The sequence below is a fragment of the Gambusia affinis genome, linkage group LG19 (genome assembly GCF_019740435.1).
Source record: "Gambusia affinis linkage group LG19, SWU_Gaff_1.0, whole genome shotgun sequence".
In the NCBI taxonomy this organism is placed as follows: domain Eukaryota; kingdom Metazoa; phylum Chordata; class Actinopteri; order Cyprinodontiformes; family Poeciliidae; genus Gambusia; species Gambusia affinis.
This window is the reverse complement of record NC_057886.1, coordinates 3,250,156-3,390,226: the sequence shown is the minus strand read 5'-3', so window position 1 is coordinate 3,390,226 and position 140,071 is coordinate 3,250,156. Positions and strand designations below refer to the sequence as shown.

At 38.2% G+C, this 140,071-nt stretch overlaps 6 protein-coding genes and 2 long non-coding RNA genes across 11 annotated transcripts in view; 3 read left to right on the top strand and 5 right to left on the bottom strand.

Annotated features, from left to right (window-relative positions):
- The window catches only part of LOC122821396, a 3,768-nt gene extending 1,194 nt beyond the window's left edge, over positions 1–2,574 (bottom strand). Inside the window, exons 1-4 of one of the 2 annotated variants that reach the window (XM_044099270.1) lie at positions 2,481–2,574; positions 2,263–2,294; positions 1,698–1,963; positions 1–1,530 (exon numbers count right to left, since the gene is read on the bottom strand). The exon at positions 1–1,530 is cut by the window's left edge and continues 327 nt beyond it. In XM_044099270.1, the coding sequence (XP_043955205.1) occupies positions 1–1,530; positions 1,698–1,956 (1,789 nt within the window). In that variant the 5' untranslated portion in view covers positions 1,957–1,963; positions 2,263–2,294; positions 2,481–2,574. The remainder of the gene's footprint in view (positions 1,531–1,697; positions 1,964–2,262; positions 2,295–2,480) is intronic. The other variant, XM_044099271.1, reaches the window with a different exon arrangement.
- A 1,620-nt stretch (positions 2,575–4,194) lies between these two features.
- On the bottom strand, positions 4,195–7,025 carry LOC122821412. Of its 2 annotated transcripts, none has more exons than XR_006369014.1 (4): positions 6,432–7,025; positions 5,509–5,615; positions 4,407–4,527; positions 4,195–4,316 (listed from the first exon to the last, which is right to left on the bottom strand). It is a non-coding gene; the product is annotated as an uncharacterized LOC122821412 (long non-coding RNA). The 2 variants fall into 2 exon arrangements; XR_006369013.1 differs by having other exon boundaries at positions 4,420–4,527.
- Positions 7,026–11,640: 4,615 nt separating this feature from the next.
- On the bottom strand, positions 11,641–12,029 carry LOC122821414. The gene is made up of 2 exons (XR_006369016.1): positions 11,988–12,029; positions 11,641–11,808 (listed from the first exon to the last, which is right to left on the bottom strand). It is a non-coding gene; the product is annotated as an uncharacterized LOC122821414 (long non-coding RNA).
- A 10,711-nt stretch (positions 12,030–22,740) lies between these two features.
- On the top strand, positions 22,741–37,912 carry LOC122821403 (coiled-coil domain-containing protein 69-like). The gene is made up of 11 exons (XM_044099310.1): positions 22,741–22,816; positions 28,177–28,561; positions 29,611–29,686; positions 31,160–31,208; positions 34,315–34,493; positions 35,747–35,789; positions 36,196–36,269; positions 36,837–36,938; positions 37,017–37,136; positions 37,218–37,315; positions 37,752–37,912. Exons 2-11 carry the CDS (start codon positions 28,182–28,184, stop codon positions 37,888–37,890), a joined length of 1,260 nt encoding a protein of 419 aa, XP_043955245.1. The 5' UTR covers positions 22,741–22,816; positions 28,177–28,181; the 3' UTR covers positions 37,891–37,912.
- An 890-nt stretch (positions 37,913–38,802) lies between these two features.
- LOC122821408 (coiled-coil domain-containing protein 69-like) lies at positions 38,803–41,155 on the top strand. The gene is made up of 5 exons (XM_044099315.1): positions 38,803–39,492; positions 40,060–40,161; positions 40,240–40,359; positions 40,441–40,538; positions 40,987–41,155. The coding sequence occupies exons 1-5, from the start codon at positions 39,382–39,384 to the stop codon at positions 41,123–41,125; spliced, it is 570 nt and encodes a 189-aa protein (XP_043955250.1). The 5' UTR covers positions 38,803–39,381; the 3' UTR covers positions 41,126–41,155.
- Positions 41,156–54,914: 13,759 nt separating this feature from the next.
- Positions 54,915–56,991, bottom strand: LOC122821402 (tripartite motif-containing protein 16-like). Its single transcript, XM_044099308.1, has one exon. It carries the CDS (start codon positions 56,954–56,956, stop codon positions 55,289–55,291), a length of 1,668 nt encoding a protein of 555 aa, XP_043955243.1. The 5' UTR covers positions 56,957–56,991; the 3' UTR covers positions 54,915–55,288.
- Positions 56,992–62,683: 5,692 nt separating this feature from the next.
- LOC122821395 lies at positions 62,684–66,447 on the bottom strand. 2 transcript variants are annotated; one of them, XM_044099267.1, is made up of 8 exons: positions 66,368–66,447; positions 66,140–66,171; positions 65,575–65,840; positions 63,551–65,407; positions 63,381–63,464; positions 63,121–63,243; positions 62,943–63,002; positions 62,684–62,841 (listed from the first exon to the last, which is right to left on the bottom strand). In XM_044099267.1, the coding sequence occupies exons 3-8, from the start codon at positions 65,831–65,833 to the stop codon at positions 62,819–62,821; spliced, it is 2,406 nt and encodes an 801-aa protein (XP_043955202.1). In that variant the 5' UTR covers positions 65,834–65,840; positions 66,140–66,171; positions 66,368–66,447; the 3' UTR covers positions 62,684–62,818. The 2 variants fall into 2 exon arrangements, with proteins under 2 accessions (XP_043955202.1, XP_043955203.1); XM_044099268.1 differs by lacking the exon at positions 63,121–63,243.
- Positions 66,448–78,785: 12,338 nt separating this feature from the next.
- On the top strand, positions 78,786–92,704 carry LOC122821404 (coiled-coil domain-containing protein 69-like). The gene is made up of 11 exons (XM_044099311.1): positions 78,786–78,806; positions 83,672–84,056; positions 85,058–85,118; positions 86,582–86,639; positions 89,726–89,904; positions 90,904–90,946; positions 91,346–91,419; positions 91,619–91,720; positions 91,799–91,918; positions 92,000–92,097; positions 92,534–92,704. The coding sequence occupies exons 2-11, from the start codon at positions 83,677–83,679 to the stop codon at positions 92,670–92,672; spliced, it is 1,254 nt and encodes a 417-aa protein (XP_043955246.1). The 5' UTR covers positions 78,786–78,806; positions 83,672–83,676; the 3' UTR covers positions 92,673–92,704.
- The last annotated feature ends 47,367 nt before the right edge of the window (positions 92,705–140,071 follow it).

Genomic DNA, 140,071 nt, shown 5'->3' with positions numbered 1-140,071 from the left:
AAGACCTATTTTCAGTCTCATCCCTTTCAGTCAGAGTAGATGCGGCTTTTCTTGGAAGAGCTGAGGAAGGAGACAAAACATTCTTTTTGGAGTGAAGCAAGTTTTGACTTTGTTCTGGTTTTATAGATTCAGATAAATCCCATTTATTTTCTGTTCCCGTCTCTCTCACAGGACTATGCTCCTCTTCTTGGATACTGGAACAAAGACAACTTTCTGGTACTTGAACAGAGACACAGGTTGACAAGCTGTGCCCTCTCTTTTCTTCATTCATGAGGTTGTCATTTTGGTTGGAGAGGCCAACATTTTCAGCTTCCTCTGTCTCTTCATTATCGTTAAGTTCTAACATGCCATTTTGTAACAACCACTCTCTATTAGGGACATAGACAGGCAGAGACTCCACAGACCAAATGGAGTCATTGGATTTTCTCCTCACCTGATAGCTACTAGGAGACATATGAGGTACATCATCTGAGATCTTGTGTAGATACATCCCACCGTAATTTTCTTGCACCTCAGTTTTAGAGTTGTTGGAGGAGAAATTTTGCACATCATCTATGAAGGTTAATGAATGTCTTTCTGAAAAGCTTACTTCTTCAGGCTCCTCGTGTGTACTAGACTCTAGGAATGCATCAATTGTAGAATAAGGGAGTCGAAGGCTTCCGAAGAGCATTTCACCAACTTTTGAACTTGCCATACCTTCATTAATACCAGTGCCAAGTCCATTAACAGAACCAATATTTGTTTCACTGCAATTGTGGGATAAAGGTTTGTTGAGCTCAACATCATGCTGAGAAGATGTCCAAATATCAGTATGGGACAACTCCACATCCGTCGTTTTCAGCAGTGCTGTTTGTGGTGTTCCACCGCCCAAGTTCATCAAAATTTCAGGAGCAGAGATGTGCCTTTCTTTAAGGACAGCATCGTCTTTCTGAAGCGAGCTAGACGCTGGAAGTAAACCTTCTGGAGACATTGTCCTCATACTGTAATCCCCATCTTCAGAAAGCGAGTCAGGGTTGGGCTCCTGGTCAGCATTAATTTGTGTGTCTTGCCTTGTGCTTCCAGATGATTCAACAGCAGTTGATGGAACAGGTTGTTTGTGAAAGTCTGTTATGACAGTGGTTCTTGTGAAGGGTTCATTCACTTGCGAGTCTTTTTCTTCTCTGCTGGGCAACTTGCAGACTGCCAGCTCAGTTAAGGCTTGCTTGGGGGAACTTAAGGCTGGGGAGCATGGAGAATTTGAATGACTTCCTCTGCCAGAATCTGAGCCCCTATCATACCCATGCATGCCTTTTTGTGCAGGCTCAGTTTGAACTTCAGAATTCACAGTTTCTCTTACAGGGATAAAATGATTTGGGCGAATTCTTCGCATCTGATTAGGATTCTGATGGGGTGCAACTTGAGTGTGTAACTGTGGGTGGTGCAAGCGCCTGTAGTCAACTGGTTGAACATGAGGGTGAGGGAGAATATATCCTGGAGCCTCCATGCAAGGGGGTTGGGGTAATGGGGGAGGGGGTGCAATCATGCCATAGCCTAGAAGATAAAAAACATTAGTTTTTATCCACAAAAATATTTTGCTGTAAAATAGAAGAAATAAAGTAGCTTTTGAAATTCATGGGTTAGGATCATTTATGTAAATCTGAGACTAAATCTAACTTCTAAACCACTCACTCTTGCTAAAACAAGAACTCATTACTCACCCATGCTTGGGAAGCCAGCAAAGGGGTTATAGGAGAATGGCATCGGCCACTGGTATTGAAGTAGAGAGGGTGGAGGTGGTGCAGGAATGTAGAAGACAGGACAAGCAAAGATGGGATGTTGGCCATGTGGGGGAAATCCCAGATCCTGAGCAGTGCCGTGTGGACATGGATCCTGCTGTGCAAAGGATGCCACACCACTGCTGGGGTTCCTTCCATCAAGTTCACAATGAGCTGGAAGCGGTTTGTTAATCGCTGCCATATTCAGACTGCAGGATTAGGAAAGTGGAGTTAGTTGTGAAACACTGTTCTAGCAAATGAAAAATAAATTTCATCATCCATCATCTAGAGCAGGGGTCTCAAACTCCAGTCCTTCAGGTTTTAGATGTGCCACAGGTACAAAACAATGGAATGAAATGTCTTCATGACCTCCTCCTGGTGTAGATCAGTTCTCCAGAACCTTAATGACCTCATTCTATTCAGGTGGTGCAGCAGAGACACATCTAAAAGTTACAGGACAGTGGCCCTTGAGGACTGGAGTTTGAGACCCCTGATCATCATTACATACCCAACAAGGTCTCAAAGCAAAGAAGAATACTCCTGGGAGGAAAAAAAAAAGAAACATTTTAAAACAACCAAGCTTGAATCAGGTTTATACCAGCCCATTTAGCAAACATAAACTGACTTCATAGTAAAACCCTCCTCAGAGATCTGACACCAATATAAAATATAAACTAAAAAAAAAAAAAAAACAGTAATATGAACAAAAAGAAAGAATTCCTCTACCTTGCTGAAAGCCAGACAAAAGTAAACACTTGCAGTGCAGACAGTCAGTGAAACATCACAGCTGACACACCTGACAATAAGTACCGTAATCAGCCAACTCGGCAGTTAGGATCAGCTGAAAATGCTGAAGCCAATCAGAGGGTCGCATCACAGGGATGCATTCTGCAATTCTAACACTAGATGGCGAGTCTAGCCGAGCTATAAAGCAAAGACTTTTCTGATGAGTAGATATTTGTCAGAATTACATCAGTGGTCGTGTTTTGTTGCAATGCCGAGTCATTTCCCATAGAAAAAAAAGCACTTTTGCCTCATGGCCAAAAAAAAAAGGAAAAAAAAAAAGAAAGAGCTTATCTTTGCACCTCTAAATTTTCATAAAGAAACCTTAACAGTAAACAGCTGAAGATACTATATCAGGGGTGGGCACTCTTGGTCCTGGAGGGCCGGTGTCCTGCAACTCTTAGAGTAGTGATGTTACGTGATGTGCCGAGGCTTCGAGGCGTGTGTCGAGTAATGGAGGGGGCGTTATATATATATATATATATATATATATATGTATATATATATATATATATATATATATATATATATATATATATATATATATATATATATATATATATATATATATACGTGTATATGTATATATATATATATATATATATATATATATGTATATATATGTATATGTATATATATATGTATATGTATATATATACGTATATATATATGTATATATATGCATATGTATATATATACGTATATATATATGTATATATATGTATATATATATAGTGTCTCGTTACTGACCTTATACTGCTTAACAGTATGGAAAGCAAAGCTGCCTTCTGCTGCAGTGACGGCTGCACTGTCTGACTTTGTCACAAAGAAATCTGTGACTTTAGCCGAAGAGCTTTCGCCTCTGGCTGCTTTCGCGTGCTTTGCTGAATTCACGTGCACTTGCAGGTCGTTGGCACCTTTATTTGCAACAGACACATTAGTTCCTGAGCTGTGTGAAGCTGACACCCCACCCACGTCAAAAAATTCAGCAAATAGTCTGAATGGTTAGTGCTCCGTTTGTGCAGGTTTGTGCCGTTAAAATTTTCGTTTGTGCAGTTTTGGTTTCTGAGATATTAAAAGTTATTTTTTAGGTCATCTAGAGTTCACCATACCCCCATATCGCTCCAAAACAAACCAAAGTGGGCTAGTTCGTTAGTGCTCCGTTTGTGCAGGTTTGTGCCGTTGAAATTTTCGTTTGTGCAGCTTTCGTCTTTGAGATATTAAAAGTTATAATTTTGGCCGATGACGTCACCATCCCCCCATATCGCTCCAAAACAAACCAAAGTGCGCTAGTTCGTTAGTGCTCCGTTTGTGCAGGTTTGTGCAGATGAAATAGATGCACACATTAACTGGCCACTTTATTAGGTAGACCAGTTCAATGACATATGCAAATCCAGTAATTAAATAGCAGCATCCTTGTACATTTAGGCATTAAGATGATGACTTTTGGGTTTTGAACGGCAGTGTTTTGCGAGGACCAAGTAAATAATCCATGTAAAACATGCGACCTTCAAAAATCGTCAAAATAAATCAAAATTTTACGGTGAAGGAACCTGCCCAAGTCGTCACATATTGACGCGAAGGGTATACCCTTCGCGTCAATATGTGACGCATGGTCAGACGGCGTCCCAACTCGTCAATATATGACGAGTCGGGTGTGAGAATGTGTTGGAATTTAAGTGACGTCAAATGCGTTGTTGTGTTGGTGCCAGTCATGCTGGTCTGGGTGCTTCAGAAACTGCTGATCTGCAGGAGTTCTCATGGACAGCCATCTCTGGGCTTTACATAGAAAAGTCAGGAAAAAGAGGAACTAAATAAGTTGTCTTAATGTCTATGCTTGGGCAAGAGTGCGCAAATTGTTCCAGAAACCTCGAATAACTACTTGTTGCAATCAGGTGCGATCATGTAAAGTGCTAACTCAGAACGGCCAACAAAGAAAACGGTGAAGAGGATAAGCTGCAGCCGCAGAAAGTCACAGCATGCGCCACTCCTGTCAGAAAAAGGACAGGAAACAGGGCAGGATTGTCAATACTGGACTATTCAGTTTTTAGCATTAAATGGTGTAAAGATCATGAATTGAAATTGGCAGATTGGAGTCTAAATGGGAAAAGCAGATGCTCATATCAGCCAGGAAAAGCCTGATCTGTAGATTTCTAGTTCAAATCATTTTAATACAATGATAAAGAAAGTGGAGCGACCAGACATTCCTTTAGCTGCTTGACGGCTGCCTGAAGCAGATCAATAATATTTTAAGACAGTTGATTGGAAATACTTGTCGTGTTTTTAAAGCCGTTGTTGTCTGAATGGTTTTCTCAGCAGATAACCTGACAAACTGATCAATTAATATCAACTTGTTATACATGTGAACATTATGCACTTGAATGGTTACAGTTGGCAATATTGTATCTGTAATGATCAGTATGTCATATTTCAGCAGCATTGTCAATACTGGACTATTCAGTTTTAGCATTAAATGGTGTAAAGATCATGAATTGAAATTGGCAGATTGGAGTCTAAATGGGAAAAGCAGATGCTCATATCAGCCAGGAAAAGCCTGATCTGTAGATTTCTAGTTCAAATCATTTTAATACAATGATAAGACATTCCTTTAGCTGCTTGCATTAGCTGCCTGAAGCAGATCTAATAATATTTTAAGACAGTTGATTGGAAATACTTGTCGTGTTTTTAAAGCCGTTGTTGTCTGAATGGTTTCTCAGCAGATAACCTGACAAACTGATCAATTAATATCAACTTGTTATACATGTGAACATTATGCACTTGAATGGTTACAGTTGGCTAATATTGTATCTGTAATGATCAGTATGTCATATTTCAGCAGCATTAAAAACTAGAAAATTTCTGAGGACAAAACATCAAAAAGAGTGAATGATGTCCATGAATAACCTGGAAATGACTCCAGCAGACGTCCAGGTATTCAGAGCAAAACTAAATCAGTTGACCTTGGCTTCACCTTGGAACCTGGAAAGAGTCTCAGGTGGAAACGTTTACGCCATGATGTTCATGCAGGGAGAGGAGATGGGAACTGGGAGAACTGGGAGAAACATCTGGGATGAGTCCCTGGAGAGAAGACGATCTGAAGTTAAAGGAAGACGGACTGAAAAACTGAACTACGCTGTACGAAAGCTGCCACATTGCGTTTCTGGAGGACCAGAAATAAAACCAGTCCTACAGGATTCACTGCACAGATGTTGAGGAAGATGTTTTAGCAAAATGAGACACTCTTTACTCTGGGTTTCTAACTGCTAAACATGAACAAGTATAAAATGACCTAACTACTAAAAATGAACAAGTATAAAATGACTTAACTACTAAAAATGAACAAGTATAAAATGACCTAACTACTAAAAATGAACAAGTATAAAATGACCTAACTACTACAAATGAACATGTATAAAATGACCTAACTACTAAAAATGAACAAGTATAAAATGACCTAACTACTAAAAATGAACAAGTATAAAATGACCTAACTACTAAAATGGAGGACTGACCTAACTACTAAAAATGAACAAGTATAAAATGACCTAACTACTAAAAATGAACAAGTATAAAATGACCTAACTACTACAAATGAACATGTATAAAATGACCTAACTACTACAAATGAACATGTATAAAATGACCTAACTACTAAAAATGAACAAGTATAAAATGACTTAACTACTAAAAATGAACAAGTATAAAATGACCTAACTACTGAAAATGAACAAGTATAAAATGACCTAACTACTACAAATGAACATGTATAAAATGACCTAACTACTAAAAATGAACAAGTATAAAATGACCTAACTACTAAAAATGAACATGTATAAAATGATCTAACTACTAAATAACTACTAAAACTCATTTACAAACAATAACTATACTAACTTTTCCTGAGTTTCAGGCTTTACATTTGGCTGTAACTCATTTACAAATGATAAGCCTGTGTAGGTTTTCTCGCAGGTTTTGTACCACTTCCCTGAAAGCCTTTCTCACTGACTTAAAGGGGTTCCACTGCGGCTGCAGTCTGTTTGCCATCGTTACCAGGACATTTCGTTGTAGTATTGGGGTCCCTGCCTCCAGGACAAGGAGGATGTATTCTACGTTTTTGCACTCCTTCATCAGGTCTTTAAAGATGGAGGTCCCCTGGAGTGTAATTTTTTCTGGGCTCATTTTGAGAACTCTGGGTTTTGTTTCAACCCAGAGTTTCTTAAAGAGTCGATCACAGATATAATTATATTGAGATAAAGGGTAATGGCTGTTTCCTGTCTTGTCAACAATCTGTTGGATGACTGCTCTGACAAGACTTCTTACAGCAGTCCTTCTCATAATTATCTCCTCAGACTGGTCTTCATCTGCTTCGTTGAGGGACAGATCTTCCTCTGCTTCGCTGAGGGACAGGTCTTCCTCTGCTTCGCTGAGGGACTGGTCTTCCTCTGCTTCGCTGAGGGACTTGTCTTCCTCTGGTTTGCTGAGGGACTTGTCTTCCTCTGCTCCGCTGAGGGACTGGTCTTCCTCTGCTCCGCTGAGGGACTGGTCTTCCTCTGCTCCGCTGAGGGACTGGTCTTTCTCTGCTTTGCTGAGGGACTGGTCTTTCTCTGCTCCGCTGAGGGACTGGTCTTCCTCAGGTTCGCAGAGGGACTGGTCTTTCTCTGCTCCGCTGAGGGACTGGTCTTCCTCAGGTTCGCAGAGGGACTGGTCTTTCTCTGCTCCGCTGAGGGACTGGTCTTCCTCAGGTTCGCAGAGGGACTGGTCTTTCTCTGTTTCGCTGAGGCACTGGTCTTCCTCAGGTTCGCAGAGGGACTTGTCTTCCTCAGGTTCGCAGAGGGACTGGTCTTCCTCAGGTTCGCAGAGGGACTGGTCTTCCTCAGGTTCGCAGAGGGACTTGTCTTCCTCTGCTTTGCTGAGGGACTTGTCTTCCTCTGCTCCGCTGAGGGACTTGTCTTCCTCTGCTCCGCTGAGGGACTTGTCTTCCTCTGCTCCGCTGAGGGACTTGTCTTCCTCTGCTCCGCTGAGGGACTTGTCTTCCTCTGCTCCGCTGAGGGACTGGTCTTCCTCTGCTCCGCTGAGGGACTGGTCTTCCTCTGCTTTGCTGAGGGACTTGTCTTCCTCTGCTCCGCTGAGGGACTTGTCTTCCTCTGCTCCGCTGAGGGACTGGTCTTCCTCTGCTCCGCTGAGGGACTGGTCTTCCTCTGCTCCGCTGAGGGACTGGTCTTTCTCTGCTCCGCTGAGGGACTGGTCTTCCTCAGGTTCGCAGAGGGACTGGTCTTCCTCAGGTTCACAGAGGGACTTGTCTTCCTCAGGTTCGCAGAGGGACTGGTCTTCCTCAGGTTCGCAGAGGGACTGGTCTTCCTCAGGTTCACAGAGGGACTGGTCTTCCTCAGGTTCACAGAGGGACTTGTCTTCCTCAGGTTCACAGAGGGACTTGTCTTCCTCTGGTTCGCAGAGGGACTTGTCTTCCTCTGCTTCGCTGAGGGACTGGTCTTCCTCAGGTTCGCAGAGGGACTGGTCTTCCTCAGGTTCACAGAGGGACTTGTCTTCCAATGGTTTGCAGACGGACTGGTCTTTCTCCTCTTCCTGTAGCTCTGCGGTTGTCTTGATTTCTTTAGGAATATCAGCTGCCATGGCCGTCGTTTCCTTGTTGTCTTTGGCAAGCTGAGCTACGCATCCTTTAATATCCGAAAGAGAAGCCTCTCCTTCTGACATTTTTATATCTTCCACTTGGATTATCAGTGGAGCCACCTTTGCTGAATGTCTAGCAAAGAAATTCCTAAAAAACCTCTTGATCTCTCCTGTCAGACCTTTAGTCTTAGACTTTGGCTCACTGTCGGCTGGTTCCATGAATGAGGGCGATCTATCCAAAACGGTGACGTTGTGGGTCTCGGATGGTGAACTCTGACTATTTTTAATCATTATTTGTCAGGTTGAAGGTAATTTTCAACTCTAGCAAAAACAACAGGTTCTGCGAAGAATGAGTGCAAAGTGATGTTTAGGGCGAAAGAAAGCAAATAAAGACCCTGACCTATGACGTCCGTCCATACGTCATAGACATCAAACCGCCCACACAGCAGCGTCATATCCTCAGTATGAAGTCACGTTCTGTCAGGAGCCACTTTACTGCGCATGTCAGACTATATTTAAACTTTTTACAGATGGGATAATTAAATCATTTACAAGTGGAGCCACCGCAGATCGCTTCTCTTCGCCCCGCGCAACTCCCGCAGCCGTCAGGTCTATTTTTAGCGCCTCAACCCGCTGCTTTTTATTTTGTTACATTTTTTATTATTTCTGAAGGTTTTGTTTGTTAAATGCCGTGATAGGGGAAGCTCATTTTCCTCTGATTGTGACAAGAATAGGGAGAAATGATTTTATTTGTCCTTTGCTCGCTAAATATGAACAGCGTGGTATTTAGGGTTTTTTTTTGTTTTTTTTTTTATGCTGACGGAACTCGGTTTATCGGTAAATATATCTCTCATTGATGTTACCACGAACAAAATGGCTTTAATATCGCTAGTTTATAGCTAATATCCGACGTTTGGGGCATGTTGTCTCATTTATAGACTCACCTGCATTTAGTAGCTACTGATGGCTCATTAAGACAGAACCAAGAGTTAGAATAAATTACTCTGTGATAAACTATTCTAACTCTTGGTTCTGTCTTAATGAGCCATCAGTACTAACCCGCTGCTTTTCATTTTAATGAAACGAGTTAGCATTAGCTAGCATGTCGTCAATCAAATTACTCTGTGATAAACTGATTGACGACATGCTAGCTAATGCTAACTCGTTCATTCAACAGAGTAACATCTGTGTGTATGTGTGAAGATCCAGTCCTGCTTCTCTCAGTGATCAATTTTAGGGAAAAATAATTATCATTCAAATAAACAGAGTTAATAATATCTGTTCTCTGTTCCCATGTTATGAAGGGGAGCAGATTAATTCACGAAGCTGAAATAATTCATCCCAAATAAATTTGACAAATAATGAGCAAATATTTTCAAACTTACAGGATTTGTTATTCATCAAGAAAGGAATATTGTTAAAATGTGTTTGATTCAGTCAGATTATTAAACAGTTAATCTTCTCCACTTGTAGAGTTTAATCAGGCATGTGCAGAGTGCCTGATCCGTGATGCCCCTAGTGCCCTTTTTGATTTTTTTTTTCAAAAAAGATTTTTTTTTTTTTTTAATTTTTAATCTGTATGTCAGAAGGCCTGTTTGTGCCCCTCAGCAATAATATTTAGCTAAATATAAGTTAGCAAAATAAACTAGTCTGGCTGCCCTCAGTCTAATAATGACTCTCAGAGTCTAACTGCTCAGTCATTATTAAAAATAATAGCACCTCTTTGCATGGCAGGCCCCAAAAACAACCTTTTTCTATTCCATTTTTAATAAAAGCTATTCCATCATGTCATATATTTTCCTTTTGACATTTTGTGAAAATATCATGAAGCTGTAATATTTTGGCCAATGTTATCATATTGCAAAAAAAAACCTCAAAATGCTTAGAATGAGTGAAAAGCACACTATAAGAAACCTTTATGAACCCAAATTAGATCAAAATCGACTGTATGTGTGGATTATTCAGCAGATTTTCCGGCGCATAAATTTAATCCACTGCCCACTTGTCTGCTCTAAGGCATGTTCCCTCCCTTCTACTTTTCTCCCACCTGGCATTAAACGTCTTCCTAGCACTAAAAGCATATATCATGGAATATTTGGAGTTGTTCAGTGTTGGCCAAGCAGACTGATCGGAGCCATCTAACCATTTCCTTCCCTGGGCTTATATGTGACAACATGGAACAAATTGTAGCCCTTCTGAATCACTCCGCAGCCCCAACAACTTAAGCACTGGAGGACAGCTGTGGTGAGCAGCGTTGGGAGTGCCATGCATCTTAAACCTGTCGGAGTCAGCGTTTCAAAGTGTAAATATGCGTATTTGCAAAGTCTTCCAAAATTCTTTTTTTGTCAGGTTGTGTACTGTGTTGCTGCTACGGACAAATAAATAAATAAAGTGCAACCTTTGTTTATGTGCAGGTCATTTTATGTGGGGAATCTACTTAATACCTCCAGATCAAAGAGGAAATTTTAACAACAACCAAGAAGAGGGACTTTGACAGCTGAGAAATGCTTGTGTCAATTTAAGCCAATTATGACTGTAGCTATTCTATCGTGATTTCAGGACAAAACACTAACACTCTTAATTTGACCGAAAAAAAACAGCTACAACTCTTCCTATAAAGACAACATTACAAAAGAATGTAGAAATCAGAAGTGAAACATTGTCAGTCATGCAGACACTCAGCAAACAGAAGAGCAACACTGACGATGATTAGAGGTTACATAACTCCAACTGATTTGCATGCAGGTTATTAATTTACTCTAAAATCTGTGGGTCTCCAGGGTTCCTGCTGACAAATATTATATATATATTTTTTTTTAATTAGCTTAAATGTTAGAAATTAAACTGGGAAAACCAACTTGATATTTTTAAATTCAAGACTATTTTAAGTGTGCAGACACTGCTAGAATACAATTTGTGTCGTTTTTATGCAATTGATGTTGCTATGTTTTGGTAGAAAAGGTATTATAAATCGTGTATACAGTTAGAGTAAGACAATATCTGGTAATTGTCTTTTTGTTTTTTTATGAAGTTGCATGTGCCTCATGGTTTGCTATTGACACACCCAAATATCTGTAGTGTGAGGCAAAGGGTTTCTATCCTAATTGAGAAGTAATGAACCATGAAAGTGACTGTTTTGAAAATGCAATTTAATTATACATTATTATAATTATTGCTATATAATTATTATTATTATTATTATTATACTTTTTTTCCTCTATTTTTTTAACCGTTATAGGCTAATGTATATTTTTTACACGTTTGCTGCATAATCAGCAGACAGTACGTCAACAATGTGAATATAATTGTTCAAACCACCTCCGAAATCAAAGCACAGTTGAACAGGTTATACACATTACGTTAGAGTCAGGGCTGCATGTCCTTTATTAGCAGGATTCAATTATTGTGGAGAGAACGCTACGTTCGTGAGAAAACATTATCTTGAAACATTACTTGAAATGAGACACATTTTTTCTTGTTCTAAGTCTTTATTGAAGTTCAAAACAAAAGGTACACATTGTACAACAGCTGAAAATCTGAAGAATTAAAAGAAGTAGCCCACTTTGGTTTGTTTTGGCGCAAGATGGGGTGACGGTGACGTCACCGGCCAAAATTATAACTTTTAATATCTCAAAGACGAAAGCTGCACAAACGAAAATTTCAACGGCACAAACCTGCACAAACGGAGCACTAAAGAACTAGCCCACTTTGGTTTGTTTTGGAGCGATATGGGGGGATGGTGAACTCTAGATGACCTAAAAAAATAATTTTTAATATCTCAGAAACCAAAATTGCACAAACGAAAATTTCAACGGCACAAACCTGCACAAACGGAGCACTAACGAACTAGCGCACTTTGGTTTGTTTTGGAGCATATGGGGGGATGGTGACGTCATCGGCCAAAATTATAACTTTTAATATCTCAAAGACGAAAGCTGCACAAACGAAAATTTTAACGGCACAAACCTGCACAAACGGAGCACTAACCATTCAGACTATTTGCTGAATTTTTTGACGTGGGTGGGGTGTCAGCTTCACACAACTTAGTTCCTGCCTTACACGTCAAACACTCCGCCTCATGGGGATCACGACCTTGACGAAAGCACGGGAATCTTTTCTTTAATTCCTCCGTAAACGTACACTTTTGTTTAGGTATTTTTGCCGTAGAATCGGCGGACAAACATGTGCTATCGCCTGTCACACTTAAGGTTTAACTAGTCAAGCGGTCGGTGACAAGTCAGCTCAGCTATCTTTACTTTTCCTAGTGATGGGCTATCTGAAGCCAGGCTTCGAGGCTTGTACCGAGTAATAAAGGGGCGTGTCCGATGAAGCCCCGCTTCGAAGCTTGTGTCGTCTTGCTGAAAACCACGTGACTGGCAACAAACGAGGCCTCGCATTGCATGGGTCACGTGACTGCTTCATTTTGCGTGTCGGTTTTCAAAATAAAAGCGTGATGAGCCGCTGCTTGATCGCATGAGTGGAGCATTTGTCTTCATAAGTGGCCGAAATAAAAGGAACCTTTTACAGTTTATGTGTATTAATGATTGTGATGATGACACTCATCAAAATGTAATGTTTGTTACCAGTTTTCTCAATGGTTTATTGTGGCATATTTTATGACTTTATATTTATGTGTTTTTATTAAGTAAAACATTTTGACACTGCATCGTTGCTGAAATGTGCTACACAAATAAACTTGATTGAAAAGGAGCCAGCAAGAAGAAAAAATCTGACATCAGGGAATACTTTGAGATGATTCACTCACAAGATTCTTAAATAACAATAATTAAACCCTTCACCTCTAAAATTTTCACCTTCTTGAAATTTTCACCATTTTTTTGTTCAGCAAAAATATATCAGTCTTGCACAGCAGAAACAGACTTAAAGCTGTTGGACGAGTAAAATTCTGGCTTATGAGTAAGTCCTTCATTGACAGAATGATTGGACCAGCTTTATAAGGCCTGCCCTCATTGATTACGGCAGCCCGTGAGGTACATACAAAAAACCCAAACATTACAAAGTGTAAATACCATCAAAACAGACAAATATCCATAAACAATCAGCAATAAATTTTAATATAAAATATTCACTTTGAATAATTTACAATAAATAGTTTACAAGATATAATTATTAGATATAATGAAACATTTCTTTTTTCAATTGAAATGTTACAACAAGTGGAGCGTATGACTTCAGAGTGAGCTAATGCCGAAAACAACAAACAAAAGGAAACTATCTGAATATTAACCAACTTACCTAATTGAAAGTAAACAAACCAAATGACAAAAACTTACCTCCCTAACTAAGAAAAACATGAGAAAACTAAGGAAACAGAAACAGCAGCTCACTCCTACAAACTCCAGAACGTTACATGATCAAACAGTGTAGCAGGTTGGGATGAGCCGAGGATGGATGGCAGGAAGTCCGCGTCACCAGCTTTTATATCCGTCACCACCGGAAGCGACCAATCGGCGGTCCCCCGTCGTCCTCCAGGCACCAATCAATAAAAGGCACCGTTTAACCTAATTATGTAAATCAGTGGATTTACATAACTAGGTATTGAGGAAAAGTAAACGACCCCAGTCGTAACACCCCAAATGTCCCATATAAAAAAGGTTGGGCAAATAAATGGGGATTTAGAATGTTGGTAGCAAAGTCCCAGGTTGTTTGTTTTTCTAGAAGACATGAGGAAGTTAATTTAAGTCTTTAGAATCAGAAGCTTGAACAAGTAAATAAAGTGAGGTTTGATGAAAAATGAAATTTGAAACAGCAACACTTAACCTGCAGAACATAATATGAAAGTAAACTAAGAGTCAATTTCAGCTGAATTTGGATTTGGGTAGATCAAGTAGAAACTGAAAAGAACTGGATGAAACAACAACAAAGTGACAACCAGTAACTTATTTTCTGACATAAGAGCAAAAGGGTTCCAAACTACGAAACCTCTCATTTGCCTTGAGGCTCCATAGTTGACGCTGTACCGTAAAAGATCAAGAATTAATTTGGCAAATGCATCCCGTTGGCAGATTCGCTTCCTTGTAAACACAGTTTGGCGCGTCAGTGTCATTTCAAAACAGTTCCTGTATCGGTCACGTGACTTGCTGAAAGCAATACGCGCACCGACACGGGTTTTGGTCTATGGGCTTGACACAAGCGCCGACGCGTCGGCGTTGCCGGACCCATCACTAGTTTTGGGTAACTCTACAGGGACATAATTATGATCATCTTACTAAGGCTGTGCTGCAGGACTGTTGGGAACATGATGAATCTGATTGTAATAGCTTTGGATGGATTGGGGACATAAAAGCTCACAATTTGGGTTTGACTCGGTTCCAGTATAGTTTTATGGTCCCACAGTCACAAATTCATCCATGGTCATTTATCACACCAGAAGTTGATCTGCAATTGGGCGAATTACTTAAAGGGAAAGACTCCATAATGGGTTATAGTTGATAATTATTTTTGGAAGTTTTAGAGATGCTATAATTATATATACAGATGGATCTAAAGAGCCAAATAGTGGCAGAACAGGAGCAGCTGTGAATATCCCATCATATCACGACTTAGAATTGGTCATACTGGACTTAATAGTTCTCTTTTCAGAATAGGGATGCATAAATCTGGGACTTATTATTTTAATCAGATGGAAACAGTAGAACATGTCTTATTAGAACGTAATAAACATTCAAAGGAACGTCAGCAATTAAAATCGATACTAGATAGAAAATAGGATTTTCTATAATAAATCTTTAAGGAAATAAATCAAATTCTGTTAGAAATAAATTTAGACTTTTAAAAACGCAGGGTTATTTACTCATATTTAAAATATGTGTGTGTATATACAGTACAGAAAGCATAAGTGTGCCCAAACTTTTGGTCTGTACACATATATATATATATATATAGCATGTTCATCTTAAGCTGCAGTTTAAAGGTTTAAGCTTAAATTAAGCCTGCTTTAAGCTTAATGTAATTGTTTTTTTTTAATTTGTTTGTGTGTTTTCTAATTTCAGACAAGATGACACCGCCCAAAAATCCACATTCTTGCCCACTTTGTCTCAACAAGTTTTCCTTTCTTGGAAGGCATCTGGTGAATTATCACAAGATAAAAAATATTAAAGAGAGACAGCTACTACTGAATCTAGCAAGTGGGCGCATCTGTATTAGAAAGATGCCATGTCCAGTCGAGGCGTGCAATTATGCACAATCTCGGCTGGACAAACACTTAGAATGTGCCCATCCCGAGTTATCACAGGAGGATGTCAAAGAAATGACCTCTCGGTCAGTGGATTTGACAGAGGATTTGACCTTGCCTGAAACGCAAGGCTGTTATAAATGGACTTAGAGCTTTGCGGGCTACCAACCCAAGCCCACCACTTGTGTCCAGCCTGGATGTGGAGCCCCAGGAGTGGGACGAGCAAGTTATCCGGTAAGTATTCCTAATTCAACAATAAGAAAGGACCAAAACAAACACTGGCCATAATGATAGAGTTCCAAGGCAAAACTATTGCTATCTACATCAGAAGAACTTTTATTCCATTTGTCAAACAAAATCAGTGGGATCCATCTTGTGGAAGCTGAACTGTAAAGAATAAGACAGACAATGTGGGAGGTCATGAGATGGTCAGGAAGTTATCTACATTTTCAAATAGACAGGAAAGCTGACAAATTAAGCTGAAATGACAATGTCCAAATGCATAAAATCATTGGCATAAAGCAGCATTATGTTGATAATTTGTTTAAAAAAAAAATCAATTGCACTGAAGTGATAATAGAAGCTGCATAAAGAATGAGCAGGACTGGCTTCACTTCAGGCTTTTGGATTGTTTATAGCAAAAGCAGTCAGTCAGTCTTCACTAATTCAAACGATTGCGTACTGTATTGAGACCCTGCAAATGTCCCCAAGGAGACGATGAAATACAACATGTCATAACAATCTTTTTAGTCATTTATTTGGTGCTGACAGATTACTGCAAAGGCGTGCCTAATAAACTGAAAACTGCATAGTATTAAAAAAAAAAAACACCTCACTTAAACGACTACACACTTATACATTTCTGGGATTTAGTAAGAGATGCAGCGACATCCACTTTTTACCACGGACACAGAAAAGATGCAGGCTACTCTAAAGGGCTATTGTGTAGGGATCACAGGCCATTTATAAATAATCATTAAAATCATATTAAAAAGGCTAAAGTAAAGTCAGAACATGCAAAATAAGAGGAAAAGACAATAAAATAATAAACATTTGGTAAAATGCTTACCTAGTTGGAAGTCCTCCATTCAAATTCAGCGAGTCGTTGAAGGAAGGTGTTGATCCGGGAGTTGACACTGACTACTTTCCTCTTGACTTCCCGTCTTGCAGCTTGTACTGACTTTGGCTGTGCATTTGGTACCAACATCTGGATTGATCCTCACAAAGAATCTTTTAACAGAAATAAAATATATTAATTGTATTTTTTAAAATGAAGACATACAATACAGCAATCAGCTATGGTTCTTCATCGTCAGTCAAAATTAAATTTAATTCATAAATGGCTTGGTGTAGAGTACTTACCGTTGTATCATCTCCAGCGTGGTGGATGCTGACTCCTGATACTCCAGATTGAAGTCATAATATGACCCAAAAAAGACAGCAAGGACGCTGGCAAAGTCATGTAGTTGCTCAGGCTCGAAAAATACCTTCTCCTCCATACTGACCATCCACCGGGTTGCACACATCAAGCTATTTCCTAAAATAGACAAACCCTTGTCAGGCTAACGCTAGTGAGTAAAAGTACAGACTACCATAACTATTACATAGATTGCTACAAAACAATTATAGTGATAGAAAATATTCCTCTTACCAAGCATGATTACCCTTGGTGTAGTGGGTAAGGTCATTTCCATCTCAACAGACATCTTGGTGGAAGATATCTTTGAAACATAAAAGGAAAACTCTTAAATATGAATTACTGGTAGTAATTTATATTTAAAGGGCCAGTTCACCCAGATTACAACAGGTTTTTGAGAACCTCACCCCAGAGACTAGACTAGACTTTACCCCTACATCCTGCTACCACTCAGAAACAGCAGATGTGAATGACAGTTTGTGAGGCTAAATGAATTTTTTAAAGCATTACATTCCACAAATACAATATCTGAATGGCTAAGTACAATATGGGTTAACAAAATGTTTGTGATTTGGGTGAAGTGATACCTTTAACAAATTAATTGAACAATTCTGATTTAAGATGTGTGTTTTAAGTTAAGAGTCTATATAAAATTACATCAACCAAGATGAAGATTGAGTCCTCTTTTTCTTTGAAATTTTTTCTTTTTCTCTGACAGAAGTAGGACATTGCTCTATTCCACAACGAAACTGATAATTAGCTGTGTGTTGATGTTTCTTCACACGAGTACAAAATTCTCTAAATTCTGAAGTACAAATGCTGCAGAATTTACACCTGTACATAGTTGCACCTGTTAGTACTGACTTAACTTTAAATTTGCAAGAGCATGGTTTAAACAGGTGAACAGTCCTTATATGGAACCAGGGTTGGAAATGAACTTTTTTGTCCACCTGCCACTGTGGCTGAACCAACTCAAAAAATAACAGAAACCACTTCAATGTTTTCCATCATTGTCCTCATTTACAGACTCTTATACACTATGTTGGAGATGTAATGGTACTTTAGCAGGCTAACTAGCTGTAGCAAGCTCAAAGTTATAGATTAGGTTAGCTGCTCCGCTACATTTCCTGACTATTTTGTGGCTTCAAATATGTTTGAAGAGCTGTCTTTTTACCTGTTGTCTTGTCTTTTCAAGAGTTGAAACTATGTTAGCACTCAGCAGGACAGAACTGCACAGCCACTTGGAGGGAAAAAGCTTGGGAGTTAAAAAAAAAAGTCATCTGACAAAAAGAAAAAAAAAAGAACAACGTTAGAATTCATCCTTGTTGACCTAGCTAATCTGCACTCTTAACATTTGCAAGGTCATGGTTTAAACAAATGAACAGTTATTAGATGTATTTAAAAAAAAAAAAAGGGGGGGGGGGACCAATTATCAGTTAACGTTATATTGTTCGACAAAGGATGTAACAACAATGCTAACAGACACTCAGCACTGAGCCCAAAGCTAGTCGCTCGAGGAAGATTTAGTGGCAAAAGTCAAGCTAAAACCTTCGGTAAAATTAGCAATTTAGCTAACGTTAATACCGAACCAGCTCAAAAAATAACATCATATTTTTCTATCTTTCACCTCATGCTAAGTTATAGCATTACAGCATGATGCTATAAGTTACGTTAGCTCCATCTAAAATGTAAATTTCCAGATTAGGTTTTGGCTTCAAACAATTTTCTAAGTGTTTTTTTACCTGTCTTGCGAAGAGCTGAAGCAGTGTGAGCCCACAGCACGGCGACAGAGCTGCACTTGCACTTGGACGGAAAAAGCTTCGGAGTTTAAAACAAACGTCATCAGAAAAACGTTGGAAGCAAAGCCACCCTTGATGACGTAGCTAGATAAACTGCATATTAATGTTAGCTAGGATGTGAAAAAAAACAAAAATACATGCTCTTTTTCTGCCTTAAAAATATGTTAACCACTAAAGCAGTGTTTCCCAACCCTGGTCCTCAAGGCACACTGTTCTACATGTTTTAGAGGTTTCCCTGCTTTAATGTGCCTGATTCAACTGATTACAGTTCAACAAACGCCTGTTAATCAGTCATCAATTGAAATCAGCTGCACTGAAGCAAGGAAATACCTAAAACATGCAGGGCAGTGTGCCTTGAGGACCAGGGTTGGGAAACACTGCACTAAAGGAGTAAAAATACAGAAACAGGGTGTCAAACTCCAGGCCTCGAGGGCCGCAGTCCTGCAGTTTTTAGATGTGCCACAGGTACAAAACACTGGAATGAAATGGCTTAATTACCTCCACCTTGAGTAGATCAGTTCTCCAGAGCCTTAATTATTCTATTCAGCTGTGCTGCAGCAGAGGCACATCTAAAAGTTGCAGGACTGCGGCCCTCGAGGGCTGGAGTTTGACACGTTGGAAATCAAATAGAATTCTTACATGGCCAGCGCAAAGACATTATAAGTGCAGTACCACTACTGCAATGTGTAAACAGTAAATTACGGCAACTTCAAAACATAGAGTAAGTTACTGTATATGTATTATACCCATAATGCAATGCAAATTACAGTAAAGATGTTTTATGTTAGTTTTACTGGGCATTTTGTGGTATTTAGCTGTAAAAAATACAGTAAAGGCTAACAGTTCAAGACATTCTAAGTACAGTAACACTACTGCAATGTGTAAACAGTAAATTGCTGCAACTTCAAAACATACAGTAAGTTACTGTAATACTATGTCCTTTACCCATAATGCAATGCAAATTACAGTAACTACTTGTAAAGATGTTTTATGTTAGTTTTACTGGGCATTTTGCGGTATTTAGCTGTAGAAAATACAGCAAAGGCTAACAGTGTAGGACTTCCCGTAAACAGGAGACCAAAAGGAACACACTGAACTTTCTAGAAAGACTACATGTCTTTTCTTCCATGGGAATTCCTTGGGATCTGTGTTCTCTTTATATACCTATTAGTTCTGCAATCCAATGTCAGATAAGCTATTCTATATTAATTTATGGATGGATGATTGCATTTCACCTTATATAATGGTATGTTTTGCAAAACATTTTTCCCATTTTGGATCTGGGAATCCTGCATTTCTTGGAGCACAGTGGAAACATTTGGTCGTATTGAAAAATGTGCCGGCTTCAATTGTGAAACACCAGCAGATTTGCACCTTGCTGATGGTTATCTGATTTATGATCACTTTCTGTCAAAACTGGTCCATCTGACAGCTGTGAGCAGAAGACTTGTGGAAAGTAAAGGGTCTCAAAAGGGAAAAAAAAAAAATATATATATATATATATATATATATATATATATATATATATATATATATATATATATATATTTTTTTTTTTGTCTCTGCAGAAAATGAGAAGAGGCAAAAAAAGGCAGGAGAAACAGAAGGACAGCAGCCATCAAGCTGGTGAGTTTCCATCTGGTAGGGGAGATGTTGTATCCAAACGCATGAAGGTGTGAATGAATAAAGTATGCTCTTTAACTTCTAATACAAAAATCACCTGTTCTTCAGTAGGTGTTAAATTAAGCTTGGAGGAACATTACACCGTTTCATTATTTACAGGTAAAAATTCTCTACAAGAACAGGAAATTAGTTGAAGGAAAAATTGAGTTCATCCTATTATCCAGCAGCTTGTTGATTCTCACCTAGCAGCAATAATTTCCTGGATGGCATTTCCAGCTGCCCACTTATCTTCCCAACATTTCTTTGGTTCTTTGAGGTTTGCAGGAATCGCTTTATTCACACTTCTTTTAAGGCTGAGCATTGCATTTCAGACAGGTTGATGTCTGGAGTTTGACTAGGCCATTGCAACACCTTGATTCTTGTGCTTTAGCCATTCTGTTGATTGCACTTTATGCAGGACTCTTAACTTTCGTTGTTGGACAGACAGCCTCATATTTGACAGTAGAATACTTTGGTACATGGAGAGTTCATGTTCAACTTTGACACAAGGTATCCAAGTGCTGTGGCTCTAAGATAAACTCAAGTACACTCTGCCATCAGCATCCCTCAACCACCACTGTCCATGACAGCTGGGTTCAGATTCAAAAATGTTTTATGAGCATTTTGGCTAAACATGACAATGTCCTCCTTATACTTTCCAGATAAATTAGAAGCAATTTCCACTTCTCTCTGGGTGTTTTCATGCCTGATAGTCTGGTAGACTTGGTTTGACTGGGGACCAAAACAGCAACATTTCTTACATTTTCAGCTGGTGGGATTTGCTTTGACACTGCACTGTCAAATAATCCAAACCCTTTGAAAAACCTGTTTATCTCCCCTTGCCAGTGGTGGCACTGCACCAAGAACCACTGAGAGAAATGACACAAAAACCTCTGAAGAAGACATGAGTGCAGCTTCCTTCTTCACAAAATGTAAACTTGAGCTGTTGGAAATGGTGATGACTGATTTGTAGGATGATAACTAGGCTTATGTAAAACCGTGCATCAACATTGAGTAGTTGTAGGAGTTCTCTTTTGCTGATAGTAGAAGACCACAAGCCATTTCTCCTTCTAGCATTAGACTTGACGTAGATGACGTAGCTAGACAAACTGCATATTAATGTTAGCTAGGATGTGAAAAAAACAAAAGTACATGCTCTCTTTCTGCCTTAAAAATATGTTAACCACTAAAGGAGTAGAAATACAGAAATAGGGAACCATGATGAAACATCTATGATGACCGTTGGAAATCAAATAGAATTCTTACATGGCCAGCGCAAAGACATTATTAGTACAGTACCACTACTGCAATGTGTAAACAGTAAATTACGGCAACTTCAAAACATACAGTAAGTTAATGTAATACTATGTACTACACCCATAATGCAATGCAAATTACAGTAACTAATTGTAAAGATGTTTTATGTTAGTTTTACTGGGCATTTTGCGGTATTTAGCTGTAGAAAATACAGCAAAGGCTAACAGTGTGGATATGTCCAAGTTTTTACAGATGCGTCTAAAAACTCAAATAGCAGTAATGGGGTGTCTTTCATTGTTCCAGAATTCAAAGTTACAAAATGTAAAAGAATTACTGATGGAGTATCAGTTTATACCGGAGAGATGATGGGAATTATTTTAGCTTTAGGATGGATTGAGGAAGTCCGTCTGTTAAGAAGCATAGTATGCTCTGATTCAAGTTCTTTATTATATTCATTGAAAAATAATCATGCTATTAGTAGACCGGATCTTTTATTAGAAATTCAGTTAACATATAGAATTCAAGCAATGGGTTTATTAGTTATATTTACATGGATACCGTCACATATAGGAATAAGAGGGAATGAGTTGGCTGATAAATATACAAAACAAGCTTCAAAATATAGTGATATTGATATATTAGTTCCATTTAGTAAAGAAGAAATCAAATCTATTATTAAATAAAAGGTTAAGGAAAGATGGCAGAGACAGTGGGAGGAAGATAGAACTGGTAGATGGCTGTACAGTATTCAAAGAAAAGTTGGTGCAATGAGGAGAACGGGACGAAATAGAAAAGAGGAAACTGTTATATCTAGATTGCGTTTTGGACATACAAGGTTAAACAGTAATTTATTTAAAATAGGAAAACATCGAACTGGAAGTTGTGATTTTTGTGGTCAAGAAGAGACAGTAAAACATGTTTTGTTGTTCTGTACCAAATATTCTGTTGAGAGAAGGAAATTAGTTAGTCGGTTACAAGAAAATAAATTACAGTTAAATTTACAAGATATTTTTGGAAAAATTTCTACTTCTAAAGATATAAGTTATTTAATTAATTACCTTAAGAAAGCAAAATTGATAGAAAAGATTTAATTATTTTTGTTTTGTTTTGTTTTGTTTTGTTTTGAGGGGGGTGTATATGGTTAGCGTCCTGATCCACACTCCATTCCAGTAGATGGCGGTAATGCGCATCTAAAAGTTGCTTGCCAACCGCCATAAAAAAGGAAAAAAGGAAGAAGAAGAAGAACACGTGAGTCGTGCTAATTACTAATTAGTCACACGTGGGGTTGAAGGAGAGAGGAGCTACGTTGCAGCTGTGAACGGTAAGCTTTTTAAAATGGATAAACAACTTTAAAAAGACTTTGTGGGTTATAGTGAATAATTATTTTGGAAGATTTAAAGATAGTATAATTTTCTATACAATTATATGGCAGAACAGGAGCAGCTGTGAATATTCCACACCATAGAGTCATGATTAAAAGGAGAACTACAGATCATCTAGCAGTTTTTACAGTTGAATTATCTGCCATTATGTTAGTGTAGCAGGATGAAGCCTGCTTCAGCATTGAAGACACCTGGCACCTAATCACCTGAGTGGGTGGGAGCATAAAGGCAGACTCCCTTCTCTCTTCATGCCTGCATTTGGTCACATTTCAGTTGAATGTCTGCTTGGTTAATTTGCAGTGGTCAAACTCAAAATCCGAAATAGTAATGTTTCTCTTTCTGTACAAGATCTCAATTTGAGTTGGCTAATTCAAGTTGTTTAAATTCAGAAGCTGCCTGAAGCCTCCTGACTATACTGGGATGTGGCAGTAATTTACCCTTCCCAGTGCTACTTGGCAACATAAAAAGGGTATATACCTTTATTGCACTGCACCCATACAGTTCAACATCACAAAATAACAATTATTTGTACATAGCTTGTATTGACAAGTGGATCCTCCTGCTGTGGGGCTGGAAGGGGCTCTCTGGTTGAGGTGGAGTCATCCACCTCTGGTAGGTGACTATGGTTTCCTCTGCCTTGTGCCATGTTCCCAAAAATCACCTATTAACCTAACTTAATTTCAGGTCTAAAGCTGCTGCAGCTGCTTTAGAATGGTTGCTTGATGATTATAGTAGGGTTGAAAGTAAATATATAATTGCATCAGATAGTCAAGCTGCGTTGTTTAGTTTACAATCTGGCAAATCTTGTAGATTAGATTTATTATTAGTTATATTTCACTTATTAGTTCAGTTACATAATAAGAAATGTTCTGTTCAATTTATCTGGATTCCTGCTCATGTAGGTATAGAAGGAAATGAAGAAGTAGATATATTAGTTAAACAGGCCCTGAAATCAGATATTATTAACTTAAGTATTCCATTAAGCAAAAGTGAGGGTAAATCTATGATTCAAAATAAAATCCTTCAGGTTTGGCAGGACCAATAGGATAATCATGACACTGGTAGAGATTTATATAAAATTCAAAAGACTGTGGGGGTTAAGAGTTGTATGAGTGGAAGGCGGAAAGAAGAGGTAGAATTGGTCACACTGGACTTAATAGTTCTCTTTTCGAATAGGGAAACATAAAACAGGAACTTGTAATTATTGTAATCTGATGGAAACAGTGGAACATGTTTTATTAAAATGCAATAAGTATTCAGAGGAACGTCAGCACTTAAACTCGATACTAAATGGAGAGAAAATAGGATTTTCTATGATAAATCTTTTAGGAAGTAAATCAATTTCTGTTAGAAATCAATTGATTAGATTTTTAAAAAACACTGGGTTATTTAATCAAATACAAAGTATGTATGTGTTTGTATGCATGTGCATGCAGAAACATACATATATGTATGAGAATGTATGAATGTGAATTTGCACATTTGTGCATATCATTGAGGCGTGTATTATTAAATTCCTTCTGAGATGATTGATGATCACACTCCAGTCTGGTAGGTGGCGGTAAATGTACCTTAAGTCGTTTGCCATTCGCCAATAAACAACAAAAGAAGAAGAAAATGACTTTTTCAATATTTAGTTAAAAACCAGTGTGATAAACTAGAAGAAAACTTGTTTCCTGGTGTAGAGTTGTGTAACTCAACAATTGTATCCGTTATTATTAATGAGCGATAAGTGGAAGAAATAAATCTTTGAAATGTGACATGCCATACTTTTGAGGCATTAATTCAAAATAAGAAAGCACAAGCTATAGTGAGGAAGACTATTAGAGCAGCTATGAAGGCATGTTGGAGGCAAAATAGCTGTTAGTAATAAAGTAAAGGCAGAGTTACTAAGTGAATAGTTAAGAAAATTTATCTGAAGCTGAGAAGATTTTAGCTGAAAATCCAGGAGTCACTAATAATCGTCTCAAATCAAGAGCTGGATATGCCTTTTTCTATGTTTGAGCTGAAAAAAATTATTTTTCATGCTAAACAGTCAACACCAGGAAAAGATTGAGCTTGTTACATAATGCGTAAACATTTAAATGATATGTCTCTTAAGTTATTTTAAAACTTTTTAATCTGATTTGGGAGACGGGGATAATTCCTGTAGCATGGAAACAGTCAGTTATAATTCCTGTGTTGAAGGTAAAAATGCAACAGACCCTTCAAACTATTTGCCTATTGCTCTTGCATCTCAATTAGGGAAAATAATAGGGAGAATTGTAACAGATAGACCATCATATTTTCTTGAAAGGAAAAATTTATTCTGTCCTTTTCAAAGTGGTTTTTGTAAAGGGAGAAATACGATGGATGCGGTTCTGTGCCTGGAGTCAGAAGTAAGGAAAGCTCAAACAAATAAAGAAATGATGATGGCTGTGTTCTTTGACATAGAAAAGGCTTATGATATGTTATGGAAAGAGCAGTTATTGATTAAATTAGAAAAACTTGGTATAAGTGGTAAGATTTATAACTGGGTTTTAGATTTTCTATTTGGTAGAGAAATAGAGGTCAGAGTTGGGGCTGCTTTCTCTACTAGATATATAGTTGAGAATGGTACCCCACAAGGCAGTGTGTGTAGTCCAATTCTTTTTAATATAATAATAATAAATGACATTTTTGATGAGATAGATGGTAGAATAGGGAAATCTTTATTTGCAGATGATGGGGCTCTGTGGGTGTGGGGGACATAATCTTATATATTTGCAGAAAAAGATGCAGGATGCCATTTTGAAAGTGGAAGGTTGGGCAAATAAATGGGGATTTAGAATGTCGGTAGCAAAGTCCCAGATTATTTGTTTTTCTAGAAGACATGAGGAAGTTAATTTAAGTCTTTAGAATCAGAAGCTTGAACAAGTAAATAAAGTAAGGTTTCATGAAAAATGAAATTGGAAACAGCACATAGAATTAGTTCAAAATACATGTCAAAAAGTGAATCATTTGTTGATGTTTTTATGGGCAGCAATGGGGAGCTTCAAGAAGCGCGCTGTTGAGAGTTTATCAGACTCATGAGCTCTTCCTTGGATTATGGGTGGATCGCATGTATGGCAGCTGCTCACAGTCATTTGAAGAAACTTGATAGTGAACAAACACAAGGGTTATGAATATGTTGTATTATTAATGCTTACATTAGCATTTTGGCTAATGTGAGCTTATGCACTAATTTGAACATACTGAATGTTGCAAGTCCATGTTATTCAACATGCTTGTGACTCTCCAAAGGCTATTGACTACCATTCAGCTAAACTTAGCATGGATGCTAATTTTTAGCATCAGAACACTGGGTCCAAACCAATGGGCATACTTTGGCAGGCCCTGGTTAAATTTCTTCAGGAATTTTCTAGTTGTATTTTATTGTATATTATATATTATGTCATATCTTCAGTTAAATTGAAAATATGTTTGATATTCTTCGATACAGTCAATAAATAATGTGAACATGTACCAAGTGATGAAAATGAAACTGAACGTGTTTGGAATGAGGATGCTTATGGAGCGTTTTTTTATTTTATTTTTCACAAATTTTCATAAAAAGAAAATTAGTTTTTCCAACATTTTGAACTTTAGCCTGTTCCGTTTTTTGACACAGCTTCTCTTGCTGTATGAAAAAATATTATGTAAACAATACATTTCTATGAAATAGTTTATAAAAGCAACTGAGTGATTTTGTAGAATGGCTGTATACCAGAGTTTATCCTGGGACTTCATCCTGATGCCTGGCACTATAATGGCTCAGCATTGAGGAGGTGGATTTATTTAAATAAAACAGATTTTAGTGACACTGGATATTGTTCATATAAATTACATTTTTTCTTTTATGTTTATTTTGGACGTAGATCTTCATGAATGTGTTTTGCTGGAAATGTCTTTTTTTCATTTATTTATAGTGGGGTTGTATTTATTTTCTTTTTTTCTGTCTAAAGATTTTAAATTGATGGAGGGTAATTTAAGAATAAATTTGTGAAACGTATAATTTAAAAGGACAGACGTATGCAACACTTAACCTGCAGAACATAATATGAAAGTAAACTAAGAGTTAATTTCAGCTGAATTTGGATTCAGGTAGATCAAGTAGAAACTGAAAAGAACTGGATGAAACAACAACAAAGTGACAACCAGTAACTTATTTTCTGACATAAGAGCAAAAGGGTTCCAAACTACGAAACCTTTCGTTTGCCTTGAGGCTCCATAGTTGACGCTGTACCGTAAAAGATCAAGAATTAATTTGGCAAATGCATCCCGTTGACAGATTCGCTTCCTTGTAAACACAGTTTGGCGCGTCAGTGTCATTTCAAAACAGTTCCTGTATCGGTCACGTGACTTGCTGAAAGCAATACGCGAACCGACACGGGTTTTGGTCTATGGGCTTGACACAAGCGCCGACGCGTCGGTGTTGCCGGACCCATCACTAGTTTTGGGTAACTCTACAGGGACATAATTATGATCATCTTACTAAGGCTGTGCTGCAGGACTGTTGGGAACATGATGAATCTGATTGTAATAGCTTTGGATGGATTGGGGACATAAAAGCTCACAATTTGGGTTTGACTCGGTTCCAGTATAGTTTTATGGTTCCACAGTCACAAATTCATCCATGGTCATTTATCACACCAGAAGTTGATCTGCAATTGGGCGAATTACTTAAAGGGAAAGACTCCATAATGGGTTATAGTTGATAATTATTTTTGGAAGTTTTAGAGATGCTATAATTATATATACAGATGGATCTAAAGAGCCAAATAGTGGCAGAACAGGAGCAGCTGTGAATATCCCATCATATCACGACTTAGAATTGGTCATACTGGACTTAATAGTTCTCTTTTCAGAATAGGGATGCATAAATCTGGGACTTATTATTTTAATCAGATGGAAACAGTAGAACATATCTTATTAGAACGTAATAAACATTCAGAGGAACGTCAGCAATTAAAATCGATACTAGATAGAAAATAGGATTTTCTATAATAAATCTTTAAGGAAATAAATCAAATTCTGTTAGAAATAAATTATTTAGACTTTTAAAAACGCAGGGTTATTTACTCGTATTTAAAATATGTGTGTGTGTATATACAGTACAGAAAGCATAAGTGTGTCCAAACTTTTGGTCTGTACTGTGTATATATATATATATATATATATATATATATATATATAGCATGTTCATCTTAAGCTGCAGTTTAAAGGTTTAAGCTTAAATTAAGCCTGCTTTAAGCTTAATGTAATTGTTTTTTTTATTTGTTTGTGTGTTTTCTAATTTCAGACAAGATGACACCGCCCAAAAATCCACATTCTTGCCCACTTTGTGGTAACACATTTTCCTTTCTTGGAAGCCATCTTGTGAATTTTCACAAGATAAAAAATATTAAAGAAAAGCAACTGCTACTCAGTTTAGCAAGTGGGCGCATTTGTATTAGGAAGATGTCATGTCCGGTCGAGGCTTGCAATTATGCACAGTCTCGGCTGGACAAACATTTGCAATGTGCCCATCCTGAATTGTCGCGAGAGGATGTCAAAGACATGACAGAGACTCTGAAGCGCCAGGCTGGTATAAATGGACTCAGAGCTTTGCGGGCTACCAACCCAACCCCACCACTTGTGTCCAGCCTGGATGTGGAGCCCCAGGAGTGGGACGAGCAAGTTATCCGGTAAGTATTCCTAATTCAACAATAAGAAAGGACCAAAACAAACACTGGCCATAATGATAGAGTTCCAAGGCAAAACTATTGCTATCTAAAATGGCCCTCCACCCCACAAAGAAAGCATTTCAATAACCACCAAGACTAAATCACTCATGTGATTTTTCTACTGAAAATCACACGAGGCAGCCAGATGCTTTTGATATCTGAGTAAATCAGGAAGGTCTGCTGGATAAATAAGCTTTTTATTGTCTTGAATGTCACACCATCCCCAGTGTTTTTATGATTAGTTTAAGGTTTGTAGGAAACAAACCGAACAACCTTCAGGTGGGAGTTTTGAAGAGCGTTTTTAATCTCTAAGGACCCTGAAATTTTGCTGCTTTCACAGACAAGAGGCGCATCTGTGCATGCTTACTTTCAACATGCCACTTCAGGTGCTGTGAGAAATTACACAACTTTCAAAGCAACTGTGCTTCCCACAGTACATTGGGACATTAATACTGTGGGAAGAACTATGAACTTGTTACACCTGAATGATTTATTGGTCCAGGTTAAAGAGGTTTAAAAACAATCCAAACAAAATCTATTATTTTTCCTGAAGGCAGAGTTTCACAAATAGCAGGCGTTTTTAGATAGACAGAAGTCCAATTTTGATTTGTTAAAGTATAAAGTCAAATTCATTTAAAATTATATTTTACATTTTATAGCATTTTTATAACAACTGAAGGTAACATAGTTACTTGATTGTGCTATAAAATGACACTATGTGCCTGGAAAATATGTAATACTTTAAATTCAGTAACATAAGTCATTAAAAAGATAAATGAAAGAATCAGGCTGAATAAAAAACAAAGTAAAGAAAGAAGAGGACAAAAAATGCACTTGATTTAAAAAAGCACACTAAATAAATATGTAATGCTTAGATTTACCGAGTGTCTTTTAATGCACCACGATAAGCCCCACCCCTTGATCAGTGTTGACTGCGCTGCGTTCAAGATTTTTTTTCTTTTCTTTTTCTTTTTTTTTTCTCCCTCTTGATTTTGAATGTTTGTCATCAGCAGATCTGCAGCAGCGGGATCGAGCACCGGAGAGAAGGAGCTCCGAGTAGGTGGAGGATTGGGCTGCAGCCACAAGGTGAGAAACTCAGTTGAAAAGGATTAAATTACCGCGGAGAGTTACAGGGGGTAGTTCGGGTAGTTTGTCAGAAGGATGCTTCTTAGCGAGCGGCCAGCGGCTGCTGCAGCAACAGGTGTTAACAGGTGTAATGCCGAGAAACGCACGCCTGCCGAGAATTGCTTTCCCTGTCGCAGGAGCGCCCATCGCTCTAAACTCGCATTTTAATGAGAAATCGAACTGAAATATGACCGAAGGGGAAACTTTTAAAGATATTCCTAACATTATCACATTTCTTAACCATGTAAGCCCAAAAACGGTGGGTTTTATTTCACAGATTAATTAAAATAAACACAGGTTTTACACCTTTATTGAGACATATGACTCGAACATTTTCAGTGTCTGATAAACTTGTTCTCCACAGATGGTTTGAAATTTCCCGATTTTTCTTTTAACACCATAATAGCTTAAAGCATTACAAAACAGAAGCCCGTTATGTAGAACATTTTATATCATCCTGTCTAGTCTTTTAATGTAGGGGGGATGGCTTTTAATTTCTGAGCCTGCCAATATTTGTATCCCCTGTCTATTGTCCTGTTGATATGAAACTTATAGCGGTAGCTCAGAGAACAAGTGTCATTACGTAGAAAAGGTGGAATCCCTCTTAACTCTTTATTGCTCCATGTTAGCAGAGGGATGCACTACAAGCCCTATATATTTTCCCCAAATATTATTCTATCGATGTAAAACATTTCCCAGCAGTTCATAGAACAAGTGTAATTATGTAGAGAAAATGATTTCACTCTTAACTCTTTATTTCTCCATGTTTGCAGGGGGATGCATTTTTTGGCAAGGCCTATTATTACCCTGCCAATATCTGCATGCCTGTAATGAAGAGATCTTCATTACTGGGACTATTTTACATATATAGCACTGTATAGCACTTTAAAAGGTATTTTTGCACTGTATTAACAAACACTTTATTTAGCATTTGCACTTTAAGCAGAGATTGAGAGTGTAGGACTTCCCGTAAACAGGAGACCAAAAGGAACACACTGAACTTTCTAGAAAGACTACATGTCTTTTCTTCCATGGGAATTCCTTGGGATCTGTGTTCTCTTTATATACCTATTAGTTCTGCAATCCAATGTCAGATAAGCTATTCTATAGTAATTTATGGATGGATGATTGCATTTCACCTTATATAATGGTATGTTTTGCAAAACATTTTTCCCATTTTGGATCTGGGAATCCTGCATTTCTTGGAGCACAGTGGAAACATTTGGTCGTATTGAAAAATGTGCCGGCTTCAATTGTGAAACACCAGCAGATTTGCACACTGCTGACAGCACACTGCTGATGGTTATCTGATTTATGATCACTTTCTGTCAAAACTGGTCCATCTGACAGCTGTGAGCAGAAGACTTGTGGAAAGTAAAGGGTCTCAAAAGGTTAAAAAAATATATATATATATATATTTTTTTGTCTCTGCAGAAAACGAGAAGAGGCAAAAAAAGGCAGAAGGACAGCAGCCATCAAGCTGGTGAGTTTCCATCTGGTAGGGGAGATGTTGTATCCAAACGCATGAAGGTGTGAATGAATAAAGTATGCTCTTTAACTTCTAATACAGAAATCATCTGTTCTTCAGTAGGTGTTAAATTAAGCTTGGAGGAACATTACACCGTTTCATTATTTACAGGTAAAAATTATCTACAAGAACAGGAATTTAGTTGAAGGAAAAATTGAGTTCATCCTATTATCCAGCAGCTTGTTGATTCTCACCTAGCAGCAATAATTTCCTGGATGGCATTTCCAGCTGCCCACTTATCTTCCCACCATTTCTTTGGTTCTTTGAGGTTTGCAGGAATCGCTTTATTCACACTTCTTTAAAGGCTGAGCATTGCATTTCAGACAGGTTGATGTCTGGAGTTTGACTAGGCCATTGCAACACCTTGATTCTTGTGCTTTAGCCATTCTGTTGATTGCACTTTATGCAGGACTCTTAACTTTTGTTGTTGGACAGACAGCCTCATATTTGACAGTAGAATACTTTGGTACATGGAGAGTTCATGTTCAACTTTGACACAAGGTATCCAAGTGCTGTGGCTCTAAGATAAACTCAAGTACACTCTGCCATCAGCATCCCTCAACCACCACTGTCCATGACAGCTGGGTTCAGATTCAAAAATGTTTTATGAGCATTTTGGCTAAACATGACAATGACCTCCTTATACTTTCCAGATAAATTAGAAGCAATTTCCACTTCTCTCTGGGTGTTTTCATGCCTGATAGTCTGGTAGACTTGGTTTGACTGGGGACCAAAACGGCAACATTTCTTACATTTTCAGCTGGTGGGATTTGCTTTGACACTGCACTGTCAAATAATCCAAACCCTTTGAAAAACCTGTTTATCTCCCCTTGCCTGTGGTGGCACTGCACCAAGAACCACTGAGAGAAATGACACAAAAACCTCTGAAGAAGACATGAGTGCAGCTTCCTTCTTCACAAAATGTGAACTTGAGCTGTTGGAAATGGTGATGACTGATTGTAGGATGATAACTAGGCTTATGTAAAAACGTGCATCAACATTTAGTAGTTGTAGGAGTTCTCTTTTGCTGATGGTAGAAGACCACAAGCCATTTCTCCTTCTAGCATTAGACTTATCCATTTGTTTTGGTTGTATGTACCCAAAATGCCCTGCCCTATAGTCTGCATTCTGATTTTGGAGCGGTCTTTGGTCCGCTTGACTTTCACATATCTGAACCATGCCAGATTTCACTTCAACAGAACAGAGACCTAGGTTTTTAAGCTGATCAGAGTTGGATTTCTTGATGCACATCAGAGTTTGATTGAGCATTCACCTTATAAGGGAAACAAACTATTGATTAGAGTGGGATAAATGGGGCTGGTGTGAATTGTCCCCTTAATTGCTAACGCTCTCTCCTTCCTGGCATTGTGTAAGCACACTGCCAAAATGCTTCTAGAGGTGACTACTGTGACTACGTTACTAGTCCTTGGGCTTTGTATTCACTTTGTCTGCATTCCAGTTTAGTTTTTCAGTAAATAAAAATGAATGACACTGTATTATCGCCTAGAACTGACAGAACATGAATCTTCCTTCCACCAAGACTTCAATGTGATATTTTCAGAATGTGGTTTCCTTCTGACTGTTTCACTTCGCTTACCTTCTTCACTTCCTGTTCCTTTGAGAACTCCCACAATACATGTTTGTGTTTTAGTTTGACACACTTGGTACCAAGTGTACTAAGGGTCTTTACATAGATCCTTTTAGTTTAGATGTAATCATCACAGGTATTGATATTTTGGAATTTATGTTTTAGGGATTTTATTCTGGGAAGTAGATTTATTTATTTTTTTTGAAAGAGTTAATGTTCCTGTAAGATCAAGGCTAGGAGATGAACTGATATATTTAAAAACGTCATGTCCCTTCATATTCATATGAAATCAATTACAGTCAGGATCCCTTCCTGAGTGTTGTTGGGCTGAACTGTTGGAAATGGTGATGACTGATATGTAGGATGATAACTAGGCTTATGTAAAAACTTGATTTTTTTTTTTTTATATATTTTTTTTGTATAGTTTTTCTGCAAATGATGGGTAGCTTCTGCTAAAGTTTATATTTCTGCTTCAGGAAAGTTGATGTATAATAAATTATATGCATGTCTTAATATCTGATCTTGTCCTTCCTCTCTTATTCTGTAAATGGCACATTTATGACAAGTATTTCTGTCATAAATGTGTCACTTAGCCAGGGGACACATTACAGATTTTCAGTGGGTGAGTGTGTGCATGAATGGGTGAATGACTGTGTTGTGAAGCACTTTGGGGTCCTGTGGAGTTGATCAGGTGCTATACAAGTACCCAGCTCCTTACATTTAACATTTGACAGTCATCACAGATTTTGAAAAGACCATGTGTTCAGTCTAACAGACTGGTTTTAGTTTCATGACTGAAAGCCTGAGAATCACACACTTAACTGGACGTGCTGAATGCTGACAGACTGTAGGATTTATCCTAAAGCCAACAGAACACAGTAAACATTTAGGAAACAAACAAACCAGTTGGTGAAGCTAATGGAAGATTTTCTCAAAATTCAGACAAGCATGCATTTCAGTCTGGCCTTCCTGTAAAACAAAAGATAGAAATGAAAATACCTTTAAGTTCAACCCACAAGTGAACATGATTTAGATGGTGTTGTCTGTATTCTTTTGAAGACTGGTGTTGAAAGTTTGGAATATCGCATTTTTGTGTGTGTGTGTGTGTGTGTGTGGTTGTTTGCAAGTTTATAATGACTTTTAATGTTAGCTTTAACCTAAATATAGTATTATTTCTATCTTAACAGATAATTTCATTGTTGAACTCGATTGTACCAAAAACATGAATAATGTTTGATGAACTGGTTTAGTATGTGGAAGTTATTTCATTCAGAAATTTCAAACTGAAGCTCCACTTTTTTCATATATTTGTGTTCATAATGTCTTAATTTTACAAACATTATTATTATTATTTATTTTTAAGTGGGCTAGTGGTTCTCTAATCCTGTAAGGACCGTGTATAAACTGTGCTTGGGAACAAGGTAGTAGCTTTGCTTACTTTTTTCTTTTTCTTGCTGGTTTGTTTCCTCGCAGCTGAGCATCCATCGAGTGACGTCACCGTTGCTCTTGAGAGGCAGCTAGAATGTTTTGAGGAGCAAGTGACGATTTTAAAGGAAGTTCTCTCAGCCAGCGGGAGTTCAGAGAGGGTGGAGCTGCTGAGAGGTCACGCCGACAAAGAAGTGTGCGCACTTGTTCTGTCCCTCCTTGATAAGGTGAGAAAATACTGACTTGTACTGAAAATACTGGCTAATTGTTAGACCTTGTAAGTGTGGCAAGCTCTCACTAGTCCAGGCCCTTAAAGCTGTTTCGTACGCGACAGGTTTCTTCCAAAAAAAAACAAAAAACAGAGGTTTTGAATCCGACGGTCATCTCTAAGTCTTTACTGAACTTTTAAAAGAAAATAAAAAGGACAAACAGATTCAAAATAAATAGAAAGTGATGGTCAAGAGACTGTATTACTCTCAAGACTTCTACAATGAGCAAGTTCTTTCTTATTTCCTAAACCAAATTAGTCAATATCCAATCAAAAGGCACCACGTCATAAGCTTAACCACAATACAATTACAGATGCTTATCTTGTCTGACAACATGCTTAAATAAATGTAGGAATACATCATGCCTCAATGAAAGGAAATGAAGAACAGCTGACAAAACAATATTGTGTGGTGTGACATTTTCAGTCTGAAAAAGGAAAGTCATTTCTACGCCTTCTGGACCATCAAGTCATTGTCTACAATTGGATAACAGATGTAATCAGCCCCGTTGGTAGCTAGATAGTTCATTAGCTTGCTAGCGAGTGGCGACTTATACAGGTGGTCTCAGAACAACCGGAACATCTAAAGCACCGTAAGTCTCAGTCACAGTGGGAGATTTAACAAGAAACAAACTGGATAAAAATGGCTCCTGTGGGAAAGTTTCAGGGCCAAAACCATGATTGAGCCCCTCTCCACACACCTCTTCCCCCCAAAACACAAGACCCTGTCTCAGGCTTCTAAAAAATAATCATCTTTATGAGCCCTCACCTCCAAAATTCAGAAAACTATTCTGTGGATCGATCAGAGAAAATCTAAACTTTCTGAAAGTTTTGGTCTCTCAAAAGTGCCTCTAAAAATCAAAATGAGGGATCTAGGAGTTTGGTTAGTTACTCTGCATGTGATTTATGTTGTCAGCCACGTTGTACTGTCTGCCTGCGTCCTCGCTCAGACTCGGACAAACCCCCCCCATTCAGCTGTAATTACTGGATCTATTTTATATTTTGCCACTTAATTTGTCCACTTTTCTCAAGATTTTAAATAACCCTTCTAGCAAAAAGTTTAATGAAAAAAAAACTATTAATCCAGATCACTTTAAAATATGTTTAGACACCTTCTGCTGTGCAGTTTCAGAGTACAACTTGCAATTTTCCCCTCTTTTTTGCTCCTGTCTTTCATTCTGTCATGAAACTGACTCTTCTCCGGTTCTGCAGGTGGTAACAGAGACTGAGCTGAACTTTCTGGATGAACACAAAAGTAAATCAGCCATAGAAGAACACGAGAGGCCTGCTTTCCGTTTGCATTTCTCTCTGGGTGGATTTTTCACGTCTGGCCTGTCGGTTCACATTTTTGGGAATACTTTGTGAAGGTCTTCTGTGGGTGGATTTTTTTTGTTTTTTTTGTTTCTTGTTTTGTTCTCTGTAACATTACTTGGCAGCATATTCATTCTTACATAAATTTATCATCACATAAGTTAAATTTTTTGTGGAATAAACAAAAGGAAGTTGATTTTGGACTTTCAGAGAGTTGCTGCATTGGCACCCTTCAAATTTCTATCTGAAATGTTCCTGCTTGGAGTTTTTCTCTTTTCCCACATCACATCACATGGTGTAGTTTTATCAGGTGATGTTGCTGAAAATAAACATCTTGTTGTGTCTTGCAGAGCTGCAGAGCAAACATGAAAAGCAGGTAGCTGATCTTACGCAAAGGTTTCAGGCAGAACAAGAGACCTTGAAGGTAACTCTCAATACTAAAGGCATAAAACCTCTCTGATATTGAGGTCTTGGTAAAGCTAAATGTCCGAATATGAGACAAAATAGTGTGTAGTGTATCATACTGATAATGCAATATCAGTAATTTTCAAAGATTAAATAAAATCTTGAGGCTTTTAAATTGAAATTAATCTATCTTAAGTAAGAATTCTTATTTTCCAGAGTTGACATTCACTTACAAAACAAATAAGATTGACATTGTTTTTTATTTTCTCATTAATAAAAAATGTTAAATTATTAAAGGAATAAAATAAAAAGGGAAGGCCAAGATTTTGAATCAGTCAGGAATGCGGTTGGTATTCTGTATAAGATCACCACTAAGAATAGCACAACAGTGGAAACCTTGATTCACATATGAACTAATTCATCATCATTTTTAGGGAGATTTGTTGTGACTGAATTATAACACCCAGCCAGCTAAAGTAGCAGGACAGCAAATTGTTTCTGAAGATGACTGTGTATTATTACATAAAATCTTGTCTGTTTTTACTAACTTTCTCTACTTGTGTTTGTAATTGTGCTCTACCTGAAGGACAAACTGCGGCAGTTCGCGGCTGACCTGCAAGCCTTCAATGATTTGAAGATACGTGTTGAAGACTCAACCTTCAAAAAGAATTTGGAACTAAATATTATGGTAGTTTTGGAAATGGCTTCAGAAAATAAAGTACAAAATTTTGAAGTTTTTACATAGAAATTCTTCAACATTGTTCAGGAACATGGAAGCCCAGGTGCATTCTGGGAGGCCGAGCAGGAGTCTTTGATCTCTGTGATTGAGATGAAGGGGGAGCGTCTGCAGGAGCAAAGCAGGAAGCTGGAGAGGATGGATCAACTGGTAGGTTCATAGATTTCTAAGACTGTAACTCCTTGAACTCTTAAAGGTCTCAATGAAGATGTTTGGTTTTCTTCTGTTCAGGTGGAACGAAATGTGTCTCTGGAGGCCCAGATCGTCCAGGTCCTGCAGCAGAACAAGGACCTGGAGGTCCAGATAGAAAGCTTCCATACCCTCATTCAGTAAGTGTAAATATGGGGCCACCTGCTGACCAGGCCAACGTCCAGCTAAACTAACAATAACATTTGTATTGAAGAGGATTCAACAGTTTTGTCTCATCAGTTAATAGAATAGAATTCAACTTTATTGTCATTTCACTGTCACAAGTACAAGCAACGAAATAATCACAGTTTCATATTGGTAACCTTAATTTTTGTTGTCAGTCTTAACATAACATTCATGTATTAAATATAATTTTCTTATTAGTTTTGTGTAACATTTTGGGTTTTCTTTAGTAATACTTGTAAAGAATTTAGAACATATGAGTTTAAATTTTTCTAATAAAAAATAGTGAAGTTAATAATCTTATCAAGGAGAAGTTTATCAAAATAGGCTTTGTGCAAAAACAACCAAACATTTTTTAAAACGCTTGTTAATTTTCCTTCATCTGTTTTCTAGGCAGTTTTTGAAGGAGCAGCAGGACCTGAAGGTGGCCCTGGAGACACAGAGGGCAGTAAATGAGAATCTTAAACAGGAAAAAGAGCAGTTGATTTTGCAACTGAGAGACAAAGATTCATGTCCAGGGACTCACCTGTAAATGTATTGCTCCATCTTCTGGGCTTGCTAATAAAGTGCCTTATTTGTCAACATACAGACTTCCTGCTTTATTTTCTCACTGGTAGACATGCCTCTCGTCTGCAGAGCTCAGTGACAGTTTTGAAGGAATCTGTTGCTGCATAAATTTGTTGGATAGCTTTTTATTCATGTTAGAAAAAGTTAGTTCAGGATTTTGGTTGTAAAAGAGTAACAGATTTCCTTAACTCAGGCATGGCAAATAGTTGATGGTCATAAAATATAAGCAATCAGCTTTTGACCCACTGTGGATCTGCCATGTTGGATTCAGTTTTTGGACTATAATCTGTGCCTTCATGCCATGCTGGAAGGTTTGATTCAGTGAATTGAATAATTCAGCTTCTTTATTTTTTTCCCCCCCTGCAAAGCTATCCTTACTCTCTAGCACCACATGAAACTAATTTCTGACCTGACTTATTTCACAATTATTCTTAATGCCGAAAACAAAAAACAAAAGGAAACTATCTGAATATTAACCAACTTACCTAATTGAAAGTAAATAAACCAAATGACAAAAACTTACCTCCCTAACTAAGAAAAACATGAGAAAACTAAGCCTTCTGGACCATCAAGTCATTGTCTACAATTGGATAACAGATGTAATCAGCCCCGTTGGTAGCTAGATAGTTCATTAGTTTGCTAGCAAGTGGCGACTTATACAGGTGGTCTCAGAACAACCGGAACATCTAAAGCACCGTAAGTCTCAGTCACAGTGGGAGATTTAACAAGAAACAAACTGGATAAAAATGGCTCCTGTTGGAAAGTTTCAGGGCCAAAACCATGATTGAGCCCCTCTCCACACACACCCCCATTCAGCTGTAATTACTGGATCTATTTTATATTTTGCCACTTAATTTGTCCACTTTTCTCAAGATTTTAAATAACCCTTCTAGCAAAAAGTTTAATGAAAAAAAACTATTAATCCAGATCACTTTAAAATATGTTTAGACACCTTCTGCTGTGCAGTTTCAGAGTACAACTTGCAATTTTCCCCTCTTTTTGCTCCTGTCTTTCATTCTGTCATGAAACTGACTCTTCTCCGGTTCTGCAGGTGGTAACAGAGACTGAGCTGAACTTTCTGGATGAACACAAAAGTAAATCAGCCATAGAAGAACACGAGAGGCCTGCTTTCCGTTTGCATTTCTCTCTGGGTGGATTTTTCACGTCTGGCCTGTCGGTTCACATTTTTGGGAATACTTTGTGAAGGTCTTCTGTGGGTGGATGTTTTTTTTTGGTTTTGTTTTGTTCTCTGTAACATTACTTGGCAGCATATTCATTCTTACATGAATTTATCATCACATAAGTTAAATTTTTTTGTGGAATAAACAAAAGGAAGTTGATTTTGGACTTTCAGAGAGTTGCTGCATTGGCACCCTTCAAATTTCTATCTGAAATGTTCCTGCTTGGAGTTTTTTCTTTTCCCACATCACATCACATGGTGTAGTTTTATCAGGTGATGTTGCTGAAAATAAACATCTTGTTGTGTCTTGCAGGGCTGCTGAGCAAACATGAAAAGCAGGTAGCTGATCTTACGCAAAGGTTTCAGGCAGAACAAGAGACCTTGAAGGTAACTCTCAATACTAAAGGCATAAAACCTCTCTGATATTGAGGTCTTGGTAAAGCTAAATGTCCGAATATCAGGCAAAATAGTGTGTAGTGTATCATACTGATAATGCAATATCAGTAATTTTCAAAGATTAAATAAAATCTTGAGGCTTTTAAATTGAAATTAATCTATCTTAAGTAAGAATTCTTATTTTCCAGAGTTGACATTCACTTACAAAACAAATAAGATTGACATTGTTTTTTATTTTCTCATTAATAAAACATGTTAAATTATTAAAGGAATAAAATAAAAAGGGAAGGCCAAGATTTTGAATCAGTCAGGAATGCGGTTGGTATTCTGTATAAGATCACCACTAAGAATAGCACAACAGTGGAAACCTTGATTCACATATGAACTAATTCATCATCATTTTTAGGGAGATTTGTTGTGACTGAATTATAACACCCAGCCAGCTAAAGTAGCAGGACAGCAAATTGTTTCTGAAGATGACTGTGTATTATTACATAAAATCTTGTCTGTTTTTACTAACTTTCTCTACTTGTGTTTGTAATTGTGCTCTACCTGAAGGACAAACTGCGGCAGTTCGCGGCTGACCTGCAAGCCTTCAATGATTTGAAGATACGTGTTGAAGACTCAACCTTCAAAAAGAATTTGGAAAGGAATATTAAGGTAGTTTTGGAAATGGCTTCAGAAAATAAAGTACAAAATTTTGAAGTTTTTACATAGAAATTCTTCAACATTGTTCAGGAACATGGAAGCCCAGGTTCATTCTGGGAGGCTGAGCAGGAGTTTCTGATCTATGTGATTGAGATGAAGGGGGAGCGTCTGCAGGAGCAAAGCAGGAAGCTGGAGAGGATGGATCAACTGGTAGGTTCATAGATTTCTAAGACTGTAACTCCTTGAACTCTTAAAGGTCTCATTGAAGATGTTTGGTTTTCTTCTGTTCAGGTGGAACGAAATGTGTCTCTGGAGGCCCAGATCGTCCAGGTCCTGCAGCAAAACAAGGACCTGGAGGTCCAGATAGAAAGCTTCCATACCCTCATTCAGTAAGTGTAAATATGAGGCCACCTGCTGACCAGGCCAACGTCCAGCTAAACTAACAATAACATTTGTATTGAAGAGGATTCAACAGTTTTGTCTCATCAGTTAATAGAATAGAATTCAACTTTATTGTCATTGCACTGTCACAAGTACAAGCAACGAAATAATCACAGTTTCATATTGGTAACCTTAATTTTTGTTGTCAGTCTTAACATAACATTCATGTATTAAATGTAATTTTCTTATTAGTTTTGTGTAACATTTTGAGGAAACATTTTGGGTTTTCTTTAGTAATACTTGTAAAGAATTTAGAACAGATGAGTTTAAATTTTTCTAATAAAAATAGTGAAGTTAATAATCTTATCAAGGAGAAGTTTATCAAAATAGGCTTTGTGCAAAAACAACCAAACATTTTTTAAAATGCTTGTTAATTTTCCTTCATCTGTTTTCTAGGCAGTTTTTGAAGGAGCAGCAGGACCTGAAGGTGGCCCTGGAGACACAGAGGGCAGTAAATGAGAATCTTTCTCAGGAAAAAGAGCAGTTGATTTTGCAACTGAGAGACAAAGATTCATGTCCAGGGACTCGCCTGTAAATCTATTGCTCCATCTTCTGGGCTTGCTAATAAAGTGCCTTATTTGTCAACATACAGACTTCCTGCTTTATTTTCTCACTGGTAGACATGCCTCTCGTCTGCAGAGCTCAGTGACAGTTTTGAAGGAATCTGTTGCTGCATAAATTTGTTGGATAGCTTTTTATTCATGTTAGAAAAAAGTTAGTTCAGGATTTTGGTTGTAAAAGAGTAACAGATTTCCTTAACTCAGGCATGGCAAATAGTTGATGGTCATAAAATATAAGCAATCAGCTTTTGACCCACTGTGGATCTGCCATGTTGGATTCAGTTTTTGGACTATAATCTGTGCCTTCATGCCATGCTGGAAGCTTTGATTCAGTGAATTGAATAACCGTACTTTTTCAGCTTCTTTATTTTTTCCCCCCCCTGCAAAGCTATCCTTACTCTCTAGCACCACATGAAACCAATTTCTGACCTGACTCATTTCACAAATATTCTTAATGCCGAAAACAAAAGGAAACTATCTGAATATTAACCAACTTACCTAATTGAAAGTAAATAAACCAAATGACAAAAACTTACCTCCCTAACTAAGAAAAACATGAAAAAACTAAGAAAACAGAAACGGCAGCTCACTCCTACAAACTCCAGAACGTTACATGATCAAACAGTGTGGCAGGTTGGGATGAGCCGAGGATGGATGGCAGGAAGTCCGTGTCACCAGCTTTTATATCCGTCACCACCGGAAGCGACCAATCGGAGGTCCCCCGTCGTCCTGACAGACACCAATCAATAAAGGCACCTGCACACTCATTTACATAATTAGGTTAAACGACCCCAGTCGTAACACCCCAAATGTCAAGTTCTGCTAGATTTTATTTACTGTGCGATCCACACTTTAAAGGGATAGGTCTCTATTGTGAAACATGACTGGATTTCACTCAAGGAGTCTTCATTTTAGTTAGTCCATCTTTATTTTCCATAATTTTTTGTAGTCCAACCACTTCCAACCACTTAGGTGAAAAACCTCAAAACAAACAGAAACATCAATTACAATCTGAAATTGACAAGATAAATACATTGTGAAATTAACAAGATAAATTTCCACCCCTTTAAACCTAAAGTTTGACAAATAGCAAATGTTTTATAATAAAGTTCAATATCAATGAATAAATTAGCATATTTAACATTTAATTTCATAGTCAAACATCCTAACCAACATTTTCCTTTTTTCTTTTTCTTTTTCCTTCAAACAATAAACACCAAGTGTATTGTCTTTTTCTTTTCTTTTCAATAATATAAAACTCTCAATCAAACCAAGTCCATGTGAATGAGCAACAGTATTTTGAGCTAACCGGCTGTCCTTCACAGTTTTTTAGAAACTTTTGCACAGTTTCACTTTACATATTAACAGGATTGTTTGCCTTCTTGCTGTGGCACTACAAACAGGAGTGACAGGTCAGTCACACCTTAAGTACCTACACTCTGATTGGTAGGAAATTGAATCCACCTGGTTCTCATCACTCCAGCAGAGAAGAAAGATGCAGCAGAGAGGTTTGGCAGAGGGGAGTGGCTAACTGGCAGTTTGTCAGAACACCTCCCACTCGATCTTCCCACGAAATAGATGGAGAGATCGCAGAATCAACACCTGCCTTTCAGTCTTATCCTTGTTCCTCCACCGGTAATAGAATCACCAGGCGCCGAACATCTCTGTGCAGGATAGTAGTTTGTGCAGGTTCTTTCAGGACTCCAGACAGAGGCTGGCTGGGTTTGAGTCTTGTCACAGGAACGCAGGGGCTTTGGACAACTTTGACATTCACATCCCGCACAATGCCCTTAGCATCAGGGTTAACACTCACGACCCGTCCTAACTTGAATTGGCCTCGCACTGCATTTTGGTCACATAGCCAAACAATATCAGCAGATGCAACATTTCGATGTGAAGTGTGCCATTTGCTTCTCACAAATAAGTTTGGGCCGGAAAGCTGATCTCCAGAATCTGTTGACATGATGCTGCATTTCTCTGAGTCTTTTATAAGGATAACTTGCAAAGTCGAATGTTCTATTGTCACCATTTGGAGAGGCCCGTCCCAAGAGGAGTGTGTTGGGTGATACATACAGGATGCAATCTTCACGGCTCTGCACCTGGGCATCAATAGGACGCTCGTTGGCAAGATTAGCAGCAAGTTGGAATATTGTCTGAAGCTCATTGTAATTGAGGCCAGTATTGGTACCCAAACTCTGGAGTGCCTTCTTAATGATGCGGACGGCAGCTTCAGCAGCTCCATTGCGATGAGGTGAGTCAGCTGGATTAATTATCCACTCCCATTGGGTGCCTTTTTGAGCTGACATTTCCTCTATTGCACCTGTGTCTTGAGAATCCAGGAATTGGTACAGCTCTCTTAATACAGACTTGGCACCAATGAAATTTGTTCCTGGATCAGACCAGATCTTCCTTGGATGTCCTCTAATTGCAGTGAATCGTTGGTAAGTCATCAAGAAGCTCTCTGTTGACATTGTGTCTACCAGGTCTATATGAACAGCCCTGCTGGCCATGCAGCTGAAAACAACACCCCACACTTTCATGGAGACTCTTTTCTTGATAACATCTTTAACGAGGTATGGTCCAAAGAGGTCAACTGTTGTGAACTCAAATGGGGCTGCAGGTTTGGTTCTTTCAGGAGGTAAATACCCCATTATTTGTTGACATCTTCTTGCTTTGTACTTTTTGCAGATAAGACAGTTTTCCACTACTTTTTTGGCAATTCTCCTCCCTTGAATGACCCAGCCTTTTCTTCTCATTTTCAGTAGGGTTGCAGCCACACCTTCATGATCTTCATTGTGTGCCTCTCGAGCCAACAAACTAGAGACCCACGCATAAGATGGTAGAAGGGGGACTGCCATGCCATCTTCCCTGAAACCATGGATTCTCCCGCCACAGACTAATAATCCAGTCTCTACCTCTTTGTACACCATCAAGCGGTCTGTGGTGGTAGCTGGAAAGGTCACCCCCTCTTGAGCAGCAAGACAGATGTCTCTAAAGGCGTCCTGACGTTCGTAAGCAGTAATGACCCCACTTGTTGGCACCGCCTCCCACTTTAGTGTCTTTATAGACTTGTTTCGAGACATAAATTTTCTGGCAGCTCTCCATATGAAAGAAACAGTCTTGACTAGACACATTAGGCTACTGAAGCGTCTTTCATCCACTAAGTTTTTGACAGCTGCCCCAGCAGGAGGTCTCCGCTCAGAACTTTGCTCAGAACTTTGATCTTTCTTTGTTTGGGCTCTGGTGAGTGCTACTGTAAACGACTTCTTTTGCATATCATTAATGCTTTCTCGAGCTGCAGTAGACACATCCTTTGCAGACATAATTGGCCACTCACACTCGGGGAGGTGTAGGAACTTTGGTCCTTCTTGCCACTCTGAATTAACATCAAGTTCTTTTGGCCCAGCTCCTCGAGTGATAATGTCGGCTATATTGAGTTGTCCAGGGATCCACCACCAGTCTTGTAGCCGTGTACTGCTTTGAATTTCTCCTATTCTATTAGCGAAGAAAGTTTGAAATCCATAACTCTCACGTTGAATGGCTCCAAGGATTGTTTGACTGTCCAATAAATGGTACCACTGGCTGATCTTGATCTGGGAATGCTGCTCAAAGTCTTTTTTAAGATGACTTGCAAAGACCGCACCACAAAGCTCTGCTTTGGCTGCATCTCCTTTCTGATCTAGAGGTGTCAACTTTGCTTTTGACTCCACTAGTCGAACTGTTATTTGTTTGCAGCAGTTCCACTGCAGGTAAAGAACAGCGCCATATGAATTTTCACTGCCATCTGAAAGGGTAATTGCAATGGGTTCAGTAGTGACATTTGGAGGAGTAAGGGCTCTTGGAAATGCAATTTTACTTAGCTGTACATACTCCTCAAATAGATCAACCGCATCTCTGTGGAGCTCATCAGATAAGGCAAGGTCCCATGTGTCCTTGACAATGTTACACTTTGGTTTTGCCTCCTGGAATGCTCGTCGGACTAAAATAACCCCTTTTTCCTTTGCTGGTGTTGTCAGGCCGATTGGGTCATATAAACCAGCTACTTGACTCAATAGCTCCGTGTCAATGGGTATGGTGTCTTTATCCGTACCTCTTCTAGTAGCAAATTTTGGCCAAGTCTAATTTTTTTTCTTTCGCTTGGAGAAGTTAATTCTCACCATGACATGTAACTTGTCTTCATTTGCAATATAACCAAGGCCAAGTGCCTTATTGTTTTCCTCCTTCAGCTGATTCGGCAGGACAATCATCTGTGGTGATGTCTCTAGTTTCTCTTCCTTATTTTGGCCAGGGAAAACCCATGGTTTCAGCTCAAATCATCCTGCTTTTAGAATCAATTCTACATTCTTTGTGATGACCTTAAGTTTTTTGTGGCAGTTGTGGGATGTTAATATGTCATCAACATAGCTGTGCTCATGTAATACTTGACACTCATCTTTCATGTGACTGAACTGAGGAAGGTTAGCTGTCTCTCTCATGGCAAGTTGCGCTATACAACCTGCTGGTTTGTCCCCAATGTTTACCCGTGTAATTGCATACTCTTCCAGCTCTTCATCCGCCGAATCACGCCACAAGAAGCGATGCAGATTAACCTCTCGCTCCTCAAGCCAGACAGAATTGTACATTTTTCTGATGTCTCCCAGAGCAGCAAAAGAGCCCTGGTGGAACTTGAGGAGTACTGCTCGGATGGAATTGAGAACATCAGGACCTTTCAAGAGCAGATCATTTAGGCTTTGGCCTTTATACTTTTGACTGCTGTTCCAGACGAGTCTCACAGGGGTTGTGACAGAGCGATGAGAAGGCTTATGTACCAGACAGGTCCTTTCCAGGTATTTAGATCCTCTTCAGTCAGCTTTTTTGCAGCCTGCCGGTCAACCATTTCATGGACTTGAGCACTGTAAGCCTTTTCCCACAGTGGTTCCTTGGCCAGTTGTCTCTCCGTTCTGAGAAAGGTCGCCTCCACTGCCTTTTTATTGTTTGGCAATGTGGAGGGGTCCTCAAGCCATGGATAGCTTGCATGCCAATGGGGACCGTCACTGTGGTCATCAGCACCAGCATATGTCAGTCCACTCTTCACCACTTCTAATTCAATTTCTTCAGCCAAGGTCATTTCTTTGCCACCAGGTTGGCAGTTGCCACAGCGGCAGCCTCCACATTTTGGGGTGCAAGCAGCACCAATGCTGTCCCACTTCCACCATTCAAGGAAATCACGAGTGGTAGCCGCAGAGCTAAAATGCTTGATGGTAGATGAAGAGCATACATGCTCTTTATACATCACTGCAGCAGTTCTCATTGACCTGGCGAAGTGCGTTCTAGATTGGTGTGCTGTGAATGTAGCCTCTTCAAACAGGTCAGGGTGTGTTCCTGCAACAGTCTTTCCCAATGGTCCATCCCATAATACAAGATCTCCAACAGCACGTATCTTCTGTGGAACCAGTTGACCTTCTTTGTGACTTATTAACAGCTGTATCTCCTTTGGTCTCACAAGTTCACTAAGGGGGACATCTGGGAAGAACTTTTGAAGTGCTTTCTCAGTTATATGTTGATGGATGTCTGCAATGCTGTCCTAACCATAGCAGAGGAGTTGGTGGGACTTGAAGTTTCCCCTTTCTGTTCTGACCCGGATCTTTAGGAGGTACCGTCTTGTGGTAACTTGAACTTTCATTCCTCCCACACCGTGGACAACCAGGGTTATGGCTTCACTCCTCAGGTTTAATCGATCAGCTGCATCATGTGTTATATAGTTGGTATCTGATGTTAGATCAATTAGAGTTCCAATCTTTTGTCCTGCATTAGCTGTGACTTCTAAAAGCATCATGATGACAGGCCACTCCACCAAACCATTCTTTTCCAGAAGGTTGGGTTGATTGGATACAGATGTTTTAGCCAATGCATTACAGAAGACATGACGACACTTTTCTGCCTGTTCAGGTGGGAGGCCTTTAATGAACTCTTCTTGGGCTTGGGTGTAGCGTCCTGCTACATCACCTCCCACTGCAGTGTCTTTGTGCCTCTGGATAAAATGCTCTCTGGACACATCGGCTTTTGGACAAAGATAGTAATGGTGCTCTGCTGTGCGTTGCTCCTTGCAGTCTGGCCTTCTGCACAGGAATTCAGTCTTACAGTTCTCATAATCACTGTGAATCTCCAAACATTTTTTGCAGGCCCCCAGTTTCTTAACAGCTTCCTTCTTTTCTGACAGCTTTAGCATACGAAACTTTTTACAGATATACAGCTTTTTCTTATGCTTCCCGTCTCCACAAACCACACATCCTTGAGACATGTTTGTTGCCTGAATAGACGTTCTGGTCCAGGCTTGGCGTGGTTCAGACCTTGGTTTTGACTCCTCGTCCTTCAACTGATCCAGTTTTTCATAAATTGCTTCTTGACCTTGAAGAAATTTCAAGAGGTAGTGTTACATGCTCGTACTTTGCTTCCGCCTCCTGATTGTTTATTTTTGTTTTATTGTTGGCACCTTTGACGGTTCACCGGTGGGGGAGCGGGGCTTAGCCAGCCCAGGTGTTTTTAGTTGGGCTGGTGGCGCACCTGAGGAAGATGAGTGATGGTGGCGTGAGCGAAGCTGCGGTAGCAGCGGAGTTCGAAAAGGAAAATTGATTAAAAACGGTGCGGGAAGGCTCTGGATGAAAAGAGTACCTTCACCTCGGGACGGATCCACCCAGAGGGGAGCGTCGGAAGTTTTTGGCCGGGAGGAAGTTTGTATTCATTTGTTTTGATTTGTTTTGTTTTTTTGGAAAAACCGGCTGGACGCTAGGAATTTTAGCACCGGGGAAGTTACACGCCTGCCAAGACCAACCACCATCGAAATCACCAGAGGTGGATTTTTTAAGGAAAAGAAAAAAGAAAACTAGATATATATTTAAAGACAAAGAAAACATAAAAACTATTAAACGAAACGCCTGACGCATGAGGGATCGCGAGGGCTTTCCCTTCTGCATGGATGCCATCTGGATTGAGGAACATAACCTACGGATTGGACGTCTAAGGTAAGCCCCACCACACTGTGTGTTCCGTCAGGTGCCCTTTTGGTTTCTTCTCGGTTTCCTTTTGTTTAAAAATCATTACGCACTTAATGTTGCGGCCCCTCTCTCCCGTAATCTGTATAAAAGAAATAAGAACGAGCCAGGGTGAGGGTAGCAGGTCGTAACAGTAGTCAAATCGTTTGTCTTCACCCTCAGTCCCTTTGCTGGCTATATGGAGAAGCCATTCCTTCTTCAGGCTGTCTGGAAGTTTACTTTCTATTGCTTTTGTTATAAGGGGGTTCTTTATATCACCAGGTACACCAAGTTCTTCAAGATCTATCAGAGCTTTTTCTACAGTCTGAATTAGCTCAACAATCTTCTTGGGCTAGTTGCCTTTAACTGGTGGAACCTTTTGAAGCTCCTCCACTATTTCAAGGGCAATTGTTGTTTTATTTCCAAAGCGATTCTCTAGAACCCGGAATATCTCATCAGCTGTTGTGTAAGTTGTGAGACGATTGTCTCGCACTATTTTCTCATCCACACTGTCAAGATGATGATATTTTTTAATCTCTTTGGATCCAGTAGGTTCTCCCTGCATCTGGAGTGCTTCCCAATCTTTTTTCCACTGATAAAACTCTCTACGAACTCCAGTGAACTTTGGTAAAGCAGCAGGCTTTAGTTTAATGGCTGGTGCCACAGGAAAACTCATAGAAGGGTCACATGGTCACTTTTGGTCACTTCTTTGGCTTGCTCTTCAATAAATTCTGCTTTTCTTAATGTTAGTTTTGGTAATATAGTCTCAAGAGCTCTGATAAGACTCTGAAGCTCATGTTGTTCTGCATGAGGAGCCCAGCACTTCCAATGTTTATGCACTGCCTTTGCTGTCTTTACTAGGTTTTGCAGATGTTCTATCATGAACCCATATGCATCTGTGCCTTTACTTGGATTCACAGTGTCCACATAATCTACATGTGAAGATAAATTTCCACCCCTTTAAACCATTTAAACCTAAAGTTTGACAAATAGCAAATGTTTTATAATTAAGTTCAATATCAATGAATATATTAGCATATTTAACATTTAATTTCATAGTCAAACATCCTAACCAACATTTTCCTATTTTTTTCTTTTTCCTTCAAACAATAAACACCAAGTGTATTGTCTTTTTCTTTTCTTTTCAATAATATAAAACTCTCAATCAAACCAAGTCCATGTGAATGAGCAACAGTATTTTGAGCTAACAGGCTGTCCTTCACAGTTTTTTAGAAACTTTTGCACAGTTTCACTTTACATATTAACAGGATTGTTTGCCTTCTTGCTGTGGCACTACAAACAGGAGTGACAGGTCAGTCACACCTTAAGTACCTACACTCTGATTGGTAGGAGATTGAATCCACCTGGTTCTCATCACTCCAGCAGAGAAGAAAGATGCAGCAGAGAGGTTTGGCAGAGGGGAGTGGCTAACTGGCAGTTTGTCAGAACACCAAATGTCCCATTATAAATCCTCCTAAATGTCCCATATAAAATGCGTATAGCAGCTCCCCAGTTCTTCAATTAATCAGCCAGTCTCGACGGGTGAATTTCTTTTTTTTTTATTTCCATTATGCAGCTGATTCAGATCCAACGTGATCACCACAGTCTTCAATTATCACAATCATCGCAGTCATCACAGTCACCTGGTCACCACAGTCACCGTGAAAACTAAAACATACAAATATTAGAATACAAACATAAACATATAATACAAACAATAAAACAAAACGTACCTCGCTGCTTTCACTGGGGAACACTAATTCCTTCATTATTAGTCAAATGTTTGGACATTTGCTTGTAGAGGGCCAAAACAATATTAAGGTAGTTATTAAACTATTACTGTAATTTAAGTTCATCCATACAAACACAAAAATCTTTTGTGCCACACATTTAATTTTTTGTACAATCTTATATTACCTCACCCTTAAACGTGGATATATCTTTTCGCAGTAACAAGACGTATTCCTCTAATTCTGTGGTCTTCCAGCGGGTATACATCTGTTAGGTCTTGTAGCTCAACCAGTTTCAGTTCTTTGTCTGATGTTTTCAGATCATAAGATCTGTAAAGCTCAACATACCATCCCTCAAGTTTTCTGACCAGAAAGAATAACTGGTTTGCCAGGATCACCATTTGAATTATTTCAATGAACTCTGGTAATCCTCCCAATGAGCCATGGATCAAGATCATCCCGCATCTGTACTTCAGTCCATTAAATGTTGCACTTTTAGTCATGCACACTGTGGCCAGATTTGAAAACTTCTGTTTTAGAGCATTTACTATTCCCTTGTCGAGAACATCAGTTGTTACTGTGGAAACATTTGTAACTTCCAAAAGAGGTTTAGGAAAACCAGATAAATGCAAATGATGTGCCATCTGATACTGGTGTCTCTCTGCAAGGGAACAGAGGACATTTTTAAAACACTTGATATTTCGTGCAACTCTTTTACAAAAGCTATGCTTAGCTTCAAAGCGCATGGACCATAAGGCTACTAAAGGACCAAATTGGCGAATCAAGTGCGGGTAATGTTCCAAGAAATGGTGTTTGGTTTAAGGTCACAATTAGGAAAAACCTCCTGGAATTGTGTTCTGTGCTCTGAGATCTTAAAGTCAAGGTAAGCAATAGAGTCCTCTGTGTGAATAGGACAGACCACAAGATCAACAATGTCCCTTAAGTCTGTTAAGATCTGCCAAGCTGGCTCCACATGTTGCACTCTGTGTCCAATCAACAAAGGTAAAAATCTGATCAAACTCCAATTCTCATGTGCATTACCCCCAACACTTTTTTTGGCTTCAAAATTGAGAGCAATTGGATGAGGTCGATTAGTTTTATCAGTCCCCTTAAAATTGAAAGATGCTATTGAATCATTCAGTGATACCAATGTGAAATATTTTTTCTTAATCAAAACACCCAGACACAAAGCTAGTTCAAAAGGAACAACTCCTTCAAAAAGGTCATACACAATGTCTGGAGGAAGACCTGTGGTAATGTCAAAATACAATAAATGTGAGAAAATGGAAGTTGATTTCACACCCTGATAACTTGCCAATTCACGTTCCTGAAGAATTTTTAAGTGATCAGCATGAATGCTTTTGGTTCTCAGGGTAAATGCATCACTTCTAACCTCTGTAGTTTGAATGTCTGTTTTAACTGCCAAACAAAACCTACATATGTATGACCCTGTGAAGTTCTCTACAAAGCCACCAATACTGTGGGCAGCAAGATTATCTGCAACCACACACTGAACTGTGCCTTTTACAGCTCTACCCAACTTTGACACAAAGACCCCTTCTTGTTCCAAAATCACAAGCTCATTAAGTAAAGGTTCTAAAACCTTCTCGTAACCATAGCACTTCAAATCATTAGTTTTGATTAAAGCAGCCAGGTAAATGGAAGACAAGTTAGAATTGCACCCCTGTGGCAAATTACCAAGAATCCAGTATAAGCCACAAATTTTATGCTTCCGTTTAGATGTACTGAGAGGGTTGCATATTTCAAAATCATCAATATACAATATCAATGAAATGCTCTCCTCCTTACACAAAAGCTCATTTTCACTAAAAAATGACCCGTCATAGAAAGACCTATATGTATGAACACTACTTCTTTGTAGTAGTTTATTCACACAATTTAAATTATCAGTCTGATCCAAGATAACCTCACAGTCAAGAACTTGCTGCAAAGACTTTAGGATTGATACATACTGGATACACACTAGAAAAGGAGCCTTTATCTCCTATTGCTTTGTTTACAGGGTTTGTTTCACAGAGGGCCCTGGCAAGTTTTTCAATAACTGACTAGTCAAACTGGCAAAGATGATCATGTAGTATTTGGGTTACAGTTCTGCATGTAACTGGCAGGGACAAAGAACCAATTAAATACTTTAACTCCTGCAATAGTTCATCAATAGCTGCATTTGACACAAGAAAACTGCTTTCTAACTTTAGAAGAACTGATGCAAGTTTAAGTTTAATATCTCTGTAAGTTTTCAGAATCAGTCTCATTAAATGTGTGATCTTGATTAGCTTGTGCAGTATTGTCTTGATCAAAAATATCAGTACCAGAACTAACACACAATTCTTCACCACAGTCTAATTGTTTTTTTTCAGTAATCCCAGTCTTAAATGTATTGCCAATGTCAGAATGTTTTCTGTATTTATGACTTTTGTAGTTCTCGTAAATATTTGTTTGATAAACAGTCCTGAAACACACACGTGACAGTTTCCTTGTTCTTGAGATGTTGAAATATATGTTGAAAAAAATCTCTCTCAGTGGAAAGTTGATTAAAATCACAAATGGGGCATTTGAATCTGGTTAAGTCTTTGGTAACTGTTTGTTTGACTGGATGATTTCTTGATAAATGGCTCAGTAAAGCATTCCAGGTCTTGAATCTACATGCACAACTTAAATATGAGCATGGATACGAATAACCCCGTCCATAATGCCTGTGGTCTAGTTTGTAGTGCTTGAGCAATTCAGATCTTCTGGAAAACACCCTCTTGCAGTATTTGCATCTCCACATTAAGTGAAACATTAGAAGGACAAGAGAGGAACTTTGTTACCTATACTGTATGTTGCCAAATCTGAAGGCAAGGAAGATGAAACTAATATGGAGGCAAGAGTCAATTTTGAATACTGTGACAACCCTAGCCCCATGCAATACTTTAGATGATTGTTTTACTGCTTGGTAAAATATAGATTCAGAATGGATTTGTTACCATAACTATTTCACTGTTTTTAATACCCTACTGAAAACACTCTATATTAATCAATGTCATATTGTTAGTATTGCAAGAAATTTTTTTAATGCACAAATACACATTTCTTAAATTGCCCTTCTCAGTTGCACATTCCTTAGGATGGTAGTAAGCTTCTTTAATGACTCCACAGTATTTCTAGGTTGTAATTTAAATTTTTTGTGTGCATATATACCAGTGCTTCTCAATTCCAGTCCTCAGGCCCCCCTGCTCTGCATGTTTTAGATGCGTCTCTATTCCAGAACAGCTGATTCTAATCATTGCATGAACATCAAGTGCTGCAGAAACCTGTTAATCACCCATAGATTCAATCCAGGTGTGTGACAGAAGGGAAACACCTAAAACATGTAGGGCAGGGGGGCCTGAGGACTGGAATTGAGAAACGCTGATATATACCCACAAATATATATGTATGTTTGTTTGTGTGAATAAATTGCCTGTCACTTTCTGCTGTTGCACTGGAAATTTCCCACTGAAGGACAATAAATGTTATTTCTGTTCTTATTTTATATCTGTTCACTATTTAGTGTTAAAAATTACAGTAACTTTAGATATTGGTGGGAAAAAAATGCTTATTTGACTATAATCAGTTCTCCACTGCAAGGGCAGCTTCCTTCTCCCCAGCCACCTCCCCACCTGTGTGAATCCTGAAGACTTTGCATTTTAGAGCACACATATTTTACATAAAAAAAATAGCATATTCATTTTGCATTTAACTTTTTTTTTCTAAAATTAGAAGCTTGATGATATTACGTAAATCCTTTATAAAAAAAATATGGCTCACCTTATGTGGTTTGATGATTCTTGGTTCTAGGCCTGGAAAGAGAAGTGGGTAAAAGAAGTTAATACAACAGGGTTCTAGCCAGAAATGCTAATGCTAATGCCTGAAATTTTCATTTGATCTTAATTTTTCCTCTTCCTTTTCCTCGCATTCATGCCAGTTGTCGTTTCGATTTCTGTAGCCAGTATATAATCAATTTTACGCAATTATACGCATTTTATATGGGACATTTAGGGTGTTACAACTGGGGTCGTTTAACCTAATTATGTAAATGAGTGTGCAGGTGCCTTTTATTGATTGGTGCCTGGAGGTCGACGGGGGACGTCCGACAAACTGGAAAGACGACTGTAAAAGATTGTATCACTCTTTGTAAACAGATGAAACTCACTTTATTCAAGTTGTTTCTAAATAAATTTAAAATTTGAATTGAAAAAACTGATTCATCAAGTTTCTTAATAGTAAATTTAACAGAAAACAGACACTTTGACCTGCACACATTACTCACTGTGGAACCTGGTGGTGGCAGCAGCATGCTGTGGGGATGCTTTTCTTCACCAACTATTGGCTTTTAGTCTTCAGAAGCCTTGATGCTTTGATGGAGTTTGCAAATATTAAAACTCAATGTTTGTTGTAATAATGAAGAGATCATTAGATCGCTCCTCTAGTCAGCGTAGCGATCATGAACTAGATCAGTTTTAGTCCAGATAAAGACTGAAGGAACCGTCCAGCAGCTCTGACTTCTTTCTTGCTGCTCTTAAACCGTTTCATTGAAGCTCTGGATGGATGTTTGGATCTCTGTCCTGCTGGAAGCTGAAACTCCATCAAAGCATCAAGGCTTCTGAAGACTAAAAGCCAATAGTTGGTGAAGAAAAGCATCCCCACAGCATGCTGCTGCCACCACCGGGTTCCACAGTGAGTAATGTGTGCAGGTCAATGTGTCTGTTTTCTGTTAAACTGCCTATTAAGAAACAACGTTGATTTGATATGTCAGTGTAAATACAAGTTTATTAAGTGTTTGTTGTCATGGCAACTGGTTCTGGTTTCCGGAGCAGAACCAGGACCAGAACCTGATCTTAAAGCTTTCAGGTCAGATTGTTGCTCCTGTAAACATCAGGTTGAATCTGATCTTCTGTAGCATCTGAAGGAAAAGTTTCTACACTTTAGAGCAAAAAAACTCAATATTTGTTGTAATAAATAAGAGAAAAAAATACCAAAACTGTCTGTAATCAAGTTGTTTTATTAAAAAATGCCAAACAGAACAAGAGACATTTATTTCTCTGATCTAAATCTAAAGAATAGAGAAGAAAACAGAATCAGTTTAAAGGCAAATTTAGTTTCAGTTTTTTCTTTGCATCACAATAAAGAAAACTGAAGAAAGTTCATTTCACATCAAAATCAACTGATTTAAACAACATTTGTTCTACAGATCAGTTCTGTGTCATAAAAGAATGAAAGAAAACATCAGCAGAGATCATTAATGGTTCCTGGAGCACAGAGACTGAGAAGAACTACATTTAAACCAGAGAAATAAAGAAGAACAGAACAGCAGAACCATGAAGCCTGATCAGTAATCAGAGAGAAGAGAAGAAATCTAGTTGGGTTTAATGAACTCTGCAGAGGATCCATGAGGCCACCCCCAAAATCCAACTCCAGCCAGTAGTGGCTGAGTGAATGTGGTCTGGACTCTGTGGAGGAGAGTCATGGTTTCAGAGACGTTGTAGAAGGACAGAAGACCTGCTGTGTGATCCAGGTACACTCCTAGTCTGGAGGAAACTGGACCTGAGATGGAGGTCCAGATGTTGTTGTGACCAAATTTAGAACCATTACAATCTAAAGCCCAAGATTTGTCATTACGTCCAAATTTACATTCATTGCCTCTTCCTGCTCTGCTGATATTTTTGTATGCGACTGATACAGAAACAATCCCGCTCCACTTCACCTCCCAGTAACAACGTCCAGTCAGACTCTCTCTACTCAGAACTTGATATTTATCAGTGAATCTGTCTGGATGATTAGAATAAAATTGTTTCTGATTCATCCATCTCACCTTCCTGTTCCCCTCTGATAGTTTCAGCATTTTGTTTGTTGTGTTTGGATCCATTGTAATTTCACATGAATATTTCAAGAACTCAGTTCTGGTCTTTGGTTGTGGTTCTGACAGTAGAACATCCACCTCAGTGACCATCAGTGAAATGTTTGTCCATTTGTCTCTCAGGACGTCCTGTAGTTTGTCTCTGAGCTTTGACACAGCTGCTGTCACGTCCTCAAAGTGTCTCAGAGGACGGATGTTGATGCTGGATGAGTGTGTAGACTCACTGAGTGCTGGCAGTGAGGGGTAGTTGAGGAGAAACTGGTTGTGATCCTCTGTGTGTGAAAGCTGCTCCAGCTCAGCGTCTTTCCTCTTCAGCTCAGTGATCTCCTGCTCCAGCTTCTCCTGAACATCTTTGACTCGACTCACTTCAGTTTCCTGCTGGGATCTGATCTGCTGCTTCACCTCAGAGCTTCTTTTCTGGAGGAGACGGATCAGCTGGGTGAAGATCTTCTCACTGTCCTCCACTGTTTTATCAGCAGAGTGATTGATGGCCTCCACCTCCTGTTGAAGCAGCTTCACATCTTCCTCTCTGTCCTGGATTCTCTGCTGGATGTTTCCTCGTCTCTCCTCCAGCTCTCTCTGCCTCTCAGTCCTTTCTGCTGCAGCTGACACTGTGTCATGACCTTTATGTTCATCCACTGGGCAGAGATAACAGATAGACTTCTGATCAGTACGACAGAACATCTTCATCACCTCATCATGACGAGAGCAGATGTTCTCCTGCAGGTTCTTGGTCGGCTCCACCAGCTTGTGTTTCTTCATTCCAGGGACATCAAGGTGAGGTTGGAGGTGATTCTTACAGTAGGAAACCAGACAGACTAAACAGGACTTGATGGCTTTCAGTTTTCTTCCTGTGCAGAAATCACAGGCCACATCTTCAGGTCCAGCATAGCAGTGGTCAGCAGCAGCAGCAGCTTGGAGTCCAGTCTTCTTCAGCTGCTCCACTAGAGCTGCTAGCATGGTGTTCTTCTTTAGCACAGGCCTCGGTATGAATGTCTCCCTACACTGAGGGCAGCTGTGGATTCCCTTCTGATCCTCTTCATCCCACTGGGTTTTAATACACTTCATACAGTAGCTGTGTCCACAGGGAATCGCCACCGGATCCTTCAGTAGATCCAGACAGATGGAACAGGAGAAAGTTTCTGGGTCCAGCTGGTTCTGCTCCATTTCTGCTCTCGGTCACAGTGACTGTGTGAGTTTCATTTCCTGAAAACAGAAACTGGGTTGAGCTTTGAGCTGTGAGTCACATGTCAGAGCAGAGAGGCAGCAGCCAATCAGCTTTCACCTTCAGCAGATGTTGGATCCACCCAGATTGAAGACGAGTTTGAGCAGGAAGAAGAGAGAGAAATATGAGACTTAGAGAGAAAGACTGGAAGATGATTAACTGAATGAGTGGAAGAAGAAGAGAGTCTGGTTGTCCTCTGTTATTTATTAAAATAAAAATTAAATGGCACTGAAGTTGTGACTGTTATCTGACAGTAGATGAAATAATTAAACCTTTCAGAAATAATATACAGTACATACAATAAATTGTTTGCAAAAGACAAAATAATCAGAGTTCAGAACAAACATTAACTCAAGAGTGATGGAGGAGCTAGAAGGCCTCAGGATGATGGAGGAAAGATGAAAACAAAATAAATGAATAAATTATTCTAATGAAGCTTTATTTATTTATTTATTTATTTATTTATTTATTTATTTATTTATTTATTTATTTATTTATTTTTATCTATTTTGATCATGATAACAGTATAAAATATCAGACACTAACATTGAATACAAGATACACTTATTTATTGTAATCTTAACAGTCGGAAGAATTAAACAACTTATAAACTCAAACTCCATAAACTCTTTCTATGTTTTCAGATGGAACCTCATTATTAGATCAAAAAATGCAAAATCTTAACATATTTAGAAGTTACACAAATTAATAGTAAGAATTTGATTTAGTTAATATATCTGAATCTAAATAAAATAGTAAATAGTGTAAATGTGAACATTATTCAGAGTCTCTATATTCATCTATGCATAAATACAAACATTATTGACTTTATAGATTTATGTCCAGCCTTGAATAATCTTATTCATTACAAGCATTCTGACTCATAGATATTTTTATACACATTAAATCACATATAAATCTATATTAACACATAAACCTAATGAACCTGAACACTCATCAAAATCAAGGTTAATTCATTTTCATTTAACTTCTGTTTCTTTTCCATCAACTCACCAAAACACACACATGCCTAAATATAAACACACACACTCATACGCTCTCACCTCAGTTTACACATTTGTACTAAATATCTCTCACTAATATTTCTGTATTTTGTGAAAATGAACTCCTTATGTTTCCTTTTAAATTGTATTAAATCTCCACTTTGTTTGAACTCCTCATTTAACTTGTTCCATCATTTTACATGTTAACTAAATAACTAAAACTCTTTCTTGTTGTGTGTATTTTACCAATCATTAATCTTAAATAACCCCTGATGTTACATCCTCCTTCTTTTTCTGAAAACATTCTGTATGAACTCAGGTAACAATTTATTTGATTTCTTAAACATAATTTAAACCATTTGAAAGAATCTTCAGATTGAAGAACTTTAGATTTTAAGAATAATGTTTTTGTTTTCTCATAAAAACTGACATCATGGATGATTCTAATAACTCAGTGGCTGTAAAGAGTTTTAGTAATTTAGTTCACATTTCTGAATGATATGAGAAATATGACAAAAATAGAGAGTTATAAAGAACATGAAGTGATTTATTATTCAGAATATGTCCAGCTTCAGCCAGGACTGATTTATTTCTACATAGTTTATTCTGTAAATGTTTCATGTGAGGTTTCCAACTCATTTTGTCATCAATTATTACACAGAGGAATTTATTGTCCTATAATCTTTCTAGAGTTGGACTTTAATTTGAATTGTTTTTTTTTATTAGGAGTTTCCAACAAATCATATTTTTAGTTTTGTTCAAATTTTGATTTAATTCAATTTTAACAGTTAAATTTACTGATTTCTGAGGTGATTACAGGTAGAAGTTGTCGTTCAACAGATACCAGAAAGTTTGTTGTCATCAAATAAAATAAACTTTAATACATTCAACACTTTGCTTATGTGGTTTATATACAAGTGACAGAATACTGACCCCAGCACTGACCCTTGAGGAACCCCAAATCTACAGACAGTCAGATTCAGTCAGACTCTCTCTACTCAGAACTTGGGATGTTTTAGTGAATCTGTCTGGATGATTAGAATAAAACTGATTCTGATTCATCCATGTCACCTTCCTGTTCCCCTCTGATAGTCTCTGCCGTGTGTTTGTTGTGTTTGGATCCATTGTAATTTCACATGAATATTTCAAGAATTCAGCTCTGGTCTTTGGTTCTGGTTCTGGTTCTGACAGTAGAACATCCACCTCAGTGACCATCAGTGAGATGTTTGTCCATTTGTCTCTCAGGACGTCCTGTAGTTTGTCTCTGAGCTCTGACACAGCTGCTGTCACGTCCTCAAAGTGTCTCAGAGGACGGATGTTGATGCTGGATGAGTGTGTCGACTCACTGAGTGCTGGCAGTGAGGGGTAGTTGAGGAGAAACTGGTTGTGATCCTCTGTGTGTGAGAGCTGCTCCAGCTCAGCGTCTTTCCTCTTCAGCTCAGTGATCTGAATACGTGTGATTTTGGAACGTTTCGTGGTAAAATCACATCTATTCACATGTGAATCACATGTATTTACATGTGATTCACAGATTTCCACATGTTATCACATGTGATTTTCATGGGATTTTTTTGTAAGGGAGTGAGCTGCCATTTCTGTTTTCTTAGTTTTCTCATGTTTTTCTTAGTTAGGGAGGTAAGTTTTTGTCATTTGGTTTTTTTACTTTCAATTAGGTAAGTTGGTTAATATTCAGATAGTTTCCTTTTGTTTGTTGTTTTCGGCATTAGCTCACTCTGAAGTCATACGCTCCACTTGTTGTAACATTTCAATTGAAAAAATACATCTCTTTAAAATAAATATAATTATAAAATGTTCAACTTCATGTGTTTGGCTGCTTAGGATCTGAAGAGGATGGATCCCTTATGTTATGATCTGGCCACGCCTGCATGGGTCGTAACAGGGCGCATTTTATATGGGACATTTCGGCGCATTTTATATGGCAGGGCAACACAGAAAACAGACAGGACATACAACCATTCACACACACACTCACACCTAGGGAGAATTTAGAGAGACCAATTAACCTGACAGTCATGTTTTTGGACTGTGGGAGGAACCCGGAGAACCCGGAGAGAACCCACCATTCACAGGTAGAACATACAAACTCCATGCAGAAAGACCCCGGGCCGGGAATTGAACCCAGGACCTTCTTGCTGCAAGGCAACAGCTCTACCAACTGTGCCACTGTGCAGCCCCAATTATTCATTTCTAATAAAATATTCACTTAACATGACAAATTTGATCTTTTCCTGGAGCTGATAACTTATATTTTTTATTCAGTTCTGTTATTGTAAACAACATATTCAATTAATCATTTGTATCTCCCATTTGCTGTAACAATTTCTTCTCTAAAATGGTCTTTTCTCTTCCTTTTTTTCCCCTTCTTTACTAATATTTTCAGAACTATGAATTTTAACAAAAGTATTTATCAACATTTTTGTCTTTTCTCTGTCAGTAGTTGCTGTTATTTCTCTATCATTTAATATTGGATATCCTGTCACTAAAATTTAATCCCATTCATCCTTTTAATTGCTACCATGACCTTCAAATATCCGTCTCCCTACTGAATTACAAAAACTCCTCCAATAATCTCTTTTTGCATTTTTAATAATTCTTCTTACATTTGCTTGAAATTTCTTGTATTCATTCAGATACTGGAAGTTGTGTTTTATTTATTTTAATAATTTGAAAGCTTTATTTTGTGTCTTGATTATCTCAGTACATTCTGATGTCCACCAGGGCACCAATCTTCTTTCCTTTCCCCCTCTTTTCATCATCATAGACATAGACGGATCCACTGTCAGCTTATAAACTTCTTCTTGTAATTTATTGGCGGTTGGCAAACCACTTTGAAGGTGGATTACCGCCTCCTATTGGACTGCAGTGTGTAACTGAAGATTAAGCATCAAAAGAAAAATAATTTTCTTTTGATCAATCTGGTTTGTCTTGAAAATGTAAAGACAGATGGTTAGACACTGGTAATGTTTGTTTATCCTGCAAAGGTGACCAAAACATAATCTCTTACATCATTGTACTTTGGATAAAAAACTGTAAAATGTGTTTTAATGGTTGATTATCAAATATAATCTGTGATTAAGACTTGTATGTCTAGTTCTTAATAGGGCATTTTTCTTTACTTTCCTGGTTATTCTAACTTATCTTTAAATGTTGTGAAGATAACTTCCAGTAGCCTACTGATATTCCAGATCTGATATTGTGGATGTTGAGGTGCTGAATGTGTTTTAATGAGTGAAACATTGTTACAATGCAAATCAGCCAATCACACCACAGCAACTAATGAATTTTGACATTTAGTGTGAAAGTATTTTTGGTGCAAAATTATTTGTGGTGTGTGAAGCTGAAGAGAAAAATCTTATAGGAGTTTGTAATTGTATTTTTTTAAAAGTCTTCCAGATAACAATAGTTGCACCTCTTCAAATTGTGTTCGGCAGCGTTCCCTGCTGTACAGGTGTACGTACTAACAGTGATAGAGAAGTGCTCAAACACTGTACACAAGCACAATTACAAATAAACAGACAAAGATGTGCTCTAGTAAAAGTAAATGTACCACTCAAGATTTTTACTTGAGTAAAAGCAAGTACTTGCTTCTAAAAATGCTGCAGTATGGAACTTTTATAAAACAGGTTCTGGCCCAAAGATCCTCTTTTCATGTCTCCTTGACCCTTTCCTTTGTCTGCTGTTATCGACGTGTTCCTGACTGTACCTAAAATCACAAACTGATCTGAAGCTTACGTCCTTACATCCTTCAATGAAATACAGGTATAATGACTGAAAATAAATCTTGGTATTGAGAAATAAATTATGTCTGTAGGATAATTAATCAATATTAAGTACATTAAGATACAAGAATGACAATATAGACCTCAAGTAACTGTAATGATGATTTGATATACAAACTTCAGATATCAGTATGCAGTTAAAATGCATCTTAAATAAGATCAACCAAAAAATGGACTTCATACCAAAATGTCAATAGTCTTCTACTGTACAGCAGAGATGTCCAAAGTGTGGCCCAGAGCAATTTACAGCCCCATAGATTTTATGCAGAACCCAATTGCATTCTGAGTGGTAGAAATATAACTCATCAGCAGACAGTTCATGCAGGTGGAAACAAATTAAAATGCTTTTACAATATGGTAAAAATGTATCTGGCTTTTAATAACCACACCTTAGTTAGATCATATCTAGGACTTTATTTGAAAACAAACATTTGTACCCAAATGTTTATGAACTGTGTTGCTAAAAATAATTTTCCAACCCAAGAACATAAGCTGTCAACCTCTAAATATCCATTTATTGGAGATTTTTACTTTAAGGCAGACATGCAAAACCTTGTGCTTTGGTCCACATTAATTTGCACATCCGCTTCCTATAAATGTCTTAACTGCTTTTTTCTGTTAAAATAGTCATTGTAGCTCATGCACCATTATGCACTTGCCTCAACAAACCCAATGTCCCGAAGACAAAGCAGGAAGCAAACAGAGTTAGATAAAACCTTATTTTCATCATGAGAGAAGTGGAGGTAGTAGAATATAAATATCTCAGTGGCAGCATCAAAGCAAAGGACCTAAAAAAAAAAAAAAAAGCTCAACAACCTGATAAAGAAGGTTCTGGTGACAACTGTGAAACCTCTGGAGACAGTGATGCAAAGAATTCTTTATTTCAACTTTATTTACTTAATATACAGCAAAACACACCCAGTAGAAAGGTACTAAAATATGTTACAATTCAAGTTTGACCAAACCATTTTAAAAACCATTTTTTCTTGAGGCCGGTCAGTTAATACTGTCGGTTTCTTCCGCCTGCAAAAGCAAAATATTAAACAAGTCCTCACTATCAAATACAGATGTCAAGAAACATCTACATGTCAAACAACCCAGAGAAAAGCAAATAAGATCCTCACCTTTTGTTTTCCCTCCTCTACAGTATCCACTTTGAGCTTCCAGGTGGTTAAACTGTCGCTCTGTGGGATAAAGACGGTTCAAAAGCATATCAAGGAGCAAAACCTTCTGTCCATTTAAAGGGACGTAATCCACTTAAAAAAAATTTAATGTTGAACGAGTTGATAAAGCTGGTTGTACTTTGGCTTTTCTGGAGACTAAACTTTATAATATGAAGATAATGAACCCTGAGCATCCTCTTAATAAGGGTGAACTTAGAGTGCAGTCCTGCTGTACAAACGTAGCTCTTCTTCAAAGAGTCATCTACAAAGAATGAATACACACAACAGTACAGTTTACAACACATAAGTACTTTTGATTGAACAACTGTGCTATGACTGATATTTGTAAGATTATGAGGAACATATTACATGTGATTGAACCAAATGAGGATGCATTACCTTGACCTGTGCCCCTCCATTGCCTCCATTGTCCATTCTTCCTTCTCTGCTGTCCAGTTCTGCCATCAATTGCTTTTTTTATATCTACAAGACAACACTCAAGTTTCAGTAATCAGTATTTTACAGATAAATCAAAGCAAACCTTAATTACAAAATAAGAAAAGCACTACCTGAAGATTTAAAATGATGTCTTCTGTTTGTTTCAGTATTCTTCAGTTCCCCACATAAACAAAATTGCTCATGGAATACATTACATTGGACACCACAGTCCACCAACGTTCCCTTTGATGGAGACACTTCAGCTACAGTTTGAACTACAATCAGAACTTCATCATCTTTGACGTCCACTGCATACTGGGAAATCAGCTGGATGGCTGATGAGGAAATTTCCTCTGCTGCAGAATCAAGGGATGTTTCTTCAGAGGATGAAAGGCTTTTTTGCTGCAGCTCATTAATCAGGGTGTTCTGGTTTGGGCTTTGACCAGCCTCAGGTTCAGAAGACCTATTTTCAGTCGCATCCCTTTCAGTCAGAGTAGATGCGGCTTTTCTTGGAAGAGCTGAGGAAGGAGACAAAACATTCTTTTTTGAGTGAAGCAAGTTTTGACTTTGTTCTGGTTTTATAGATTCAGATAAATCCCATTTATTTTCTGTTCCCGTCTCTCTCACAGGACTATGCTCCTCTTCTTGGATACTGGAACAAAGACAACTTTCTGGTACTTGAACAGAGACACAGGTTGACAAGCTGTGCCCTCTCTTTTCTTCATTCATGAGGTTGTCATTTTGGTTGGAGAGGCCAACATTTTCAGCTTCCTCCGTCTCTTCATTATCGTTAAGTTCTAACATGCCATTTTGTAACAACCACTCTCTATTAGGGACATAGACAGGCAGAGACTCCACAGACCAAATGGAGTCATTGGATTTTCTCCTCACCTGATAGCTACTAGGAGACAAATGAGATACATCATCTGAGATCTTGTGTAGATACATCCCACCGTAATTTTCTTGCACCTCAGTTTTAGAGTTGTTGGAGGAGAAATTTTGCACATCATCTATGAAGGTTAATGAATGTCTTTCTGAAAAGCTTACTTCTTCAGGCTCCTCGTGTGTACTAGACTCTAGGAATGCATCAATTGTAGAATAAGGGAGTCGAAGGCTTCCGAAGAGCATTTCACCAACTTTTGAACTTGCCATGCCTTCATTAATACCAGTGCCAAGTCCATTAACAGAACCAATATTTGTTTCACTGCAATTGTGGGATAAAGGTTTGTTGAGCTCAACATCATGCTGAGAAGATGTCCAAATATCAGTATGGGACAACTCCACATCCGTCGTTTTCAGCAGTGCTGTTTGTGGTGTTCCACCGCCCAAGTTCATCAAAATGACAGGAGCAGAGATGCGCCTTTCTTTAAGGACAGCATCGTCTTTCTGAAGCGAGCTAGACGCTGGAAGTAAACCTTCTGGAGACCTTGTCCTCATACTGTAATCCCCATCTTCAGAAAGCGAGTCAGGGTTGGGCTCCTGGTCAGCATTAATTTGTGTGTCTTGCCTTGTGCTTCCAGATGATTCAACAGCAGTTGATGGAACAGGTTGTTTGTAAAAGTCTGTTATGACAGTGGTTCTTGTGAAGGGTTCATTCACTTGCGAGTCTTTTTCTTCTCTGCTGGGCAACTTGCAGACTGCCAGCTCAGTTAAGGCTTGCTTGGGGGAACTTAAGGCTGGGGAGCATGGAGAATTTGAATGACTTCCTCTGCCAGAATCTGAGCCCCTATCATACCCATGCATGCCTTTTTGTGCAGGCTCTGTTTGAACTTCAGAATTCACAGTTTCTCTTACAGGGATAAAATGATTTGGGCGAATTCTTCGCATCTGATTAGGATTCTGATGGGGTGCACCTTGAGTGTGTAACTGTGGGTGGTGCAAGCGCCTGTAGTCAACTGGTTGAACATGAGGGTGAGGGAGAATATATCCTGGAGCCTCCATGCAAGGGGGTTGGGGTAGTGGGGGAGGGGGTGCAATCATGCCATAGCCTAGAAGATAAAAAACGTTAGTTTTTATCCACAAAAATATTTTGCTGTAAAATAGAAGAAATAAAGTAGCTTTTGAAATTCATGGGTTAGGATCATTTATGTAAATCTGAGACTAAATCTAACTTCTAAACCACTCACTCTTGCTAAAACAAGAACTCATTACTCACCCATGCTTGGGAAGCCAGCAAAGGGGTTATAGGAGAATGGCATCGGCCACTGGTATTGAAGTAGAGAGGGTGGAGGTGGTGCAGGAATGTAGAAGACAGGACAGGCAAAGATGGGATGTTGGGCATGTGGGGGAAATCCCAGATCCTGAGCAGTGCCGTGTGGACATGGATCCTGCTGTGCAAAGGATGCCACACCACTGCTGGGGTTCCTTCCATCAAGTTCACAATGAGCTGGAAACGGTTTGTTAATCGCTGCCATATTCAGACTGCAGGATTAGGAAAGTGGAGTTAGTTGTGAAACACTGTTCTAGCAAATGAAAAATAAATTTCATCATCCATCATCTAGAGCAGGGGTCTCAAACTCCAGTCCTTCAGGTTTTAGATGTGCCACAGGTACAAAACAATGGAATGAAATGTCTTCATGACCTCCTCCTCGTGTAGATCAGTTCTCCAGAACCTTAATGACCTCATTCTATTCAGGTGGTGCAGCAGAGACACATCTAAAAGTTACAGGACAGTGGCCCTTGAGGACTGGAGTTTGAGACCCCTGATCATCATTACATACCCAACAAGGTCTCAAAGGAAAGAAGAATACTCCTGGGAGGAAAAAAAAAAGAAACATTTTAAAACAACCAAGCTTGAATCAGGTTTATACCAGCCCATTTAGCAAACATAAACTGACTTCATATGTTAGAACTTTAGTAAAACCCTCCTCAGAGATCTGACACCAATATAAAATATAAACTAAAAAAAAAAAAACAGTAATATGAACAAAAAGAAAGAATTCCTCTACCTTGCTGAAAGCCAGACAAAAGTAAACACTTGCAGTGCAGACAGTCAGTGAAACATCACAGCTGACACACCTGACAATAAGTACCGTAATCAGCCAACTCGGCAGTTAGGATCAGCTGAAAATGTTGAAGCCAATCAGAGGGTCGCATCACAGGGATGCATTCTGCAATTCTAACACTAGATGGCGAGTCTAGCCGAGCTATAAAGCAAAGACTTTTCTGATGAGTAAATATTTGTCAGAATTACATCAGTGGTCGTGTTTTGTTGCAATGCCGAGTCATTTCCCATAGAAAAAAAAGCACTTTTGCCTCATGGCCAAAAAAAAAAAGAAAAAAAAAAAAAAGAAAGAGCTTATCTTTGCACCTCTAAATTTTCATAAAGAAACCTTAACAGTAAACAGCTGAAGATACTATATCAGGGGTGGGCACTCTTGGTCCTGGAGGGCCGGTGTCCTGCAACTCTTAGAGTAGTGATGTTACGTGATGTGCCGACATCACGTAACATGATGTCGGCACATCATGTTACGTGATGTGCCGACATCACGTAACATGATGTCGGCACATCATGTTACGTGATGTGCCGACATCACGTAACATGATGTCGGCACATCATGTTACGTGATGTGCCGACATCACGTAACATGATGTCGGCACATCATGTTACGTGATGTGCCGACATCACGTAACATGATGTCGGCACATCATGTTACGTGATGTGCCGACATCACGTAACATGATGTCGGCACATCATGTTACGTGATGTGCCGACACGTAACATGATGTCGGCACATCATGTTACGTGATGTGCCGACATCACGTAACATGATGTCGGCACATCATGTTACGTGATGTGCCGACATCACGTAACATGATGTCGGCACATCATGTTACGTGATGTGCCGACATCATGTAACATGATGTCGGCACATCACGTTACGAGGCGTGATGTCGTAACGTGACATCACGCCTCGTAATGTCACGTTACGAGGCGTGTGTCGAGTAATGGAGGGGGCGTTTCCGTAAAGCGCGTATCGAAGCTTGCTTCATTTAGGGAAGGAGCCGAAAACGATGACGTCCGTCAGTGTCATCACTGCCCGGCTGTACCACGTGACTTAGGGTGACCCGATTTGGGTTTCTGAAAAGGAGGACACTTTTTTTGTTGTTGGGGGGAGGGGAGTGGAGGGGAGGGGGGTCATACAACCCCCCCCCAAGCAAAAAATAAATAAATAAATAATAATAAAAAAAATATATATATATATAGTGTCTCGTTACTGACCTTATACTGCTTAACAGTATGGAAAGCAAAGCTGCCTTCTGCTGCAGTGACGGCTGCACTGTCTGACTTTGTCACAAAGAAATCTGTGACTTTAGCCGAAGAGCTTTCGCCTCTGGCTGCTTTCGCGTGCTTTGCTGAATTCACGTGCACTTGCAGGTCGTTGGCACCTTTATTTGCCACAGAAACATTAGTTCCTGCCTTACACGTCAAACACTCTGCCTCATGGGGATCACGACCTTGACGAAAGCACGGGAATCTTTTCTTTAATTCCTCCGTAAACGTACACTTTTGTTTAGGTATTTTTGCCGTAGAATCGGCGGACAAACATGTGCTATCGCCTGTTACACTTAAGGTTTAACTAGTCTAGCGGTCGGTGACAAGTCAACTCAGCTATCTTTAGTTTTCCTAGTGATGGGCTATCTGAAGCCAGGCTTCGAGGCTTGTACCGAGTAATAAGGGGGCGTGTCCGATGAAGCCCCGCTTCGAGGCTTGTGTCGTCTTGCTGAAAACCACGTGACTGGCAACAAACGAGGCCTCGCATTGCATGAGTCACGTGACTGCTTCATTTTGCGTGTCGGTTTTCAAAATAAAAGCGTGATGAGCCGCTGCTTGATCGCATGAGTGGAGCATTTGTCTTCATAAGTGGCCGAAATAAAAGGAACCTTTTATAGTTCATGTGTATTAATGATTGTGATGATGACACTCATCAAAATGTAATGTTTGTTACCAGTTTTCTCAATGGTTTATTGTGGCATATTTTATGACTTTATATTTATGTGTTTTTATTAAGTAAAACATTTTGACACTGCATCGTTGCTGAAATGTGCTACACAAATAAACTTGATTGAAATGGAGCCAGCAAGAAGAAAAAATCTGACATCAGGGAATACTTTGAGATGATTCCCTCACAAGATTCTTAAATAACAATAATTAAACCCTTCACCTCTAAAATTTTCACCTTCTTGAAATTTTCACCATTTCTTTGTTCAGGAAAAATATATCAGTCTTGCACAGCAGAAACAGACTTAAAGCTGTTGGACGAGTAAAATTCTGGCTTATGAGTAAGTCCTTCATTGACAGAATGATTGGACCAGCTTTATAAGGCCTGCCCTCATTGATTACGGCAGCCCGTGAGGTACATACAAAAAACCCAAACATTACAAAGTGTAAATACCATCAAAACAGACAAATATCCATAAACAATCGGCAATAAATTTTAATATAAAATATTCACAATAAATAGTTTACAAGATATAATTATTAGATACAATGAAACATTTCATTTTTCAATTGAAATGTTACAACAAGTGGAGCGTATGACTTCAGAGTGAGCTAATGCCGAAAACAACAAACAAAAGGAAACTATCTGAATATTAACCAACTTACCTAATTGAAAGTAAATAAACCAAATGACAAAAACTTACCTCCCTAACTAAGAAAAACATGAGAAAACTAAGGAAACAGAAACGGCAGCTCACTCCTACAAACTCCAGAACGTTACATGATCAAACAGTGTGGCAGGTTGGGATGAGCCGAGGATGGATGGCAGGAAGTCCGCGTCACCAGCTTTTATATCCGTCACCACCGGAAGCGACCAATCGGAGGTCCCCCGTCGTCCTCCAGGCACCAATCAATAAAAGGCACCGTTTAACCTAATTATGTAAATCAGTAGATTTACATAACTAGGTATTGAGGAAAAGTAAACGACCCCAGTCGTAACACCCCAAATGTCCCATATAAAAAAGGTTGGGCAAATAAATGGGGATTTAGAATGTTGGTAGCAAAGTCCCAGGTTATTTGTTTTTCTAGAAGACATGAGGAAGTTAATTTAAGTCTTTAGAATCAGAAGCTTGAACAAGTAAATAAAGTGAGGTTTGATGAAAAATGAAATTTGAAACAGCAACACTTAACCTGCAGAACATAATATGAAAGTAAACTAAGAGTCAATTTCAGCTGAATTTGGATAGATCAAGTAGAAACTGAAAACAACTGGATGAAACAACAACAAAGTGACAACCAGTAACTTATTTTCTGACATAAGAGCAAAAGGGTTCCAAACTACGAAACCTTTCGTTTGCCTTGAGGCTCCATAGTTGACGCTGTACCGTTAAAGATCAAGAATTAATTTGGCAAATGCATCCCGTTGGCAGATTCGCTTCCTTGTAAACACAGTTTGGCGCGTCAGTGTCATTTCAAAACAGTTCCTGTATCGGTCACGTGACTTGCTGAAAGCAATACGCGCACCGACACGGGTTTTGGTCTATGGGCTTGACACAAGCGCCGACGCGTCGGTGTTGCCGGACCCATCACTAGTTTTGGGTAACTCTACAGGGACATAATTATGATCATCTTACTAAGGCTGTGCTGCAGGACTGTTGGGAACATGATGAATCTGATTGTAATAGCTTTGGATGGATTGGGGACATAAAAGCTCACAATTTGGGTTTGACTCGGTTCCAGTATAGTTTTATGGTTCCACAGTCACAAATTCATCCATGGTCATTTATCACACCAGAAGTTGATCTGCAATTGGGCGAATTACTTAAAGGGAAAGACTCCATAATGGGTTATAGTTGATAATTATTTTTGGAAGTTTTAGAGATGCTATAATTATATATACAGATGGATCTAAAGAGCCAAATAGTGGCAGAACAGGAGCAGCTGTGAATATCCCATCATATCACGACTTAGAATTGGTCATACTGGACTTAATAGTTCTCTTTTCAGAATAGGGATGCATAAATCTGGGACTTATTATTTTAATCAGATGGAAACAGTAGAGCATGTCTTATTAGAACGTAATAAACATTCAGAGGAACGTCAGCAATTAAAATCGATACTAGATGGAGAGAAAATAGGATTTTCTATAATAAATCTTTAAGGAAATAAATCAAATTCTGTTAGAAATAAATTATTTAGACTTTTAAAAACGCAGGGTTATTTACTCGTATTTAAAATATGTGTGTGTGTGTGTGTGTGTATATACAGTACAGAAAGCATAAGTGTGTCCAAACTTTTGGTCTGTACATATATATATATATATATAGCATGTTCATCTTAAGCTGCAGTTTAAAGGTTTAAGCTTAAATTAAGCCTGCTTTAAGCTTAATGTAATTGTTTTTTTTTTATTTGTTTGTGTGTTTTCTAATTTCAGACAAGATGACACCGCCCAAAAATCCACATTCTTGCCCACTTTATCTCAACAAGTTTTCCTTTCTTGGAAGGCATCTGGTGAATTATCACAAGATAAAAAATATTAAAGAGAGACAGCTACTACTGAATCTAGCAAGTGGGCGCATCTGTATTAGAAAGATGCCATGTCCAGTCGAGGCGTGTAATTATGCACAGTCTCGGCTGGACAAACACTTAGAATGTGCCCATCCCGAGTTATCACAGGAGGATGTCAAAGAAATGACAAAGACTCTGAAACACAAGGCTTGTATAAATGGACTTAGAGCTTTGCGGGCTACCAACCCAAGCCCACCACTTGTGTCCAGCCTGTGTTTTCTAATTTCAGACAAGATGACGCCACACAAAAATCGTCATCCTTGCCCACTTTGTGGTAACACATTTTCCTTTCTTGGAAGGCATCTTGTGAATTTTCATAAGACAAAAAATATTAAAGAAAAGCAACTGCTACTCAGTTTAGCAAGTGGGCGCATTTGTATAAGGAAGATGCCCTGTCCGGTCGAGGCTTGCAGTTATGCACAGTCTAGGCTGGACAAACATTTGCAATGTGCCCATCCTGAATTGTCGCGAGAGGATGTCAAAGACATGACAGAGACTCTGAAGTGCCAGGCTGGTATAAATGGACTTAGAGCTTTGCGGGCAACCAACCCAACCCCACCACTTGTGTCCAGCCTGGATGTGGAGCCCCAGGAGTGGGACGAGCAAGTTATCCGGTAAGTATTCCTAATTCAACAATAAGAAAGGACCAAAACAAACACTGGCCATAATGATAGAGTTCCAAGGCAAAACTATTGCTATCTACATCAGAAGAACTTTTATTCCATTTGTCAAACAAAATCAGTGGGATCCATCTTGTGGAAGCTGAACTGTAAAGAATAAGACAGACAATGTGGGAAGTCATGAGATGGTCAGGAAGTTATCTACATTTTCAAATAGACAGGAAGGCTGACAAATTAAGCTGAAATGACAATGTCCAAATGCATAAAATCATTGGCATAAAGCAGCATTAAGGTGATAATTTGTTTTAAAAAAAAAAATCAATTGCACTGAAGTGATAATAGAAGCTGCATAAAGAATGAGCAGGACTGGCTTCACTTCAGGTTTTTGGATTGTTTATAGCAAAAGCAGTCAGTCAGTCTTCACTAATTCAAACGATTGCGTACTGTATTGAGACCCTGCAAATGTCCCCAAGGAGACGATGAAATACAACATGTCATAACAATCTTTTCAGTCATTTTGGTGGTGCTGACAGATTACTGCAAAGGTGTGCCTAATAAACTGAAAACTGCATAGTATTAAAAAAAAACAAAAAAAAAAACACCTCACTTAAACGACTACACACTTATACATTTCTGGGATTTAGTAAGAGATGCAGTGACATCCACTTTTTACCACGGACACAGAAAAGATGCAGGCTATTCTAAAGGGCTATTGTGTAGGAATCACAGGCCATTTATAAATAATCATTAAAATCATATTAAAAAGGCTAAAGTAAAGTCAGAACATGCAAAATAAGAGGGAAAGACAATAAAATAATAAACATTTGGTAAAATGCTTACCTAGTTGGAAGTCCTCCATTCAAATTCAGCGAGTCGTTGGAGAAAGGTGGTGATCCGGGAGTTGACACTGACTACTTTCCTCTTGACAAGACTTCACGTCTTGCAGCTTGTACTGACTTTGGCTGTGCATTTGGTACCAACATCTGGATTGATCCTCACAAAGAATCTTTTAACAGAAATAAAATATATTAATTGTATTTTTTAAAATGAAGACATACAATACAGCAATCAGCTATGGTTCTTCATCGTCAGTCAAAATTAAATTTAATTCATAAATGGTTTGGTGTAGAGTACTTACCGTTGTATCATCTCCAGCGTGGTGGATGCTGACTCCTGATACTCCAGATTGAAGTCATAATATGACCTAAAAAAGACAGCAAGGACGCTGGCAAAGTCATGTAGTTGCTCAGGTTCGAAAAATACCTTCTCCTCCATACTGACCATCCACCGGGTTGCAGACATCAAGCTATTTCCTAAAATAGACAAACCCTTGTCAGGCTAACGCTAGTGAGTAAAAGTACAGACTACCATAACTATTACATAGATTGCTACAAAAAATTATAGTGATAGAAAATATTCCTCTTACCAAGCATGATTACCCTTGGTGTAGTAGGTAAGGTCATTTCCATCTCAACAGACATCTTGGTGGAAGATACCTTTGAAACATAAAAGGAAAACTCTTAATTATGAATTACTGGTAGTAATTTATATTTAAAGGGCCAGTTCACCCAGATTACAACAGGTTTTTGAGAACCTCACCCCGGAGACTAGACTAGACTTTACCCCTACATCCTGCTACCACTCTGAAACAGCGGATGTGAATGACAGTTTGTGAGGCTAAATGAATTTTTTAAAGCATTACATTCCACAAATACAATATCTGAATGGCTAAGTACAATATGGGTTAACAAAATGTTTGTGATTTGGGTGAAGTGATACCTTTAACAAATTAATTGAACAATTCTGATTTAAGATGTGTGTTTTAAGTTAAGAGTCGATATAAAATTACATCAACCAAGATGAAGATTGAGTCTTTTTCTTTGAAATTTTTTCTTTTTCTCTGACAGAAGTAGGACATTGCTCTATTCCACAACGAAACTGATAATTAGCTGTGTGTTGATGTTTCTTCACATGACTACAAAATTCTCTAAATTATGAAGTACAAATACTGCAGAATTTACACCTGTACATAGTTGCACCTGTTAGTACTGACTTAACTTTAAATTTGTAAGAGCATGGTTTAAACAGGTGAACAGTCCTTATATGGAACCAGGCTTGGAAATTAACTTTTTTGTCCACCTGCCACTGTGACTGAACCAACTCAAAAAATAACAGAAACCACTTGAATGTTTTCCATCATTGTCCTCATTTACAGACTCTTATACACTATGTTGGAGATGTAATGCTACTTTAGCAGGCTAACTAGCTGTAGCAAGCTCAAAGTTATAGATTAGGTTAGCTGCTCCGCTACATTTCCTGACTATTTTGTGGCTTCAAATATGTTTGAAGAGCTGTCTTTTTACCTGTTGTCTTGTCTTTTCAAGAGTTGAAACTATGTTAGCACTCAGCAGGACAGAACTGCACAGCCACTTGGAGGGAAAAAGCTTGGGAGTTAAAAAAAAAAAGTCATCTGACAAAAAGAAAAAAAAACGAACAACGTTAGAATTCATCCTTGTTGACCTAGCTAATCTGCACTCTTAACATTTGCAAGGTCGTGGTTTAAACAAATGAACAGTTATTAGATGTATTTAAAAAAAAAAGGGGGGGGGGGACCAATTATCAGTTAACGTTATATTGTTCGACAAAGGATGTAACAACAATGCTAACAGACACTCAGCACTGAGCTTATCTCAACCCAAAGCTAGTCGTTCGAGGAAGATTTAGCGGCAAAAGTCAAACTAAAACCTTCGGTAAAATTAGCACCTTAGCTAACGTTAATACCGAACCAGCTCAAAAAAATAACACCATCATATTTTTCTATCTTTCACCTCATGCTAAGTTATAGCATTACAGCATGATGCTATAAGTTACGTTAGCTCCATCTAAAATGTACATTTCCAGATTAGGTTTTGGCTTCAAACAATTTTCTAAGTGTTTTTTTACCTGTCTTGCGAAGAGCTGAAGCAGTGTGAGCCCACAGCACGGCGACAGAGCTGCACTTGCACTTGGACGGAAAAAGCTTCGGAGTTTAAAACAAACGTCATCAGAAAACCGTTGGAAGCGAAGCCACCCTTGATGACGTAGCCAGATAAACTGCATATTAATGTTAGCTAGGATGTGAAAAAAAACAAAAATACATGCTCTTTTTCTGCCTTAAAAATATGTTAACCACTAAAGCAGTGTTTCCCAACCCTGGTCCTCAAGGCACACTGTTCTACATGTTTTAGAGGTTTCCCTGCTTTAATGTGCCTGATTCAACTGATTGCAGTTCAACAAACGCCTGTTAATCAGTCATCAATTGAAATCAGCTGCACTGAAGCAAGGAAATACCTAAAACATGCAGGGCAGTGTGCCTTGAGGACCAGGGTTGGGAAACACTGCACTAAAGGAGTAAAAATACAGAAACAGGGTGTCAAACTCCAGGCCTCGAGGGCCGCAGTCCTGCAGTTTTTAGATGTGCCACAGGTACAAAACACTGGAATGAAATGGCTTAATTACCTCCACCTTGAGTAGATCAGTTCTCCAGAGCCTTAATTATTCTATTCAGCTGTGCTGCAGCAGAGGCACATCTAAAAGTTGCAGGACTGCGACCCTCGAGGACTGGAGTTTGACACGTTGGAAATCAAATAGAATTCTTACATGACCAGCGCAAAGACATTATAAGTGCAGTACCACTACTGCAATGTGTAAACAGTAAATTACGGCAACTTCAAAACATAGAGTAAGTTACTGTATATGTATTATACCCATAATGCAATGCAAATTACAGTAACTACTTGTAAAGATGTTTTCTGTTAGTTTTACTGGGCATTTTGTGGTATTTAGCTGTAAAAAATACAGTAAAGGCTAACAGTACAAGACATTCTAAGTACAGTACCACTACTGCAATGTGTAAACAGTAAATTGCTGCAACTTCAAAACATACAGTAAGTTACTGTAATACTATGTCCTTTACCCATAATGCAATGCAAATTACAGTAACTACTTGTAAAGATGTTTTATGTTAGTTTTACTGGGCATTTTGCGGTATTTAGCTGTAGAAAATACAGCAAAGGCTAACAGTGTAGGACTTCCCGTAAACAGGAGACCAAAAGGAACACACTGAACTTTCTAGAAAGACTACATGTCTTTTCTTCCATGGGAATTCCTTGGGATCTGTGTTCTCTTTATATACCTATTAGCTCTGCAATCCAATGTCAGATAAGCTATTCTATATTAATTTATGGATGGGTGATTGCATTTCACCTTATATAATGGTATGTTTTGCAAAACATTTTTCCCATTTTGGATCTGGGAATCCTGCATTTCTTGGAGCACAGTGGAAACATTTGGTCGTATTGAAAAATGTGCCGGCTTCAATTGTGAAACACCAGCAGATTTGCACCTTGCTGATGGTTATCTGATTTATGATCACTTTCTGTCAAAACTGGTCCATCTGACAGCTGTGAGCAGAAGACTTGTGGAAAGTAAAGGGTCTCAAAAGGGAAAAAAAAAAAAAAATATATATATATATATATATATATATATATATATATATATATATATATATATATATATATATATATATATATATATATATATATTTGTCTCTGCAGAAAACGAGAAGAGGCAAAAAAAGGCAGGAGAAACAGACAGCAGCCATCAAGCTGGTGAGTTTCCATCTGGTAGGGGAGATGTTGTATCCAAACGCATGAAGGTGTGAATGAATAAAGTATGCTCTTTAACTTCTAATGCAAAAATCATCTGTTCTTCAGTAGGTGTTAAATTAAGCTTGGAGGAACATTACACCGTTTCATTATTTACAGGTAAAAATTCTCTACAAGAACAGGAAATTAGTTGAAGGAAAAATTGAGTTCATCCTATTATCCAGCAGCTTGTTGATTCTCATCTAGCAGCAATAATTTCCTGGATGGCATTTCCAGCTGCCCACTTATCTTCCCAACATTTCTTTGGTTCTTTGAGGTTTGCAGGAATCGCTTTATTCACACTTCTTTTAAGGCTGAGCATTGCATTTCAGACAGGTTGATGTCTGGAGTTTGACTAGGCCATTGCAACACCTTGATTCTTGTGCTTTAGCCATTCTGTTGATTGCACTTTATGCAGGACTCTTAACTTTCGTTGTTGGACAGACAGCCTCATATTTGACAGTAGAATACTTTGGTACATGGAGAGTTCATGTTCAACTTTGACACAAGGTATCCAAGTGCTGTGGCTCTAAGATAAACTCAAGTACACTCTGCCATCAGCATCCCTCAACCACCACTGTCCATGACAGCTGGGTTCAGATTCAAAAATGTTTTATGAGCATTTTGGCTAAACATGACAATGTCCTCCTTATACTTTCCAGATAAATTAGAAGCAATTTCCACTTCTCTCTGGGTGTTTTCATGCCTGATAGTCTGGTAGACTTGGTTTGACTGGGGACCAAAACAGCAACATTTCTTACATTTTCAGCTGGTGGGATTTGCTTTGACACTGCACTGTCAAATAATCCAAACCCTTTGAAAAACCTGTTTATCTCCCCTTGCCAGTGGTGGCACTGCACCAAGAACCACTGAGAGAAATGACACAAAAACCTCTGAAGAAGACATGAGTGCAGCTTCCTTCTTCACAAAATGTGAACTTGAGCTGTTGGAAATGGTGATGACAGATTTGTAGGATGATAACTAGGCTTATGTAAAAACGTGCATCAACATTGAGTAGTTGTAGGAGTTCTCTTTTGTTGATGGTAGAAGACCACAAGCCATTTCTCCTTCTAGCATTAGACTTGACGTAGATGACGTAGCTAGACAAACTGCATATTAATGTTAGCTAGGATGTGAAAAAAACAAAAGTACATGCTCTCTTTCTGCCTTAAAAATATGTTAACCACTAAAGGAGTAGAAATACAGAAATAGGGAACCATGATGAAACATCTATGATGACCGTTGGAAATCAAATAGAATTCTTACATGGCCAGCGCAAAGACATTATAAATACAGTACCACTACTGCAATGTGTAAACAGTAAATTACGGCAACTTCAAAACATACAGTAAGTTAATGTAATACTATGTCATTTACCCATAATGCAATGCAAATTACAGTAACTAATTGTAAAGATGTTTTATGTTAGTTTTACTGGGCATTTTGCGGTATTTAGCTGTAGAAAATACAGCAAAGGCTAACAGTGTGGATATGTCCAAGTTTTTACAGATGCGTCTAAAAACTCAAATAGCAGTAATGGGGTGTCTTTCATTGTTCCAGAATTCAAAGTTAAAAAATGTAAAAGAATTACTGATGGAGTACCAGTTTATACCGGAGAGATGATGGGAATTATTTTAGCTTTAGGATGGATTGAGGAAGTCCGTCTGTTAAGAAGCATAGTATGCTCTGATTCAAGTTCTTCATTATATTCATTGAAAAATAATCATGCTATTAGTAGACCGGATCTTTTATTAGAAATTCAGTTAATAACATATAGAATTCAAGCAATCGGTTTATTAGTTATATTTACATGGATACCGTCACATATAGGAATAAGAGGGAATGAGTTGGCTGATAAATATACAAAACAAGCTTCAAAATATAGTGATATTGATATATTAGTTCCATTTAGTAAAGAAGAAATCAAATCTATTATTAAATAAAAGGTTAAGGAAAGATGGCAGAGACAGTGGGAGGAAGATAGAACTGGTAGATGGCTGTACAGTATTCAAAGAAAAGTTGGTGCAATGAGGAGAACGGGACGAAATAGAAAAGAGGAAACTGTTATATCTAGATTGCGTTTTGGACATACAAGGTTAAACAGTAATTTATTTAAAATAGGAAAACATCGAACTGGAAGTTGTGATTTTTGTGGTCAAGAAGAGACAGTAAAACATGTTTTGTTGTTCTGTACCAAATATTCTGTTGAGAGAAGGAAATTAGTTAGTCGGTTACAAGAAAATAAATTGCAGCTAAATTTACAAGATATTTTGGGGAAAATTTCTACTTCTAAAGATATAAGTTATTTAATTAATTACCTTAAGAAAACAAAATTGATAGAAAAGATTTAGTTTTTTTTTGTTTTGTTTTGTTTTGAGGGGGGTGTATATAGTTAGCGTCCCGATCCACACTCCATTCCAGTAGATGGCGGTAATGCGCATCTAAAAGTTGCTTGCCAACCGCCATAATATCGAAAAAGAAGAAGAAGAAGAAGAACACGTGAGTCGTGCTAATTACTAATTAGTCACACGTGGGGTTGAAGGAGAGAGGAGCTACGTTGCAACTGTGAACGGTAAGCTTTTTAAAATGGATAAACAACTTTAAAATGACTTTGTGGGTTATAGTGAATAATTATTTTTGGAAGATTTAAAGATAGTATAATTTTATATACAATTATATGGCAGAACAGGAGCAGCTGTGAATATTCCACACCATAGAGTCATGATTAAAAGGAGAACTACAGATCATCTAGCAGTTTTTACAGTTGAATTATCTGCCATTATGTTAGCTTTAGAATGGTTGCTTGATGATTATAGTAGGGTTGAAAGTAAATATATAATTGCATCAGATAGTCAAGTTGCGTTGTTTAGTTTACAATCTGGCAAATCTTGTAGATTAGATTTATTATTAGGTATATTTCACTAATTAGTTCAGTTACATAATAAGAAATGTTCTGTTCAATTTATCTGGATTCCTGCTCATGTAGGTATAGAAGGAAATGAAGAAGTAGATATATTAGCTAAACAGGCCCTGAAATCAGATAATATTAACTTAGTATTCCATTAAGCAAAAGTGAGGGTAAATCTATGATTCAAAATAAAATCCTTAAGGTTTGGCAGGACCAATAGGATAATCATGACACTGGTAGAGATTTATATAAAATTCAAAAGACTGTGGGGGTTAAGAGTTGTATGAGTGGAAGGCGGAAAGAAGAGGTAGAATTGGTCACACTGGACTTAATAGTTCTCTTTTCGAATAGGGAAACATAAAACAGGAACTTGTAATTATTGTAATCGGATGGAAACAGTGGAACATGTTTTATTAAAATGCAATAAGTATTCAGAGGAACGTCGGCACTTAAACTCGATACTAAATGGAGAGAAAGTAGGATTTTCTATGATAAATCTTTTAGGAAGTAAATCGATTTCTGTTAGAAATCAATTGATTAGATTTTTAAAAACACTGGGTTATTTAATCAAATACAAAGTATGTATGTGTTTGTATGCATGTGCATGCAGAAACATACATATATGTATGAGAATGTATGAATGTGAATTTGCACATTCGTGCATATCATTGAGGCGTGTATTATTAAATTCCTTCTGAGATGATTGATGATCACACTCCAGTCTGGTAGGTGGCGGTAAATGTACATTAAGTCGTTTGCCATTCGCCAATAAACAACAAAGGAAGAAGAAAATGACAGTTTTTCAATATTTAGTTAAAAATCAGTTTGATAAACTAGAAGAAAACTTGTTTCCTGGTGTAGAGTTGTGTAACTCAACAATTGTATCCGTTATTATTAATGAGCGATAAGTGGAAGAAATAAATCTTCGAAATGTGACATGCCATACTTTTGAGGCATTAATTCAAAAAAGAAAGCACAAGCTATAGTGAGGAAGACTATTAGAGCAGCTATGAAGGCATGTTGGAGGCAAAATAGCTGTTAGTAATAAAGAAAAGGCAGAGTTATTAAGTGAATAGTTAAGAAAATTTATCTGAAGCTGAGAAGATTTTAGCTGAAAATCCAGGAGTCACTAATAATCGTCTCAAATCAAGAGCTGGATATGCCTTTTTCTATGTTTGAGCTGAAAAAAACTATTTTTAATGCTAAACAGTCAACACCAGGAAAAGATTGAGTTTGTTACATAATGCTTAAACATTTAATTGATATGTCTCTTAAGTTATTTTAAAACTTTTTAATCTGATTTGGGAGACAGGGATGATTCCTGCAGCATGGAAACAGTCAGTTATAATTCCTGTGTTGAAGGTAAAAATGCAACAGACCCTTCAAACTATTTGCCTATTGCTCTTGCATCTCAATTAGGGAAAATAATAGGGAGAATTGTAACAGATAGACCATCATATTTTCTTGAAAGGAAAAATGTATTCTGTCCTTTTCAAAGTGGTTTTTGTAAAGGGAGAAATACGATGGATGCGGTTCTGTGCCTGGAGTCAGAAGTAAGGAAAGCTCAAACAAATAAAGAAATGATGATGGCTGTGTTCTTTGACATAGAAAAGGCTTATGATATGTTATGGAAAGAGCAGTTATTGATTAAATTAGAAAAACTTGGTATAAATGGTAAGATTTATAACTGGGTTTTAGATTTTCTATTTGGTAGAGAAATAGAGGTTAGAGTTGGGGCTGCTTTCTCTACTAGATATATAGTTGAGAATGGTACCCCACAAGGCAGTGTGTGTAGTCCAATTCTTTTTAATATAATAATAATAAATGACATTTTTGATGAGATAGACGGTAGTATAGGGAAATCTTTATTTGCAGATGATGGGGCTCTGTGGGTGTGGGGGACATAATCTTATATATTTGCAGAAAAAGATGCAGGATGCCATTTTGAAAGTGGAAGGTTGGGCAAATAAATGGGGATTTAGAATGTCGGTAGCAAAGTCCCAGGTTATTTGTTTTTCTAGAAGACATGAGGAAGTTAATTTAAGTCTTTAGAATCAGAAGCTTGAACAAGTAAATAAAATGAGGTTTGATGAAAAATGAAATTGGAAACAGCACATAGAATTAGTTCAAAATACATGTCAAAAAGTGAATCATTTGTTGATGTTTTTATGGACAGCAATGGGGAGCTTCAAGAAGCGCACTGTTGGGAGTTTATCAGACTCATGAGCTCTTCCTTGGATTATGGGTGGATCGCATGTATGGCAGCTGCTCACAGTCATTTGAAGAAACTTGATAGTGAACAAACACAAGGGTTATGAATATGTTGTATTATTAATGCTTACATTAGCATTTTGGCTAATGTGAGCTTAAGCACTAATTTGAACATACTGAATGTTGCAAGTCCATGTTATTCAACATGCTTGTGACTCTCCAAAGGCTATTGACTACCATTCAGCTAAACTTAGCATGGATGCTAATTTTTAGCATCAGAACACTGGGTCCAAACCAATGGGCATACTTTGGCAGGCCCTGGTTAAATTTCTTCAGGAATTTTCTAGTTGTATTTTATTGTATATTATATATTATGTCATATCTTCAGTTAAATTGAAAATATGTTTGATATTCTTCGATACAGTCAATAAATAATGTGAACATGTACCAAGTGATGAAAATGAAACTGAACGTGTTTGGAATGAGGATGCTTATGGAGTGTTTTTTTTATTTTATTTTTCACAAATTTTCATTAAAAAAAAATTAGTTTTTCCAACATTTTGAACTTTAGCCTGTTCCGTTTTTTGACACAGCTTCTCCTGCTGTATGAAAAAATATTATGTAAACAATACATGTCTATGAAATAGTTTATAAAACGCAACTGAGTGATTTTGTAGACTGGCTGTATACCAGAGTTTATCCTGGGACTTCATCCTGATGCCTGGCACTATAATGGCTCAGCATTGAGGAGGTGGATTTATTTAAATAAAACAGATTTTAGTGACACTGGATATTGTTCATATAAATTACATTTTTTCTTTTATATTTATTTTGTACATAGATCTTCATGAATGTGTTTTGCTGGAAATGTCTTTTTTTCATTTATTTATAGTGGGGTTGTATTTATTTTCTTTCTTTCTGTCTAAAGATTTTTATTGATGGAGGGTAATTTAAGAATAAATTTGTGAAATGTATAATTTAAAAGGACAGACGTATGCAACACTTAACCTGCAGAACATAATATGAAAGTAAACTAAGAGTTAATTTCAGCTGAATTTGGATTCAGGTAGATCAAGTAGAAACTGAAAACAACTGGATGAAACAACAACAAAGTGACAACCAGTAACTTATTTTCTGACATAAGAGCAAAAGGGTTCCAAACTACGAAACCTTTCGTTTGCCTTGAGGCTCCATAGTTGACGCTGTACTGTTAAAGATCAAGAATTAATTTGGCAAATGCATCCCATTGGCAGATTCGCTTCCTTGTAAACACAGTTTGGCGCGTCAGTGTCATTTCAAAACAGTTCCTGTATCGGTCACGTGACTTGCTGAAAGCAATACGCGCACCGACACGGGTTTTGGTCTTTGGGCTTGACACAAGCGCCGACGCGTCGGTGTTGCCGGACCCATCACTAGTTTTGGGTAACTCTACAGGGACATAATTATGATCATCTTACTAAGGCTGTGCTGCAGGACTGTTGGGAACATGATGAATCTGATTGTAATAGCGTTGGATGGATTGGGGACATAAAAGCTCACAATTTGGGTTTGACTCGGTTCCAGTATAGTTTTATGGTCCCACAGTCACAAATTCATCCATGGTCATTTATCACACCAGAAGTTGATCTGCAATTGGGCGAATTACTTAAAGGGAAAGACTCCATAATGGGTTATAGTTGATAATTATTTTTGGAAGTTTTAGAGATGCTATAATTATATATACAGATGGATCTAAAGAGCCAAATAGTGGCAGAACAGGAGCAGCTGTGAATATCCCATCATATCTCGACTTAGAATTGGTCATACTGGACTTAATAGTTCTCTTTTCAGAATAGGGATGCATAAATCTGGGACTTATTATTTTAATCAGATGGAAACAGTAGAGCATGTCTTATTAGAACGTAATAAACATTCAGAGGAACATCAGCAATTAAAATCGATACTAGATAGAGAGAAAATAGGATTTTCTATAATAAATCTTTAAGGAAATAAATCAAATTCTGTTAGAAATAAATTATTTAGACTTTTAAAAACGCAGGGTTATTTACTCGTATTTAAAATATGTGTGTGTGTGTGTGTGTGTATATACAGTACAGAAAGCATAAGTGTGTCCAAACTTTTGGTCTGTACTGTGTATATATATATATATATATATATATATATATATATATATATATATATATATATATATATATATATATATATATATAGCATGTTCATCTTAAGCTGCAGTTTAAAGGTTTAAGCTTAAATTAAGCCTGCTTTAAGCTTAATGTAATTGTTTTTTTTTAATTTGTTTGTGTGTTTTCTAATTTCAGACAAGATGACGCCACACAAAAATTGTCATCCTTGCCCACTTTGTGGTAACACATTTTCCTTTCCCGGAAGGCATCTTGTGAATTTTCACAAAATAAAAAATATTAAAGAAAAGCAACTGCTACTCAGTTTAGCAAGTGGGCGCATTTGTATTAGGAAGATGCCCTGTCCAGTCGAGGCTTGCAATTATGCACAGTCTCGGCTGGACAAACATTTGCAATGTGCCCATCCCGAATTGTCGCGAGAGGATGTCAAAGACATGACAGAGAGTCTGAAGCGCCAGGCTGGTATAAATGGACTCAGAGCTTTGCGGGCAACCAACCCAACCCCACCACTTGTGTCCAGCCTGGATATGGAGCCCCAGGAGTGGGACGAGCAAGTCCTCCGGTAAGTATTCCTAATTCAACAATAAGAAAGGACCAAAACAAACACTGACCATAATGATAGAGTTCCAAGGTAAAACTATTGCTATCTAAAATGGCCCTCCACCCCACAAAGAAAGCATTTCAATAACCACCAAGACTAAATCACTCATGTGATTTTTCTACTGAAAATCACATAAGGCAGCCAGATGCTTTTGATATCTGAGTAAATCAGGAAGGTCTGCTGGATAAATAAGCTTTTTATTGTCTTGAATGTCACACCATCCCCAGTGTTTTTATGATTAGTTTAAGGTTTGTAGGAAACAAACCGAACAACCTTCAGGTGGGAGCTTTGAAGAGCGTTTTTAATCTCTAAGGACCCTGAAATTTTGCTGCTTTCACAGACAAAAGAGGCGCATCTGTGCATGCTTACTTTCAACATGCCACTTCAGGTGCTGTGAGAAATTACACAACTTTCAAAGCAACTGTGCTTCCCACAGTACATTGGGACATTAATACTGTGGGAAGAACTGTGAACTTGTTATACCTGAATGATGTATTGGTCCAGGTTAAAGAGGTTTAAAAACAATCCAAACAAAATCTATTATTTTTTCTGAAGGCAGAGTTTCACAAAGAGCAGGCGTTTTTAGATAGACAGAAGTCCAATTTTGATTTGTTAAAGTATAAAGTCAAATTCATTTAAAATTATATTTTACATTTTATAGCATTTTTATAACAACTGAAGGTAACATAGTTACTTGATTGTGCTATAAAATGACACTATGTGCCTGGAAAATGTGTAATACTTTAAATTCAGTAACATAAGTCATTAAAAAGATAAATGAAAGAATCAGGCTGAATAAAAAAACAAAGTAAAGAAAGAAGAGGACAAAAAATAAATATGTAATGCTTAGATTTACCGAGTGTCTTTTTAATGCACCACGATAAGCCCCACCCCTTGATCAGTGTTGACTGCGCTGCGTTCAAGTTTTTTTTTTTTTCTTTTTTCTTTTCTTTTGTCATCAGCAGATCGAGCACCGGAGAGGAGGAGCTCCGAGGAGGTGGAGGATTGGGCTGCAGCCAGAAGGTGAGAAACTCCGTTGAAAAGGATTAAATTACCGCGGAGAGTTACAGGGGGTAGTTCGGGTTGTTTCAGAAGGATGCTTCTTAGCGAGCGGCCAGCGGCTGCTGCAGCAACAGGTGTTAACAGGTGTAATGCCGAGAAACGCACGCCTGCCGAGAATTGCTTTCCCTGTCGCAGGAGCACCCATCGCTCTAAACTCGCATTTTAATGAGAAAACAAACTGAAATATGACCGAAGGGGAAACTTTTAAAGATATTCCTAACATTATCACATTTCTTAACCATGTAAGCCCAAAAACGGTGGGTTTTATTTCACAGATTAATTAACATAAACACAGGTTTTACACCTTTATTGAGACATATGACTCGAACATTTCCAGTGTCTGATAAACTTGTTCTCCACAGATGGTTTGAAATTTCCCGATTTTTCTTTTAACACCATAATAGCTAAAGCATTACAAAACAGAAGCCCGTTATGTAGAACATTTTATATCATCCTGTCTAGTCTTTTAATGTAGGGGGGATGGCTTTTAATTTCTGAGCCTGCCAATATTTGTATCCCCTGTCTATTGTCCTGTTGATATGAAACTTATAGCGGTAGCTCAGAGAACAAGTGTCATTACGTAGAAAAGGTGGAATCCCTCTTAACTCTTTATTGCTCCATGTTAGCAGAGGGATGCACTACAAGCCCTATATATTTTCCCCAAATATTATTCTATCGATGTAAAACATTTCCCAGCAGTTCATAGAACAAGTGTAATTATGTAGAGAAAATGATTTCACTCTTAACTCTTTATTTCTCCATGTTTGCAGGGGGATGCATTTTTTGGCAAGGCCTATTATTACCCTGCCAATATCTGCATGCCTGTAATGAAGAGATCTTCATTACTGGGACTATTTTACATATATAGCACTGTATAGCACTTTAAAAGGTATTTTTGCACTGTATTAACAAACACTTTATTTAGCATTTGCACTTTAAGCAGAGATTGAGAGTGTAGGACTTGCCGTAAACAGGAGACTAAAAGGAACACACTGAACTTTCTAGAAAGACTACATGTCTTTTCTTCCATGGGAATTCCTTGGGATCTGTGTTCTCTTTATATACCTATTAGCTCTGCAATCCAATGTCAGATAAGCTATTCTATAGTAATTTATGGATGGGTGATTGCATTTCACCTTATATAATGGTATGTTTTGCAAAACATTTTTCCCATTTTGGATCTGGGAATCCTGCATTTCTTGGAGCACAGTGGAAACATTTGGTCGTATTGAAAAATGTGCCGGCTTCAATTGTGAAACACCAGCAGATTTGCACCTTGCTGACAGCACACTGCTGATGGTTATCTGATTTATGATCACTTTCTGTCAAAACTGGTCCATCTGACAGCTGTGAGCAGAAGACTTGTGGAAAGTAAAGGGTCTCAAAAGGGAAAAAAATATATATCTATATTTTTTTGTCTGCAGAAAACGAGAAGAGGCAAAAAAAGGCAGGAGAAACAGAAGGACAGCAGCCATCAAGCTGGTGAGTTTCCATCTGGTAGGGGAGATGTTGTATCCAAACGCATGAAGGTGTGAATGAATAAAGTATGCTCTTTAACTTCTAATGCAAAAATCACCTGTTCTTCAGTAGGTGTTAAATTAAGCTTGGAGGAACATTACACCGTTTCATTATTTACAGGTAAAAATTATCTACAAGATCAGGAATTTAGTTGAAGGAAAAATTGAGTTCATCCTATTATCCAGCAGCTTGTTGATTCTCACCTAGCAGCAATAATTTCCTGGATGGCATTTCCAGCTGCCCACTTATCTTCCCAACATTTCTTTGAATAAAGCGATTCCTGCAAACCTCAAAGAACCACAGTTCTTTTAAGGCTGAGCATTGCATTTCAGACAGGTTGATGTCTGGAGTTTGACTAGGCCATTGCAACACCTTGATTCTTGTGCTTTAGCCATTCTGTTGATTGCACTTTATGCAGGACTCTTAACTTTTGTTGTTGGACAGACAGCCTCATATTTGACAGTAGAATACTTTGGTACATGGAGAGTTCATGTTCAACTTTGACACAAGGTATCCAAGTGCTGTGGCTCTAAGATAAACTCAAGTACACTCTGCCATCAGCATCCCTCAACCACCACTGTCCATGACAGCTGGGTTCAGATTCAAAAATGTTTTATGAGCATTTTGGCTAAACATGACAATGACCTCCTTATACTTTCCAGATAAATTAGAAGCAATTTCCACTTCTCTCTGGGTGTTTTCATGCCTGATAGTCTGGTAGACTTGGTTTGACTGGGGACCAAAACAGCAACATTTCTTACATTTTCAGCTGGTGGGATTTGCTTTGACACTGCACTGTCAAATAATCCAAACCCTTTGAAAAACCTGTTTATCTCCCCTTGCCTGTGGTGGCACTGCACCAAGAACCACTGAGAGAAATGACACAAAAACCTCTGAAGAAGACATGAGTGCAGCTTCCTTCTTCACAAAATGTGAACTTGAGCTGTTGGAAATGGTGATGACTGATTGTAGGATGATAACTAGGCTTATGTAAAAACGTGCATCAACATTGAGTAGTTGTAGGAGTTCTCTTTTGTTGATGGTAGAAGACCACAAGCCATTTCTCCTTCTAGCATTAGACTTATCCATTTGTTTTGGTTGTATGTACCCAAAATGCCCTGCCCTATAGTCTGCATTCTGATTTTGGAGCGGTCTTTGGTCCGCTTGACTTTCACATATCTGAACCATGCCAGATTTCACTTAAACAGAACAGAGACCTAGGTTTTTAAGCTGATCAGAGTTGGATTTCTTGATGCACATCAGAGTTTGATTGAGCATTCACCTTATAAGGGAAACAAACTATTGATTAGAGTGGGATAAATGGGGCTGGTGTGAATTGTCCCCTTAATTGCTAACGCTCTCTCCTTCCTGGCATTGTGTAAGCACACTGCCAAAATGCTTCTAGAGGTGACTACTGTGACTACGTTACTAGTCCTTGGGCTTTGCATTCACTTTGTCTGCATTCCAGTTTAGTTTTTCAGTAAATAAAAATGACACTGTATTATCGCCTAGAACTGACAGAACATGAATCTTCCTTCCACCAAGACTTCAATGTGATCGTTTCAGAATGTGGTTTCCTTCTGACTGTTTCACTTCGCTTACCTTCTTCACTTCCTGTTCCTTTGAGAACTCCCACAATACATGTTTGTGTTTTAGTTTGACACACTTGGTACCAAGTGTACTAAGGGTCTTTACATAGATCCTTTTAGTTTAGATGTAATCATCACAGGTATTGATATTTTGGAATTTATGTTTTAGGGATTTTATTCTGGGAAGTAGATTTATTTATTTTTTTTGAAAGAGTTAATGTTCCTGTAAGATCAAGGCTAGGAAATGAACTGATTTATTTAAAAACGTCATGTCCCTTCATGTTCATAATGAAATCAATTACAGTCAGGATCCCTTCCTGAGTGTTGTTGGGCTGAACTGTTGGAAATGGTGATGACTGATATGTAGGATGATAACTAGGCTTATGTAAAAACTAGATTTTTTTTTTAATATATTTTTTTTGTATAGTTTTTCTGCAAATGATGGGTAGCTTCTGCTAAAGTTTATATTTCTGCTTCAGGAAAGCTGATGTATAATAAATTATATGCATGTCTTAATATCTGATCTTGTCCTTCCTCTCTTATTCTGTAAATGGCACATTTATGACAAGTATTTCTGTAGTTACACTTAGCCAGGGGACACATTTCAGATTTTCAGTGGGTGAGTGTGTGCATGAATGGGTGAATGACTGTGTTGTGAAGCACTTTGGGGTCCTGTGGAGTTGATCAGGTGCTATACAAGTACCCAGCTCCTTACATTTAACATTTGACAGTCATCACAGATTTTGAAAAGACCATGTGTTCAGTCTAACAGACTGGTTTTAGTTTCATGACTGAAAGCCTGAGAATCACACACTTAACTGGACGTGCTGAATGCTGACAGACTGTAGGATTTATCCTAAAGCCAACAGAACACAGTAAACATTTAGGAAACAAACAAACCAGTTGGTGAAGCTAATGGAAGATTTTCTCAAAATTCAGACAAGCATGCATTTCAGTCTGGCCTTCCTGTAAAACAAAAGATAGAAATGAAAATACCTTTAAGTTCAACCCACAAGTGAACATGATTTAGATGGTGTTGTCTGTATTCTTTTGAAGACTGGTGTTGAAAGTTTGGAATATTGCATTTTTGTGTGTGTGTGTGTGTGGTTGTTTGCAAGTTTATAATGACTTTTAATGTTAGCTTTAACCTAAATATAGTATTATTTCTATCTTAACAGATAATTTCATTGTTGAACTCGATTGTACCAAAAACATGAATAATGTTTGATGAACTGGTTTAGCATGTGGAAATTATTTCATTCAGAAATTTCAAACTGAAGCTCCACTTTTTTCATATATTTGTGTTCATAATGTCTTAATTTTACAAACATTATTATTATTTATTTTTAAGTGGGCTAGTGGTTCTCTAATCCTGTAAGGACCGTGTATAAACTGTGCTTGGGAACAAGGTAGTAGCTTTGCTTACTTTTTTCTTTTTCTTGCTGGTTTGTTTCCTCGCAGCTGAGCATCCATCGAGTGACGTCACCGTTGCTCTTGAGAGGCAGCTAGAATGTTTTGAGGAGCAAGTGACAATTTTAAAGGAAGTTCTCTCAGCCAGCGGGAGTTCAGAGAGGGTGGAGCTGCTGAGAGGTCACGCCGACAAAGAAGTGTGCGCACTTGTTCTGTCCCTCCTTGAAAAGGTGAGAAAATACTGACTTATACTGAAAATACTGGCTAATTGTTAGACCTTGTAAGTGTGGCAAGCTCTCACTAGTCCAGGCCCTTAAAGCTGTTTCGTACGCGACAGGTTTCTTCCAAAAAAAAAACAAAAAACAGAGGTCTTGAATCCGACGGTCATCTCTAAGTCTTTACTGAACTTTTAAAAGAAAATAAAAAGGACAAACAGATTCAAAATAAATAGAAAGTGATGGTCAAGAGACTGTATTACTCTCAAGGTGCCAGACTTCTACAATGAGCAAGTTCTTTCTTATTTCCTAAACCAATTAATCAATATCCAATCAAAAGGCACCACGTTATAAGCTTAACCACAATACAATTACAGATGCTTATCTTGTCTGACAACATGCTTAAATAAATGTAGGAATACATCATGCCTCAATGAAAGGAAATGAAGAACAGCTGACAAAACAATATTGTGTGGTGTGACATTTTCAGTCTGAAAAAGGAAAGTCATTTCTACGCCTTCTGGACCATCAAGTCATTGTCTACAATTGGATAACAGATGTAATCAGCCCCGTTGGTAGCTAGATAGTTCATTAGCTAGCTAGCGAGTGGCGACTTATACAGGTGGTCTCAGAACAACCAGAACATCTAAAGCACCGTAAGTCTCAGTCACAGTGGGAGATTTAACAAGAAACAAACTGGATAAAAATGGCTCCTGTGGGAAAGTTCCAGGGCCAAAACCATGATTGAGCCCCTCTCCACACACACACCCCCCATTCAGCTGTAATTACTGGATCTATTTTATATTTTGCCACTTAATTTGTCCACTTTTCTCAAGATTTTAAATAACCCTTCTAGCAAAAAGTTTAATGAAAAAAAACTATTAATCCAGATCACTTTAAAATATGTTTAGACACCTTCTACTGTGCAGTTTCAGAGTACAACTTGCAATTTTCCCCTCTTTTTGCTCCTGTCTTTCATTCTGTCATGAAACTGACTCTTCTCCGGTTCTGCAGGTGGTAACAGAGACTGAGCTGAACTTTCTGGATGAACACAAAAGTAAATCAGCCATAGAAGAACACGAGAGGCCTGCTTTCCGTTTGCATTTCTCTCTGGGTGGATTTTTCACGTCTGGCCTGTCGGTTCACATTTTTGGGAATACTTTGTGAAGGTCTTCTGTGGGTGGATGTTTTTTTTTGGTTTTGTTTTGTTCTCTGTAACATTACTTGGCAGCATATTCATTCTTACATAAATTTATCATCACATAAGTTAAATTTTTTGTGGAATAAACAAAAGGAAGTTGATTTTGGACTTTCAGAGAGTTGCTGCATTGGCACCCTTCAAATTTCTATCTGAAATGTTCCTGCTTGGAGTTTTTCTCTTTTCCCACATCACATCACATGGTGTAGTTTTATCAGGTGATGTTGCTGAAAATAAACATCTTGTTGTGTCTTGCAGAGCTGCAGATCAAACATGAAAAGCAGGTAGCTGATCTTGTGCAAAGGTTTCAGGCAGAGCAAGAGACCCTGAAGGTAACTCTCAATACTAAAGGCATAAAACCTCTCTGATATTGAGGGAGATTTGTTGTGACTGAATTATAACACCCACCCAGCCAGCTAAAGTAGCAGGACAGCAAATTGTTTCTGAAGATGACTGTGTATTATTACATAAAATCTTGTCTGTTTTTACTAACTTTCTCTACTTGTGTTTGTAATTGTGCTCTACCTGAAGGACAAACTGCGGCAGTTCGCGGCTGACCTGCAAGCCTTCAATGATTTGAAGAGGCGTGTTGAAGACTCGGCCTTAAAAAAGAATTTGGAACGAAATATTATGGTAGTTTTGGAAATGGCTTCAGAAAATAAAGTACAAAATTTTGAAGTTTTTACATAGAAATTCTTCAACATTGTTCAGGAACATGGAAGCCCAGGTGCATTCTGGGAGGCCGAGCAGGAGTCTTTGATCTCTGTGATTGAGATGAAGGGGGAGCGTCTGCAGGAGCAAAGCAGGAAGCTGGAGAGGATGGATCAACTGGTAGGTTCATAGATTTCTAAGACTGTAACTCCTTGAACTCTTAAAGGTCTCAATGAAGATGTTTGGTTTTCTTCTGTTCAGGTGGAACGAAATGTGTCTCTGGAGGCCCAGATCGTCCAGGTCCTGCAGCAGAACAAGGACCTGGAGGTCCAGATAGAAAGCTTCCATACCCTCATTCAGTAAGTGTAAATATGGGGCCACCTGCTGACCAGGCCAACGTCCAGCTAAACTAACAATAACATTTGTATTGAAGAGGATTCAACAGTTTTGTCTCATCAGTTAATAGAATAGAATTCAACTTTATTGTCATTTCACTGTCACAAGTACAAGCAACGAAATAATCACTGTTTCATATTGGTAACCTTAATTTTTGTTGTCAGTCTTAACATAACATTCATGTATTAAATATAATTTTCTTATTAGTTTTGTGTAACATTTTGGGTTTTCTTTAGTAATACTTGTAAAGAATTTAGAACAGATGAGTTTAAATTTTTCTAATAAAAAATAGTGAAGTTAATAATCTTATCAAGGAGAAGTTTATCAAAATAGGCTTTGTGCAAAAACAACCAAACATTTTTTAAAACGCTTGTTAATTTTCCTTCATCTGTTTTCTAGGCAGTTTTTGAAGGAGCAGCAGGACCTGAAGGTGGCCCTGGAGACACAGAGGGCAGTAAATGAGAATCTTAAACAGGAAAAAGAGCAGTTGATTTTGCAACTGAGAGACAAAGATTCATGTCCAGGGACTCGCCTGTAAATCTATTGCTCCATCTTCTGGGCTTGCTAATAAAGTGCCTTATTTGTCAACATACAGACTTCCTGCTTTATTTTCTCACTGGTAGACATGCCTCTCGTCTGCAGAGCTCAGTGACAGTTTTGAAGGAATCTGTTGCTGCATAAATTTGTTGGATAGCTTTTTATTCATGTTAGAAAAAGTTAGTTCAGGATTTTGGTTGTAAAAGAGTAACAGATTTCCTTAACTCAGGCATGGCAAATAGTTGATGGTCATAAAATATAAGCAATCAGCTTTTGACCCACTGTGGATCTGCCATGTTGGATTCAGTTTTTGGACTATAATATGTGCCTTCATGCCATGCTGGAAGGTTTGATTCAGTGAATTGAATAATCGTACTTTTTCAGCTTCTTTATTTTCCCCCCCCCCCTGCAAAGCTATCCTTACTCTCTAGCACCACATGAAACTAATTTCTGACCTGACTTATTTCACAAATATTCTTATTTTTTGGTTATTTTACTGGATGTTTAAATTTGTTGCATTTCTATTGAAAGCGTTTTCCATTACTTTGGATAGCAAGTTGCAACATTTAGTGCTTCACGTTGATCAATATTTTTCCTTACTTGTTTCATTGAACCATTTTAAGTTGTGCTAATGTGCTAGCTGTTCTACTTATGGATGGTTATGTGGAGTTTTGAATGAAATGCATGCTAATATTACAAGGCAGCAGTTTCTTTCAGAGCTGAGGTCGGTAACGTTCTGCTTGACTATTTACCAGTTTGCTCAATTAATTGTATTTAGTAAGACGGCACATCAGCTTAATGTTAGCTTGCTAGATAATCATGAAAGAGGAAGAGCAGGTTTCCTGGAAAAAGAGGAAGTAAGTTCCCAGCCTGCAGATTTATAAAAATAGTTGAGACTTTTATGCTCATTTCAAAGCATAAAAGTTTTAAAGAATGAAATTTAAACATTGAGTAATTGGATAAGATTCAAAGTAAAATGCTTATATTAATATTGGTTTACTTATAATAATACTTACATTTACATTGGTGGGTAGTCTTGCATGTTAAACAAGTAACTCTAACTTTAGTGTCAAATAATTAGAATTATGGATTCTTGGTTTCTTTTCAGAAAACATCTGTAATAACACATTATGATTATAATGAGAGTAACTAGTTATGGTAATCATAAAATTATAAATGAATGCTAAATCAGAGACGCTAAAGAAGTTATAAATGTGATTTTGACATTGACCTTGAAATGGTGTAAAAGGTGTAACTCCAATTAAACATCACTGATATGTTGGAGGTGGATGGTAGGTGAAAGATTAGGGGGAAAAAGGGGAACTAACAGGAGAGCAGAGATGGTCAGCGTCTTATTTGGAAACAGGTTGTTGAACAACGTAAACTTTTCAGAGAAAAGGTTATGGACGTAGCAGGACCGTTGAGCAGTCAGCCAATGAAATGAGCACAGCATCAGTGCTAGCCAATGCAAATGAACCAAAAGGTGGATAAACACTATAAAAGGTGAGAGCAGAAGAGGAACCTTTGGTTGGATCCTCCAGGCAGCTTCGAGTCAAGATCGAGATGGACAAAGAACTCTGCAGCTGAAGAAGAGCCGGAGCCACAGAGCCAAAGACTGTCCTGTTCATGGGGACCAACCCGTCAGCCCAGCAACATGTGGCTTCAAATCGCACTTCTCTCATCAGCTGGGTTCAGACCCCAAAGACAAAGATGAAGGCAAAGACAAAGAACAAAGGCAAAGAAGAAGAACTGATGTCTTCCTTCCTGCCAGCACCCAAGTCCTGTGTGACCTCACCACCCATGAGGAGAAGAAAGCTCATCAGACCTACAGAGATCCCAGCCTTCGTCGACCAACATCCTCCTCCTGCTGCAACACCTCCTTCATCATCAGGCCAGGTCTGGGGCCCACAGGTCATATGAGCCGCCTCGACAATGGAGGCACGGAACACGGTCCACTCAGACTCCATGTCCCCTACCTCCCCCGGGACGTGTTCGAAGTTCTGCTGGAGGTGGGAGTTAAAGCTCCGTCTCACAGGGAATTCCGCCAGACTTTCCCAGCAGACCCTCACAACACGTTTGGGCCTGCCAGGTCTGACCGGCATCCTCCCCCACCAGCGGAGCCAACTCACCACCAGGTAGTGGTCAGTGGACAGCTCCGCACCTCTCTTCACCCGAGTGTCCAAGACATCCGATGAAACGATGACAAAGTCGATCATCGAACTGCGGCCTAGGGTGTCCTGGTGCCAAGTGCACATATGGACACCCTTATGCCCGAACATGGTGTTCGTCATGGACAATCCATGACGAGCACAGAAGTCCAACAACAGAACACCACTCGAGTTCAGATCGGGGGGACCGTTCCTCCCAACCACACCCCTCCAGGCCTCACTGTCATTGCCCACGTGAGCGTTGAAGTCCCCCAGCAGAACAAGGGAGTCCCCAGGTGGAGCACTCTCCAGTACCCCCTCTAGGGACTCCAAAAAGGGTGGGTAACCTGAACTGTCGTTCGGCCCGTAAGCACAAACGACAGTCAGGACCCGTCCCCCCACCCGTAGGCGGAGGGAGGCTACCCTCTTGTTCACCGGGGTAAACCCCAATGTACAGGCGCCGAGATGGGGAGCAACAAGTATGCCCACTCCTGCCCGACGCCTCTCACCTTGGGCAACTCCAGAGTGGAAGTATGTCCAGCCCCTCTCAAGGAGACTGGTTCCAGAACCAGAGCCATGCGTCGAAGTGAGACCGACTATTTCTAGCCGGAATTTCTCAGCCTCACACACTCCCAAGAGCTAGCTTCCGCAACCGAGGATAGGACCGCCAGGGTCTCCTCCCTCGGCTGCCACCCATAACACAATGCACCCGACCCCGTTGGCCCCTCTCACAGGTGGTGGGCCCATGGGAGGGGGGACCCATGTTTCCTCTTCGGGCTGTGCCCGGCCGGGCTCCATGGATAAAAGCCCGGCCACCAGATGCTCGCCGTCGTGCCCCCCCTCCAGGCCTGGCTCCAGAGTGGGGCCCCGGTGACCCGCGTCCGGGCGAGAGAACACGTATTCCAAAGTTTGAATCCATCATTGGGGTCTTCTGGCTGCACTTTGCCTGACCCCTCACCTGGGACCTGTCTGCCTTGGGTGACCCTACCAGGGGCATGGAGCCCCGGACAGCATAGCTCCCAGGATCATTGGAGCACTCAAACCCCTCCACCACGATAAGGTGGCAGCCCACGGAAAATTTGTCTATTGTTCTTCACTTAATTTGTCAACAGTTCTGTTTGGTTGTCTGTACATCAGAAGTCTTTATATTCTTTTTTGCACTTCGCTGTCGTTTTTTAAGTATGACACGCCCCAAATTCAGGCCATGCACACAGTGTCTAATGCCCAATCAGGCAAAGAGAAAAACATGTTTCGTCTGCCACCAGACTCTTTCCACCAAAAAAAACCTGAACGAAAAGGTTCAGACATTCAATGATCAGTGGAGGGAAACAGTTTTTGGACGGGTTTTAGACAGAAAAAATCTGATTTTACCAGCCTGAGACAGTGGTGGGACCATGGTAAAGTGCAAATAAAACTGCTGTGTCAGCAGCATACTCTCAATGTCACTCGTGACATCACCGGATCTATTAGAGATCTGGAGATGAACATCGTGGAGTTAGAACGACTTAGTGAATCCACAGGAAATCGAGAGCACATTGAAGCTCTCAAATCTAAAAGGCTAGTTTTAGCAAACCTCCTGGAGACTAAAGTCCAAGGCACATTGGTCAGGTCCCGGATCCAGAACATCACGGAGATGGATGCTCCCTCTAGCTTCTTTTTCAGTTTGGAGAGGAAGCACGGGCAGAGGAAGCAGATCCACTCTTTGCTGTCGGACACGGGGCAGCAACTGAGTGAACCAAGGCAGATCAGGAGGAGGGCTGTGGAGTTTTACCGTTCTCTGTTCCACAGCGAATATAAAGAGAACGAGGAACTGTTCGAGGAGTTCTGTGACGAACTGCCTCGGGTCTCTGAGGAGACCAATACTGAGCTGGAGCGCCCTCTGGGGCTCCAGGAGCTCCACACAGCCCTCCTCAGCATGCAGGGCCAGAAGTCCCCAGGTGTTGATGGGCTCACTGTGGAGTTCTACAAGGCCTACTGGGATCTTCTGGCCCAAGACTTACTGGACATCTACAACGAGAGCCTGCTTACTGGTTCACTCCCCTTGTCCTGCCGCAGAGCAGTGATCACCCTGCTGCCCAAAAAGGGAAACCTGCAGGACATCAAGAACTGGCGCCCCGTGTCCCTCCTCTGTACCGACTACAAAATCCTCTCCAAGGCCCTGGCCACGAGGCTGGGAAGGGCTATGGAGCAGGTCATCCACCGGGATCAGACCTATTGTGTCCCCAGCAGGTCCATGATAGATAACATCTACCTAATTCAGGACGTTTTGGAGGTCTCCGGTTCATTGGGTTTGCAAACGGGCTTGATTTCACTAGATCAAGAAAAGGCATTCGACCGCGTCGAACACGGCTTCCTCTGGGAAACCATGAGGAGGTTTGGGTTCGGCGAGGGTCTTATCGCCAAGATCCAGGTTCTGTACAGTGATATTGAGAGTGTGCTGAAGATGAACGGCAGCCTGTGTGCTCCTTTTAGGGTGTGTAGAGGCGTTCGACAGGGCTGCGCGCTCTCGGGGATGCTCTACGCACTCTCCCTGGAACCCCTCCTCCAGAAAATACGCTCGACTGTTCACGGTCTGGTTTTACCCGGTTTTAAAAACAATATGGTTTTATCTGCCTATGCTGATGATGTCGTTGTTTTTATTAAAGATCAGCGGGATGTCACTGTTTTAACTGAGATCACGAAAAATTTTTCAACTCTGTCCGTTGCGAGGGTGAACTGGGGAAAAAGCGAAGCCCTGGCAGTTGGAGAGTGGTCCGACGGGCTCCCAGTTCTCCCTCAGGGTCTTTTATGGAAAAAGGACGGTTTTAAATATCTCGGTGTGTTTTTAGGCGATAAACATGTTGTGAAAAAGAACTGGGAAGATATTGAAGAAAAAATTAAAAACAAGTTATCAAAGTGGAAATGGCTACACTCACAAATGTCCTACCGCGGCAGAGTGCTGGTTTTAAACAATCTAGTTGCTTCACAGCTGTGGCACAAACTTGCAGTGTTAGACCCGCCATCTGGGTTACTTGTAAAAATACAATCAGAGATGGTTAACTTCTTTTGGAACGGTCTACACTGGGTGCCACAGTCTGTTTTGTTTTTATCGAGAGAGGAGGGGGGCCAGGGCCTCGTCCACCTGGCCAGTAGAACGGCTACTTTTTGTATACAGTTCCTCCAGAAGTACTTGACAGGTTCCCCTGTATGGAGGGATGTGGCAGCTGCATTCTCAGACGTGTTAATTTTCTGGGTCTGGATACTGCTCTGTTTTTAACTGATTTTAGTTTTTTAAAGTTAAAGGGGTTGCCTCAATTTTATCAGGGTGTTTTTAAATCCTGTGGCCTTTTTAAACTATGTCGTTCGCAGGTGCAGAACTCTCTGCATTGGCTTTTAAACGAGCCTTTAGTCTGTGGGTCCAGACTGGATGTATGTCGTGGCACAATACCTGGACTGTCAGAGGCGCTCTGCAAGTCCAAGACGACAACACTGAATCACCTGGTGGAGACGGTTGGACCAGACTTTGCCAACGCCCAGGCCGTTGCTCCTCTGCTTGGAGTCCGATCTGCTAGACTGGTGCAGCGCTTCTTGAGTCTGGTGAAAGAAAGACTGACAGCTGGGGAGAGGCGTCTCCTGCAGCTGCTCAAAGAGAGAGAAGCTTCACCAGACCCGACAGACCCGATCCCTGAGTTGACCTTGAATACCGGCTTCACAAAAGATAGCGGTCCTCTCCTATTCACAGAAAGTTCACAGATGAGCCTTCAGAGTACAGGCCCAAAAGTACTCTATAAAAACTGTGTTAAAGTCCTGAATGAAAGAACTCTGCGAAATCGAGCCATGAGCGTGTGGGCGGACCGACTGGAAGGACAAACCCCTCAGTGGAGGACCCTTTATAAACCTCCTATAAGAAAACGAACTGGTGATCTCCAATGGAGAATTTTACATGGTGCCATCGCAACGAACTCGTATTTGTCAATTATTAGTCCAGGGGTTTTAAACGAGTGTCCTTTCTGTGGTCTGTCTGAGAGTGTTTTTCATGTTTTTATTGATTGTAGGAGACTGACGACATTTTTTTAGTTTATTGATGAGTGTTTTTAGCCACTTTGGCATTGTTTTTACCAGTTCTATTTTTATTAATGGACTGCGTTTTAACAAAGCCAATAAGTCAAAAGGTCAGATTTTAAATTATTTAATTGCTGAAGCAAAAATGGCTATTTATTTATCTCGTAGAGACAGACTCCAGGCTGGACCTCAACTCGATGCCGTGGCTCTGTGGAAGGTAAATATAAAGGCCAGATTGAGACTAGAGTTTTGTTTCCACAGAGCCACTGGTAATATGCAAAATTTTATACAGTTATGGGGTTTTAATGGGATATTGTGCAATATATCAACTCAAGGAAAATTAGAATTTAACCAGCACCTTATTTAATTATTTTTTTAAAACTTGTCCTGATGTGATACCTTGTGTTTTTAATTCTATTTTGTGCATTTCATGAATTGTAAATAAATGTTTTGTTAAAAATCTTTTTTATGGCGGTTGGCAAGCAACTTTTAGATGTGCATTACCGCCATCTACTGGAATGGAGTGTGGATCGGGACGCTAACTATATACACCCCCCCTCAAAACAAAACAAAACAAACAAAAAAAAAAACTTAAATCTTTTCTATCAATTTTGTTTTCTTAAGGTAATTAATTAAATAACTTATATCTTTAGAAGTAGAAATTTTTCCCAAAATATCTTGTAAATTTAACTGTAATTTATTTTCTTGTAACCGACTAATTTCCTTCTCTCAACAGAATATTTGGTACAGAACAACAAAACATGTTTTACTGTCTCTTCTTGACCACAAAAATCACAACTTCCAGTTCGATGTTTTCCTATTTTAAATAAATTACTGTTTAACCTTGTATGTCCAAAACGCAATCTAGATATAACAGTTTCCTCTTTTCTATTTCGTCCCGTTCTCCTCATTGCACCAACTTTTCTTTGAATACTGTACAGCCATCTACCAGTTCTATCTTCCTCCCACTGTCTCTGCCATCTTTCCTTAACCTTTTGTTTAATAGATTTGATTTCTTCTTTACTAAATGGAACTAATATATCAATATCACTATATTTTGAAGCTTGTTTTGTATATTTATCAGCCAACTCATTCCCTCTTATTCCTATATGTGACGGTATCCATGTAAATATAACTAATAAACCGATTGCTTGAATTCTATATGTTAACTGAATTTCTAATAAAAGATCCGGTCTACTAATAGCATGATTATTTTTCAATGAATATAATAAAGAACTTGAATCAGAGCATACTATGCTTCTTAACAGACGGACTTCCTCAATCCATCCTAAAGCTAAAATAATTCCCATCATCTCTCCGGTATAAACTGATACTCCATCAGTAATTCTTTTACATTTTTTAACTTTGAATTCTGGAACAATGAAAGACACCCCATTACTGCTATTTGAGTTTTTAGACGCATCTGTAAAAACTTGGACATATCCATAGTACTTACTATCTAAATATGATTGAACCAAATATTGATCTGAAATGTTTTTTCCTTTCCTTTTCTCCAACAAAGTTAAATCAACAACATTATTATGAAATAGAGACGGATAAACTGGTGAAAGAGGAACTGTTTGACTAATGTTTATATCAGATAAACCAAAATATTTTATAATATTTTCTATCTCCCATCCAAAAGAATTTAATTTCTTCTTTTCTTTTTCCCAACTAGATTTAAAAATTTCTTGACATGGATAATTTCCATCATGGCCCTTTAAATTACAACTTTAACTGTAATCTTCTGAGATTAAGTGGCATCTCTCCCATTTCTATTAACCCTTCGTCCCTAATGGGGTCGGGAGGGTTGTTGGTTCCTCTCCAGCTGTGTTCCGGGCGAGAGGCGGGGTTCACCCTGGACAGGTCGCCCTGGACAGAGACACACAAGACAAACAACCATTCACACACACCTAGGGAGAATTTAGAGAGACCAATTAACCTGACAGTCATGTTTTTGGACTGTGGGAGGAAGCCGGAGAACCTGGAGAGAACCCACCATGCACAGGGAGAACATGCAAACTCCATGCAGAAAGACCCCGGACCGGGAATCGAACCCAGGACCTTCTTGCTGCAAGGCAACAGCTCTACCAACTGTGCCACTGTGCAGCCCTTACTCTTTCTAATTCATGATTATATATTTGCAGTTTTAAATTTTCAGATGCTTTCTTCCTTGTAAAAAATAAAGTCTTAGTATTATAGAAGACTGGTCATTTAAATGGGGATGTAAAATTTCTATAGAGAAAACAAATTGCTTCTTGTATCTTTTTAACAATGAACGTCAAATTTTTCCCCCTCTTCCATTTTGCTCCATCATCAGCAAATAAAGAACACCCCATTCCACTCTCAAAATTGTCAAACATATCATAATAGAAAAAAACAAAGGACTCACTATGCTCCCCTGAGGTGTACCATTCTCAACAAAAAACTTTTCTGACAATTTTTGTCCTATTCTTACTTGTATTGATCTATCTTGTAAAAAATCTTTTATCCAATAAAACATTGATCCATTAATTCCCATTTTTTTCAATTTAATTAAAAGTCCATCTTTCCACATCATATCATAAGCTTTCTCTATATCAAAGAAAACAGCCACTACACTCTCCTTGTTAACTTGCCCTTTTCTGATTTCATGTTCTAAACAAAGTAAAGGATCCATAGTGCTTCTCCCTTTTCTAAATCCACTTTGACATTTTGATAAATATCCCCTCTTTTCAACAAAGTAGCTCAATCTTTCATTTACCATTCTCTCCATTATTTTACAAATATGAGAAGTTAAAGCAATGGGTCTGTAACTTGCTGGATTTGACTGATCTTTACCTGGCTTTAAGATTGGAACTATGATTGCTTCTTTCCATGCCAGAGGTAAAATACCCACTTCCCATATCTTATTATAGAATTCCAATAAAACCCTCTTAGATGAAGTGCTAAGCTTATTAACCATAATATAAGAAATATTATCTTTTCCTGGAGATGAATTTTTTTATTTTCCTAAGGCATTGTTTAATTCAAATAAAGAAAAAGGACTATTCAATAAATCATTATTTCTTACATTTTCTTCTAATAAATTTACATTTTCATTAATTGTACAAGTTCTTCTGCGGTTTTCTTCTGTGCTTAAATTATTACAACTATGAACTTTAACAAATTTTTTAACTAACATATTTGCTTTCTCCTCCTCAGTCACAGCAATAACATTTCCATCTTTCAGAACTGGATATCCATATTCCCTTCTAATTCCATTCATTCTCTTTATCATTCCCCAGACTTTTGAAATCTTTGTTTCCCTACCTACAGAATCACAAAAATTACTCCAAAAAACCTTTTTTGCATTTTTCACCGTTCTTTTAACCAGAGCTTGTGACCTTTTATATTCAATAAAATTCTGAAAATTCTGATTTCTCTTTAACAATCTAAAAGCTTTATTTCAAGATTTAATTGCGCCATCACATTCCTTCGTCCACCATGGTACAATTTTCTTCTTATATTTTCCTTTTTTCCTTTGGATTGTTTCTCGAGCAGCACCTATAAAACGGCATCACAAATAGAAGAATTTACCATATCAACATCCAAATCTATATTAACTTTTTGCATCTCTTCATCATTTATTATTTTATATTTTTCCCAATCAACATTTCCAAATATCCATCTTTCTAAGGTCTCATTAACAATTTTTCCTATTTCTTTACCAATTTCAATAAGTATAGGGTAGTGATCACTACCTATAGTTGATTCTCTTAATATTTTCCACTTACTAATCCCAGCCAAATTCTTTGAAACTAAAGTTAAATCTAACGCTGATTCTGATCCATTTCTAATATTAATTCTCGTCCCTTCTCCATTATTAAGAGAAACCAAATGTTTTCTATCCATTATTTCTTCCACCACTTCTCCATTTGCATCATTCCTATTACCCCACAAAGTACTATAAGCATTAAAATCTCCACAACAAATGAACTTTCTTCCTATATTTTTAAACATTTCCTCCATTTCATCTAAATCCAATTTTTTACACGGATTATAAAAATGTAATATATTAATACTTTCTTTATTAATCCAAATTTCCACAGATAGCCATTCTAGTGAAGCTCCTTTTCCTAAAAATCTATACTGTATTCCTTGTTTTATAAATATTACACATCCTCCTCCACTTTCTTGTTCCCTATCTCTTCTAATACTATTATACCCTCTTATGACAAATTCTAACTCTGGTTTAAGCCATGTTTCTTGAATACAAATAATATCTGGGGGTTTTTTCAAATATTTTAAATATCCTTTAAATTCTTGACCATTTGCTAACAAACTTCTTGCATTCCATTGTAAAATAAGCATTAAATTCTTCATCCACCTTGCTTACCATCTATTTATCAACTCCCAAGATAAATCATTCACAGCTAGAGATTGTTCTGCACCTTTCACTATAATCTTGATTTTTTCAGTTTTCTGTTTCACTTGATCAGTACAATTAATGACATAAGCCACGAATAAAATTAATTTATCCATTGTAATTTCCATTCCTGACATTGTCCTTTGTCTTGGCCCAAGATTTGGACTAGAAGACACTTGCTGATTTTTCTGAACTGTTCTTTTTTCTTGAACACTTTTTGCTGCCTCTGCATAAGTCATGTTTTTAACTACTTTCAGCTGTTGAATTTCTGCTGCCTTTTTCCTTGCTTCACACCCTCCATATGCTACATTATGCTGACCACCGCTACAACATTTCAACTGTACATCTGCTCCACATTCATCATATCGATGATCTGCACCACATTTAGCACATCTTTGCTTCCCTTTACACACTGATGCAATGTGACCATTTGACATTTGTAACAGCGCAAGGGAGGAGGAATATAAGGTCTAACAGAAAAACTCAAGAAACCAATTTTCTCTTTATCAGGAAGAACATCACCTTGAAACTCCAGAAGTATCAAAAAACTTTCTATTTTCTCCCCATCCACAGATTTGAACAATCTTTTCAATCTCCGCACTTCACCACCATGTATATTTCTTTTAAGTTTTTCTAAATCTTCCTCAAGCGGAATACCAGTGATTACACCACGTGATACTCTGTTTTCTCCAACAATTTTCTTTTCACTCACAACATTTTTGCAAATGTTATCAGTCTGCATGCTTTTATTCTTTTGTTCTTCAGACTTACATTTTATCAACATATTACCATCTCGCAAGATTTTTACAAACTCAACCTCCCCTAGTTCCTTTTTTATTTCTCTAGACACTGCTATCGGACTAAGGTTTATGTTCATATCTTCCTTCCTGAATTTAAGTATTACCTTAAACTCCTCATTTATCATTTTCCTCCTAGCCACTCTGTTTTCTTCATCTGAACTATATTCTTGTAAACTTCTCTTACTATTTAGGTTACCAATCTCTCTATCATCTTTCGAAACTTTTTCCTTCCCTCTACCCCTTCCTCTACCTACTGTAGTCCATTCGTCAAAATCCATATCATCATCATCATCACCACCCCCATCTACCTTAGTGGTCATCCCAATCCAGTCACACTCCAGTTTATGCCAACCGCCAAAATAACAAAACCAAACTGACAGCTGTCAAGCCTTGCCGTGTTCCTACTCACGTGTTAGTATGGCAAGCCACTTTAACACAAATTCAGTTTCGTCTGAAATTGCAAAAAAAAAAAAAAAAAAAAAAATTCTGAAGTTACATCTCCGTTCAGTTGATGGCGGTAATTATTATAGCACTTATAGCATCTGAGAGGTGGTGGAATATAAGCTCTTACACTAAAACTCATGTATCCAATCATTACTTTATCTGGTTTTACTTTATCTTTGAATTCCAGTAGTACAGATGTACTGTCCATTCTTTTCCCATTTCTAAAGGCCTGTAATTGTTTTATACCTGTAATCTCTCCTCCTTTTATAACTTTATTTAGTTCTTCCAAATTTTCTCCAACAGGGATTCCTGATATGACTCCTTTAGCTCCCCTTTCTTCTCCCACTACTTCCTTTTTACATACCATTTGTATTTTTAATGCCTTATTTTTTTGCTCAGCATTCTTACAAATAAGAAGAAGACTCCCATCCCTTAAAATCTTTGCTAATTCAACATCACCAATAACTTTTTTTAATCCATTAGATAAGCTGATAGGATTTACCCCAATCATATCCTGTCCAGTCTGGAATTTTGATATAACTTTAAAGTTTTCTGGCATTACTGTCTTTTATTTCTATTCTTTCTTCTTCATCTTCAAAAGACCTTTTACCATTATTTAATCCTCTTTTAATCTTCTTTTCCTCCTCCCCCTCTTTTGTAATTTCATCTTCAGAACACCCCCTACTACAACTAGCCTTCTTGACTCACTCACGGTCCAGATTATGCCAAAACCACCGTAGGAATCAACTTATTACTTGCCAGAAATAACTCTTAATCGTTTTCACTCTCAAACAATCCGCGTCTCCTCTTCTTCTTCTTCGTGTGAGAGGAGGCTGTGTGCGGAAGAGCGGGGGAAGAGTGAGAGAGCGAACGATTGTGTGTTTTTCTATCTTTGTTTTTTTCTTACTGTTTATTCACTAGGTGTTTGTGTTACTTGTTTATTTGTTATGTGTTAGTTTATCACGTTTTAAGGGGGTTTTGTGGGTTCGGGTGTGGCCGTCAGGCCGGCGTCTCAGGACGCCATGGTGGTTGGTGGTGGGTCTTTCTCCACGCTGACGCGGAAGAATGGCATCAAGGTGGGTGCTGGTTCTCCGTGCAGCGTGGAGGAAGTTTGTTTGGCTGTGGGTGAGGTGATCGGGCACGCCCCCGTCGTCCTCCAGGCACTAATCAATAAAAGGCACCTGCACACTCATTTGCATGATTAGGTTAAACGACCGCAGTCGTAACACCCAAAATGTCCCATATAAAATGCGTCCAAATGTCCCATATAAAATGCGTCCAAATGTCCCATATAAAATGCAACTAAAAGTCCCATATAAAATGCGTCCAAATGTCCCATATAAAATGCGTCCAAATGTCCCATATAAAATGCGTCCAAATGTCCCATATAAAATGCGACTAAATGTCCCTTATAAAATGCGTATAGCAGCTCCCCAGTTCTTGAATTAATCAGCCAGTCTCGACGGGTGATTTTCTTTTTTTCAATTTCCTTTATGCAGCTGATTCAGATCCAACGTGATCACCACAGTCTTCAATTATCACAATCATCGCAGTCATCACAGTCACCTGGTCACCACAGTCACCGTGAAAACTAAAACATATACAAATATTAGAATACAAACATAAACATATAATACAAACAACAAGACAAAACATCCTCACTGCTTTCACTGGGGAACACTAATTCCTTCGTGCCAAACAATTTGACCATTCAAGTCCTTCATTGAAAGAATGATTGGACAAGTTTTATAAGGCATGCCCTCATTGATTACGGCAGCCCGTGAGGTACATACAAAATACCCAAACATTACAAAGTGTAAATACCATCAAAACAAACATCCATAAACAATCGGCAATAAATTTTAATATGCGCCAAAATGTCCCATATAAAATGCGTCCAAATGTCCCATATAAAATGCGACTAAATGTCCCATATAAAATGCGACTAAATGTCCCATATAAAATGCGACTAAATGTCCCATATAAAATGCGTCCAAATGTCCCATATAAAATGCGACTAAATGTCCCATATAAAATGCGACTAAATGTCCCATATAAAATTCGACTAAATGTCCCAAATAAAATGCGACTAAATGTCCCATATAAAATGCGTCCAAATGTCCCATATAAAATGCGACTAAATGTCCCATATAAAATGCGTCCAAATGTCCCATATAAAATGCGACTAAATGTCCCATATAAAATGCGCCCTGTTATGACCAGTCTAGGCGTGGCCAGATCATAACATAAAGGATCAATCCTTTTCAGATCCCAAGCAGCCAAACACACGAAGTTGAACATTTTATAATTATATTTATTTTAAAGCGATGTAATTTTTCAATTGAAATGTTACAACAAGTGGAGCGTATGACTTCAGAGTGAGCTATTGCCGAAAACAACAAACAAAAGGAAACTATCTGAATATCAACCAACTTACCTAATTGAAAGTAAATAAACCAAAAGACAAAAACTTAACTCCCTAACTAAGAAAAACATGAGAAAACTAAGAAAACATAAACGGCAGCTCACTCCTACAAACTCCAGAATGTTACATGATCAAACAGTGTGGCAGGTTGGGATGAGCCGAGGATGGATGGCAGGAAGTCCGCGTAACCAGCTTTTATATCTGTCACCTCCGAAAGCGACCAATCGGAGGTCCCCCGTCGTCCTCCAGGCACTAATCAATAAAAGGCACCTGCACACTCATTTGCATAATTAGGTTAAACGACCGCAGTCGTAACACCCAAAATGTCCCATATAAAATGCAACTAAATGTCCCATATAAAATGCGACTAAATGTCCCATATAAAATTCGACTAAATGTCCCATATAAAATTCGACTAAATGTCCCATATAAAATGCGTCCAAATGTCCCATATAAAATGCGTCCAAATGTCCCATATAAAATGCGTCCAAATGTCCCATATAAAATGCGTCCAAATGTCCCATATAAAATGCGACTAAATGTCCCATATAAAATGCGTATAGCAGCTCCCCAGTTCTTGAATTAATCAGCCAGTCTCGACGGGTGATTTTCTTTTTTTCAATTTCCTTTATGCAGCTGATTCAGATCCAACGTGATCTCCACAGTCTTCAATTATCACAATCGCCATGATCATCACAGTCACCTGGTCACCACAGTCACCGTGAAAACTAAAACATATACAAATATTAGAATACAAACATAAACATATAATACAAACAACAAGACAAAACATACCTCACTGCTTTCACTGGGGAACACTAATTCCTTCGTGCCAAACAATTTGACCATTCAAGTCCTTCATTGAAAGAATGATTGGACAAGTTTTATAAGGCATAACCTCATTGATTACGGCAGCCCGTGAGGTACATACAAAATACCCAAACACTACAAAGTGTAAATACCATCAAAACAAACATCCATAAACAATCGGCAATAAATTTTAATATGCGCCAAAATGTCCCATATAAAATGCGACTAAATGTCCCATATAAAATGCGACTAAATGTCCCATATAAAATGCGTCCAAATGTCCCATATAAAATGCGACTAAATGTCCCATATAAAATGCGCCCTGTTATGACCAGTCTAGGCGTGGCCAGATCATAACATAAAGGATCAATCCTTTTCAGATCCCAAGCAGCCAAACACACGAAGTTGAACATTTTATAATTATATTTATTTTAAAGCGATGTAATTTTTCAATGGAAATGTTACAACAAGTGGAGCGTATGACTTCAGAGTGAGCTAATGCCGAAAACAACAAACAAAAGGAAACTATCTGAATATAAACCAACTTACCTAATTGAAAGTAAATAAACCAAATGACAAAAACTTACCTCCCTCACTAAGAAAAACATGAGAAAACTAAGAAAACAGAAACGGCAGCTCACTCCTACAAACTCCAGAACGTTACATGATCAAACAGTGTGGCAGGTTGGTATAAGCCGAGGATGGATGGCAGGAAGTCCGCGTAACCAGCTTTTATATCCGTCACCTCCGGAAGCGACCAATCGGAGGTCCCCCGTCGTCCTCCAGGCACTAATCAATAAAAGGCACCTGCACACTCATTTGCATAATTAGGTTAAACGACCGCAGTCGTAACACCCAAAATGTCCCATATAAAATGCAACTAAATGTCCCATATAAAATGCGTCCAAATGTCCCATATAAAATGCGTCCAAATGTCCCATATAAAATCCGTCCAAATGTCCCATATAAAATGCAGCTAAATGTCCCATATAAAATGCGACTAAATGTCCCATATAAAATGCAGCTAAATGTCCCATATAAAATGCAGCTAAATGTCCCATATAAAATGCGTCCAAATGTCCCATATAAAATGCGTCCAAATGTCCCATATAAAATCCGTCCAAATGTCCCATATAAAATGCAGCTAAATGTCCCATATAAAATGCGACTAAATGTCCCATATAAAATGCAGCTAAATGTCCCATATAAAATGCGTCCAATTGTCCCATATAAAATGCAGCTAAATGTCCCATATAAAATGCGTCCAATTGTCCCATATAAAATGCGTCCAAATGTCCCATATAAAATGCTATTAAATGTTCCATATAAAATGCGTCCAATTGTCCCATATAAAATGCGACTAAATGTCCCATATAAAATGCGACTAAATGTCCCATATAAAATGCGTATAGCAGCTCCCCAGTTCTTGAATTAATCAGCCAGTCTCGACGGGTGATTTTCTTTTTTTCAATTTCCTTTACACAGCTGATTCAGATCCAACGTGATCACCACAGTCTTCAATTATCACAATCATCGCAGTCATCACAGTCACCTGGTCACCACAGTCACCGTGAAAACTAAAACATATACAAATATTAGAATACAAACATAAACATATAATACAAACAACAAGACAAAACATACCTCACTGCTTTCACTGGGGAACACTAATTCCTTCGTGCCAAACAATTTGACCATTCAAGTCCTTCATTGAAAGAATGATTGGACAAGTTTTATAAGGCATAACCTCATTGATTACGGCAGCCCGTGAGGTACATACAAAATACCCAAACATTACAAAGTGTAAATACCATCAAAACAAACATCCATAAACAATCGGCAATAAATTTTAATATGCGCCAAAATGTCCCATATAAAATGCTTCTAAATGTCCCATATAAAATGCGTCCAAATGTCCCATATAAAATGCAGCTAAATGTCCCATATAAAATGCTATTAAATGTCCCATATAAAATGCTATTAAATGTCCCATATAAAATGCTATTAAATGTCCCATATAAAATGCGCCCAAATGTTCCATATAAAATGCGACTAAATATCCCATATAAAATGCGTCCAATGTCCCATATAAAATGCGACTAAATGTCCCATATAAAATGCGACTAAATGTCCCATATAAAATGCGACTAAATGTCCCATATAAAATGCGTATAGCAGCTCCCCAGTTCTTGAATTAATCAGCCAGTCTCGACGGGTGATTTTCTTTTTTTCAATTTCCTTTATGCAGCTGATTCAGATCCAACGTGATCTCCACAGTCTTCAATTATCACAATCATCGCAGTCATCACAGTCACCTGGTCACCACAGTCACCGTGAAAACTAAAACATATACAAATATTAGAATACAAACATAAACATATAATACAAACAACAAGACAAAACATACCTCACTGCTTTCACTGGGGAACACTAATTCCTTCGTGCCAAACAATTTGACCATTCAAGTCCTTCATTGAAAGAATGATTGGACAAGTTTTATAAGGCATAACCTCATTGATTACGGCAGCCCGTGAGGTACATACAAAATACCCAAACATTACAAAGTGTAAATACCATCAAAACAAACATCCATAAACAATCGGCAATAAATTTTAATATGCGCCAAAATGTCCCATATAAAATGCGTCCAAATGTCCCATATAAAATGCGACTAAATGTCCCATATAAAATGCGGCCAAATGTCCCATATAAAATGCGTCCAAATGTCCCATATAAAATGCGACTAAATGTCCCATATAAAATGCGACTAAATGTCCCATATAAAATGCGACTAAATGTCCCATATAAAATGCGACCAAATGTCCCATATAAAATGCTACTAATTGTCCCATATAAAATGCGTCCAAATGTCCCATATAAAATGCGTTCAAATGTAAAATGCGTATAGCAGCTCCCCAGTTCTTGAATTAATCAGCCAGTCTCGACGGTTGATTTTCTTTTTTTCAGGCACTAATCAATAAAAGGCACCTGCACACTCATTTGCATAATTAGGTTAAACGACCGCAGTCGTAACACCCAAAATGTCCCATATAAAATGCGTCCAAATGTCCCATATAAAATGCGTCCAAATGTCCCATATAAAATGCGACTAAATGTCCCATATAAAATGCGTCCAAATGTCCCATATAAAATGCTACTAAATGTCCCATATGAAATGCGTATAGCAGCTCCCCAGTTCTTGAATTAATCAGCCAGTCTCGACGGGTGATTTTCTTTTTTTCAATTTCCTTTATGCAGCTGATTCAGATCCAACGTGATCTCCACAGTCTTCAATTATCACAATCATCGCAGTCATCACAGTCACCTGGTCACCACAGTTACCGTGAAAACTAAAACATATACAAATATTAGAATACAAACATAAACATATAATACAAACAACAAGACAAAACATACCTCACTGCTTTCACTGGGGAACACTAATTCCTTCGTGCCAAACAATTTGACCATTCAAGTCCTTCATTGAAAGAATGATTGGACAAGTTTTATAAGGCATAACCTCATTGATTACGGCAGCCCGTGAGGTACACACAAAATACCCAAACACTACAAAGTGTAAATACCATCAAAACAAACATCCATAAACAATCGGCAATAAATTTTAATATGCGCCAAAATGTCCCATATAAAATGCGACTAAATGTCCCATATAAAATGCGACTAAATGTCCCATATAAAATGCGACTAAATGTCCCATATAAAATGCGTCCAAATGTCCCATATAAAATGCGTCCAAATGTCCCATATAAAATGCGACTAAATGTCCCATATAAAATGCGACTAAATGTCCCATATAAAATGCGACTAAATGTCCCATATAAAATGCGTCCAAATGTCCCATATAAAATGCGTCCAAATGTCCCATATAAAATGCGACTAAATGTCCCATATAAAATGCGACTAAATGTCCCATATAAAATGCGCCCTGTTATGACCAGTCTAGGCGTGGCCAGATCATAACATAAAGGATCAATCCTTTTCAGATCCCAAGCAGCCAAACACACGAAGTTGAACATTTTATAATTATATTTATTTTAAAGCGATGTAATTTTTCAATGGAAATGTTACAACAAGTGGAGCGTATGACTTCAGAGTGAGCTAATGCCGAAAACAACAAACAAAAGGAAACTATCTGAATATAAACCAACTTACCTAATTGAAAGTAAATAAACCAAATGACAAAAACTTACCTCCCTAACTAAGAAAAACATGAGAAAACTAAGAAAACAGTAACGGCAGCTCACTCCTACAAACTCCAGAACGTTACATGATCAAACAGTGTGGCAGGTTGGGATGAGCCGAGGATGGATGGCAGGAAGTCCGCGTAACCAGCTTTTATATCCGTCACCTCCGGAAGCGACCAATCGGAGGTTCCCCGTCAGATCCTCCAGGCACTAATCAATAAAAGGCACCTGCACACTCATTTGCATAATTAGGTTAAACGACCGCAGTCGTAACACACAAAATGTCCCATATAAAATGCGACTAAATGTCCCATATAAAATGCGTCCAAATGTCCCATATAAAATGCGTCCAAATGTCCCATATAAAATGCGTCCAAATGTCCCATATAAAATGCGTCCAAATGTCCCATATAAAATGCGTCCAAATATCCCATATAAAATGCGACTAAATGTCCCATATAAAGTGCGTATAGCAGCTCCCCAGTTCTTGAATTAATCAGCCAGTCTCGACGGGTGATTTTCTTTTTTTCAATTTCCTTTACGCAGCTGATTCCGATCCAACGTGATCACCACAGTCTTCAATTATCACAATCATCGCAGTCATCACAGTCACCTGGTCACCACAGTCACCGTGAAAACTAAAACATATACAAATATTAGAATACAAACATAAACATATAATACAAACAACAAGACAAAACATACCTCACTGCTTTCACTGGGGAACACTAATTCCTTCGTGCCAAACAATTTGAAAATTCAAGTCCTTCATTGAAAGAATGATTGGACAAGTTTTATAAGGCATAACCTCATTGATTACGGCAGCCCGTGAGGTACATACAAAATACCCAAACATTACAAAGTGTAAATACCATCAAAACAAACATCCATAAACAATCGGCAATAAATTTTAATATGCGCCAAAATGTCCCATATAAAATGCGGCCAAATGTCCCATATAAAATGCGTCCAAATGTCCCATATAAAATGCGACTAAATGTCCCATATAAAATGCTACTAATTGTCCCATATAAAATGCGACCAAATGTCCCATATAAAATGCGTTCAAATGTAAAATGCGTATAGCAGCTCCCCAGTTCTTGAATTAATCAGCCAGTCTCGACGGTTGATTTTCTTTTTTTCAGGCACTAATCAATAAAAGGCACCTGCACACTCATTTGCATAATTAGGTTAAACGACCGCAGTCGTAACACCCAAAATGTCCCATATAAAATGCGTCCAAATGTCCCATATAAAATGCGTCCAAATGTCCCATATAAAATGCGACTAAATGTCCCATATAAAATGCTTCTAAATGTCCCATATAAAATGCAACTAAATGTCCCATATAAAATGCGACTAAGTGTCCCATATAAAATGCGTCCAAATGTCCCATGTAAAATGCAGCTAAAAGTCCCATATAAAATGCAACTAAATGTCCCATATAAAATGCAACTAAATGTCCCATATAAAATGCAACTAAATGTCCCATATAAAATGCGTCCAAATGTCCCATATAAAATGCGTCCAAATGTCCCATATAAAATGCGACTAAATGTCCCATATAAAATGCGCCCTGTTACGATCAGTCTATGCGTGGCCAGATCATAACATAAAGGATCAATCCTTTTCAGATCCCAAGCAGCCAAACACACGAAGTTGAACATTTTATAATTAGATTTATTTTAAAGAGATGTAATTTTTCAGTTGAAATTTTACAACAAGTGGAGCGTATGACTTCAGAGTGAGCTAATGCCGAAAACAACAAACAAAAGGAAACTATCTGAATATAAACCAACTTACCTAATTGAAAGTAAATAAACCAAATGACAAAAACTAGTGATGGGCTATCTGAAGCCAGGCTTCGAGGCTTGTACCGAGTAATAAGGGGGCGTGTCAATGAAGCCCCGCTTCGAGGCCTGTGTTGTCTTGTTGAAAACCACGTGACTGGCAACAAACGAGGCTTCGCATTGCATTGGTCACGTGACTGCTTCATTTTGCGTGTCGGTTTTCAAAATAAAAGCGCGATGAATCCTGTTGCTTCGTGGGTTGTAGAAGGTGGTTTGGTATCAGCAGAACAGTTTTCATCAGCAGTGGTTGAAATGGAGCCATCAAAAAAGAGAAAAACCTCTCATATGTGGGAGTATTATGAGATGACAGATCACAATAAGGTTTGTATAATGTTTACCCAAGATCTGACTACATTTCCCTCATTAATAGCAACGTTGTGTTAACTTCCACATCCTTTTAATTCAGGTGAAATGTTTGCTGTGTGACAGGGTGTTGGTCTACAACAACAACACATCATCAATGATTAGGCATTACAGGGCCATGCATGAAAATAAGCACACTTCAGACACAGGAGACACCAGCCAGAGTATGACATTGTCTTATGTTTTGTAAATTATTTCATTCATATTTATATCTATCAGTATATTATTGTGTCATTTAAATTGTTTTATATTTATGCGTCTTGCAGGTTCCAGGAAGCAGGTGCTAGATGAGGCTGTGGCAAATCTGATTGTAAAGGATTCCCAACCTTTTTCCGTAGTGGAGGATGAGGGCTTCAGAGAGCTCATTCATTTGCTGGATCCAACCTATGTTCTTCCTACTAGAAAGGTTTATATGTGTAAACAATAACAGCTAATGTGGTAATTTGAAATCATTTCAGTTATTAAAATGAATAATTTTGCTTTTTATTTTAGGCATTAAAAAAGATGGTGGAAGATAAATTCTACAAAACAAAAGAAAAGGCCAAAGAAGACATCCAAAAGGTGACTGCCGTCAGCCTGACAGCAGATATGTGGACGTCCATGAATATGGAGGCATACCTGGCCATAACATGCCACTTCATTGATCCCAATGACAAACTGAGCATTGTATTAATTGGAGTGGAGCATTTCCCTTCCACTCACACATCTGACAATCTGGCCAGGGTAGTGCATAATCACATGGCGGAGTGGGGAATTACTGATAAGGTGAACTGTCTGGTGACTGATGCAGCTGCTAACATGATTGCATGTGCTAAGGCATTAAAGATCAGGCACTCCATCTGCATTGCTCATGGACTGAATTTATTAGTCCGAAAATCATTTGACCAGATCCCTGACCTCTGTGACATCCGCGCAAAGGCTAAAAGAATTGTGGCATATTTCCACTCAAGCACCACAGGTAAAGAAAGGCTAGAAGGGACTCAAATACAGATGGGAAGACAATCACAAAAGCTCATAATCGATGTGGACACACGCTGGAACAGCACTTACCTTATGTTGGAACGTCTGTTTCAACAAAAAGAACCTGTGGCCGCAGCCCTCACAACACTCAAAACTGATATAATCCCTTTGACTTCTCAGGATTATGAGATAATTGAGGAATCCTTACCCGTGTTGTTCCCATTTTTCCAAGCAACTTCAGAGCTCTCTGAAGAGAAAAGAGTGTCAATATCCAAGATTATACCTTTAATGAACATGCTGCACCATGCAGTGCTTACAAAGATGGCAAATATCAAAAATGATGTTGCAAGACTTCTGTCTGAAAACCTATTGAGGCGTGTCAAAGAACAAGTCACAAATATTGAATCATTAAGTGTCATGACAATGGCCACATTGCTGGACCCTAGGTTCAAAACTCTTGGTTTTCTCAGTCAAAGCAAAGCACAAGAGGCGGTAAGGCGGCTGAAAGCAGAATGTTCTACACTGATTGCAAGCAATGAAGGAGTCCAGCTGCAGGAATCAGGAGATGCAGGAGAAGGCGCTAGCAGATCTTGTGAGTTTTTATATATTTTGACATTTTCTTGTGACATTTGTACTACTGTATTTCAGCTCTTGGAGTTGTGTATTATCTGTAATGATCTTTTGTTTTTATTTATAGGTGAACTGTGGTCTCTTTTAGATACTACAGTGGACCAGAAGAGGCATAGCTCCAATGCCACAGCAGATGCCATTGTTGAAGTGGAGCGATACCTTGCTGAAAAGAACCTAAGGAGACATGAAGATCCATTGGTGTATTGGCATACACAGAAACATGTGCATCCCCACTTGTACTGTATGGCACTGAAGTTCCTCTGTTCACCTGCATCATCAGTGCCGTGTGAACGAGTTTTTTCCAAGGCGGGGGAGGTCATCTGCCGACGAAGAAACCGTCTAAAACCTGAAACAGTGAAAAAAGTCCTATTCCTAAATAAAAACAATTAAACCTAAAATCCAGAAATTTCTATATTTTCTTTTGTTTAATCAGGAGATGCATCAGAATCACACATCAAAACCAGACTAAAAGCCATTAGAAGAGGCAAACTCTATGTGTAACTTAATATTAAGAATCAGAACTAGAACTCCTAGGAAGAGATGATTTAAAAAAAATTCTGTCTTTACGGAAGCAAGTTTCAAGCTCAAAGTATACAGAGTCTGCAGCAACAGTCACTCAGTTCTCAATACATTAAAGTAACACATATCTTCATTGTCTAATAAGTCCATGACATAAAAGAAAACCTAACACCACCACTGATGGTCAAGGATTAGATTGGCTACAAATCATTTTAATCATTAAAACATGACAATTAAATAGGATTCTCCTCTTACTAAACATGAGTTTGATGAAAACTTTGTGACAATATTGCATTTCCTAATATTTGGAAGTATGATCCAACTGAGTAACAAGGCTGTTACAGTTTCACCAGCAGATGTCACTAGTGAGTGATGAATGAAGCATCGAGTAATGAACTTTTTTCAACACTTTGCGTTGGAAAGCTTCATTGCTTCATGAGGCTTCACTTGCCCATCACTAACAAAAACTTACCTCCCTAACTAAGAAAAACATGAGAAAACTAAGAAAACAGAAACGGCAGCTCACTCCTACAAACTCCAGAACGTTACATGATCAAACAGTGTGGCAGGTTGGGATGAGCCGAGGATGGATGGCAGGAAGTCCGCGTAACCAGCTTTTATGTCCGTCACCTCCGGAAGCGACCAATCGGAGGTCCCCCGTCGTCCTCCAGGCACTAATCAATAAAAGGCACCTGCACACTCATTTGCATAATTAGGTTAAACGACCGCAGTCGTAACACCCAAAATGTCCCATATAAAATGCAACTAAATGTCCCATATAAAATGCGACTAAATGTCCCATATAAAATGCGTCCAAATGTCCCATATAAAATGCGTCCAAATGTCCCATATAAAATGCGACTAAATGTCCCATATAAAATGCGTATAGCAGCTCCCCAGTTCTTGAATTAATCAGCCAGTCTCGACAGGTGATTTTCTTTTTTTCAATTTCCTTTATGCAGCTGATTCAGATCCAACGTGATCACCACAGTCTTCAATTATCACAATCATCGCAGTCATCACAGTCACCTGGTCACCACAGTCACCGTGAAAACTAAAACATATACAAATATTAGAATACAAACATAAACATATAATACAAACAACAAGACAAAACATACCTCACTGCTTTCACTGGGGAACACTAATTCCTTCGTGCCAAACAATTTGACCATTCAAGTCCTTCATTGAAAGAATGATTGGACAAGTTTTATAAGGCATAACCTCATTGATTACGGCAGCCCGTGAGGTACATACAAAATACCCAAACATTACAAAGTGTAAATACCATCAAAACAAACATCCATAAACAATCGGCAATAAATTTTAATATGCGCCAAAATGTCCCATATAAAATGCTTCTAAATGTCCCATATAAAATGCAACTAAATGTCCCATATAAAATGCGACTAAATGTCCCATATAAAATGCGACTAAATGTCCCATATAAAATGCGACTAAATGTCCCATATAAAATGCGTCCAAATGTCCCATATAAAATGCGCCCTGTTATGACCAGTCTAGGCGTGGCCAGATCATAACATAAAGGATCAATCCTTTTCAGATCCCAAGCAGCCAAACACACGAAGTTGAACATTTTATAATTAGATTTATTTTAAAGCGATGTAATTTTTCAATGGAAATGTTACAACAAGTGGAGCGTATGACTTCAGAGTGAGCTAATGCCGAAAACAACAAACAAAAGGAAACTATCTGAATATAAACCAACTTACCTAATTGAAAGTAAATAAACCAAATGACAAAAACTTACCTCCCTAACTAAGAAAAACATGAGAAAACTAAGAAAACAGAAACGGCAGCTCACTCCTACAAACTCCAGAACGTTACATGATCAAACAGTGTGGCAGGTTGGGATGAGCCGAGGATGGATGGCAGGAAGTCCGCGTAACCAGCTTTTATATCCGTCACCTCCGGAAGCGACCAATCGGAGGTCCCCCGTCGGCCTCCAGGCACTAATCAATAAAAGGCACCTGCACACTCATTTGCATAATTAGGTTAAACGACCGCAGTCGTAACACCCAAAACGTCCCATATAAAATGGGACTAAATGTCCCATATAAAATGCGTCCAAATGTCCCATATAAAATGCAACTAAATGTCCCATATAAAATGCGTCCAAATGTCCCATATAAAATGCGTATAGCAGCTCCCCAGTTCTTGAATTAATCAGCCAGTCTCGACGGGTGATTTTCTTTTTTTCAATTTCCTTTACGCAGCTGATTCCGATCCAACGTGATCACCACAGTCTTCAATTATCACAATCATCGCAGTCATCACAGTCACCTGGTCACCACAGTCACCGTGAAAACTAAAACATATACAAATATTAGAATACAAACATAAACATATAATACAAACAACAAGACAAAACATACCTCACTGCTTTCACTGGGGAACACTAATTCCTTCGTGCCAAACAATTTGACCATTCAAGTCCTTCATTGAAAGAATGATTGGACAAGTTTTATAAGGCATAACCTCATTGATTACGGCAGCCCGTGAGGTACATACAAAATACCCAAACATTACAAAGTGTAAATACCATCAAAACAAACATCCATAAACAATCGGCAATAAATTTTAATATGCGCCAAAATGTCCCATATAAAATGCGACTAAATGTCCCATATAAAATGCGTCCAAATGTCCCATATAAAATGCGACTAAATGTCCCATATAAAATGCGTCCAAATGTCCCATATAAAATGCGACTAAAAGTCCCATATAAAATGCGACTAAATGTCCCATATAAAATGCGACTAAATGTCCCATATAAAATGCCACTAAATGTCCCATATAAAATGCGACTAAATGTCCCATATAAAATGCGACTAAATGTCCCATATAAAATGCCACTAAATGTCCCATATAAAATGCCACTAAATGTCCCATATAAAATGCCACTAAATGTCCCATATAAAATGCGTATAGCAGCTCCCCAGTTCTTGAATTAATCAGCCAGTCTCGACGGGTGATTTTCTTTTTTTCAATTTCCTTTATGCAGCTGATTCAGATCCAACGTGATAACCACAGTCTTCAATTATCACAATCATCGCAGTCATCACAGTCACCTGGTCACCACAGTCACCGTGAAAACTAAAACATATACAAATATTAGAATACAAACATAAACATATAATACAAACAACAAGACAAAACATACCTCACTGCTTTCACTGGGGAACACTAATTCCTTCGTGCCAAACAATTTGACCATTCAAGTCCTTCATTGAAAGAATGATTGGACAAGTTTTATAAGGCATGCCCTCATTGATTACGGCAGCCCGTGAGGTACATACAAAATACCCAAACATTACAAAGTGTAAATACCATCAAAACAAACGGCAATAAATTTTAATATGCGCCAAAATGTTCCATATAAAATGCTTCTAAATGTCCCATATAAAATGCGACTAAATGTCCCATATAAAATGCGACTAAATGTCCCATATAAAATGCTACTAAAAGTCCCATATAAAATGCTACTAAATGTCCCATATAAAATGCGTCCAAATGTCCCATATAAAATGCGTCCAAATGTCCCATATAAAATGCGCCCTGTTATGACCAGTCTAGGCGTGGCCAGATCATAACATAAAGGATCAATCCTTTTCAGATCCCAAGCAGCCAAACACACGAAGTTGAACATTTTATAATTATATTTATTTTAAAGCGATGTAATTTTTCAATGGAAATGTTACAACAAGTGGAGCGTATGACTTCAGAGTGAGCTAATGCCGAAAACAACAAACAAAAGGAAACTATCTGAATATAAACCAACTTACCTAATTGAAAGTAAATAAACCAAATGACAAAAACTTACCTCCCTAACTAAGAAAAACATGAGAAAACTAAGAAAACAGAAACGGCAGCTCATTCCTACAAACTCCAGAACGTTACATGATCAAACAGTGTGGCAGGTTGGGATGAGCCGAGGATGGATGGCAGGAAGTCCGCGTAACCAGCTTTTATATCCGTCACCTCCAGAAGCGACCAATCGGAGGTTCCCCGTCGTCCTCCAGGCACTAATCAATAAAAGGAACCTGCACACTCATTTGCATAATTAGGTTAAACGACCGCAGTCGTAACACGCAAAATGTCCCATATAAAATGCGACTAAATGTCCCATATAAAATGCGTCCAAATGTCCCATATAAAATGCGACTAAATGTCCCATATAAAATGCGTCCAAATGTCCCATATAAAATGCGTCCAAATGTCCCATATAAAATGCGACTAAATGTCCCATATAAAATGCTACTAAATGTCCCATATAAAATTCGACTAAATGTCCCATATAAAATGCGTATAGCAGCTCCCCAGTTCTTGAATTAATCAGCCAGTCTCGACGGGTGATTTTCTTTTTTTCAATTTCCTTTACACAGCTGATTCTGATCCAACGTGATCACCACAGTCTTCAATTATCACAATCATCGCAGTCATCACAGTCACCTGGTCACCACAGTCACCGTGAAAACTAAAACATATACAAATATTAGAATACAAACATAAACATATAATACAAACAACAAGACAAAACATACCTCACTGCTTTCACTGGGGAACACTAATTCCTTCGTGCCAAACAATTTGACCATTCAAGTCCTTCATTGAAAGAATGATTGGACAAGTTTTATAAGGCATGCCCTCATTGATTACGGCAGCCCGTGAGGTACATACAAAATACCCAAACATTACAAAGTGTAAATACCATCAAAACAAACGGCAATAAATTTTAATATGCGCCAAAATGTTCCATATAAAATGCTTCTAAATGTCCCATATAAAATGCGACTAAATGTCCCATATAAAATGCTACTAAAAGTCCCATATAAAATGCGACTAAATGTCCCATATAAAATTCGACTAAATGTCCCATATAAAATGCGTCCAAATGTCCCATATAAAATGCGCCCTGTTATGACCAGTCTAGGCGTGGCCAGATCATAACATAAAGGATCAATCCTTTTCAGATCCCAAGCAGCCAAACACACGAAGTTGAACATTTTATAATTATATTTATTTTAAAGCGATGTAATTTTTCAATTGAAATGTTACAACAAGTGGAGCGTATGACTTCAGAGTGAGCTAATGCCGAAAACAACAAACAAAAGGAAACTATCTGAATATAAACCAACTTACCTAATTAAAAGTAAATAAACCAAATGACAAAAACTTACCTCCCTCACTAAGAAAAACATGAGAAAACTAAGAAAACAGAAACGGCAGCTCACTCCTACAAACTCCAGAACGTTACATGATCAAACAGTGTGGCAGGTTGGTATAAGCCGAGGATGGATGGCAGGAAGTCCGCGTAACCAGCTTTTATATCCGTCACCTCCGGAAGCGACCAATCGGAGGTCCCCCGTCGTCCTCCAGGCACTAATCAATAAAAGGCACCTGCACACTCATTTGCATAATTAGGTTAAACGACCGCAGTCGTAACACCCAAAATGTCCCATATAAAATGCGACTAAATGTCCCATATAAAATGCAACTAAATGTCCCATATAAAATGCGTCCAAATGTCCCATATAAAATGCGTCCAAATGTCCCATATAAAATGCGACTAAATGTCCCATATAAAATGCGTCCAAATGTTCCATATAAAATGCGACTAAATGTCCCATATAAAATGCCACTAAATGTCCCATATAAAATGCGTCCAAATGTCCCATATAAAATGCGTCCAAATGTCCCATATAAAATGCTACTAAATGTCCCATATAAAATGCGTCCAAATGTCCCATATAAAATGCGTCCAATTGTCCCATATAAAATGCGACTAAATGTCCCATATAAAATGCGTCCAAATGTCCCATACAAAATGCGACTAAATGTCCCATATAAAATGCAGCTAAATGTCCCATATAAAATGCGTCCAAATGTCCCATATAAAATGCGTCCAATTGTCCCATATAAAATGCGTCCAAATGTCCCATATAAAATGCGACTAAATGTCCAATATAAAATGCGTATAGCAGCTCCCCAGTTCTTGAATTAATCAGCCAGTCTCGACGGGTGATTTTCTTTTTTTCAATTTCCTTTATGCAGCTGATTCAGATCCAACGTGATCACCACAGTCTTCAATTATCACAATCATCGCAGTCATCACAGTCACCTGCTCACCACAGTCACCGTGAAAACTAAAACATATACAAATATTAGAATACAAACATAAACATATAATACAAACAACAAGACAAAACATACCTCACTGCTTTCACTGGGGAACACTAATTCCTTCGTGCCAAACAATTTGACCATTCAAGTCCTTCATTGAAAGAATGGTTGGACAAGTTTTATAAGGCATACCCTCATTGATTACGGCAGCCCGTGAGGTACATACAAAATACCCAAACATTACAAAGTGTAAATACCATCAAAACAAACATCCATAAACAATCGGCAATAAATTTTAATATGCGCCAAAATGTCCCATATAAAATGCGACTAAATGTCCCATATAAAATGCGACTAAATGTCCCATATAAAATGCGTCCAAATGTCCCATATAAAATGCGTCCAAATGTCCCATATAAAATGCGACTAAATGTCCCATATAAAATGCGTCCAAATGTCCCATATAAAATGCGACTAAATGTCCCATATAAAATGCGACTAAAAGTCCCATATAAAATGCGCCCTGTTATGACCAGTCTAGGCGTGGCCAGATCATAACATAAAGGATCAATCCTTTTCAGATCCCAAGCAGCCAAACACACGAAGTTGAACATTTTATAATTATATTTATTTTAAAGCGTTACAATTTTCAATGGAACTTCAGAGTGAGCTAATGCAAACAACAAACTAAAGGAAACTATCTGAATATAAAACTTACCTAATTGAAAGTAAACTATGACAAAAACTTACCTCCCTAACTAAGAAAAACATGAACAAGAAAACTAAGAAAACGCCTCGGCAGCTCACTCCTACAAAAACCCAGAACATGAAAACTAAGAAAATGATCAAAACAGTGTGTTGATGAGCGAGGATGGATGGCAGGTTGGGATGAGAGCAGGAATCCGCTTTTATATCCGTCACCTCCCAAGCTCAATGGAGGTCCCCCGTCAGGCACTAATCAATAAAAGGCACCTGCACACTCATTTGCATAAATGTCCCATATAAAAATGACCATTAACCATAAATGTCCCATATAAATGCTCCTAAATGTCCCATATAAAACGACTAAATGTCCATATAAATGTCCATATAAATGCTCTGTCCCATATAAATGTCCCTAAAATGTCCAAATGTCCCATATAAAATGCGTCCAAATGTCCCATATAAAATCGTCAAATGTCCCATATAAATGCGTCCAAATGTCCCATATAAAATGCGTAAATGTCCCATATAAATGCGTCCAAATGTCCCATATAATGCGTACTAATGTCCAGTCTCGACATAAAATTTTTTCAATTCTGTTCTTGAATTCAGATCCAGCCAGGATCTTTTTCAATTTCTTTATCAGCTGATCATACGTGATCACCACAGTCTTCACCATCCAATCATACAGTCATCACAGTCACCTGGTCACCACAGTCACCGTGAAAACTAAAACATATACAAATATTAGAATACAAACATAAACATATACATAAACAACAAAGACAAAACATACCTCACTGCTTTCACTGGGAACACTAATTCCTTCGTGCCAAACAATTTGACCATTCAAGTCCTTCATTGAAAGAATGATTGGACAAGTTTTATAAGGCATAACCTCATTGATTACGGCAGAGGTACATACAAAATACATTACAAAGTGTAAATACCATCAAAACAAACATCCATAAACAAATAAATTTTAATATAAATGTCCCATAAAATGCTTCTAAATGTCCCATATAAAATGCTTAACTAAATGTCCCATATAAATGCCTTCTAAATGTCCCATATAAAATGCGACTAAATGTCCCATATAAAATGTAAATGTATATAAAAATCTAAATGTCCCATATAAAATGCGACTAAATGTCCCATATAAAATGCGCCCTGTTATGACGTCTAGCATAGGCGCAGATAACATAAAGGATCAATCCTTTTCAGATCCCAAGCAGCCAAACACACGAAGTTGAACATTTTATAATTAGATTTATTTTAAAGAGATGTAATTTTTCAGTTGAAATTTTACAACAAGTGGAGCGTATGACTTCAGAGTGAGCTAATGCCGAAAACAACAAACAAAAGGAAACTATCTGAATATAAACCAACTTACCTAATTGAAAGTAAATAAACCAAATGACAAAAACTAGTGATGGGCTATCTGAAGCCAGGCTTCGAGGCTTGTACCGAGTAATAAGGGCGTGTCAATGAAGCCCCTTCGAGGCCTGTGTTGTCTTATTTGAAAACCACGTGACTGGCAACAAACGAGGCTTCGCATTGCATTGGTCACGTGACTGCTTCATTTTGCGTGTCGGTTTTCAAAATAAAAAGCGCGATGAATCCTGTTGCTTGTGGGTTGTAGAAGGGGTGGTATCAGCAGAACAGTTTTCATCAGCAGTGGTTGAAATGGAGCCATCAAAAAGAGAAAAACCTCTCTCTCAGTATGTGGGTATGAGATGACAGATCACAATAAGGTTTGTATAATGTTTACCCAAGATCTGACTACATTTCCCTCATTAATAGCAACGTTGTGTTAACTTCCACATCCTTTTAATTCAGGTGAAATGTTTGCTGTGTGACAGGGTGTTGGTCTACAACAACAACACATCATCAATGATTAGGCATTACAGGGCCATGCATGAAAATAAGCACACTTCAGACACAGGAGACACCAGCCAGAGTATGACATTGTCTTATGTTTTGTAAATTATTTCATTCATATTTATATCTATCAGTATATTATTGTGTCATTTAAATTGTTTTATATTGTATCGTCTTGCAGGTTCCAGGAAGCAGGTGCTAGATGAGGCAAATCTGATTGTAAAGGATTCCCAACCTTTTTCCGTAGTGGAGGATGAGGGCTTCAGAGAGCTCATTCATTTGCTGGATCCAACCTATGTTCTTCCTACTAGAAAGGTTTATATGTGTAAACAATAACAGCTAATGTGGTAATTTGAAATCATTTCAGTTATTAAAATGAATAATTTTGCTTTTTATTTTAGGCATTAAAAAAGATGGTGGAAGATAAATTCTACAAAACAAAAGAAAAGGCCAAAGAAGACATCCAAAAGGTGACTGCTGGTCAGCCTGACAGCAGATATGTGGAGGCGTCCATGAATATGGAGGCATACCTGGCCATAACATGCCACTTCATTGATCCCAATGACAAACTGAGCATTGTATTAATTGGAGTGGAGCATTTCCCTTCCACTCACACATCTGACAATCTGGCCAGGGTAGTGCATAATCACATGGCGGAGTGGGGAATTACTGATAAGGTGAACTGTCTGGTGACTGATGCAGCTGCTAACATGATTGCATGTGCTAAGGCATTAAAGATCAGGCACTCCATCTGCATTGCTCATGGACTGAATTTATTAGTCCGAAAATCATTTGACCAGATCCCTGACCTCTGTGACATCCGCTAAAAGAATTGTGGCATATTTCCACTCAAGCACCACAGGTAAAGAAAGGCTAGAAGGGACTCAAATACAGATGGGAAGACAATCACAAAAGTTCATAATCGATGTGGACACACGCTGGAACAGCACTTACCTTATGTTGGAACGTCTGTTTCAACAAAAGAACCTCAGGTCAGCCCTCACAACACTCAAAACTGATATAATCCCTTTGACTTCTCAGGATTATGAGATAATTGAGAATCCTTACCGTGTTGTTCCCATTTTTCCAAGCAACAGAGCTTCTGAAGAGAAAAGAGTGTCAATATCCAAGATTATACCTTTAATGAACATGCTGCACCATGCAGTGCTTACAAAGATATATCAAAAATGATGTTGCAAGACTTCTGTCTGAAAACCTATTGAGGCGTGTCAAAGAACAAGTCATTGAATCATTAAGTGTCATGACAATGGCCATACATTGCTGGACCCTAGGTTCAAAACTCTTGGTTTTCTCAGTCAAAGCAAAGCACAAGAGGCGGTAAGGCGGCTGAAAGCAGAATGTTCTACACTGATTGCAAGCAATGAAGGAGTCGCAGCTGCAGGAATGCAGGAGAGATGCAAGCAGATCTTGTGAGTTTTATATATTTTGACATTTTCTTGTGACATTTGTACTACTGTATTTCAGCTCTTGGAGTTGTGTATTATCTGTAATGATCTTTTGTTTTTATTTATCTTTTAGAACTGTACTACAGTACCAGAAGAGGCATAGCTCAATGCCACAGCAGATGCCATTGTTGAAGTGGAGCCTTGCTGAAAGAACCTAAGGAGACATGAAGATCCATTGGTGTATTGGCATACACAGAAACATGTGTGCATCCCCACTTGTACTGTATGGCACTGAAGTTCCTCTGTTCACCTGCATCATCAGTGCCGTGTGAACGAAGCGTTTTTCAAAGCGGGGAGGTCATCTGCCGGAGAAACCGTCTAAAACCTGAAACAGTGAAAAAAGTCCTATTCCTAAATAAAAACAATTAAACCTAAAATCCAGAAATTTCTATATTTTCTTTTGTTTAATCAGGAGATGCATCAGAATCACACATCAAAACCAGACTAAAAGCCATTAGAAGAGGCAAACTCTATGTGTAACTTAATATTAAGAATCAGAACTAGAACTCCTAGGAAGAGATGATTTAAAAAAAATTCTGTCTTTACGGAAGCAAGTTTCAAGCTCAAAGTATACAGAGTCTGCAGCAACAGTCACTCAGTTCTCAATACATTAAAGTAACACATATCTTCATTGTCTAATAAGTCCATGACATAAAAGAAAACCTAACACCACCACTGATGGTCAAGGATTAGATTGGCTACAAATCATTTTAATCATTAAAACATGACAATTAAATAGGATTCTCCTCTTACTAAACATGAGTTTGATGAAAACTTTGTGACAATATTGCATTTCCTAATATTTGGAAGTATGATCCAACTGAGTAACAAGGCTGTTACAGTTTCACCAGCAGATGTCACTAGTGAGTGATGAATGAAGCATCGAGTAATGAACTTTTTTCAACACTTTGCGTTGGAAAGCTTCATGAGGCTTCACTTGCCCATCACTAACAAAAACTTACCTCCCTAACTAAGAAAAACATGAGAAAACTAAGAAAACAGAAACGGCAGCTCACTCCTACAAACTCCAGAACGTTACATGATCAAACAGTGTGGCAGGTTGGGATGAGCCGAGGATGGATGGCAGGAAGTCCGCGTAACCAGCTTTTATGTCCGTCACCTCCGGAAGCGACCAATCGGAGGTCCCCCGTCGTCCTCCAGGCACTAATCAATAAAAGGCACCTGCACACTCATTTGCATAATTAGGTTAAACGACCGCAGTCGTAACACCCAAAATGTCCCATATAAAATGCAACTAAATGTCCCATATAAAATGCGACTAAATGTCCCATATAAAATGCGACTAAATGTCCCATATAAAATGCGTCCAAATGTCCCATATAAAATGCGCCCTATGACCAGTCCAGTCTAGGCGTACATCATAACATAAAGGATCAATCCTTTTCAGATCCCAAGCAGCCAAACACACGAAGTTGAACATTTTATAATTAGATTTATTTTAAAGCGATGTAATTTTTCAATGGAAATGTTACAACAAGTGGAGCGTATGACTTCAGAGTGAGCTAATGCCGAAAACAACAAACAAAAGGAAACTATCTGAATATAAACCAACTTACCTAATTGAAAGTAAATAAACCAAATGATAAAAACTTACCTCCCTAACTAAGAAAAACATGAGAAAACTAAGAAAACAGAAACGGCAGCTCACTCCTACAAACTCCAGAACGTTACATGATCAAACAGTGTGGCAGGTTGGGATGAGCCGAGGATTGATGGCAGGAAGTCCGCGTAACCAGCTTTTATATCCGTCACCTCCGGAAGCGACCAATCGGAGGTCCCCCGTCGTCCTCCAGGCACTAATCAATAAAAGGCACCTGCACACTCATTTGCATAATTAGGTTAAACGACCACGTCCCATATAAAATGCAACAAAATGTCCCATATAAAATGCGTCCAAATGTCCCATATAAAATGCAACTAAATGTCCCATATAAAATGCGTCCAAATGTTCCATATAAAATGCGTATAGCAGCTCCCCAGTTCTTGAATTAATCAGCCAGTCTCGACGGGTGATTTTCTTTTTTTCAATTTCCTTTATGCAGCTGATTCAGATCCAACGTGATCACCACAGTCTTCAATTATCACAATCATCGCAGTCATCACAGTCACCTGGTCACCACAGTCACCGTAAAAACTAAAACATATACAAATATTAGAATACAATCATAAACATATAATACAAACAACAAGACAAAACATACCTCACTGTTTTCACTGGGGAACACTAATTCCTTCGTGCCAAACAATTTGACCATTCAAGTCCTTCATTGAAAGAATGATTGGACAAGTTTTATAAGGCATAACCTCATTGATTACGGCAGCCCGTGAGGTACATACAAAATACCCAAACATTACAAAGTGTAAATACCATCAAAACAAACATCCATAAACAATCGGCAATAAATTTTAATATGCGCCAAAATGTCCCATATAAAATGCGACTAAATGTCCCATATAAAATGCATCCAAATGTCCCATATAAAATGCGACTAAATGTCCCATATAAAATGCATCCAAATGTCCCATATAAAATGCGTCCAAATGTCCCATATAAAATGCGACTAAATGTCCCATATAAAATGCGTCCAAATGTCCCATATAAAATGCGTCCAAATGTCCCATATAAAATGCGACTAAATGTCCCATATAAAATGCGACTAAATGTCCCATATAAAATGCGACTAAAAGTCCCATATAAAATGCGACTAAATGTCCCATATAAAATGCCACTAAATGTCCCATATAAAATGCTACTAAATGTCCCATATAAAATGCGTCCAAATGTCCCATATAAAATGCGTCCAAATGTCCCATATAAAATGCGACTAAATGTCCCATATAAAATGCGTCCAAATGTCCCATATAAAATGCGTCCAAATGTCCCATATAAAATGCGACTAAATGTCCCATATAAAATGCGTCCAAATGTCCCATATAAAATGCGTCCAAATGTCCCATATAAAATGCGTCCAAATGTCCCATATAAAATGCTACTAAATGTCCCATATAAAATGCTACTAAATGTCCCATATAAAATGCGACTAAATGTCCCATATAAAATGCGTATAGCAGCTCCCCAGTTCTTGAATTAATCAGCCAGTCTCGACGGGTGATTTTCTTTTTTTCAATTTCCTTTACACAGCTGATTCCGATCCAACGTGATCACCACAGTCTTCAATTATCACAATCATCGCAGTCATCACAGTCACCTGGTCACCACAGTCACCGTGAAAACTAAAACATATACAAATATTAGAATACAAACATAAACATATAATACAAACAACAAGACAAAACATACCTCACTGCTTTCACTGGGGAACACTAATTCCTTCGTGCCAAACAATTTGACCATTCAAGTCCTTCATTGAAAGAATGATTGGACAAGTTTTATAAGGCATGCCCTCATTGATTACGGCAGCCCGTGAGGTACATACAAAATACCCAAACATTACAAAGTGTAAATACCATCAAAACAAACGGCAATAAATTTTAATATGCGCCAAAATGTTCCATATAAAATGCTTCTAAATGTCCCATATAAAATGCGACCAAATGTCCCATATAAAATGCGACTAAATGTCCCATATAAAATGCGACTAAATGTTCCATATAAAATGCTACTAAAAGTCCCATATAAAATGCGTCCAAATGTCCCATATAAAATGCGTCCAAATGTCCCATATAAAATGCTACTAAATGTCCCATATAAAATGCTACTAAAAGTCCCATATAAAATGCGTCCAAATGTCCCATATAAAATGCGTCCAAATGTCCCATATAAAATGCGTCCAAATGTCCCATATAAAATGCGTCCAAATGTCCCATATAAAATGCGTCCAAATGTCCCATATAAAATGCGTCCAAATGTCCCATATAAAATGCGCCCTGTTATGACCAGTCTAGGCGTGGCCAGATCATAACATAAAGGATCAATCCTTTTCAGATCCCAAGCAGCCAAACACACGAAGTTGAACATTTTATAATTATATTTATTTTAAAGCGATGTAATTTTTCAATGGAAATGTTACAACAAGTGGAGCGTATGACTTCAGAGTGAGCTAATGCCGAAAACAACAAACAAAAGGAAACTATCTGAATATAAACCAACTTACCTAATTGAAAGTAAATAAACCAAATGACAAAAACTTACCTCCCTAACTAAGAAAAACATGAGAAAACTAAGAAAACAGAAACGGCAGCTCATTCCTACAAACTCCAGAACGTTACATGATCAAACAGTGTGGCAGGTTGGGATGAGCCGAGGATGGATGGCAGGAGATCGCGTAGCACCAGCTTTTATTCCGTCACCTCCAGAAGCGACCAATCGGAGGTTCCCCGTCGTCCTCCAGGCACTAATCAATAAAAGGAACCTGCACACTCATTTGCATAATTAGGTTAAACGACCGCAGTCGTAACACGCAAAATGTCCCATATAAAATGCGACTAAATGTCCCATATAAAATGCGTCCAAATGTCCCATATAAAATGCGACTAAATGTCCCATATAAAATGCGTCCAAATGTCCCATATAAAATGCTACTAAATGTCCCATATAAAATGCTACTAAATGTCCCATATAAAATGCGACTAAATGTCCCATATAAAATGCGTATAGCAGCTCCCCAGTTCTTGAATTAATCAGCCAGTCTCGACGGGTGATTTTCTTTTTTTCAATTTCCTTTACGCAGCTGATTCCGATCCAACGTGATCACCACAGTCTTCAATTATCACAATCATCGCAGTCATCACAGTCACCTGGTCACCACAGTCACCGTGAAAACTAAAACATATACAAATATTAGAATACAAACATAAACATATAATACAAACAACAAGACAAAACATACCTCACTGCTTTCACTGGGGAACACTAATTCCTTCGTGCCAAACAATTTGACCATTCAAGTCCTTCATTGAAAGAATGATTGGACAAGTTTTATAAGGCATGCCCTCATTGATTACGGCAGCCCGTGAGGTACATACAAAATACCCAAACATTACAAAGTGTAAATACCATCAAAACAAACGGCAATAAATTTTAATATGCGCCAAAATGTTCCATATAAAATGCTTCTAAATGTCCCATATAAAATGCGACCAAATGTCCCATATAAAATGCGTCCAAATGTCCCATATAAAATGCGACTAAATGTCCCATATAAAATGCGACTAAATGTTCCATATAAAATGCTACTAAAAGTCCCATATAAAATGCGTCCAAATGTCCCATATAAAATGCGTCCAAATGTCCCATATAAAATGCTACTAAATGTCCCATATAAAATGCTACTAAATGTCCCATATAAAATGCTACTAAAAGTCCCATATAAAATGCGTCCAAATGTCCCATATAAAATGCGTCCAAATGTCCCATATAAAATGCAACTAAATGTCCCATATAAAATGCGTCCAAATGTCCCATATAAAATGCGTCCAAATGTCCCATATAAAATGCGCCCTGTTATGACCAGTCTAGGCGTGGCCAGATCATAACATAAAGGATCAATCCTTTTCAGATCCCAAGCAGCCAAACACACGAAGTTGAACATTTTATAATTATATTTATTTTAAAGCGATGTAATTTTTCAATGGAAATGTTACAACAAGTGGAGCGTATGACTTCAGAGTGAGCTAATGCCGAAAACAACAAACAAAAGGAAACTATCTGAATATAAACCAACTTACCTAATTGAAAGTAAATAAACCAAATGACAAAAACTTACCTCCCTAACTAAGAAAAACATGAGAAAACTAAGAAAACAGAAACGGCAGCTCACTCCTACAAACTCCAGAACGTTACATGATCAAACAGTGTGGTGGTTGGGATGAGCGAGGATGGATGGCAGGAAGTCCGCGAACCAGCTTTTATATCCGTCACCTCCAGAAGCGACCAATCGGAGGTCCCCGTCACCCTCCAGGCACTAATCAATAAAAGGAACCTCACTCATTTTAATAATTAGGTTAAACGCATATAAAATGAATACCAAATGTCCCATATAAATGCGACTAAATGTCCCATATAAATGCGCCCAAATGTCCCATATAAAATGCATTAATATATATGACTAAATGTCCCATATAAAATGCTCCCAAATGTCCCATATAAAATGCTACTAAATGTCCCATATAAAATGCGACTAAATGTCCCATATAAAATGCGACTAAATGTCCCATATAAAATGCGTATAGCAGCTCCCCAGTTCTTGAATTAATCAGCCAGTCTCGACGGGTGATTTTCTTTTTTTCAATTTCCTTTATGCAGCTGATTCAGATCCAACGTGATCACCACAGTCTTCAATTATCACAATCATCGCAGTCATCACAGTCACCTGGTCACCACAGTCACCGTGAAAACTAAAACATATACAAATATTAGAATACAAACATAAACATATAATACAAACAACAAGACAAAACATACCTCACTGCTTTCACTGGGGAACACTAATTCCTTCGTGCCAAACAATTTGACCATTCAAGTCCTTCATTGAAAGAATGATTGGACAAGTTTTATAAGGCATAATGTCATGTTTAGCGGTGGTGGAGGTGAGGCAGAAACGCAGCTGGACTCGATGGAATGCAAAATAATGACTTTAATGAAATAAACCAGATCACAGGGAACAGGACGACGGAGGGACGAGACATAGACGTGACGTGACGTGACGAGGATCCGACAAACACACAGAGACACAGGTGACATTAAATACACATGAGGTAATCAGGGAACGAGACACACCTGGGAACTAATCACGGGGAGACAGGACAACACAGAGACTCAGACACACAAGAAAACTAGAAATGCTTCTAAATGTCCCATATAAAATGCGTCCAAATGTCCCATATAAAATGCGACTAAATGTCCCATATAAAATGCGTCCAAATGTCCCATTTAAAATGCGTCCAAATGTCCCATATAAAATGCTATTAAATGTCCCATATAAAATGCTACTAAATGCCCCTTATAAAATGCGACTAAATGTCCCATATAAAATGCGTCCAAATGTCCCATATAAAATGCTATTAAATGTCCCATATAAAATGCTACTAAATGCCCCTTATAAAATTCGACTAAATGTCCCATATAAAATGCGACTAAATGCCCCTTATAAAATGCTACTAAATGTCCCATATAAAATTCGACTAAATGTCCCATATAAAATGCTACTAAATGCCCCTTATAAAATGCTACTAAATGTCCCATATAAAATTCGACTAAATGTCCCATATAAAATGCGACTAAATGTCCCATATAAAATGCTACTAAATGCCCCTTATAAAATGCGACTAAATGTCCCATATAAAATGCGTCCAAATGTCCCATTTAAAATGCGTCCAAATGTCCCATATAAAATGCGACTAAATGTCCCATATAAAATTCGACTAAATGTCCCATATAAAATGCGACTAAATGTCCCATATAAAATGCTACTAAATGCCCCTTATAAAATGCGACTAAATGTCCCATTTAAAATGCGTCCAAATGTCCCATATAAAATGCTATTAAATGTCCCATATAAAATGCGACTAAATGTCCCATATAAAATGCGTCCAAATGTCCCATATAAAATGCTTCTAAATGTCCCATATAAAATGCGACTAAATGTCCCATATAAAATGCTACTAAATGCCCCTTATAAAATGCTACTAACTGTCCCATATAAAATGCGTCCAAATGTCCCATATAAAATGCTATTAAATGTCCCATATAAAATGCTACTAACTGTCCCATATAAAATGCGTCCAAATGTCCCATATAAAATGCTTCTAAATGTCCCATATAACATGCGTCCAAATGTCCCATATAAAATGCGACTAAATGTCCCATATAAAATGCGTCCAAATGTCCCATTTAAAATGCGTCCAAATGTCCCATATAAAATGCTATTAAATGTCCCATATAAAATGCTACTAAATGCCCCTTATAAAATGCGACTAAATGTCCCATATAAAATTCGACTAAATGTCCCATATAAAATGCGACTAAATGTCCCATATAAAATGCTACTAAATGTCCCTTATAAAATGCTACTAAATGTCCCATATAAAATGCGACTAAATGTCCCATATAAAATGCTACTAAATGCCCCTTATAAAATGCTACTAAATGTCCCATATAAAATTCGACTAAATGTCCCATATAAAATGCGACTAAATGTCCCATATAAAATGCTACTAAATGCCCCTTATAAAATGCGACTAAATGTCCCATATAAAATGCGTCCAAATGTCCCATTTAAAATGCGTCCAAATGTCCCATATAAAATTCGACTAAATGTCCCAAAATGCTACTAAATGCCCCATATAAAATGCGACTAAATGTCCCATTTAAAATGCGTCCAAATGTCCCATATAAAATGCTATTAAATGTCCCATATAAAATGCTACTAAATGCCCCTTATAAAATGCGTCCAAATGTCCCATATAAAATGCTATTAAATGTCCCATATAAAATGCGCCCTGTTACGATCAGTGTAGGCGTGGCCAGATCATAACATAAAGGATCAATCCTTTTCAGATCCCAAGCAGCCAAACACACGAAGTTGAACATTTAATAATTATATTTATTTTAAAGCGATGTAATTTTTCAATTGAAATGTTACAACAAGTGGAGCGTATGACTTCAGAGTGAGCTAATGCCGAAAACAACAAACAAAAGGAAACTATCTGAATATAAACCAACTTACCTAATTAAAAGTAAATAAACCAAATGACAAAAACTTAACTCCCTCACTAAGAAAAACATGAGAAAACTAAGAAAACAGAAACGGCAGCTCACTCCTACAAACTCCAGAACGTTACATGATCAAACAGTGTGGCAGGTTGGGATGAGCCGAGGATGGATGGCAGGAAGTCCGCGTAACCAGCTTTTATATCCGTCACCTCCGGAAGCGACCAATCGGAGGTCCCCCGTCGTCCTCCAGGCACTAATCAATAAAAGGCACCTGCACACTCATTTGCATAATTAGGTTAAACGACCGCAGTCGTAACACCCAAAATGTCCCATATAAAATGCGACTAAATGTCCCATATAAAATGCAACTAAATGTCCCATATAAAATGCGTCCAAATGTCCCATATAAAATGCAACTAAAAGTCCCATATAAAATGCGCCTAAATGTCCCATATAAAATCCGTCCAAATGTCCCATATAAAATGCGACTAAATGTCCCATATAAAATGCAGCTAAATGTCCCATATAAAATGCGTCCAAATGTCCCATATAAAATGCAACTAAAAGTCCCATATAAAATGCGCCTAAATGTCCCATATAAAATGCTACTAAATGTCCCATATAAAATGCGTCCAAATGTCCCATATAAAATGCGACTAAATGTCCCATATAAAATCCGTCCAAATGTCCCATATAAAATGCGACTAAATGTCCCATATAAAATGCAACTAAATGTCCCATATAAAATGCGTCCAAATGTCCCATATAAAATGCAACTAAAAGTCCCATATAAAATGCGCCTAAATGTCCCATATAAAATGCGACTAAATGTCCCATATAAAATGCGACTAAATGTCCCATATAAAATGCGACTAAATGTCCCATATAAAATGCGTATAGCAGCTCCCCAGTTCTTGAATTAATCAGCCAGTCTCGACGGGTGATTTTCTTTTTTTCAATTTCCTTTATGCAGCTGATTCAGATCCAACGTGATCACCACAGTCTTCAATTATCACAATCATCGCAGTCATCACAGTCACCTGGTCACCACAGTCACCGTGAAAACTAAAACATATACAAATATTAGAATACAAACATAAACATATAATACAAACAACAAGACAAAACATACCTCACTGCTTTCACTGGGGAACACTAATTCCTTCGTGCCAAACAATTTGACCATTCAAGTCCTTCATTGAAAGAATGATTGGACAAGTTTTATAAGGCATGCCCTCATTGATTACGGCAGCCCGTGAGGTACATACAAAATACCCAAACATTACAAAGTGTAAATACCATCAAAACAAACATCCATAAACAATCGGCAATAAATTTTAATATGCGCCAAAATGTCCCATATAAAATGCTTCTAAATGTCCCATATAAAATGCAGCTAAATGTCCCATATAAAATGCTATTAAATGTCCCATATAAAATGCTATTAAATGTCCCATATAAAATGCGTCCAAATGTCCCATATAAAATGCTTCTAAATGTCCCATATAAAATGCAGCTAAATGTCCCATATAAAATGCTATTAAATGTCCCATATAAAATGCTATTAAATGTCCCATATAAAATGCTTCTAAATGTCCCATATAAAATGCGAGTTAATGTCCCATATAAAATGCGCCCAAATGTTCCATATAAAATGCGTCCAAATGTCCCATATAAAATGCGACTAAATGTCCCATATAAAATGCGACTAAATGTCCCATATAAAATGCGTCCAAATGTCCCATATAAAATGCGTCCAAATGTCCCATATAAAATGCGTCCAAATGTCCCATATAAAATGCGACTAAATGTCCCATATAAAATGCGGCCAAATGTCCCATATAAAATGCGACTAAATGTCCCATATAAAATGCGACTAAATGTCCCATATAAAATGCGACTAAATGTCCCATATAAAATGCGACCAAATGTCCCATATAAAATGCTACTAATTGTCCCATATAAAATGCGTCCAAATGTCCCATATAAAATGCGTCCAAATGTCCCATATAAAATGCGTCCAAATGTCCCATATAAAATGCGACTAAATGTCCCATATAAAATGCGGCCAAATGTCCCATATAAAATGCGACTAAATGTCCCATATAAAATGCGACTAAATGTCCCATATAAAATGCGACCAAATGTCCCATATAAAATGCGACTAAATGTCCCATATAAAATGCGACCAAATGTCCCATATAAAATGCCACTAAATGTCCCATATAAAATGCGTATAGCAGCTCCCCAGTTCTTGAATTAATCAGCCAGTCTCGACGGGTGATTTTCTTTTTTTCAATTTCCTTTATGCAGCTGATTCAGATCCAACGTGATCTCCACAGTCTTCAATTATCACAATCATCGCAGTCATCACAGTCACCTGGTCACCACAGTCACCGTGAAAACTAAAACATATACAAATATTAGAATACAAACATAAACATATAATACAAACAACAAGACAAAACATACCTCACTGCTTTCACTGGGGAACACTAATTCCTTCGTGCCAAACAATTTGACCATTCAAGTCCTTCATTGAAAGAATGATTGGACAAGTTTTATAAGGCATAACCTCATTGATTACGGCAGCCCGTGAGGTACATACAAAATACCCAAACACTACAAAGTGTAAATACCATCAAAACAAACATCCATAAACAATCGGCAATAAATTTTAATATGCGCCAAAATGTCCCATATAAAATGCGACTAAATGTCCCATATAAAATGCGACTAAATGTCCCATATAAAATGCGTCCAAATGTCCCATATAAAATGCGTCCAAATGTCCCATATAAAATGCGTCCAAATGTCCCATATAAAATGCGTCCAAATGTCCCATATAAAATGCGTCCAAATGTCCCATATAAAATGCGTCCAAATGTCCCATATAAAATGCTATTAAATGTCCCATATAAAATGCGACTAAATGTCCCATATAAAATGCGACTAAATGTCCCATATAAAATGCGACTAAATGTCCCATATAAAATGCGTCCAAATGTCCCATATAAAATGCGTCCAAATGTCCCATATAAAATGCAACTAAATGTCCCATATAAAATGCGACTAAATGTCCCATATAAAATGCGCCCTGTTATGACCAGTCTAGGCGTGGCCAGATCATAACATAAAGGATCAATCCTTTTCAGATCCCAAGCAGCCAAACACACGAAGTTGAACATTTTATAATTATATTTATTTTAAAGCGATGTAATTTTTCAATGGAAATGTTACAACAAGTGGAGCGTATGACTTCAGAGTGAGCTAATGCCGAAAACAACAAACAAAAGGAACTATCTGAATATAAACCAACTTACCTAATTGAAAGTAAATAAACCAAATGACAAAAACTTACCTCCCTAACTAAGAAAAACATGAGAAAACTAAGAAAACAGTAACGGCAGCTCACTCCTACAAACTCCAGAACGTTACATGATCAAACAGTGTGGCAGGTTGGTATAAGCCGAGGATGGATGGCAGGAAGTCCGCGTAACCAGCTTTTATATCCGTCACCTCCGGAAGCGACCAATCGGAGGTCCCCCGTCGTCCTCCAGGCACTAATCAATAAAAGGCACCTGCACACTCATTTGCATAATTAGGTTAAACGACCGCAGTCGTAACACCCAAAATGTTCCATATAAAATGCGACTAAATGTCCCATATAAAATGCAACTAAATGTCCCATATAAAATGCGTCCAAATGTCCCATATAAAATGCAACTAAAAGTCCCATATAAAATGCGCCTAAATGTCCCATATAAAATGCTACTAAATGTCCCATATAAAATCCGTCCAAATGTCCCATATAAAATGCGACTAAATGTCCCATATAAAATGCAGCTAAATGTCCCATATAAAATGCGTCCAAATGTCCCATATAAAATGCAACTAAAAGTCCCATATAAAATGCGCCTAAATGTCCCATATAAAATGCTACTAAATGTCCCATATAAAATGCGTCCAAATGTCCCATATAAAATGCGACTAAATGTCCCATATAAAATCCGTCCAAATGTCCCATATAAAATGCGACTAAATGTCCCATATAAAATGCAACTAAATGTCCCATATAAAATGCGTCCAAATGTCCCATATAAAATGCGCCTAAATGTCCCATATAAAATGCGACTAAATGTCCCATATAAAATGCGACTAAATGTCCCATATAAAATGCGACTAAATGTCCCATATAAAATGCGTATAGCAGCTCCCCAGTTCTTGAATTAATCAGCCAGTCTCGACGGGTGATTTTCTTTTTTTCAATTTCCTTTATGCAGCTGATTCAGATCCAACGTGATCACCACAGTCTTCAATTATCACAATCATCGCAGTCATCACAGTCACCTGGTCACCACAGTCACCGTGAAAACTAAAACATATACAAATATTAGAATACAAACATAAACATATAATACAAACAACAAGACAAAACATACCTCACTGCTTTCACTGGGGAACACTAATTCCTTCGTGCCAAACAATTTGACCATTCAAGTCCTTCATTGAAAGAATGATTGGACAAGTTTTATAAGGCATAACCTCATTGATTACGGCAGCCCGTGAGGTACATACAAAATACCCAAACATTACAAAGTGTAAATACCATCAAAACAAACATCGATAAACAATCGGCAATAAATTTTAATATGCGCCAAAATGTCCCATATAAAATGCTTCTAAATGTCCCATATAAAATGCAGCTAAATGTCCCATATAAAATGCTATTAAATGTCCCATATAAAATGCTATTAAATGTCCCATATAAAATGCGACTAAATGTCCCATATAAAATGCGACTAAATGTCCCATATAAAATGCGTCCAAATGTCCCATATAAAATGCGTATAGCAGCTCCCCAGTTCTTGAATTAATCAGCCAGTCTCGACGGGTGATTTTCTTTTTGTCAGGCACTAATCAATAAAAGG

Excerpts from the sequence above, each read along its gene's own strand:
- LOC122821403 (XM_044099310.1), top strand. The coding sequence starts at position 28,182 with ATGACACCGCCCAAAAATCCACATTCTTGCCCACTTTGTGGTAACACA. Across the intron at positions 35,790-36,195 it reads CTTTCTGGATGAACACAAAA|AGCTGCAGAGCAAACATGAA; the intron begins GTAAATCAGCCA and ends TGTGTCTTGCAG. Across the intron at positions 37,137-37,217 it reads TGGAGAGGATGGATCAACTG|GTGGAACGAAATGTGTCTCT; the intron begins GTAGGTTCATAG and ends TCTTCTGTTCAG.
- LOC122821408 (XM_044099315.1), top strand. The coding sequence starts at position 39,382 with ATGTTGCTGAAAATAAACATCTTGTTGTGTCTTGCAGGGCTGCTGAGC. Across the intron at positions 39,493-40,059 it reads CAGAACAAGAGACCTTGAAG|GACAAACTGCGGCAGTTCGC; the intron begins GTAACTCTCAAT and ends CTCTACCTGAAG. Across the intron at positions 40,162-40,239 it reads ATTTGGAAAGGAATATTAAG|GAACATGGAAGCCCAGGTTC; the intron begins GTAGTTTTGGAA and ends AACATTGTTCAG.
- LOC122821402 (XM_044099308.1), bottom strand. The coding sequence starts at position 56,956 with ATGGAGCAGAACCAGCTGGACCCAGAAACTTTCTCCTGTTCCATCTGT.
- LOC122821395 (XM_044099267.1), bottom strand. The coding sequence starts at position 65,833 with ATGGCAGCGATTAACAAACCGTTTCCAGCTCATTGTGAACTTGATGGA. Across the intron at positions 65,408-65,574 it reads TGCTGGCTTCCCAAGCATGG|GCTATGGCATGATTGCACCC; the intron begins GTGAGTAATGAG and ends TTTATCTTCTAG. Across the intron at positions 63,003-63,120 it reads TAGTCTCCAGAAAAGCCAAA|AGCGACAGTTTAACCACCTG; the intron begins GTACAACCAGCT and ends TTTATCCCACAG.
- LOC122821404 (XM_044099311.1), top strand. The coding sequence starts at position 83,677 with ATGACGCCACACAAAAATTGTCATCCTTGCCCACTTTGTGGTAACACA. Across the intron at positions 91,420-91,618 it reads CAGAGCAAGAGACCCTGAAG|GACAAACTGCGGCAGTTCGC; the intron begins GTAACTCTCAAT and ends CTCTACCTGAAG. Across the intron at positions 92,098-92,533 it reads AGCTTCCATACCCTCATTCA|GCAGTTTTTGAAGGAGCAGC; the intron begins GTAAGTGTAAAT and ends TCTGTTTTCTAG.